Below are 137,319 nucleotides of genomic sequence, written 5' to 3'. Positions count from 1 at the left end.
TCACCAGCCTGGATCTCCTAGTTATTAGAAACGCACCAGCACACCGCCATCAACTAACTCCACCTCCGAACTTAATACTCGCTCCGTATATTTTAATGTATGACGCTGTTGACATTTTTAATAAACGTTTGACATTTCTGCTTATTTAAAAAATTTATGAAATTATCATTTATTTATTTGTGACTTGATTTATCATCAAATGTTCTTTAAACATGACATAAGTATTTTTGTATTTGCATAAAAAATTAAATAAAATAAATGGTTAGACGTTGGTTAAAAAGTCAACGACGTCATAAATTAAAATACGGACGGACTACGTTTTTGATTCACCGGGTAGGTAAACATTATTGCATTTCTGCCATGCATGGAAGTTCAGGACGGTGTGTTTCGTGAGCCGGGTGTTTCCTCTGCCCAAAGTAGAGGGCCCTGCAATGCAAAGCAAGAGTCAACGCGGCGCACTGCTCGCTGGGGATGCGGCTTCCTGTCCCGATACCTGTTCCCTTCCCTGTTCCTGGCGACGTGTCACCTTCTTATTCGCTGGGTTTTTTCTGGTGGGTCAGTACGCATGCGCTCCTCTTTCACTTAAACGGCGTCATCGTCCCATGTTATACTATCACAATTAAATTGGAAACAACGCAATTTAAGCGCTAACAAAAATATGACGCCAAGCAAATAAAATTAGTGGCGGGAAAAAGGATTAGAGCGGTACATAAGTACAAATACACAGTTGTTTTATTTTCATCTACACAGATTGCGTCTCCACACTAACAAGAACTCTCCCAAATCTTGGCACCATGATGAACTCCCGATTCCTGAACCAATGCCATCACAATTGCAGAATACAGGAACATGCGGTACGTTCGCATTCTTGGATGATACTTCTGCCCCCATCATCATCATCATCATCATCATCAAATCCTGCTGAGTCCACAGATCCCTCTGATGGCCTGAGAAGAAATCAATTAGAAGCTGTAAGATCCCTATCTATTCTCCTTTACATTTTGTTAAATTAGTTGCATCTAAACTGTAAGATCCGGACATGTGCACGTGCATATGAACAACTATATTCATCGTTCCTTTTTTTTTTTTTGCAATTTTTTGATGGAAACTATTACCACGGATAAAATTAGGATGAAGGAACAAATGAAGCTGCTCATACAACAAAATATCTGGAAGACTTGGTGCCAAAGATTGGCATGAAATTTAGCTCTGAACAAGAAGCTTATGATTTCTACAATGCTTATGCTCTTAAGAAAGGTTTCAGCATTAGAAGAAGCAGCTATCATTACATTGGAAATACTAAAATTATAAAAAACATGACATTTTGTTGTTCTCGTCAAGGTAAATTCTTTGTTTCTTTTTATAGTTACATTAACTTTCAATTAGAGACATTTTGTTTCAATTAGTGCACTGTATTAACAGGAAGTAGAGGTATTGACAAAAGAGCAGAAGCTTCAGGCTATGGCGATAGTTTTAGTAAGCCAGAAACTCGATGCAAATGCCAAGCATGTATGAAGATAAGTCTCATAGATGGATTCTATTCTATCTATCACTTTGTGCCTGAACATAACCATAATCTTGCCACTAGAAGTCAGGCTCATCAGTTAAGATCACAAAGGAAGATAAATGAAGCTCAAGTTGCAAGCATTGAAGTCGCAAAATCCATAGGGATTTCTACTAAAGCAGCTATTGATTTGATGGCAAAACAAGCTTGTGGATTTGAGAATCTCGGGTTTACTCGTGTTGACATAAAGAATAAATTATACTCCAAGAGGTCACTACAAACCAAACAAGGTGATACTGGGGGAGTGTTAGAATATATGGAGAAGAAAGCATCAGAAGATGTCAAGTTTTTTTATTCTATTCAGGTTGATGAGGATGACTTAATTACAAACATTTTCTGGGCTGACTCTAAAATGGTTGCCGACTATGAAGATTTTGGTGATGTTGTATGCTTTGACACAACATATAGAAAGTTGGATGACGGACGCCCTTTTGGTTTGCTTGTAGGAGTGAATAATCATAAGAAGACTACTATTTTTGGTGCTGCTCTTCTATATGATGAGACCGCTAATAGTTTTGTCTGGTTATTTAAAACTTTTCTAAATGTCATGTCAGGAAAGAAGCCAAAAACAATTTTGACAGATGAAGATGCAGCTATGGCTAAAGCAATTAAAATAGTTCTTCCATAAACTCATCATCGGATATGTGTATGGCACATGAATCAGAATGCCTGCAAGCACCTTGCTGGGTGTGTTAAGGACTATAAGAAATTTAATGCTGACTTTCAGAACTGCATATATGATCAGGAAGAGGAAGAAGAATTTTTACGTGCATGGGGCCAATTGCTTGAAAAATATAAGCTCCAGCAAAATACATGGTTGCAACGGATTTTTAAGAAAAGGGAGCAATGGGCATTAGTATATGGCCGGAACACGTTTTCTGCGGATATGAGTACCACCCAAAGAAATGAAAGCCTGAATAATGAATTAAAGGGTTATATTAGTGTGAAGTATGACATGCTTACTTTTTTTGAGCACTTTGACAGATTGGTGGGAGATAAAAGATATGAAGAGGTAAAGTGTGACTTTAGAGCAACACAAAGTACACCGAAGCTAAAGGCGGAGTTGAGAATTTTGAGATATGTAGCAGAAGTTTATACTCCAGCAGTTTATAAGATATTTGAGGAAGAGGTAATGCAGACTTTGAATTGTGACATATTCTACTGTGGTGAGGTTGATGTAGAAAAGGTGTACAAAATAAAGGCCAACGGTAAGCATCTTGAACATGTTGTTAGATACTCTCCGTTGGAATCCAATGTTAAATGCAGTTGCAAGAAGTTTGAATTTGCTGGCATCTTGTGCTCTCATGCACTGAAGATACTTGACGTCAACAATATTAAATCAGTTCCTCAACAATATATATTAAAAAGATGGACAATTGATGCAAAAGTATTGCATATAAGTGGCAACAGCAATATGCATGATGACCCTAGAATAAAGATATCAGATCGATACTCCTCATTGTGTAGAATGTTTGTTCGAATAGCTTCTACAGCTGCAAAATCTGAAGAAACATACTCCATGTCTACTAATTGTGCTGAAAAATTGGCAGAAGATATAGAGAAGTTCTTGAGAATCAGAAGTGATCCAGATTTAGACAAGTCGCCTTCCCCACAAGGTTCGTATCAAAGTTCTATATGTTAATTATAAGTAATATTATAGTCTGACCGATACAATTCTAAACATATTATTTCCAGTTGGGAAAGAAAATCAGATGCCCAAAAAGCCAAGAGGCATTAAGCTCAAGGAAAAGGGCATCCATGGTTCAGCTAGACGTGTTGGTGGCTTAGAGAAAGCATCATCGCAGAGGAAGAGAAAGAAGAAGGATGACGATGTTCCGGACCATGTGCTAGAACCACAACCTGAGATGCAGTCACAACCACCTGCTACAGTAATGGTATATTTCTCACATAATTAATCTCCAAAATCGCATGCTCTTGTTATCATCCCTGACCTTTCCTCTGTTTTTTTTTTGTTATGTTAGGGCCATCTGGAGGTTCCTAGCAACCAAACTTTTTTACATGTATCACAGTACTATGCTGCTCTGGAAGCGTCAACACACCCTTTATTTCATACTCCTATCTCAGTGACTCCAGAAAGTCAGGGGCTGCACCAAGGGAGGCCATTTCAACAATTTGACACTGATTTCCACAATATGTTCCCCTGACCTACTTGCAATATTAATTTCTTTTAGTGCAACAACATTTCGTATTTTTAATTTACTGAACACTGCAATGAAGTTTACTTATTAGTAGTAATATGTGTTTTTGGTCAGATTTTGAATAAACGATGTGCAAACTATACAGCAATCCTCTTCAGGCCACAAGATACTATCTAAATCATGCATAGCATTCAGAAGTTGTCAAAAATTGAACAGATCTGAAAAACAAAGGCAACAACATTGGGATTGGGATCTTACTGAACAAAATCAAGTCACACGGGCTGGATTGGATCCACAGGTTGGCGTAATACTTGACGATGTTAGCATCGATCACATCATGGACCTTCTCGATCCAAGCTCATGCACTTTGATGCAGCTGGACATTGATTAATTTGCACGAGCTGAACCATGCATCAGCTCCAACTCAGCGGCAAGGCGCTTGATCAGTGGTGGCGAGCTCGAGACAATCGACTGCTCGGGCAAGCGGTGCTCGAGCTCACCCGTAAAGCGGCGGAATCTGGCGGAGTTCATCTAGGTCAAGGTGGGGAATTTTTATTTTGTTGTAGTAATAGTAGATCAGCAGCATGGAGAGAGACGATGCCTTCTGTTGGGGGAGGGAAGGGATCAAGGGATTACGCCGTTGTGTGAAAAAGAACGGAGACGTTGACGCCGTTTAAGTGAAAGAGAAGCGCATGCGTACTGGCCCACCAGAAAAAACTCGGCAAATAAGAAGATGACACGTCGCCAGGAACAGGAAAGGAACAAGCGTATCGGGACAGGGAAGCCGCATCCGCTCGCTGGAGGCATGTTAACTGATATCCTACAAGTGGAATGCTGATTGAGATTTGAGCATATCTGAATGAATATGTCCCAGGAGAACTGTACCAACTAACACTGCAGCACCATGTTGGATTTACTCCCACATTTCTATTTCGAATGTGCAAAAACCTTGCAAGTCAATATATTAGAAAAAGAAAAGATGTTTATAACTGCAATGTGCTGACGTAGTTAGGGAGGATTAAAGGGAAGGGGAAAAAACACTGGATTAAGTAGGAGAAAATCGAGCCCTAACCAGCAAGTGGAAAAGTGAAAAAGACAAGCTAGGGTCTATAATAGTGGGGAGCACAACTTATGGGGATAGCACTCACCCAAAAGATTAGTGTGTGTGTAAACTAGGACTTAAAAGTTGTAGCTCTAGTTAGACCTGTGTGGTAAAAGACCCAATATGATCTAGATGACCCACGGTTGGTGGGTCGAACTACGCACTCTAATAAGTGGTATTAGAACCCATGTTTAGTATTCCAAAACAATTTCTATGGATCACATAGGAGGAGCTATGATAACAAGTTTCTAGGGTCACATGGGCTCAGCACAGATTATTAGGCTTGGCTCGAAACAAGTGTCTATAGTTATATGGGTTGATGTGATAGGGGAGCTTGTTAATAGTTTTATATTAAAAATTATTTTTGGGGGGAAGGCGATATTCTGTATTTTAAAAACTAATATTTTAGGTTGTGTAGTCTTATGACTTCAAATGATGATTTATGTTGGACCTATAGCAGGTCCAACGTAATTTGGGGCCACAGTTGGAGAGCCACTCTTCCTGGAGGTTTGGATGGGCTGATTACCCGCACGTAAAATGAGAAATGTGATTAGCACATGATTAATTCAGTATTAGTTTATAACATTTTGATGAATAAATTTGTTGGATTTTTTAAGCAACTTCTTTATATAAAGTTTTTTTTATGAAACACACCGTCTAGCAGTTTGAAAAGCGTACTAACGGAAAACAAGTAATAGCTAATCCAAACTACTCCTTCCGTTCTAAAATAAATCAACTCCTAGAGTTTGAAATTTGTCCCAAAATAAACCAATTTCTACCTTCTTACCTACCACCAATCCACAAATCGAGAAATTTTATTACTTCAATACCCCTCACCTACCTACCAATCAATACAAGTTTTACATTAATTAAGGGTACTATGGTGTTTTGTTTCTTTCCTTAATAGTTTCTTGGGATACAGGTTTGTTTTTTTTTGACAGAGAGAGTAGCTACAAAGAACGCAGCCTTAACATAGTATGTGGGCCTCAAGTGTCCTCTGTCTTTGCCATATCCAGTGCTCTGCAGTTGTAAACAACAGTATAACACCGTTGAAATCATGTCACCGGGACCGGGACGTGAATTTTTTTGAGAATTAATATTATTTTTATGGAAAATCGCAAAAGTAGTGGCCAACCGGGAAAATCGTGAAAGTAGGTCCCTGTCGAACGGGTGCAATTCGATAGGGCACCTATCGAACGACGGGCAGTCGACAAAGCCCTGTCGAACGGCTGGCGTTCGACACGCTCACCTGTCGAACGGAGGGAGTTCGACAGGGCCCACCACCCGGCGCCGCGAGGCCTGTCGAACCGGGGGCGTTCGACAGGTCCCTCCACCGACCCTGTCGAACAATGGGCGTTCGACAGGCCGATTTAAAGCCCCGTCCACCCAGGCCGCGAGTTCGATTTGTGACCACATCGCCAGCCGCCGCCGAGAGTCGCCACATCGTCGCCGTGAGCGCCGGAGGGAGCGAGGGGAGGGGATAGCAGGCCGGAGAGGAGGCCGAGGAGGCGCCGGCCGGGAGGAAAGGGTTGGCGACGCCCTCCAGCAGTGAAGTTAAGGTATACATTAGTAATCCCTAAGTACAATGCATATGAAAGTTTAATAAAAAATTGGTTTAAGAGTTGTTAATTGTTTCGCATTGTTCGATGTTAGTATGTATGGTTAGCACATATTTGTTATTGCTAAATGTTGGTAGAGGTATTTAAGTAATTGTACAGTTAAATTAGTTCTTAGTTAGTACATATTATTGATATGTTGTGTGTTAAAATAGGTACAAAGGTGTTATATTTTATTTGGATTATTAAACTAGTTGTTTGTTACTAATAGTTGTAAATTAGTACACGGCAATATAGTATAAGTTGTAATAGGGTAATTATCGAATGATTAAATGATTAAACGTGAGACTATTTGTCATGTTTTATCAGGATGTCAGGTGATATGCCCATTCGTCTGTATTATGGCGATGCTCCTATACAAATATGTAATAGCGGGGTGGATTTGACTGTATATGCCTTCCATGATACTAGTCTGAATGCACCGGAGCATATGGGTTTGAACGACGTGTTAGGGTGGTTGTATAATATGTTTGGGGTAGATCCAGTGCACGATAAATTTGTCATAAATGCCGTGTGGCCAGTGAGGGGTCAACATGGATGGCAGTGGAGAGTAGTGGAGGTTGCGTCAACTGGGAGTTGGAGGAAGTTTGTTAGTAAAGTAAGGGAGAAAGGCTATAGCCTGGCAATAGTGGTGCAGAAGACAACATGTGTTGATCGATCGGGGGAGTCAAGTCATGCCGTGGTGGAAGAAACTCCGTTGGAAGGTGGACAAGCTGAAAATGTTTGGCGGACTGAGCAAGGTCGAGGGGAAGAAGTAGTAGAGGGTAATACACAAGGAGAGGTCATTGTTCATGGTACTAATCGTGAGGCCAACGACTCGGACGATGAAGAACCGGATTCGCCTATGCGTGTTGATGCAGCGGAGGAGAATGAGGCGGTAGTGGATCAGATGGAAGTGGAAAACGAGGAATACCTTGCGCTTGTAGTGGAAGGAGAAGATACAACACTGTGGGACAACGAAACTAACATACCCGATGATTGGACGACCATATCAATGAGTCGTATGAAGGTAAACGATGGTTTAGATGCCCACTAGTGTTATGATAGTAAGCAGGTGAAAGTTGGACAGATGTTTCATGACAAAGGTCACTTACAAGATGCGGTGAAGAGGTGGGCATTTGTCCAGAAGCGTGAGTTCAGGGTGAAGGTTTCAAATAGGACGACGTATGACGTGAAGTGCATACAGGGTGGATGTCCTTGGAGAGTGCATGGTTACAAGCCACAACATGACACTTTATGGGTAGCTTCGAGGGTTGAGCAACATACGTGTTTGTTGGAGAATACCCGTCTGGTGCACAGAAACCTGACAGCGGCATTTGTGGCACAAATGGTATATTCAAAGGTGGTTAGAAAAACATCTTTCTCCCCTTTCACCATAATGCATGACGTTGAGAAAGAGTACGGATATGAGATATCGTACGACAAGGCTTGGAGGGCAAAACAGAAAGCATTGGAGATGAGGTTTGGAACTTATGAGGATTCTTATCACAATTTTCACCCACTATTGGAGGTGATGCAGGCAAGAAACCCGGGCACACACATGGCTATTCTCGATGAGGTGAATGAATATGGGGAGAATGTTCTTCGTCGGGCTTTCTGGTCATTTGGGTGCATGATAGAGGCCTTTAGAAATTGCATTCCTTTGCTCTGTGTTGATGGCACTTTCATGACAGGCAAGTACAGAGGAACAATTCTAACCGCGATCGGAGTCGACGCGGATAGCCATGTCGTTCCTGTTGCTTTTGCATTTGTTGAAAGCGAGAACACATCAAGCTGGCTATGGTTTTTGTGGCACATTAAAATGTGTGTTGTTGAAAACAGACCAAATGTGTGTGTTCTGCATGACCGACACACCGGTTTGCTATCAGCGATACAGAAGCTTCAAGAAGATGTCACACAGTCCGTTCCATGGCCAGATTTACATAGCAGATGGTGCATGCGACATTTTGGGGCTAATTTTTATAGACAATTCAGGAGTAAGAGATTGATGGACCTGTTCAAGAAGTTATGCAAGCAGAATCAACAAAGAAAGTTTGATGCCATATGGGATCAACTGGATCGTTTGACCACTACACACATGGAAGAGGTTAGGAAAAAACCTATAATTGCCAGACAGGAGGAGCCGGAGGGACTTGAACCCATTCCTAATGAAGCACCAAGTATTACTCGGCGCAGGAAGCGTGGAAGGGCCACGAAGTGCTTCACGGAGTGGGTAGAATTTGAGCCAAGGGAGAAATGGTCGTTGTTGTACGATACAGATGGATCGAGGTATGGTGTGATGACAACAAATCTTGCTGAAGTGTATAACTGGGTTATGAAGAATACACGACCTCTACCACTTGTTGCTATCCTGGAGGGCATCACGAGGGGTACACAGAAGTATCTCTGTAAAAGGTATTCCATTGATAGTCTTCATAGGTTAGTTCACATCACAGTTGTTTAATCCTACATTTTTTAAAATAAATCACTGCACAACATTTTTTCTGATGTGTGAATTTGTTGTTGTGCAGGTACTCCAGAAAGGGGCTCGGGCTTTCCTACGAGCTAGTTATTGTGACCACGGTTCAGCCGACGGTACAAGAGTGGGAGCACGCAGCTGATAACTTGGCACTTCAGACACCTCCAGACGATGGGAGTTATTATGGAGCTTACCTTCGTTGGTACCGCAGTGTTACACGATGGAGGTGTTTTCCTCCACAAGGAGATAGCACCGTCCCCCACCAGGCAGCGATTACTGACACGTTTGCCCCTCAGCCTAGATCAGCTTACAACTCAATGGTACGTGTTTATTTGTGGAATTTGAGCAACTAGTTCAATATTTTTAAAAAGTTAGCAAGTAGTTCAGTATGTCTAATAAATGTGCAATTGGTTCAACTAGTTCCTTTTCTTACATAAATGTGGAACTAGTTCAGTATTTATAAATGATGTGCAACTGGTTCATTATTTCTAACAAATGTGCATCATGTTAAATACTCTTAATAAATGTGCAACTGGTTAAATAATTTTAATTGCCTTGATTATTTGTGGAACAGGCGGAATTTGTTGAGCACGTTCACGTGGAGTCCGACACCCTGCTGCAAAGACTAGAGGCGAGACCTCCAGTCGTCAGGCCTGACGACGTGGCGAGCATCCTTCGCAACTTCCGTGCACGTGCTGCCGCACTACTACGTCGTGTCTCCTGTCGGAGCGCGGCAGATGTGGTGCAGACGTCGGGCCGACGGCCATCACCACCACTACCCCGACGTTCCAGCGTGGATCGGAGTGGTCCATCCTCTTCACGTCGCGGGTACGAAGCGGCCCACACATCTCACGGTCGTCCTTCCTTTCAGCACACCCCAGCACCGGAGTACACCAGGGGGTCAGCCGGATCAGGGGTACCCACGTCGAGCACGGCACCACCACGTCCGCAGGTATTCCAAACTCCGCCTTATGTTCACCCCTCGCAGGGAGCATCTGGGTCGGCACACTTCCCTTACATGCCAACGGGGGACAACGTGTTGAACACACCAGCATGGGGACTTCATATCACTCCGCGTGCGCCAGAGCAGGGCCACACACAGCACACATGTAAGTCATTTTAAACAATAACACGCTTTAGTTTCTAATTATATGTATCGTTACTAACTACGCCATATTTTTTGGTTTCTCCCTCTTGTGCAAACAGATGATGAGTACGGTTCGGCGTCGACGCATCACGGAATGCCTGCTTACTCCCCTCGCACAGCATTCATTGAGGACTTCTTTTCCACTGATCCTCCCCAGGGGGAAGTAGCGATGGATTACTGGCACGCAGCACCTCAGGTCACACAGCCGACACAGGAGACGGAGGCCGGTCAGGGGCCAGACGTGACACCACAGCAGGCAGCTAGAGATAGGCACCCCCCTGATAATTTGACATATCCCACTGAGCAGATTAGGCGTAGGAAGAAGGGAGGACCTAGCAAGCGTGCGAAGGGCACTGATCGTCCTTGACTTATCTATTTGTATTAAACTTTTAGTCATTTATGTTCTGTCCGTACTATTTGAGAAACATTTTACGATTAACTTAGTACTATCAGTACTATTTCATAAACTTCTTCGGATAATTACTCAGTAGCATACCCTTCGAATGAATCATGACAAATTATCATTCAAATATACAAATAATGAAACTAAATAATTCAAATATTTTAACCAACAAATAAATACTACAATTTCTGACCAAACATTATCAAAACCCTAAATCAAAACCCTAAATCATATACATATAACATTACAAAAATATTTTCCTTTCTTACACACTAAAATAAATTACATATTATTAAAAAAAATAACTTATTACAAATAAATGGAGAACACGACCCTGTCGAACTGCGCCAGTTCGACGGATATCCTGTCGAACAGGGGCAGTTCGACAGCTGCCTGTCGAACGGGGGCAGTTCGACAGCCCTGCCTGTCGAACGGGGGCAGTTCGACAGCCCTGCCTGTCGAACGGGGGTTGTTCGACAGGTCCTGTCGAACGGCAGCCTTCCGATCTCCTCGCCAGTCGCGCTCTGGCCGTTCGATAGGCGCCCTATCGAACTGCACCCGTTCGACAGGGACCTACTTTCGCGATTTTCCCCGGTTGACCACTACTTTTGCGATTTTCCATAAAAATAATATTAATTCTCAAAAAAATTCCCGGGACATCGGCTAGCTGCAAGGGTTGGGAAACCGAGCCAACCGAAGTGGGTCGCCTTTGCCCGTTTCGCCATGGCGTCGTGTGTGTTCCCAACCGCCGGTGCATGCATGGGGCATATGCCCTTTTCCAGTTAGCTCGCGTTACTAGACACACCCATGAGTGAACGCACGCACGCACCCACGAGGTGCGCGTGCTGATTGCGCCGTGGACTGCACGCCTGCACGGAGGAATCTACTCCGTCCAAGTCCAATCTAATCCGCCGGGAGGAATCAGGAATGGAGTACGTGATCAATAGTGGTCTGTGCTGTGCCGTGCGTGCACCGGTGGTGGTGGCGCAATGCACATCAGGAGGAGGGACACGACGACCGTGGTTGCGGCAAAGGTGAATTCACCGTCACCCGTGTCCCCGTCACCGTGGTGAAAAAATTTCACCGTCCCTGTCCCCGTTCCCGTCAACCACGACGGGCTACAATTTCTTCAGCCCCGATTACCACGTGGTGAATTTTTCCCCTTGGTGAACCCGGTTAAACAACAAATTCATCAACAAATCATATAAATGCAATGGAACACAAATCAGCAGTACACCACATTGATATTTTTCCAAAATAATATACTCAACAAACTGCTGGTCATATCGACGGCGACGAACGGCGGAGGAATCCATGGCGGCGGATGGCGTGCTGGCCGGAGGCGGAGGGTGCCGCGACCATGGTCTGAGGCGGCGAGCGCGCGGCGACGACGGCCGGAGGCGCCGGTCGGCGCGATGACGTCCGGACGCGGCGAGCGCGCATCGACGACGGTCGGAGGCGGCGAGTATGTGTCGACGACGGCCGGAGGCGCCGGTCGGCGTGACGATGGCAGGAGGCAATGGGCGGCGCAACGACGGCCGGCGGCGGCACGCGTGCATCGACGGCTGGGGGTAGGATCGCACTCGCGCGAGGGGAGACGGCGGCCAGCGGCGCTATGCATGGTGCCGTGGTGGCTGGGGAGAAATTTGGAGATGGGGAGGGTTGATTAGGGTTAGAAGATATATACATGGTTACTAGGCTTCATTTTTATGGGCCAAAATAACTATAAAGTCTAGAACTGGACTCTAGCTACATTACATGCGGGTCACCGCGGGGGACGGGGATGGTGAATGGTGCACCGTCCCCACCCCCACCATCCCCGATGGTGATGAGTTTTGGACCATTAGATTCACCATGGGTGGTAGATATCAACCATCCCCATCCTCTAATATGTGAATTCATCGTGGGGAATCGGTGATCGGGTCCCCATTGCCGCGATTCTTTGGGGGCGGTGCGAGACATGCCAGCCCAGTCGAAACGATGAGAGGCTCTCGGGCTCTCGGCACGCGACGGCCCAGCTAATAGTCGTCTGGTCGGTCCGGCGCGGGGGACACGAGCACGGGGCCGGGAGCCTGCTCTTCTGCTCAACCGCGCGCGTGCCGAGTCGCGCGTGGCCTGCCTTGGTGAGCGGCCCACGCGGACAATGGGAGGCGTCAGCGTGGCCCGTGCACCTGCCGTGTGCGTGTGTGAGTGTCGCGGATCGCCAAGGAGACGTGAGAGGCGGCTTTGATTTGAGGCCCACGAGAGGGCAAATGTCTTGGCCGGACTAATGAGATATACACCGCTACACGCGACTACGCCGTTGGTTCGTAGCCGCACAGCTGGTTCGGGTAGTTCGCTGCTCCCAGCCTCCAGCCAGCCAGCGTGTCATCGGCCGCATCGGGTCCAGACAAACGAGCGAGCCATCAATCTCCATCGAGAGATTCCTCGCACAAGTCATGCATGACATCAGCTAATCTGTCTCCCTTTCCACCCCCCTCTACTCGTGTGTCAGTGCCAGATCGCCGGCTGGCAGTACATTCAGTAAGACGCGACTTGATCGCACGATTGGCCCTTTCCTTCCAAACAAGAGAGTGTACGAAGCGGTTTTCCAACACAAGAAGAGATTTCACGCATCATCCGGTGAAGCTCCGGTTACTCCCCAGTTCACGACTTCAAGATTTCCAAAAGTTTGGTACTATATCTAATTTTGAGGAAACATGATGCATGTCTCGTAAAGAATTCATATGGATCGGTGCCTCTTCATATTTTGGCGCACATTTATCACTTTCAAAACTTGAATAATTAAAGATTAACTGATGATCAAAACTTAACCCTATTGATTGCATGTATTCTAAAACATCGCTTATTTATGGTAGGCGAAGTATAAAAACGTAACCCATCTAAGATGGCCGACAGATCGACGGACCTGCTGAGCAAACTTAAGCTGAGTTCATAAGCGAGGATTAGGAATCCTCCTTCCCAACATGTAAAATAGAGCAGTAGATTAACGTATGATTAATGAAGTATTAGCTAAAAAACTTCAAAATGGATTAATATGATTTTTTTTAAAAAAACAACTTTTCTATAGATTTTTTTTCAAAATACGCACCGCTTAACAGCTTAAAAATCATGTACACATAAAACGAGGGATAGAAGTTGGGAAAGTGTAAAAAAACACAACCTTAGGTTGAGTTCGTTCCTTATGCTCCCAACTCCACTCTGTTGATTCCCGTGCGCATGCTTTCCTAACTAATACTGAATTAATTATGGGCTAATATGCCATTTCGTTTTTCTTGCGTGGGGGATTAGTTCTTAGCCCACAATAAAGAAACCTTAACCTATCTATGGGAGGTCGACCATCTTTCCTTGTGGTCCACCACCTACCCCAAGTAGCCGGCTTGCCATCGTTGTTGATGCACCAGATCTGCCACCTCTCTTTTTCCCCGAGCTTGCTCCATCTCCCCTTGTGTCATCTAGTAGCACGTCTGTCACTGTCTCCTCCTCTGTGCACCTCCTCCTTAACTTGCTTCGCCATTCGCTGTTGAGCTCCCTCAAATGCCTCCCCTCGGTGGCGTTAAGCAACATGGCCACCAATGTAAACTCCCGATGTAGTCATGCTCACTCTAACACTTGCTAGTGAGCTCTCTCAGCCACCTCCACCTTGTGCCGAGGCTTTCTCATACTTGGCCAAGCTTCGTCAACCACCCACACCACACACCACCTCACATGACATAGCCAGTGGTATGGGCAATGGATGGGGTAGATGGATAGGGGAGATCATAAGAGTGGGTAAAGAAGAAGGGAAAGAGAGGATGGCATGTGGGACCCATTGGAGAAGCAGTAGGAGTCAGAAGGAAATATGGATATCGACTTTTTCTAGCCATATGAATATTTGGAGTGCCAAAAATAGTCAGAATGCTCTTAGACAAGAAATGATGAAATATATGCATTGGGGGTACTATGACGATGTTCAAAACAATAAAGTACTACATCAGTTTCGAAATGTAGCTTTTTCTAGCACAATAGTATGTCGAAAAAGAAGTTATTTCTCCACTCACCTTTCATATAAACCATTCACAACCATTCTTCATTTAATTTATCTATTTACTTTTTCTTCTCAATCAATCCCAAATTTCCCCAATCATTTCTACCTATTTTTTTTAACATATATGTCCGATTTAAGAAAATTCTTATATTTTGGGACGGATTTATTAAAAAAGAACGGGGTAGTATTTTGAAAGGTTTATGACCTAGAAACTCTGCCAAACAAACATATTGTTTTCACTGCATAGAATTTTACAACTAGAATTTAGTATTCCCATGCATCGGAATCACTACTACAAAAATCGTTTTTCTGTACGAGGAGGTCGGTAGGTTCCATGCGGGCCGCTTGTGGTGGCGCCTGCAAAAACCACCCCCCGGGGGCGGGTTGATTTGCCGCATGCGAAGATCCATTATCGCATGCGGCTGCTTAAGACAGCCGCATGCGATAATAGGTCTATTTTCGCATGCGGCCGTCTTAAGGGGCCGCATGTATTAGGGCATGCGGCTCCTTATATGGACCGCATGCGAAGATCTATTTTCGCATGCGGCCGTCTTAAGTGACCGCATGCGAAGATCGATCTTCGCATGCGGCTGCGACGGCCGCATGCGCAAATGGTGATATTTGCAGACCATTTCGCGCATGCGGGCCGGCCAACCGCATGTGAAGATCGATTCCGCCCGTATGCAAAAACGCTTTCTGTAGTAGTGAATGCTGATCAGTACTGAAGAAGAAGTTGAGAAGTTCCAACGCCCAACTGTCTTGTGAAGTTGAATAATTTCTGCTGACATTGAAATGGATACGCTGGACGGCTGGAGGTGTTCAGGTTCACCAACCTCACTCTAAGATTCTTAGGTACAATAGCAAGCTATAAGCCAGCTATAAACATATTTTAAAAAAATAAAGGAAGAGAGAAAAGAGCAGCGGGCTACAGATCTATAGCCAGCTGTAGCACGGACTCCAAGACGTAATGTGTGTATGACAGGTGGGACCAGGTATTAATAGTATAGTAAGCAACTATTGTATGAATTAGCAATTACATCGGCTATAGATTATTTGAAGCTAGCAGTGTGCTATACTATTAAACTTGCTCTAAACCAACGGTAGAAGAGCCAGTGGCAAAGCACGGGACAACCGGACAATTAAGTTGTTGGTTATCGATGCCTCGCATAAATAATCACAATACACGTCATCACTTACGTTTCACGCACGACCAACTTGACTGTAGCAAGCTACTCCTTGCTAGGACAAGCGGACACATCAGCTCGATTGGATCGGGAGGGTGACTCAGCACCAGTTTAATTTGCCTCTGGACAAGCCAAGCACGCCGTCTCTGATCGCTATCTGCTAATTTAGTCACTACAGCAAGCAAGCTAGTGACTGACGAAACGCAGAAAACCTTATCAAAATTATCTCCCAAAGCTAATGTACATGCAGAGGTGAACTGAGCTATCTTGAGCAAGAGATCCCCGCCGTGCAGTCGTGATCTATCAACATGTAAATATTTGGAACTGAATAAAATAAGATTCGGAGAGGAGAAATGGAGGGAGAAATGCAGGAGAGGTAGATAGAAGTTCAGTTTAATTTGGTGACGATCATCGCGTCGCCATCTCGACATCGTACAAGCTCAATCAGTGATTTAAGATCGTCGAAATACTCGAATGCATCAACCAACCAACCAACAACAATACCAGCTGGTTAGTAGTACTTCACTAGTACTAGCATTGATAAATATATAATTAAGGTTCATATCAGATGATTAAGCAGCGTAGTGTTTCCCTTAAAAATGATTACTGAAGTGAGTTCTTTAACATCGTCTTCAGAAGGTGCTTACAGAGAACCAACAACCTTGACTGCAGGAGACAACACCATCGCCGGCCGTCGTAGTCAGGATTGCCCCACGACGAGGTGTCCGGGGACCTCAATCAGTCGATCCATCAATCTCCATGATAAGGCAATAGGATAAGCAGCCAATAGACGTTTCCAGAAAGGAGCAAATGGCACACTCAGCCAATGTTTTAAGTACTGAAACTCTCAAAGCTTACATAAATGAAAAGGCAGTTTTTTTTTTGGTGAAAAGAGGATAAATGAAAAGGCAGTACTATCTGACGATGAATCGATGATAACTCCCTGAACTGAAAGGTTAACTCAGTGATTAATTTAGTTGTGTTTTCCTATCAGACATGAAAAGATGGCGACCTACTATGCTATAAAGAACATCGTTACTACATGATACCTACATGATACAGCACATCTCTCTTGCAAAGGTAAACAAGTTGTCTTTTCGTCATGAACAGCAATGGGTTGTTCATTCGACTGATCGGACTTCGTTGGGAGCAGTTTCTTGACCTGCGACACAGTTAGCCAGTTTTGTAGCTAGCTGGAGCAGAAGTTCAGAACAGTTCATTTTGTTTCCTTTTTTCCCCCCTTCTTCTTCATTTGCGATTAAGCAGAGCCGTTCATTCACGAGGGCCCGTGAACAACTTTGCTAGTGCGTTAGTTTTGTCCATACTGTGTGCTGTGCTAGGGACGCTAATTGGCAGCTATTGAAGCTGAAATTTACTACTCCTACCAGTAAGAAACCTTGGATCAACTGATTATTACCAGGTTGTACTGATCTTCTTTTGAAAGAAAATGGCAGGAGGTTACTAACCAGTAAGAAAACGGTAGGATTACCAGGCTGTAGTGATCGTGTTTGTTGATAGGATTACCAGGTTGTAGTGATCTTTTTTTTTTTTGTAGAAAGAAAATGGCAGGAGGTTACTAACCAGTAAGAAAATGGTATATGATTACCAGGTTGTAGTGATCTTTTTTGTTGATAGGATTACCAGGTTGTAATGATCTTTTTTGTTGAAAGAAAATGGTAGGAGATTACTAACCAGTAAGAAAATGGTAGGTTTACCTGGTTTAGTTTTTTTTTTTTGAAAGAAACTGGCAGGATTACCAGGTGGTAGTGATCTATCAATATACAAGGATTTGAGGGGGTGTGAATGCGTGATCATGCAACATGGTACAAATTGGGTATAATCAGACATGCTTTTGTAAAAGCTCAGCGAGAGCGATTTTACCGATTTATCACTGGACTTCATCTCTTTGAACGTACCTCCAGTAATATGTACCCATAAATATGTAAATGGGCGTTATCAAATGAAAAAGAAAAATACTCCCTCCGTCCCATAATATAAAGGATTTTGATGGACGCCCCATAATATAAGTGATTTTACTCACCAAAATCCCTTATATTATGGGACATGGTGTGTAGCTGAGAGAACTTGTAGGTGAGCCTCTCGACACTAAGACCCTCCACGTCTCACACTAGCCTGGTTGAGTAGGTGATAAGAATATGGCCCTGTTTGGTGCAGCTTGCTGCACCAGCTGCAACTACACCAACAATACCAGTGTGTAGAAACAATATAGTCACCGTAGCAGCTGCAGCTGCGCAGGTACACAAAAGTTACAACGAATAGACCCTACAAAAAAACTAAGTTTTCTAATTTCTGACTTATACGCATTCGTTTTAAAATATAGAAATCTAGTACCGGATTAAATATATCTTTATCCTGATATTAGATTTGAGACGGAGATAGTAGTTTATTTTTTAAATTTTATAACTACAAATTTTGAGAATATGAACTATTTTGGAGCAGATTCTTCAGCTGCTAGTCTCATTCTCACGAGGGATTTAGATTTACCACTCGAAGTCTATCATATGTGGACCTCATGTGAGTCCAGGATAACAAATCCTTAATTTCATTAATTATTCCCATTCTGACACGCGCCCAAAGGAGGGAAGGGCAAGCTCGTCATTTCACCCTTTCTTCCTCCCTGCCAGGCTGCCACCCTGCCACCCCCCGTCTATTTATAGGCGCGGCCATGGCCTCCAGTGGCATCAACCACTTCACACGCGCGCGCCGCCCGCCGGGAAGGAAGCCAACGCCGACGCCGACATGCAGCGCCTCGCCTCCTCCCGGAGGCTCCTCCAGGCGGCGCTCGCCCCTGTCCGTGCCCAGTCCAGCCTCTCCGCCGCGGCGGCCGCCGCCGCGCCCGCGCCGGAGAATGCCTTCGCCGCCGCCCCGAAGATGCCGCCGTTCGACTACACGCCGCCGCCGTACGACGGGCCGCGGGCGGAGGAGATCTCCCGGAAGCGGGCCGAGTTCCTCAGCCCCTCCCTCTTCCACTTCTACGACCGCCCTGTACGTTACGCCACGATCTTTTCACCGCTCCCATTTCTTTGGAACGATTTGGGGGGAAAACACTGTAGTATTACAGATCGGATTCTTGATTGTTTATACCTTAAATTAGAAAGAAATACTGCAATTTTGTCTCTATAACAAGACGCATTTTTCCATTTTACATCCAAATGCTGCCACAAATGCATCGGCGTTCGGCGATGTTCAGAGATGATCAGGCTCGTAGCTTAAACAAATCTCCTTAATTTGTTTGCAAAGGCTGTTGTTTTCTCTGTTTTTTTATGATCTCTTGCTGGTGGCTTATTAGTGTATCTTGTTACAAGAAAAGGCAGCCCTTTTGGAAGTGCAACGTCTTTTTCTGTCGCTATTGGATAGGTTTGGTTGGAATGCCATTTTACCTGTTCTTACTTCTTACTCTGAGCATTTCTTACTTCTTACCGTTTGGAGTGGGCTTACCGCCACCCGCGGTTTGGCAGTTATCGCGATTATCACAAGGTATCCCGTGGTTTTAAAAACTGAAAAGATTACCGTATACTGTTTGGTAAACCTCACAAGATGCTCTGCAGAATCTCCAAGATAGTCGTACTACTAATTGTAGTATGGGGAATTGTGAATCTAGTACAAAAATGTAGTTGTCTTTTCTCTTTCCCATAACATAGATGTTCTGTTCTGCTTAGTAAAAACGTCAGCCTCTATGTTCTTGTCTGCAAATATGCATAGTTAAGAAGAAATAATTTTTTTTTATCTTGTGAATAGTAGTAGGTCAGTTTGCTCAACTACGTCTTGTGCTAGTAGTCTGCTAGATCTCAAACATATGTGGCTGCGCCAATAACATATGCATATGTCTCTCTCTAAAATAGCTTCATAACTGACACCTTTCCATTTTAAAATTGCACATGCATTGCCAAGTACTCTATAAACAATGTTAAAGATTGGATTCCTGAAGGAGGATATAGCACCAACCAAACTGTGCACCTAACATTGTGTCTTGCTGACTCCTCTCATCACTGGAGATCATGCACATTGCTAAACTCCTCGTGAACCATCTGAAAAATACTTTTTGACAGGGACGTTTATCTGGTTGATAAAATTGGTAGGAAGAAAAAGAAAACAACAATAGCTCTTTGAGATCACCTTGAATTCTTTAGAAGAGGGTTATTAAAAATTTTCTAAAAAGGGAAAATTCTCGTTCTAAAACATATCAATATGTGATAAAGATATGGTTTTTGGAGATTTCAAGTTCCAAAAACTGACCATTTAGTATGTAACAAACATTTCAGTTGAACATAGTCGATGGGAAAATGCAGTACCTGTTCGACGAGGATGGCCGCCGTTACCTGGATGCTTTTGGTGGCATTGCAACCGTTTGTTGCGGGCACTGCCATCCGGATGTTGTTGAGGCGATGGTCAACCAAGCAAAGAGGATACAACACTCCACAGTTCTTTACCTGAATCATGCTATTGCAGATTTTGCCGAGGCATTGGCAGCCAAAATGCCTGGTGATCTGAAGGTAGCTTGAGAAAACTGGACTTTCTCTATCCGAATATTGCTAATTGTTTAGAAATACATGAAGATTGTTTTGCCTGTTGAAAGCTTTACCTGAATCTGTTCCTTTCTTTTCAGGTTGTTTTCTTCACAAATTCTGGCACGGAGGCGAACGAGCTTGCACTGATGATTGCCCGGCTTTACACTGGTTGCCATGACATTATTTCACTCAGGAATGGATACCACGGGAATGCGGCTGGAACAATGGGTGCTACCGCTCAATGCAACTGGAAATTTAATGTTGTTCAGGCAAGTGTTGGTCCTGTTTTCGCTTACAGCATTAGGTATTGAGTAAACACGCAGGACTTAAAACTGCGACTTTTGTTGTTTCAAAAAAAAAAAAACTGCGACTATTACATGTAAATCATTGAAACTAATGATTATTCATTTATAATTTGTTCAGACGGGAGTGCACCATGCACTTAATCCAGACCCATATAGAGGTGCTTTCGGTTCTGATGGCGAAAAGTATGCCCGAGATGTTCAGGAAATCATTGATTTTGGAACTACAGGAAGGGTCGGTGGTTTCATTTCGGAAGCCATACAGGTACATATATCAATCTCAATGCATTATCATACAATGGCCATCTTATTTGTCATTTCGATCAACAGTGATTTCTTATCATTCTGAAAACGAGTTCTTTTTCCTCCTCCAGGGAGTGGGTGGAATAGTGGAACTGGCACCAGGATACTTGCCTGCTGTGTACAATATGGTAAGGAAAGCTGGCGGCCTCTGCATCGCCGACGAAGTTCAGGCGGGAGTCGCACGAACTGGAAGCCACTTCTGGGGATTTGAATCGCACGGCGTCATCCCAGACATAGTTACAATGGCAAAGGTGAATCTTGAGGATCCTTCCATAACATTCAGAGTTTCAGACTCAATTCATCCCTCCTTTGACGAATACAATCTTTGGGAAACTCACATGTTCCTTCTCTTCATCTTCAGGGTATAGGCAATGGCATACCGATCGGAGCAGTCGTCACAACCCCTGAGATCGCTCAGGTGTTAACCCGCAGGAGCTACTTCAACACCTTCGGTGGCAACCCTGTCAGCACAGCCGGTGGCCATGCTGTTCTCAAGGTTCTGGAGAAGGAGAAGCTCCAGGAGAACGCATTTGTGGTTGGCTCCTACCTGAAGGAACGGCTCAACAAGCTGAAAGAGAAGCATGACAGTGAGTATCAGTAACTAAGATAAAATCAGTAAAATCACGTTGCAACCACATGGATCCAGGGTAGATTTGTTCCTTACATTTTGGCTTGTATGGATGGATTTTCCAGTCATTGGTGATGTTAGAGGGAAAGGCTTCCTTCTTGGGGTTGAGCTGGTGACCGATCGCCAGAAGAAGACACCGGCCAAAGTTGAGATCGGTCATGTCATGAACCACATGAAAGGTACTACTGATCCTCTCAGCCTCTTCCAGTTTTGTTACTGAAAGATCTCACCATGAGTGATTTCTGAACTTTCTTCTTTGACACAGACATGGGTGTGCTGGTTGGGAAAGGTGGTTTCTACGGGAACGTGTTCAGAGTAACACCTCCACTATGCTTCACCAAAGAGGACTCCGGTAAGACCTGCTACTCTGCTGCTGATAAATTGTCAATACATGTTTCAGTAATTTCTGATCCATGACTGTAACATGGTTTGATGAACAACGTATCTTGCTGCATGCAGATTTCTTCATTGAGGCGATGGACATTTCACTATCGAAGCTGTGAGTCGGAGAGGGACTGGCAGGATCAACCTGTCCGCATGTGATCCGTATCCATAAATAATGTTGGGGATTGGTGAGATAGCACCTCGTTGTCTCGTAATATGTCCTGCAAACCCACCATGCGCTGCTCAACACATGGTCCAATAGGCGCTCCTCCGGTCTCTAATCAGATGTGTTGTGACTCGTGACCAATAAGCGCATGTCAATGTCAGATGTATTGTTATAGTTATTGTTTACATGCTGAACGACAAAACGAACCAATCACAATGCCCAGGCGATGTAAATGTTGAAACAATTATATTGGCAAATGTCAGTGATTTCGCAATGATGTTGTGCAAAAGTTGTTTCAGCTTGGCAATATATGAGAGAATGTCTGCACATCAGCTGAATATTATATACACATACTTCACAAACCAAAGCGGTGAAGTTAAACGAGCAAGAAGCCACCCTCGGATGAATGTCATCGATCATTTACAAGCAATGATGCTCTACTCTTTTAAAATACAAGCGGCAACCACGAAATTAACAAATGTAACCAACGCGAAACCTTAACAGATATACAACAGCAAATATAGACACGTGTGGAACAACCGTAGTAGCTAGCTTGGAACTCTAGAACTATTTCTTCCCACCCAGCAAAGGTTGGCCACTGCCATTTGGACTAGGCATGCTCGCCGTTCTACTCATCTTGCCTCCACCATAACTCTTCACATCAATCAAATCACCAAACAAATTGTCTGGCATGTAGTATGGTTTGGCCGCAGCCGCTGTAGTTTCTGATGGCCGTGGATTACCATTCATTCTAACATCTTGAGCCATTGCCGGACCACTTCTTGTTTGAGAAACAAAGGAGTTGTACTGTTGCATCGGTTTGGTTGCAGGAGATGGCACTTGTTGCCTTGGCGGAGCAGCATACGGCGATGAAGGAGCTGGATAGGTATTTGTGGGGGCAACAGAAGCAACAGGAGGGTTCTGCATCTGGTATGTTGCAGGCTGAAAAGGATTGGTTGAGTTGACACTTGCTGGCATCGCCCATGGTGGTGCTGGGTAGCTAGATCCATATTGTTGCATGGGCTGAGTTTGATATGCTCCTCCAGCCTGTGTGCCCTGTCCAGCTTGGGCCCAAGGTACAACATAATTGTTGTATGGGGTGTAAGCTTGATTCGTTGGATATGCCTGCTGGTTAGAAGAGTAATGTGATCCATTTGATGCAGCAGGCTGATAGTTTGGTGGTAATTCTGGCCCATTTGACGTGACAGACTGCTGCGTGCCATTTTGGGTCTGTGAAGAAGAATCTGTAGATGCTTCAGGGGGGCTGTACAGGGTGAGGCTTAGAAGGTCGATCATGTCCTGCTCTCTTGTCCGAGTACCACTGGCAGGAGACGAGTCAACAGGCACCACTGCATTGCTTGCAACAGAAGATGAGGCTTCAGAAGTTACTGGGTCAACGGGTACAAGGGCCTGATCACCAGCACTGGATGATGCCTCATCACTACTTATCACAGATTTGTTTTTTCTGCAGATATAAAAAGCATTAAGACTAAATTTCTGATAATGAATGAATAGATTGCCTGTTAAAGGATACTTTTAAGTACCTTCTTGCTATCTGAGCGAACTCGTCATCTTCATCCTCTTCAACTGGAGGTGCGGATGGAGGTGCAATCGGAGGTGCAGATGGCTTTATTTTTGGATCTTCTCTGGGTATCTCGTCTTTCCTTGGTGTTTCGACCGGCAAAGGAGCTCCAGAAGCAATGGCATCATGTTTTGCAAGTACGCTCTGTAAGTGATCATTGATTTCTAGGCCTTGCTTCAGTAGCTCCTCATTTCTAAACAACAGAAACCACAAAAACATAGATATTAATTTCTGCAGTCTGGATTATAGCACCAATTATATGGCATAAAATTAGCAGAATGCTTATGCATGTGCTAGTGAAAAACAGCAAACTTTGAAGTCACTTCAGGGAAACACCAAGTGGTGATTGGAAAAAGGAATTATATCTTTGTACAGTTTGAGAGACCGAGTCTTCAGACCTTTTTTGACATTATTCATAAGCAGGAAGGAACACAAACTAGAAATCCAACGAGCTTACCCTGTGGAACTGACAAATCGCATGAGCTTTTGTTGATTTGATCGGCATTGGGTGACAAGCTCTGAAATAATTTCATCTTTAACAGCCTGGGGTCACCAAAATGTTAATAGATCATTTGCGTGAACTTCAACAAAACTAGTTTTGTGTTGAGAATTTCACCCTACCATGCGATCAGAAGGATTCAAAGCATTCACCATATCACACAGAAGTTCTGTTGTATCTCTAATATTATTTAAGTCCCCTAAACTGATGACAAAAGCAATAAAAGGTTATAATCATAAAGTAAGATAACAAAAAGGACAGCTGGAATGAGAAGAGCTAATAAGTAGTAGATTGTAATGCAACCTCAGAGTTTCAACATCGGATGTCATTCTCTCATTTAGACTTCCAGCAGGATATGTAGGTGAACCATAAGACTGAGTATGATGTGTTGCAGGGGGAGTAAATATTGGAGGAGCATCTACAGGGCGCCTGGGAAACATTATTCCTGACCTCTGTAACAGATTTTGACATCAGCTATTATGGTAAATGAGATTTATGTCCTAAGTAGATTATAAGTAAACTAAAAGGTTGATGCATACCTTAAGTTCAATGTATGACCAGTAATACTGTGGATATTTGCCTCCAGGTCCACCAAATGCTTCTTGCCATGAGTCCAGAAGTATCAATACTTTATCCCTCACTTGAGTATCATGCTGCATGGACATTCAGAAAATGAATATTCTCAGAAAAACAGCATCATTCTAAATATCCTGACACAATTATATACACCTCAATCTTACTGGTTACTCAATTAAAATTCAGAAATTAAAGCTTCCATAAATTCTTAACACAGAAAGAACTTCCACTGTTTGGGTGAGGTAACTTCTTTTTAGACTGTTTATTTAGTTCAAATTCCTAAGGATTTAGATACAAGTTCCCAGTATCCAAACAGGCCTAGTGCCAAAAAAAAAAGTACTTTTACTTTTCTTTGCTAATTAAAACAACATGAGAGCAGTAACGAGAGTAGTGGCTATAACCAAAGCAGGGAGATTACCTTCTTCTGGACAATTCTAACCATTTCTTGCAAAATATGTTGTTCAACAACTTCAAAATGGACATATTCACCACAGTTCTTCATCATTGTCTCCAACAACTGAAAAGATTTTGCAGCCAACGTCAGACAAGAAAAATCATAATCATGAAGTAGTGTTGATAGAAGAATAATTTGATATGCTCCCTTACCATGTGGATAGTCAGGAGCAGATAAATAAAACAATATATGTGTAAATGTTCATTCAATCGAACAAATTGACGTTTGTCAAAAAACATCCACATACCGTCAAAGTGAAAAACTGAACTCTTGGATCTTTATGTTGCAACCGCTTCTTCACAGCTTTTACCACATCCTTTGTTTGCCTGATTCAAAGTGGAAATACTTTAGTAATCACTAATCATTGTCCAAATTCAACATAGTTAAACAATATCTGACAGGGAGCATCAAATGCGTTTTTACCATGAACAACAACTTTGATAGAAAATAGTAAACTACCTTCACACCTTTTCTTTTTCATTGACGAAAATTGCAAGCATATGCACTTAAACTAACCAGTAACCACTAAAACTACATCAATCCATATTTTTAGGGACATTGGTGCAAGTACCTTGTACCCTTTTGAAAAATAAACCATGTACTATAACCCTCCAGAAATTCTGTCATAATCAATCGAGATGTCTCAATGGGAGCTAAGACATAACTACATCTGATCTCAAATCACGATTCCTTGACTGGCTAAAAGTTAACTGAAACATACGGACATGCCACCCTAAGCTGAGGTTAACATGCAAAAGTCGTCCGGTTGGCGCCTTACACCCCCTTCTAGTTCTCATAATATGTAATCGCTACCGGAGGCGGAAAACAATCCATGGCTACATACTGGAGGCTACTTCCCAAAATCCATCTCAATTTAACCTCAATCAGGTAGCAACAGCGCGAAATCGATCGAAACATTGACCAGCACACGCCGAACCAATCGAGTCAACGCTCCCTCCTAAAACCAATTTCGACGAGGACAGCAGAGCCGCGACAGAAATCAGAAAAGCTAAACAGACAAAATTCCCCGTTCCCCACCGCAAAAGCTCAGCTCCAAGCCCCCGCAGCACAACAATCCATCCCCGCACAAACCACGGCGGCGGCGGCGGCGCGAGCTAGCACGGCGAGAGGAGAGGAGAGGGGGGAAGGAGGAGGAGGCGAGCGAGCGAGCGAGCGATCGGTCACCAGCGGTCGGCGTTGAGGGTGTCGCATATCTCGAGGTTGATGGCCCAGTCGGGGCCCTGCAGCAGGTGGCTCGTCGCCTTGTCCACCCGCGTCGACGCCGGCAGCCTCGCCGGCGGCGGCCCCGTCACCACCGGGTACATCCCGCTCGCCTCCGCCGCCGCAGCCGCCGCCGCCTCGGGTTGGGGGGTTCGGCTCGGGTGTCGTACGCGATACGGAGCTCGAGAAATTCTTCGATTTTTCGCCTTCCTTTTACGAGGAGGGCAGGTGGACTCCGGAATCGCGAGGAGCAAAGCGAGGAGGAGACGGGATTGGTTCGTTCGGTTCTGGTGCGTTTAATGCACATCGGATTATTGGCAATCAGGTGGATGACGGGTGGGGCCGGGGCCCACCTGGCGGCGGGCCATGTTTAGACGGTAGGGGGGAGGAATCGGGGGATGGTGTTGTGTGGATTGTTTTGGGTTTAAGCGGTTTTGGTCCAAGGGGTTTATCTATCCATTGACGACAGTTTAGTAGTCGTACTTGCAAGTTGCAAATCCTGTTTTCTCGGCTTGTCTCGCAGAGGCTGATTTTGTCATTTTTGGAAGGAGGAGACGTCTAGATTGTTTCAGATGATGAACAATAGAAAAAATGTGTTATTGTTGATCTTTTTATGGTTTTATTTATTACAGAAGAAGGGCATGGAATAATAGTATACACGTTTCTCGAGCTTTTAAATAATAATATGTATTTTTAATAAAAACTTTCTACATATGATTTTTCTTTATATTTATTTTTAAGCATTATAATATCAAATTATTTTGTTTACACCCTCAAATGGAGTAATTATTTAAAAATCATTATAATTATTCAACGTAAAAGAGGATAACCATATACTCACTCCGTCCCGTAAAAAATCAATCTAGTACTGGATGTGATACGTTCTAATATTATAAATCTGGACATATCTCTGTCCAAATTATAGTGCTAGATATATGTCACATCCTATTTTAGATTTGTTTTTTTATGGGACAGAGGAAATATGTGCTTATGATTGAACAAAGGAATTATATAATACCATGACATTATAATTTTTTTATTTAACATTCTTATGGTTAAAAGGGAGTTTAGCTTTATGCAAATGGTTTTCAAGTTTTAGATTAAATAAATATAGTTTTGAAGTTTATCATTAATTTTCAGTTTTTCCACAAAGCCATTTTTTGTAGCAAAATAGATTAATTTCGTCCATGGAAATAATCCCCTTATATATATCCCTAACCTCCTTACGTTTGCACGTACCTGTACTGTATACGCATCATTATTATTTATTACATAGTAATATAAAGAAAGGGAAACTTATTCTGGCCTTAATCTATTTGGGCGGCACGTAACCAGACCTTTCGAGCTTTCCGACAGCAAGGGCCAGCTAGAAGGATTCGCCAAGTATTCATGTCCCATCGCCGCTAATCAACGAGGCTTTTTAGCTTTGATCATACTATAAGTATAACATAAAGAGATTAAATTCCACATAACTGGAAACCAAAGCGTCGTAACAGTTAAATTAAGAACTACACGTATAGAACGATTTTTGCTTATCATGTTGCGTGTCTAGGCCAAAACTGTGACCCAGCAACACAAGAAAAAAGAATAAAAATAAGTTATTGTAGGTTTAAAAATTTAGATAGAAATATTAAAGAAAAACAAAATGAAATGCATGGTAGTTAGTATTTTTTAAAAAAAAATGGTAGTCAGTAGTATGATTGAACTCGTAGCTTCCTAAAGTTTTACTTTTGAAAAATGGCGCGAAGCATCTGCCGTCACGCCTTATCCTTTCCAACTGATTATCAATTTAACTAATAACTACTAGTAAACTACTATCGCATATTTGACTAATCCAATAAATAATCAAATCGGATTGGCGGCTTGTCCCCGTTGGTTGCTTGGTGAGGAGAACGAGGCGCATGGGAGAAGAGAACAAAAACGTTGACTTGAAAATGCGAGTCTCGCGAGTCGCGAGTAAGAAAGCGAAATTTACACGAGCTAGATGCATGGGTCCACGTCATCGATCCGGACATGTATTTTCCACCTGTGCCGTGTCTCGCCGCCAAAGCTGAACGAACGATATATGAAAAATATGCATCGTGTTCTACTTCCGATCGCACTTTCCAGGTCAGTCATGATCAAGGACAGCATCTCCTGGGTGGGAACTAATCTCTGTAGCATATAAAACGGAACAACTCATTAGCACATAATTAGTTGAGGGCCTGTTTAGATCCTTCAAAATGGTAAAAGTTTTACCATTTTGAAACACTTTTTGCCATTTTGGATAACACTAGTAGCAAAAGTTGGTAATTTGGTATTTACCATTTGCTAGCCCAGGGTAGCAAATTGTGCCAAAAAGTGCTCCAAGACCACGCGCGCATGCTCTCTATCTCCACCAAAAAGTGCTAAAAAGAAAAACTTTAGGATGCATCTAAACACCAACTCCATACCAAATCTTTTACCACCAAAACTTTTGCTATTTGCCATTACAAATAGATCTAAACAGGCCAGTATTAGCTATTCTTTTGAAAAATAAATTAATATAATTTTTAAAATAACTTTCGTATATTTTTTTTTTGAAAAAAATGTATCTTTTATTAGTTTGGGAAGTATACGCAAAAAAAAAAAAGAGTTGAGCTGGAAAAGCCAACGAAAGAATACAACCTTAATAAGACTCCACTCTACTTTAAAAGATAATTTTTACATACGATCCTTCAAATTTCTACGGGGAGCTTTAAAAAAAGGAAAAAGTACGAATTACACCTCTAAACTATTGTGGTCGTCCGAATTACCCCCATAACCACAAAAACGGACATTCTTCACCCCCCAACTATATAAACCGGACGAATTACCCCCCTCGATCCAATCCGCGGTGGTTTTGGTCTACGTGGCGTACGCGTTACAGTCCAATCAGTATTCTATTTATAAAAAAATATGGGACCCACCTGTCTTCCTCTCTCTCTCACACACTTTCTCTCTCTTCTCTCTCTCACTCTCTCTCACTTTTCCTCTCTCTCACACAGGTCGGCGGCGGCGGGTGACGAGCCTCGTCCTGGAGCGCTACTGCGTGCTGCCGCACGCGCCGCAAGCGCGGATGTGGGGTCGGTGGAGCAGAGCAGGGAGACGAGCCGAGGGAACTCGCCGCGCGCGTCTGCGTCGGCTTCGACCTGAACATGCCTTTAATATTACTCCAGCTCTGTTTCACCTGCTTGCTTGGAAGCAATCCCTGCACCCTGCTTCTGCATCAGATCACCGACTGTTCACGCAGCTAACTGATGCTGAGTGCTGCTGCTGCTTGTGTCGTCCTCGGACAGGAAGCAATGCGACCTTGCCGCCGGAGCAGGGAAAGGAGAAGGCGTCGGCTCCAGCTCCAGGCAGAGCATCTCGGACTGGAGCACGGCGCAGTAGTGGCCGAACGTCTCCGGCGGCACGTTCAGGTCGAAACCGATGCCGAGCGGGCTGCGGATGGCGGCCACGAGCCCATTCAGCGCGCGCAGCGGCGCCGGCGAGGCGGACGCGGACGCGACCAGCGCGCCGACGGCGCGCCCCATCAGCACCGGCCCGACGAGCACGTCCTCGTTGAAGCGGACCAGCGCTAGCACCGCCGCCAGCGCGCCCGACTACCTCCCCCGCACCCGCCTCCGCCGCGAGGTCCGCTCGGCGCGCTACGACGCTGGCCGCGCGCGGTGGCTCGTCGACGCCGTCGACCTCGCCACGGGACGCACGGAGCGGTACGCGGCGAGGCACCTCGTCGCCGCCGCGGGCGAAAACGACGAGAGGGTGGTGGCCGGGATGGACACGTTCCCCGGGAAGGTCGTCCACTCCGCCGACTACCGTTCAGCCGGCGCGTTCAAGGGGAAGTTCGTGCTCGTCGTCGGCCCGTCCGTTCCACGCGCGCCGCCGCCGCCCGCACGCCGACCGCCGTGCGCGCTTTGTGCCTGAGAGAGAGAGAGAGAGAGAGAGAGAGGGAGGAGGGGAGGAGGAGGTATGACCGCCTCTCCGCCATGGCCGCCGCCGCAGCCTGAGCGTCGTCCTCATCGTCGTCCACCACTCCTTCGTCAACATCCTCGTCGTCCTCCTCCTCATCCCCCGCCGCCGCCTCCGCGTCACCCACTGCCGCCGCCGCCGCCGCTCCGTGTCCCCCGCCGCCGCCGACCTGTGAGTGAGAGAGAGGGGGAAGAGAGACAGAGAGTGAGAGAGAGAAGAGAGAGGAAGAGTGAGAGAGAGGAAGACATGTGGGTCCTACAGTTTTTTAATAAATAGAATGCTAATTGGACTGCCACGCGTACGCCACGTAGACCAAAACTACCGCGGATTAAGTTAAGGGGGGTAATTCGTCCGGTTTGCATAGTTGGGAGTGAAGAATGTCCAGCTTTGTGGTTCAGGGGGGTAATTCGAACGACCGCGATAGTTTGAGGGTGTAATTCGTACTTTTTCCTTATAAAAATCTGCAAGTAAAAAATGTATCCTTTTCTCGGTAAAGGTCCATTAGTGAATTTTTTTTGATAGATCCATCTGCAAAACAATATTATTTTTTATAGGCAGGTCTATTAAGAGATTTTTTTTTTAACATTCTATTAAGAGATCTGCATATGAATTTTCGCAGCCTCCTGACTACACATCAAACGTAAAGCTCTCAATACTCCCCTCCCTAATCTTCCTCTCCTCGCTCTCCCTCTCTAACATAAGACGAGCGCTTCCCTGTCCGACGACCGGTGACTGGAGTCCACCGCCGGAGGCCTCCGGATCGAGGAGCGCGTGGCCGGCGGGCGACGGGTGGATCTTTTTTACCCGTTACTCCTTTTACTGTTTGAGAGAAAAAAAATGGAGTAATAATCAAAATCAAGCAGGGGCGCCGAGATCCATCCATCCATGTCTACCCGAAATGTATTAATCGCACAGTTGCAGTGTCATCGTCGTGAAAGCCATAGTACGTCGATCGCACTGTATACGGCCGGAGCGCACGTACGTAACTACAGTATGTACGGTTTTCTTGTCCTTCTTTTTTCTACTACGACAAGATCGCGAGCTGACGCGAGTGCGTGACATGTGCAGTACGTGTGCGCCAGCAGAGCGCTGCATCGCGCGGGCAGAGCAAGCGCATGTGTTCATGTCTAGCATCGGCCGGCACGCAGCAGAGACGTACGTACGTCGTTCGGTACGCGTATGTACTCCCTCCGGAAAAAAATAACTCTATCAAATACTCCCTCCGTATTTTAATGTATGACGCGGTTAACTTTTTAACCAATGTTTGACTATTCATTTTATTCAATTTTTTTTGTAAATATGAAAATATTTATGTCATGCTTAAAGAACATTTAATAATGAAGTGACAATAAAAGAAATGATAATTACATAAATTTTTTAATAAGACGAATGGTCAAATGTTGAATAAAAAGTTAACGGCGTCATACATTAAAATATAGAAGTAGTACAACGAACTCAACATACTTTATCTGTAAACTCGTTATGCTAGAATTCACATTCTAACATGAGGTTGGTTTTTTTTATGGAGGAATTACTCTATCTACTCCCTTAGCTAGGGTCACGACTCACGAATACGTGAGGTTAACTTAGAACAAGATTTGATCTCAGATTTTTTTTTAAGTTTTGGTCATTGGTTATTTCATGCGTGTTGTATGTGTTTCAATACAAATTAATGATAGAAATCTAAAATTGATCAAACTTACCCTAAACGTTGAATATTTATTGGAGAGTGTGGTCCATGAGTAGTGGCGGTGGTTCTGCCACCACTCCGACCAACTTCCTATTTTGTTAAGAGGAAAATAAATAGGTGAGGCTAGAGGGCCTTCATGTAAACCATCCCCATCAACTCTTTACTTTTTGTGAGAAGGTAAAATAACAGTATGACTAAAGGATTCACATGTCAGTAAAAAAAATCTAGCAATTAAAAATAGTATATCGGGTTAATGATATTCTTTTAATTAAAATTCGGTTGCAAACGCATGGGGAATTAATATGCTAGTTGTGCAAACATGTATATACTCCCTCTATCCCATAAAAAAACAATCTATGATAGAATGTGACGTTTCTTAGTACAATAAATTTGAACATGCCCTTGTTTAGATTTATTGTACTAGAAAATGTCATATCCCATTCTAAGTTAGTTTAAAATATAAATCTAGTGATATAACATGCATAATACTTAGCATAGATATCTTAGTATGATTATTAGTTAAATAAGGGTGCCCTATAATTTAGGACAGAGGGAGTACTTTATATGTATATTACATTTTGATAACATTAATAATAGCACTTATATAAGGTATAATTATAATTGAAATGTGTGATGGTAAAGTGGTACACATCATTTTTTTTTCATGGGAATTTTGCTCGGATTCAAGCGTGGAATTATAAATTTTCACTCACCTAGAATTGCACATTGCAAAGCCTAAAATGTAACATGCAATTTTAGTTCATTGTTACTTCATTTTTGTTGTTATATATGTGGTTTTAATTTTATTTTTATCTAAGCTCGATTTTTTTGCATGCAAGTTTATAATTTTTATGAGCTACAAACTTATTTCATGTAATTTTGTAGATTTTTTGTATGTGAGATATTTCATTGTAGAAGCATTGGAGAGTGGTAATCAATAAGTAGGGGGATGGCGAGAGCCGTAGAATTACCATTGATTCAATGGTTAGAAAAGGTGACTTAAATTTTCAAAAACTTCAAGCTAGCGTCTTATTAAATCTAGAAACTCTCTTTAACATGTCATCACAATAAACAAATGGTCAACATTAAGTAACACTGGTACGCTTGCTAAATTTAGAATGAAATATTTTAAATACCAATAAATATCACCTACTATTAACTTTAGATCTTACCACTATAGTGTTACAAATTTACAATCAGTAGTTGAAGGTATCAACGTTAAAACGCTCTTTTGGTGTATATATATGCGCCGTGCTTTTAAATACCACTGTCAGCTAGTAGTATATAGGAGTATAGTGTATTGGTGTTGCTCTTCTGGTTTCGCACAATCATGCATACATCTTCAGTGCCAGACACGTTCTTTGTGCTTTTCACCAGAGAAAGACGAGAGAGCATCATAAGAAAGATTTACTACTTGTAGTTAGCTTACGCATTATTGCATGCGTACGGTCAAAAGGCGTGTGTCCAAGGAACTTGTCATTTCTAGCTATCTCAGCAAGTGCAGAAGCTCTAGCTCGCATATGCATTTCAGCGATGCTACTCATCTGGCGACTGAACAAGCCAAAAGAGAACCCCAATGCAAACAACTTATTAGATTAATTACTCACATCCATCTGCCAGGTCCAAATTCAGAAGTTTGTGTACATACATGTGTCGAGGACATATATTGCATAAAGTATAATTTGAAAAGGTGTACTCCAAGCGTTGTACACAACAATTTAACTAGCTTATATTTAGCTTACGCTTTGTAATTTTGCTTTATTATAGTTTTTTTGTAATGCAAAAAATTTGTCTGAAGTTAAGTAGAGGGACGATGTAAGAATAACACACATTCATCATCCTTATTGACCGCGCTCAACTAATCGAAGGCAAAACAAATAGTATTAATTAATTAATTTGCTTTCGAAAATTAAAGATCCAAAATCCTATTATGTGCGTACATGTAGCCATGTACTAGTTGAAGGCTCACAGTACTGCAAATGAGGTTCTCTAACTCTACCAAATTAAGATGCCTGTAGATATATATAGGTCAAGAGAACTTGATTAATCATGGCATAGAATCATCAATCTTTCGAAATAGAAAACACAAGGGAAGATCGAAACGATGAGAATGGCATGGCCATCAATCCAGTATAGTATGACCAACATACCTGCACATATCTGCATGCCCCTGCCTGTCTTCTTCTCCCCAAAAAAAAAACCGTGGCCGGAGGTTGCAATCTTGGAAAATTTGCGAAACGGCCATGCAAAGCTGCAGCTGGCAGCTCTTGCTACCTTAGTGATCAGGGACTCAATCCCATGCAGTGCTGAGCTAGCCCATGTGCTCGAGGTCTCCTTGCTGCAGGCGAGGCGTGCACGGTGGAGAAGAAGGGCACATGCATCCGTGCATGCATCTCAGCCGGCCGGAGCCAGCCAGCCGTGCGCGCGCCGGCGGCGGCGGCGGCGGCGGCGGAGTGAGCTAGCTAGCCCGCCGGGGAGCTGGACGGAAGCTCTAGGAATGCACGTGCCCTGCTTCTCCACCTCGCGCGCCTCGCCATCCTCAACAATGACGACATAGCCGGCGACATGGAGCAAGCTACTAGCCGACGGCGCCGTGTCAATCAAGGCCGGCTTTATACCTCTCCTACTACTTACTCATCTCATCCTCCTCCTCCTACCTGTAATCACACAAGGCTTTGAAGACTAATTAAGGAGACCGGTTAGCCGCTCTGCTGTGCTTCTAGGTAGTAGTAACTACTGTACTGCTACGGCTACATATATACGCACTAGCTAGCCGGAGTTATGGCTGTCTCGTTTCATCACTGCAAGCTTAAGCAATCAATCTTAGCCAAGAAGGGGAAGAAGAAGAAGAAGGAGGAAGAGAGGCCACCAGCGAGGCACCAACAACCCGGCCGGGGTAGGGTCCAGTACAGCATGCAAGCAATGGCTGAATTCTACTCAAAGGGGACCATGAATTGACAGCCGAGTGACCGAGTGAGTGAGATATATACACATGGGAGGACGACGACGAGTGATGCTAGCGTGCTACTGGCCTTTTAGGGTGTGTTTAGTTCACGCCAAAATTAAAAGTTTGGTTGAAATTAGAACGATGTGATGGAAAAGTTGGAAGTTTATATGTGTAGGAAAGTTTTGTTGTGATGAAAAATTTAGAAGTTTGAAGAAAAAATTTGGAACTAAATAAGGCCTTAATTTGCCTTTCGATAAAATTAACAGGGCATCCTCCGGTATCCATACATGTTGCCTTCGGTCTTGTTTAGATAAAAAAAATTTAGCCAAAGACGCCACATCAAATGTTTAGATACATGTAATGTTTGGACACATGTATAGAGCATTAAATATGGAAAAAAAACTAATTGCACAGTTTGCATGTAAATTGCCTAATTATGCCATAATTTGACAATTTGATACTACGTACATTAAATATTTGCTAATGACGGATTAATTAGACTTGATAAATTCGTCTCGCAGTTTATAGGCGAAATCTGTAATTTGTTTTGTTACTAGTCTATATTTAATACTTCAAATGTGCGTCCGTATTTTTCAAAAATTTTACACCCAAATAACTAAACACACCTGAAATCTCCCTGAACCATGCAGCTAATAAGCTACTCCTAGGTACTACTAGTAGCTGGCTATAGCGCTGCTACCGTTTGTCTGACCTCAGAAAGCGTCATGGAGCCTGCAGCGCCATGTGTCGTGGATGCATAGGGCGACGTCCCTCGTGGGACTGTTCGGTTTTGAAGGATTTTCACGAAAATTTTAGAGAGATTATTGAACTGTTTCTTATCAATACTCCTGTAAATTATATTCTTTCGTTTCGAATAAGCCCTAAAGCAATGCAAGCGAAAGGGTTAAAGGCAGCTCACTGCTGGCACTATATATTGAGAGCTTCTCCTTTTGGAATCCGTTTGGTGCACGATCGATCGAGCTCTCCATACTTTTGCTTTCGATGTTCCTTCCGAGGCGAGCTTTGAGTGCGAGTGTGGCTGTAAAGGTTCTGTACATAGTACATGCAAGTCCAACGTTGTTTTGTTCCTGTTGCAACTTCTGTTTAAGATATTTGCTCTACTAGCTCTTAAACGGGTGGTCATGGTTTGATATCAACGTTCAACATGCCAGGCACATAATTCTCGGGAAGTCCTATTGCAAGGTCAACTGAAAGTTAATTATTAGCTCACGGTCACATCATTCCATGCCATGGCCCCATATATATGCCCGACAACCTAGCCAGCCGATTTGGATTATATATGCTCACCGTTGTGAGGGCCTATTTGGTTGGAGGGACCCTCCACTTTAGCCTACTTTAATGCTAAAGTCCCAGACAGGGGTGACTAGAAGAGACTAAAAATATGTTAGTTCATTAATCCCTATGGAAGAAGCTTATATAGACTAAAATGTTTTTCTTCCACCTCTTGCCCCGCTGCCATGGGCTCTCTTTGCATGGGCTTTAGAGGTAACATAGTCTTTGTACAGTGTAATTAATGACCTTTAGTCCCTACATCCAAACAAGTATGGACTAAAATTTTTAGTCCTATTTTAGTCCTAGAACTATCCAAACACCCTCTGAATTACCTCTGAATTATGAGCACTATGCCACCTGCTTTATGTGCATATATATCTTTCCATCTTGGCCCTGAAAATTTCTGAGTTATAAAATCACCGTTGTGACTTGTGAATTAGGAGTACTATATGCCACCAGCTTTATGTGCACATAATCTGTGTATTTTTAATAGATGACACCATTAATTTTTAAACACATGTTTAACCATTCGTCTTATTTAAAAAATTTATACAAATATATACAATATAAAGCATGCTTAAAGAGTTCACCGCGTACTATACTACTCATGGGAAGATCGGAGAAGTGAGATAGCTTGTGGTTATATGAAACTAGGGTTCACCAAACCGTTTTGGGTGGGGTTATCATTGCCCCACCATTTAGCGGTAACCACACGGTTATCGTGAAAACCATGCGGTTACCGCGAGGTATACTATGGTTTTAAAAACTGAGAAGGTTACAACATGTGACCATGATAACCGCACGGTTTTGTAAACCCTACATGACACCCGCTCGTTTGCACCGGGGTGGCAATTAGTTCCTCCATTATTTTTTTAAAAAAAGATAGAGTGATATAACTTATTCCTAACTTTACTTTATGAAAACTACAACCAATTATGAACAAGATTGCAGGGCAAATAATTAAGGTGTGGTTAAATCACATATTAATCCCGCGGAGAAGCACCAAATGAAATGGTGGTGGAATCATGAGTGTATGACTACACCCACCAAAATTAAAATTTTGATGTCCATGAATATTACGTACATGTAGGTGGACTTTCAACAGGAATTTAGTGAGATCAAGAATGTGTCGTCGATTTCCGTCTCTTGGAGCATGTGTTAGGGGACATACTCGTAGGGTGTGAGTGTGTTGTTGCATGTATAAAGATGTATGTGCGTATATATGCATGTTATGTACAATTGCAAAAAGAAAAAGCAATTAATCCTGCATATTCTCCCTTGCTTGCAAGCTACACTTCGATCACGTACGGACGGGTTGGTTATGAATGCACCTTAATTTTTCGTAAATGTAAAAAAGATTGCATGTCAATATATTAGAAGAAAATAGAGTTTTAGTTACATCAAGCAAAAAGGTCGGAAAAGGTCATTGTCAGGAGATAGGAAAAAATAAAAGGAAAGAAAAGACTGATTTATAAAACTGTGAAAAAGAAAACACTACTCCTATATTGAACCCCACTATCGCCGCGCCGTGTTTAGTTCCAAATTTTCTCTTCAAACTTTCAACTTTTCCATCACATCAAAAAAACTTTTCTACACACATAAACTTTCAACTTTTCCGTCACATCGTTTTAATTTCAACCAAACTTTCAATTTTAGTGTGAACTAAACACACCATATAGTCCTAACAGACCCAAAAAAATATATAACATGATCTCAGACAATCTTCCTGTAGGATGGACGGCGCCTTATATAATTTCCTATCAGTAATTTGCAACGTGCAACAAACGTCGATGCATGTGTAACAAACTGTGCGGATGCTCGCCGCCGTACATAGGCAGCACATACTACGAATTGAAGCACCGGTATTGAATACTGCGTACTGCTGCTTGCAGTCTTGCAGAGAGCAGAGCTCGATTGGTACGAGGGCGCGCCATTGAAGCGAAAGCTATCGTACCGGTTGCTTTGAAGCGGAGCAACCTACGCACGTACTAGTACGACTCGATCCTTACGCGGATGGGCATGCAAGCACACACACAATATATATATGCACGAACAGAAACGTACGTGCAGTGCGTACAATACGCGGTACACCGATAAATTTGTTGTCTCCAGCAAGGACTAGTAGTAGCAACAAATTGAATGGTCTGGACGCCGTTTGATTGATAATCGATCGACCGACCGACAGATGGCCGGTGACACCGGCCCGTACGTGCGTCGACAGATTGATGGATTATGGGGCTATATGTTTGTTTCCTTCTCCGAAAGGGATTGCCAATGCACTGGTTGCTCAGCTTCCATAGATGTATACGTGCCACACATCTCTCACTCTCACGTTCGGATCGACGAACCCGTGCTGGCTTATTAACCCTGACCATGAAACAAAGAAGATTGACGAAGAGAGAAAGATATTTACATTTACAGTGCATTTGTGGACGAGGGATGTTAGGTTCCGATCTTCCGATAGATATCGATAAACAGTTGATTTGGACGGAGTCGCGACACAACTCGATCCGGCTTCTGAATGAATACGTTACTAAGCCCCGCAATCGCAGCACCACGTCTCCTCTGGTTATCAACCGTGCCGAAACCCGGTTGACCTCGCCGAGAAGGCTAATCCCAACATACGAATCGAAGAACACAAGCGAGAATAAGATAGATTGCGATTAAGCACTCGAATTAGGGGTTCCACAAACCGATCTAGCGGCTAAACTGTTCTTGACAGATTAATCTAAGCAAAACCCGACTTAAAACGATGACGTCTACTGAATAAATATAATTATGGGCGTCTAGGGTTGCCCTAGGGCGCACACCCCCTTGGGCTAAGCCCACGACGCAATTACAAGGTACAAAACACAAATCAGATTCGGACTGGATAATATATGTGGCTTGTTTTGCATATTCCGGGCAGCTCGGTAGGAATTTTGATGTAGGACCAAAACCATATGAAAGTAGACTCCATAAGCTTTCCAACAAGTACTCATGGGCCCCAAAATTCTTTCTAGATCAGCGGCTAGGTCCGTTTGAAGTTGATGCTGTCAGAAGGCCCGAATCCGAATCCAAAACGTGTAGGTTTATCTCTTGTCTTCTATGGACCAAAAGTGACGTGGTGAGATGAAAAAAGACTTGGAAAAGGTCTTGGTTTGATCCCCAATCAAATTCTTCAATCATCCATGCATTCCTTACGCTCGGTCTCTTTTCTTTCGCCCAAGTAAGTACCTCTGCAAGTAAAAACATACAAAACTTATTGTGTAGTAACGTTTGTTCAAATATATAACAAGTAAATCTAATATAGAACATATACATCTTTGGTTTATTAATACATAAGTTAGTCATTGTTATATCCGAGCTAGTTGTGTTCTCATCATTTGTTTTGTTATTAGTCTACGTTTAGTATTTTAAATGTGTATCCTTATACGCTAATTTTTTTTTACCAAAACAACTAAACACGGCCGAAGTCAAATTTGTCTCTCCAACGGCATGTGTGCCCGCGTGATGCATGTGAGTATGTGACCACTGACCAGCAACACTGAGTCACTGGCAATCCTATGGAGGTACCTCTTCGTCCTATCAATCCTAAATACTACCTCGTCTCAAAATAGCTTAATCTATAAATATGACTTGTTCTAACCCAACGAATTTAAACATCATTTTATTTATATTCGTCGTATTAGAATATATTATGGTATATCCTAGCTTAACTTATTTTGGGACGGAGAGAGCACAAATTTGTTAGATAGGTCTCTTTTTTCTTAATGAGCAAACAAATGATCGTGCATACTCCAGCGTTGTCACGCCCAGAAATTCTCGAACCAGAATTTCTAAGCTGAATGTGCATTAAATCCCTGTCCAGGACCAGCCAGGGTACACAAACGACAATTGTTGACATACAGATCCACGTCTTACAAAAATAGAAAAGATTACAAATGCAGCGGAAAAGATAAAAGCGAGCTAAACCGGGAAGCTTGACTTCAGCAGCGGGCGACTCCACTCCACAGGCAATCCTTGACGGCAGCGACGAAACCAACTTTGACAAAACAGCTCCAACTAGGAAGATCTTCAGCTCTGGTGTGGGGGAAAAGAGAGCAAGACTGAGTACTACCCACTGTACTCAGCAAGTCATACCGGAAGAGGAGGTATGATGCAGGATATAACCAAAGGAGGCTAGAGGTTCTTTTGCATAAAGCTAGCATTTAAAAACAGTAGTTGAAGGCAGTAAAATAGTTGTAGTAATTAATCAATATTAACCAAACACTGTCCAACGCTACCCCACGTTGCAACAGGCCCAACCAACCACCTGAACTACACCAGTTCATTAAGCTAAACTAGGAATGAGACTAATCACGGTGAATCTGGTTGATCGCCCATAACCGCGGGCACGGCTATTCGAATAGTTTTACTCTGGCCAGAGGTGTACAACTGTACCCACAAGACACGATTCCACACATGTCGCCATGCCCCGAAGTATCACCATGATACTGCAAAGGGGGAAATCGTGACAAGACCCTCCACATAACCCTCCCCTAATCATCCACACCACGCTAAGGTTTCACCCCCACCCCTCAAAAGGCAGTGGGCGGTCCCCTCTTGCGCCGCGGTGAATCCGGCAGCTGGACAACCGGACACCCCGGCCGACCCAACTCCATCACGCCCACCCTCGCCACCGGTGCCTAGGAAAGGGTCGAGCTATACTTCAGATCAAGCAGTTACCCACTCCCGCTTGTGGAAAGCACGGTAAGTCTCCCAGGGTTTCCCGTGAACCGGTCCTTAACTGCCATGGGTGCGACCAGCAAAACCATGCACCCACAGCCCACCATTCAGTGTATTTTAATTAACTAACACCATTGCGGTGGCACCAATCTAAAGCTATGCCAATAGACAAAGTCTATGTAATAAGGTGATCCCCATTTGTGTGCTAGTTGAACTAAGCATGGCTAAGCATTTCCTAAACCAACATCTAGTCATTTTGATACCCAAGTTATCAACGGCATATGGTAAACAATATGTGGCTGAGGAATAGGACCCATCCCACATTACATTGTAAAAGAATGCAACATTTAATAGAAATGCGGGATATTTGTAAATTGGGTACAATATGATCAAACGTATTTCATGACTTGCCTTGCTCTCGCACTGACGAGACCTCAGCAACGTCTTCGAGAAACCGTGGATCGACAAAACGGCCGAAACCTACGCGACAAACAAAGCACACAAGCAAAACAGGCTATAAGACAACTGAAACAGGGAACAAAACCATTTTTAATGGATTCTTTGCATTTTTCTTGATTTACTGAGACTTGAATGGACTTAAACGGAGCTCGGATGAATTACTTATGAATTTTAGAAGATAAACTGTGTTTTTACTAATAAAGAAAAGTCCTTAATCAATTTATTGCGCAATAAAGCCCAGGGCTGACGTCAGCGAGGGGAGGGGGTGGCGCCGACAGGCGGGCCCCACTGATCAGCGGCACTAAGGGGGGGAGAGGGGGCGGCTGGCAAGCGGGCCCCACGGGCAGTGGCTCAAGGGGGAGGGAGTGGGCGGCGACATGCTCGGCACGGCTCAAGCCGGCCGGCCATGGCGAGGCGACGACGGCGCACGACCGCCGGCGGTGACCGGCGGCGCGGGGAGACGGCGGCGGCCGGCGCGAAGGCGGCGGCGGCAGCCGAAGACGACGGCGCACGCGCGGAGGGCGGCGGCGCTCACGGGGGGAGAGGAAAGGAAGGAGGAAAGGGGATTCCTCACCGAGGCGATGGCGGCGACCGGCGTGGGAAGAGACGAGCGGCGATGACCGGCGACGCGGAGGCACGGACGGGCGGCGGCGACACCCTAGGAGAAGATGGAGAGGCGTTAGGAGAGGAGACGACGACCACGGCGGCTTGAATTGCCGGCCGGAGATGGAGGGGAGGGAAAAACTCACCGGCTCGCGAGGGGAGAGGTGCTCCGGTGGGATTCCGGCGACGCGAGGCGGCGGCCGGGAAAGCTCTTGCGGCGGCGAAGCTAACGGCGGCGGCGGTTTGGCGCGGCGGCGACTCTAGCGGCGGCGGCTCGCGGCCGAAGGCGGCGGCAAGCGGCGGCACTAGCAACAAGCGGCGCGAGCGCGATAGGAGGCACGGGAGAGCGCGGCGAGTGCGAAAAACGAGAGAGGAAGACGCGGGGAGCGATTTATAGGTGCGGGAGGGGGCGGACGTGGCCGGGGAGGTGGCCGATTTGGCCGGCGACGTGGGGAGTGGAGGGAGAGTGAGAGAGGTGGATTCGAAATCGAATCCCGCCCTCTCGAGCGCGCGCGCGGGCCGGGAGATGCGGGGGAAGAGGCGGCGACGTGGGCGCGAGGTGCGGGTGCGGAGAGGGACGGAGAAGGCGGGCGGCGTGGGGAGGTGGGGCGCCGGCGGTTGGGGCTCGGCTCCAACCGGCTAGAGGAGGAAGACGACCGACAGGTGGGCCCCACCTGTCGGCGCCCGAAGGAGAGAGGGAGGGAGGGAGGACTTCGGGGAGGGGAAAGGGGAACGGGCCGGCCCACAAGGGGAGGCCGAGCGCGGGCGACGGGTGGACTGGGCCGACGGCCCAAGAAGAGGAAAAAGGAGGAAACAGGAAAAAGAAAAAGAAAAGAAAGGATTTTCCTGGGATTTAAAAATTGCACTTTGGTGATTTTTAATTGGTTAAAATTATTTCCAAGGCTCTGAAAATTCCACTAAAAATCCTGTTAATATATTGTGACATGTAGAATCCAAGAAAAATTCCACATGCCGATTCTGATTATTATTTGCATTTATTAATTAGAGAATTAGCTCTAGGTTAATTAAGATAATTTCTTCGGACGATTTATTTAGCCAATTTTTAAAGCAAGCAAAAGGGGGGAAACTTCAGGGCGTGACAAACCTACCCCCCTTAATAAATTCTCGAACCAGAATTTCTAAGCTGAATGTGCATTAAATCCCTGTCCAGGACCAGCCAGGGTACACAAACGACAATTGTTGACATACAGATCCACGTCTTACAAAAATAGAAAAGATTACAAATGCAGCGGAAAAGATAAAAGCGAGCTAAACCGGGAAGCTTGACTTCAGCAGCGGGCGACTCCACTCCACAGGCAATCCTTGACGGCAGCGACGAAACCAACTTTGACAAAACAGCTCCAACTAGGAAGATCTTCAGCTCTGGTGTGGGGGAAAAGAGAGCAAGACTGAGTACTACCCACTGTACTCAGCAAGTCATACCGGAAGAGGAGGTATGATGCAGGATATAACCAAAGGAGGCTAGAGGTTCTTTTGCATAAAGCTAGCATTTAAAAACAGTAGTTGAAGGCAGTAAAATAGTTGTAGTAATTAATCAATATTAACCAAACACTGTCCAACGCTACCCCACGTTGCAACAGGCCCAACCAACCACCTGAACTACACCAGTTCATTAAGCTAAACTAGGAATGAGACTAATCACGGTGAATCTGGTTGATCGCCCATAACCGCGGGCACGGCTATTCGAATAGTTTTACTCTGGCCAGAGGTGTACAACTGTACCCACAAGACACGATTCCACACATGTCGCCATGCCCCGAAGTATCACCATGATACTGCAAAGGGGGAAATCGTGACAAGACCCTCCACATAACCCTCCCCTAATCATCCACACCACGCTAAGGTTTCACCCCCACCCCTCAAAAGGCAGTGGGCGGTCCCCTCTTGCGCCGCGGTGAATCCGGCAGCTGGACAACCGGACACCCCGGCCGACCCAACTCCATCACGCCCACCCTCGCCACCGGTGCCTAGGAAAGGGTCGAGCTATACTTCAGATCAAGCAGTTACCCACTCCCGCTTGTGGAAAGCACGGTAAGTCTCCCAGGGTTTCCCGTGAACCGGTCCTTAACTGCCATGGGTGCGACCAGCAAAACCATGCACCCACAGCCCACCATTCAGTGTATTTTAATTAACTAACACCATTGCGGTGGCACCAATCTAAAGCTATGCCAATAGACAAAGTCTATGTAATAAGGTGATCCCCATTTGTGTGCTAGTTGAACTAAGCATGGCTAAGCATTTCCTAAACCAACATCTAGTCATTTTGATACCCAAGTTATCAACGGCATATGGTAAACAATATGTGGCTGAGGAATAGGACCCATCCCACATTACATTGTAAAAGAATGCAACATTTAATAGAAATGCGGGATATTTGTAAATTGGGTACAATATGATCAAACGTATTTCATGACTTGCCTTGCTCTCGCACTGACGAGACCTCAGCAACGTCTTCGAGAAACCGTGGATCGACAAAACGGCCGAAACCTACGCGACAAACAAAGCACACAAGCAAAACAGGCTATAAGACAACTGAAACAGGGAACAAAACCATTTTTAATGGATTCTTTGCATTTTTCTTGATTTACTGAGACTTGAATGGACTTAAACGGAGCTCGGATGAATTACTTATGAATTTTAGAAGATAAACTGTGTTTTTACTAATAAAGAAAAGTCCTTAATCAATTTATTGCGCAATAAAGCCCAGGGCTGACGTCAGCGAGGGGAGGGGGTGGCGCCGACAGGCGGGCCCCACTGATCAGCGGCACTAAGGGGGGGAGAGGGGGCGGCTGGCAAGCGGGCCCCACGGGCAGTGGCTCAAGGGGGAGGGAGTGGGCGGCGACATGCTCGGCACGGCTCAAGCCGGCCGGCCATGGCGAGGCGACGACGGCGCACGACCGCCGGCGGTGACCGGCGGCGCGGGGAGACGGCGGCGGCCGGCGCGAAGGCGGCGGCGGCAGCCGAAGACGACGGCGCACGCGCGGAGGGCGGCGGCGCTCACGGGGGGAGAGGAAAGGAAGGAGGAAAGGGGATTCCTCACCGAGGCGATGGCGGCGACCGGCGTGGGAAGAGACGAGCGGCGATGACCGGCGACGCGGAGGCACGGACGGGCGGCGGCGACACCCTAGGAGAAGATGGAGAGGCGTTAGGAGAGGAGACGACGACCACGGCGGCTTGAATTGCCGGCCGGAGATGGAGGGGAGGGAAAAACTCACCGGCTCGCGAGGGGAGAGGTGCTCCGGTGGGATTCCGGCGACGCGAGGCGGCGGCCGGGAAAGCTCTTGCGGCGGCGAAGCTAACGGCGGCGGCGGTTTGGCGCGGCGGCGACTCTAGCGGCGGCGGCTCGCGGCCGAAGGCGGCGGCAAGCGGCGGCACTAGCAACAAGCGGCGCGAGCGCGATAGGAGGCACGGGAGAGCGCGGCGAGTGCGAAAAACGAGAGAGGAAGACGCGGGGAGCGATTTATAGGTGCGGGAGGGGGCGGACGTGGCCGGGGAGGTGGCCGATTTGGCCGGCGACGTGGGGAGTGGAGGGAGAGTGAGAGAGGTGGATTCGAAATCGAATCCCGCCCTCTCGAGCGCGCGCGCGGGCCGGGAGATGCGGGGGAAGAGGCGGCGACGTGGGCGCGAGGTGCGGGTGCGGAGAGGGACGGAGAAGGCGGGCGGCGTGGGGAGGTGGGGCGCCGGCGGTTGGGGCTCGGCTCCAACCGGCTAGAGGAGGAAGACGACCGACAGGTGGGCCCCACCTGTCGGCGCCCGAAGGAGAGAGGGAGGGAGGGAGGACTTCGGGGAGGGGAAAGGGGAACGGGCCGGCCCACAAGGGGAGGCCGAGCGCGGGCGACGGGTGGACTGGGCCGACGGCCCAAGAAGAGGAAAAAGGAGGAAACAGGAAAAAGAAAAAGAAAAGAAAGGATTTTCCTGGGATTTAAAAATTGCACTTTGGTGATTTTTAATTGGTTAAAATTATTTCCAAGGCTCTGAAAATTCCACTAAAAATCCTGTTAATATATTGTGACATGTAGAATCCAAGAAAAATTCCACATGCCGATTCTGATTATTATTTGCATTTATTAATTAGAGAATTAGCTCTAGGTTAATTAAGATAATTTCTTCGGACGATTTATTTAGCCAATTTTTAAAGCAAGCAAAAGGGGGGAAACTTCAGGGCGTGACAAACCTACCCCCCTTAAACGGAATCTCGACCCCGAGATTCGGAAGAGCTGGCGAAGAGGTGCGGGTGGGTGGCCTTCAACTCATCTTCTCTTTCCCAAGTGGCCTCTTCCTCTGAGTGGTGGCTCCACTGAACCTTGCAGAATCTTATTACTTTGTTTCTGGTCTTTCTCTCGCTGGTTTCGAGGATACGAGTTGGCTTCTCCACATACGTCAAGTCTTCCTGGATTTCGATTTGATCCGGACTTGCCTGTTCCTCAGGAACTCTCAAACATTTCTTCAACTGAGAGACGTGGAACACATTATGGATGCCAAGCATGTTGGAGGGAAGCTCAAGCTGGTAAGCAACTTCACCCCTGCGTTCCAAAATCCGATATGGTCCCACAAAGCGTGGTGCCAACTTTCCTTTGGTTTGGAAGCGGTGTACTCCCCTGAGCGGAGTGACACGGAGATACACATAATCCCCTACTTGGAAAACGAGCTCCCTTCGGCGGTTGTCTGCATAGCTTTTCTGCCGAGATTGCGCGATTCTCAATCTTTCCCTAACAGCTCTGACTTTCTCTTCTGCCTCATTTAAAACTTCTGTACCAAACAACTGGCGTTCCCCTGTCTGATCCCAGAAGAGCGGAGTACGACACCTCCGTCCATACAGTGCTTCAAATGGTGCCATCTGCAGACTAGCTTGGTAACTGTTGTTGTACGAGAACTCAGCATACGGCAAGCTTTTGTCCCATGCCCCACCAAAGTCAAGCGCACAGGCTCTCAACATATCCTCTAGTATTTGATTGACTCGCTCGGTCTGGCCATCTGTTTGTGGATGGTAAGCGGTGCTGAAATTCAACCGGGTTCCCAATTCTTCTTGTAATTTCTGCCAGAACTTTGAAGTGAATTGGCTTCCTCGATCAGACACGATCTTCTTAGGTACACCATGTAAACACATGATTCTTGATAGATAGAGTTCTGCTAATTTCTTCCCTGAGTAGGTAGTGTGCACCGGAATGAAGTGAGCCACTTTGGTGAGTCGGTCAACGACTACCCAAATAGAATCATGCCCCGATGACGTCCTGGGCAAACCGGTGATGAAATCCATTCCGATTTCTTCCCACTTCCATTCTGGAATCTGAAGTGGCTGTAGCAAACCTGCTGGCCTTTGGTGTTCTGCCTTTACTCGTTGACAGACGTCACAGAGTGCTACGAACTCAGCTATTTCCCTTCTCATGCTGACCCACCAGAACTTTTCTTTGAGGTCTTGGTACATCTTAGTACTACCGGGATGAATGGAATATTGAGTTTGATGAGCCTCGGTTAGTATCAGGTCTTTTAATTCCTTGTTTTCGGGTACACACAATCTTTCTCCCATCCAGATTGTTCCTTGTTCATCCTCAACAAAACCTCGGGCTTTTCCAACCCTCATGTTCTTTTTGAGCTCTGCTATTTCAGGATCACTTGCCTGAGCTATGCGAACCTGCTCCACCAGCGTGGGCTGTGCCTCTAGGGCAGCCACGAATCCGTGCTCAACTATACCAAGGTTCAGATGTTCCAAATCGCGTTGAACCTCACCACATAGTTGCTCTACCCATGCAACATTGCAGTAGCTCTTCCTGCTCAAGGCATCCGCAACCACATTAGCCTTGCCGGGATGATAATGTATTCCCATATCATAATCTTTAATTAGCTCCAACCATCTTCGCTGTCGGAGATTCAGATCAGGTTGGGTGAAAATGTACTTTAGACTTTTGTGATCTGTATATACCTCACAACGGTTACCGATGAGATAGTGCCGCCAAATCTTTAAAGCATGAACAACTGCGGCTAATTCCAGATCATGCGTCGGGTAGTTGCCTTCATGAGGACGCAACTGCCGTGAAGCATAAGAAACCACTTTGCCATCCTGCATCAACACACATCCTAGCCCCTGGCGAGATGCATCACAATAGACCTGGAAATCTTTCGTCTGATCAGGCAGGATTAAGACTGGTGCAGACACCAACCGTCGTTTGAGTTCTTCAAAACTCCTATTGCATTCAGCAGACCAGATAAACTTTTCTTCCTTCTTCAATAGCTGTGTCATTGGCTTAGCAATTTTAGAGAAGTTCTCAATGAACCGGCGGTAATAGCCCGCAAGTCCTAAGAAACTCCGAACCTGAGTGACTGTCCTTGGTGGGGTCCATTTGGTAACTGACTCCACATTTGCTGGATCCACAGCTACTCCTTGAGCATTCACGATGTGACCGAGAAACTGAACTTCCTTAAGCCAGAAGTCGCACTTGCTGAACTTGGCATATAGCTGGTGCTCTTTTAACTTTTCAAGTACCAGCCGAAGATGCTGCTCATGTTCTTCCTCGGACTTGGAGTAGATAAGTATGTCATCGATGAAAACCACGACAAACTTGTCTAGAAATTCCATAAACACCTTGTTCATCAAATTCATGAAGAAGGCAGGTGCATTAGTGAGTCCGAAAGACATAACTGTGCATTCGAACAACCCGTACCGAGTGATGAATGCTGTCTTTGGAATATCCTCTTCGCGGATCCTCAACTGGTGATAGCCTGATCGCAGGTCTATCTTAGAGAACACAGTAGCTCCTTTCAACTGATCAAACAGGTCATCAATCCTTGGCAAAGGATACTTGTTCTTGATGGTGACCTCATTGAGTGCGCGGTAGTCAACGCACATCCTCTTGGTTTTGTCTTTCTTCTCCACAAAGATAACCGGAGCACCCCAAGGCGACGTGCTCGGGCGGATGTATCCCTTCTGTAACTGCTCATCGACTTGCTTCTTGACTTCCGCCAACTCGCTGGCTCCCATTCTGTAAGGCCTCTTGTGGATCGGTGCAGTTCCAGGTACCAAGTCAATCCGGAACTCGATATCCCTTTTTGGTGGCATTGTTGTCAGATCGTCCGGAAAAACCTCTGGATACTCTCTGACTATGGGAATATCCTCCAGCTTCTTAGTGGTTTTCTCCACTGCTACCTCTTGTTCTTCACCAGCAGCCTGGTTTAAACTGATCCCTGGCTTCCGCGGCACTAGAGACTGGAAGGTTACCACCTCTCCTTTTGCATTGGTTAACTTGATGGTGCGGCTGGCGCAATCAATCACTCCTCTGTGCCTTGTTAACCAATCCATTCCAAGTATGACATCTAGGTCCTTGGATTCGAGAAGAATGAGGTTGGCTGGAAAAATCAACCCTTGAATTTCAACTGTCACAGATGGGCAGTAGTGAGTTGTGGTCATGCCACCTCCAGGAGTATGCACTCGCATTGGTATCTTAAGCTTCACTAAGGATAACCCATGTGCACCAGCAAAACGCTTGGAAATGAAGGAATGGGTTGCACCAGAATCAAACAATATTACTGCCGGTGTCGAGTTGACGGGGAATGTGCCCAATATAACCTCTGGTGCTGACTGCGCCTCCTCTGCAGATGCATGATTAACACGGGCCTGAACGAACTTGGGTCCAGCACGTCTTGGCTTCGGGCACTTTCCAACCGTGTGTCCGGGTTTGTTACAATTGAAGCAGAGTTCGGGTTTTTCTCCCAACCTCTTGGGCTGTTCTGGCAGAGCTGGCTGAACTGATTGAGCTGGAATCTTTAGTGAACTCGGAGTAGGGTTGAGACTGTGCTGCTCACTGTTGTTGTGACTGCCATTATGGTGGTTCTTGTTGAAGCTACCCGGGTGGTAGGGACGGTGCTGTCGGATAATCATGGTGGAAGGTCCACCGTGACGTCCCATCGTGAAACGAGGCTTCTGACTCTTCCCCTGGGGAGTCCTGAACTGAGCTGCCTTCCTCTTACGGTTTATTTTGTTACAGTGCTCCTCCTGACGGATAGCCTTATCCACCAGCTTCTCAAAGTCCTCATAATCTCTAGAGATCAACTGGTTAGTCAATTCATCATCAAGACCAGACAAAAACTTCTCCTGCCTCTCGGCATCGGTACGCACGTCCTCAGGGGCGTAGCGCGCGAGGAGGTTGAACTCATGCAAATACTCTATAACTGTTCTGGTTCCTTGTTGCAGGGAACGGAACTCTCTCTTCTTTTGTGCCACAATTCCCTCGGGAACCTGTGCTTTATTGAAACTATGACGAAACTCTGTCCAAGTAACCTCTGCCCCAGCTGGACGGGTCACCATGTAGTTGTCCCACCAAATAGAAGCGGGACCTTGCAGCTGGTGTGTAGCAAAAGCAACCTTCTCTTGCTCGTTGCATTGCAAAAGATTCAGCTTCTTCTCAATGGCATGAAGCCAGTCGTGGGCCTCGATTGGGTTGGTGGTGCTTGAGAAGGTGGGCGGCTTGACACGAAGAAATTCTAGCAGTTTGGACTGAGGAGGTGGAGAACCAAACTGCAGGTTCTGCTGCTGCAGCTGTGCTTGCTGCTGCACCTGTTGCAACACCTGATGGTACTGTTGCTGCATCTGTTGCATCATCATTGTCATCATCTGAGTCTGATTGTCCAACACCTGAGCAATTGTTGGGTTCTCGGGCGGTGGGGACGGACTGTTGTCAGATGCACTGTTGGCACGTGCTCCATTGATCGGCTTTTCGCTGCCACTGGCGTTGTTCGAGTCGCGTGAACCATTCCTTGTCTCCATCTGAAGGGGATAGGTAGAAATATGAGAAAAGGAAGAAAAACAGGGGGCTCAGAAACTAATCTTTCTTATGAATTTAAGTGCAATTATCTTAATCTTGATTAAAACACTGAAAAAGAGGCACGCAACTCCTAATTGAGGCAGTCATACCACTGACACATGATATCGACCGCCGACTAGCCCACAAGCATCAAACCTAAACACGAAAACTAGCAAGCAAACAGACTAAGAAGGCGATAAAGCTAAGGGCGGCGACTCTGAAGCTCGAGGCGGCGCTTGCAAACGAGGGATAGGACTGACATCTAAAGTAGACAAGGGATAGGAACCAATTCATGCTCAAATCCAAATTAAACAAAGCAAAAGAAGACTCAAATCAATAACCGAGCAGGATGATTTTTATGCATAGAACATTTTTCATGAACTCAAATAAAGACACTAATGCAACTAAACAATAAATTAATGCATAGACTAGTTGCATGGAAAATGATGCGCATAACATTGCCCCCATCGAATATAGACACGACCTAATGCATAACCCCCAATAAATTCCCGACTGACTATCGAATAAACTCCAACTAAAATTTTTCTAAAGCCCTAGGCTGAGCTCATTTTTTTTTTTAAAAAAAAATCCGATCCGAATGAACGACCAAGATTTTTCCCGCAAACCAAAGAGGCAAAACTCCAAATTTTCCCAAAACAATTCCAGGTGCAAAAAGGCATATGCAGATGAAAAAGGGGTTCAGAGGGCTCTTAGGGTTTCCAGTTGGCTTGTCCTACGGTCAAGGTCGGCTCTGATACCAACTTGTCACGCCCAGAAATTCTCGAACCAGAATTTCTAAGCTGAATGTGCATTAAATCCCTGTCCAGGACCAGCCAGGGTACACAAACGACAATTGTTGACATACAGATCCACGTCTTACAAAAATAGAAAAGATTACAAATGCAGCGGAAAAGATAAAAGCGAGCTAAACCGGGAAGCTTGACTTCAGCAGCGGGCGACTCCACTCCACAGGCAATCCTTGACGGCAGCGACGAAACCAACTTTGACAAAACAGCTCCAACTAGGAAGATCTTCAGCTCTGGTGTGGGGGAAAAGAGAGCAAGACTGAGTACTACCCACTGTACTCAGCAAGTCATACCGGAAGAGGAGGTATGATGCAGGATATAACCAAAGGAGGCTAGAGGTTCTTTTGCATAAAGCTAGCATTTAAAAACAGTAGTTGAAGGCAGTAAAATAGTTGTAGTAATTAATCAATATTAACCAAACACTGTCCAACGCTACCCCACGTTGCAACAGGCCCAACCAACCACCTGAACTACACCAGTTCATTAAGCTAAACTAGGAATGAGACTAATCACGGTGAATCTGGTTGATCGCCCATAACCGCGGGCACGGCTATTCGAATAGTTTTACTCTGGCCAGAGGTGTACAACTGTACCCACAAGACACGATTCCACACATGTCGCCATGCCCCGAAGTATCACCATGATACTGCAAAGGGGGAAATCGTGACAAGACCCTCCACATAACCCTCCCCTAATCATCCACACCACGCTAAGGTTTCACCCCCACCCCTCAAAAGGCAGTGGGCGGTCCCCTCTTGCGCCGCGGTGAATCCGGCAGCTGGACAACCGGACACCCCGGCCGACCCAACTCCACGCCCACCCTCGCCACCGGTGCCTAGGAAAGGGTCGAGCTATACTTCAGATCAAGCAGTTACCCACTCCCGCTTGTGGAAAGCACGGTAAGTCTCCCAGGGTTTCCCGTGAACCGGTCCTTAACTGCCATGGGTGCGACCAGCAAAACCATGCACCCACAGCCCACCATTCAGTGTATTTTAATTAACTAACACCATTGCGGTGGCACCAATCTAAAGCTATGCCAATAGACAAAGTCTATGTAATAAGGTGATCCCCATTTGTGTGCTAGTTGAACTAAGCATGGCTAAGCATTTCCTAAACCAACATCTAGTCATTTTGATACCCAAGTTATCAACGGCATATGGTAAACAATATGTGGCTGAGGAATAGGACCCATCCCACATTACATTGTAAAAGAATGCAACATTTAATAGAAATGCGGGATATTTGTAAATTGGGTACAATATGATCAAACGTATTTCATGACTTGCCTTGCTCTCGCACTGACGAGACCTCAGCAACGTCTTCGAGAAACCGTGGATCGACAAAACGGCCGAAACCTACGCGACAAACAAAGCACACAAGCAAAACAGGCTATAAGACAACTGAAACAGGGAACAAAACCATTTTTAATGGATTCTTTGCATTTTTCTTGATTTACTGAGACTTGAATGGACTTAAACGGAGCTCGGATGAATTACTTATGAATTTTAGAAGATAAACTGTGTTTTTACTAATAAAGAAAAGTCCTTAATCAATTTATTGCGCAATAAAGCCCAGGGCTGACGTCAGCGAGGGGAGGGGGTGGCGCCGACAGGCGGGCCCCACTGATCAGCGGCACTAAGGGGGGGAGAGGGGGCGGCTGGCAAGCGGGCCCCACGGGCAGTGGCTCAAGGGGGAGGGAGTGGGCGGCGACATGCTCGGCACGGCTCAAGCCGGCCGGCCATGGCGAGGCGACGACGGCGCACGACCGCCGGCGGTGACCGGCGGCGCGGGGAGACGGCGGCGGCCGGCGCGAAGGCGGCGGCGGCAGCCGAAGACGACGGCGCACGCGCGGAGGGCGGCGGCGCTCACGGGGGGAGAGGAAAGGAAGGAGGAAAGGGGATTCCTCACCGAGGCGATGGCGGCGACCGGCGTGGGAAGAGACGAGCGGCGATGACCGGCGACGCGGAGGCACGGACGGGCGGCGGCGACACCCTAGGAGAAGATGGAGAGGCGTTAGGAGAGGAGACGACGACCACGGCGGCTTGAATTGCCGGCCGGAGATGGAGGGGAGGGAAAAACTCACCGGCTCGCGAGGGGAGAGGTGCTCCGGTGGGATTCCGGCGACGCGAGGCGGCGGCCGGGAAAGCTCTTGCGGCGGCGAAGCTAACGGCGGCGGCGGTTTGGCGCGGCGGCGACTCTAGCGGCGGCGGCTCGCGGCCGAAGGCGGCGGCAAGCGGCGGCACTAGCAACAAGCGGCGCGAGCGCGATAGGAGGCACGGGAGAGCGCGGCGAGTGCGAAAAACGAGAGAGGAAGACGCGGGGAGCGATTTATAGGTGCGGGAGGGGGCGGACGTGGCCGGGGAGGTGGCCGATTTGGCCGGCGACGTGGGGAGTGGAGGGAGAGTGAGAGAGGTGGATTCGAAATCGAATCCCGCCCTCTCGAGCGCGCGCGCGGGCCGGGAGATGCGGGGGAAGAGGCGGCGACGTGGGCGCGAGGTGCGGGTGCGGAGAGGGACGGAGAAGGCGGGCGGCGTGGGGAGGTGGGGCGCCGGCGGTTGGGGCTCGGCTCCAACCGGCTAGAGGAGGAAGACGACCGACAGGTGGGCCCCACCTGTCGGCGCCCGAAGGAGAGAGGGAGGGAGGGAGGACTTCGGGGAGGGGAAAGGGGAACGGGCCGGCTCACAAGGGGAGGCCGAGCGCGGGCGACGGGTGGACTGGGCCGACGGCCCAAGAAGAGGAAAAAGGAGGAAACAGGAAAAAGAAAAAGAAAAGAAAGGATTTTCCTGGGATTTAAAAATTGCACTTTGGTGATTTTTAATTGGTTAAAATTATTTCCAAGGCTCTGAAAATTCCACTAAAAATCCTGTTAATATATTGTGACATGTAGAATCCAAGAAAAATTCCACATGCCGATTCTGATTATTATTTGCATTTATTAATTAGAGAATTAGCTCTAGGTTAATTAAGATAATTTCTTCGGACGATTTATTTAGCCAATTTTTAAAGCAAGCAAAAGGGGGGAAACTTCAGGGCGTGACAAGCGTCATATATATCGACTTGTACGCGCACTCGCCTCCGGTTTTTGCCCCCTTTTTGTGGCGATGCCGACGCCGTGGCCGGCACGAGGACCACTCAGAAATTCTGGGGGGTGGGCCGAGGATTCCAAGGTTCTCGCAACTGAAGGTACCCACCACGCTGGTGCGCACACAGCGATAAAAAACTACTAGTATTCCACTTAATCATGTTTCTTTCCAAACATGGAAGGATATATTAAAGATCTTTCCAATAATATGCAATAGAAAATCTCACCTATATATATATATATTCTTTTCTTTTTAATTATTGGATGGATTGATTTTAAGATTCACTTAAGCACACTAATGCCAAACTCCTCTTCTTCTGTTCCCCCTGGCTGCCATTCCTCTTTTTGTTTGATTGACTCTTCCTCTATCCGATCTCCCGCTGCCATCGTCCCAATACGTAGCCGCCTGATCTTGCTGGTTGGTAGGAAGATATCAACGATGTCAGTGAGACCCCGTTGGGCCAGCCTCCTCATCTGCTTATCCTCTTCGCCAAGCTAGCATAACGAGTGTTCCCGTCCCACCGTCTTTCCTGTCTCCGGTGACTCTCTGTCATTGTATTTGTCATCGTCAGCCGCTGTTTCCTAACCAAAAGTTCCACTTTACCTCCACCATCCTTCTCCATTCATGTGGCGACTAGTGATGTCCTCCTCTTCCCTCTCCTCTTATCCCCTCCCTAACCCAGAATGGTAAGCCTTAATTCATCGGGTCATTGGCGGTCATCGAAGCTGAAGAAGGAATGTAGCATGAATCGTGGAGTGGATCTAATGGTGGATTTCTTTCTACCATAAAATTTCTGTCATATGAAACTTAGGCGATTCCATATTTTAAATAAGAAAACCCAATGTTGTCATCGACGTAGTGCAACAGATGCCTCGCAGAATCCAAAACCATAGCCACTACAGGATCGCAAGAAAAACCATGCTCTAGGGGGTTATTTGGTTTGTGGCTATCTTTACCAAACCACAATTAAGATAAGTTGTGGCTTGTCACAAAAGTTGTGGCTCATAAATTCTTAGCAACACCTTAGACAAGCTTACTTAAAAAATTGGGTCAATGATACGTGGGACCATATGGTTGAAAAGTGTGGCGAGTCACAGATGTGACAATGAACTAAACGATTGTAAAACCTTAGACATCGTAAATTGAAGATAGCAACCAAACGGCCCCTAGATATCTTGTTGATGGTGATTTCAGTGATTTGTTGTGAGGGCAACTCCACGCAGCTCAAGTGGCAGAAGTGTCCAGTCCCCAGTTGCTATGCTTATATAGAGTTGCACAATGTCAAAGCTAGCCAGGCTCCATCGATTGGGTCATGTCGTGTTTTTTCTCTCTTCAGGACGAGCACACATACGGTGATCGATGTCTTGTCAGATATCATTCGGATCGCAACCTGATCCATCGATAGATTCGGATTTAATTTGCAGGCTACTCGTTGTCCTTTCTACACTAATTACTCGGTGATTACTCCGCAACTAGCCATTAGCTAGCCTTGATCAGTCTTGGACGATATATTGCACCTTTACGCATGATGACGAAAACACTGTTGGGCTAATAACTATTCTTTCCGTTCCTAAATATTTGACGCCGTAAATTTTTTAAATATACTTGACCGTTCATCTTATTTAAAAAATTAATTAATTAATAATTATTTTATTATCATTTGATTTATTGTTAAATATGTTTTTATGTATACATATAGTTTTATATATTTTACAAAAGTTTTTGAATAAGACAAACGGTTAAATATGTTTAAAAATATTAACGATGTTAAATATTTAGAGATGGAGGAAGTCCTCCGTACCATGAGCTGATGAAGTGATGAGCAGGTGTTGTCGTATAGTCCTGGATCTGGAACCATACGCGTGACGTGTAGTAGAAAAACATCTTCAAGCCCTACTTTTCGCTCTAGTTAGGAGGTTGTGTTTTTTTTTTTAAAGTCAACCTTTCCCTCTTGACACGTAAAACAGATCGATGAATTAACACATGATTCCGTTAATTGAGTGCGCAGTGCTTCTATCAGCTAACAAAAACTTTCTAAGAAAAGATCGAAATTGATTTTCTTGAACCAACTTGAAAGAATGAGAAAACGTGTGCGTGAAAAATGAGAAGAGGAGAAGTTGGTAGCCCACCACGGCCCACGCTGGTGAGGACGCTAGGTCCATTTTGGTCTGATCGGAACTGGATTGCGGCATACGTGTAGCCCATTTTAGTTGGGCCGGAACGGGGTCGCGGGTGGTGCGGGCCATGATTAAGGCTGGCTGAGTGAGTGGGCCGTTACATGGGGTGTATGGGCCCAAAAGGCCTACGTACGCGACATGCACTGGTCTTCTTGTACTCTGCCAGGGCGACACGAACACAAAGCCGCAGTTATCTAGCCGACAATTTTGGCTGGTAATTCTAGAAGATAATTTACTAGAAACAGCAATAAATAAATAAAAGGCCTGTTTAGATCCATTTGGAATGACAAATGACAAATGGCAAAAGTTTTGGTGGCAAAAGTTTTTGCATTGCAAAAGTACTAGTTGGTGTTTAGATGTATGTAAAAGTTTTGCCATTCTAGCACTAAAGTGTGAGAGAGAAAGAGAGATGGAGTGGTCCCAAAGCACTTTTTGGCATAATTTGCTACTATGGACTAGCAAATGCCAAATACCAAATTGACAACTTTTGCTACTAGTGTTTAGATCCAAAATAACAAAAAATGCTACAAAATGGTAAAACTTTTACCATTTTGGAGGATCTAAACTGGGCCAAAAACATCTTTTTCCCTGATTTTTTTAAGACACCTTTCCCCCAAGGATGCCATATGAAATAAATATGACTCATAGCTCCCTGGTTAGCATAAAAAGTTTATAAACAAATTTTGGTGGCAGTTGAACATGAAAAGGGATTTTGTACGCAATAATTATTGTCAAGCTCCGTGGTAGCAGCGAAAAATTATAAATAAACTGTAGACGCACTTGATCATTCAAATATTTAATACCAAAAGACCTAATAATTTGCAACTGGCTAAAGATTAAGTATACTCAACATGTGCACGCCATTATACCCAATGTTCTTCTGTGCACTATCCTCACGTAATATACACCTTCGTACCATAATATAATAACTTTTAATTTAAATTAAAAAAATACTGTACTACCTCCATCAAAAAATAATTGTGACACTTATATCTATTGAGAAAAAAAAAGACTATGATTTATGGGGGCAATTAGTGCTCTAGAGTGATAATTATTTAGGGATGAATCTTCAATCAAAAAATACAATTATTTTGGAACGAGAGGGAGTATATTTTTGAGCTGTACTTAACAAATTGCAACTGCCACCTTAATGATTATTCTACTTTCCAATCGCCATTCCGGGAAAGCTCCCAATGCCCGCCCCTCTGAATCCCCCCTCCCATATCCCTCTGTACGCAAAAGCCGTTGAAAAAAAATATATTATTCGGACAAAAAGGCGTAAAATCCCGCGTGTCGCCGGGTCACCCAACGCCACGCGCCGTTCAACCGCTTGGCGGAGAAGCTCCCCCTTTTCTCACGTGGAAACCACCGTTCGCTTCGTTAACCTCCGTTTCGTACGACGGAGGAGCGGAGGAAAAAGAGGCATGCATTTCGTGCGTGTGGTCCGTAACGGGGAAAACGAGACGGAGGAATCTGACTTTCCCGCACGGCCATGTTGACTCCGCCGCCCCACATCGTCGAGAAGGAGAAGAAAAAAAAAAAAAAGGAAAAAAGAAGTCCTCGTTACGCCTTTCCCTGTCTCCTCCTCCTCTTCTTCGGTTCTTCCTCCGCCCCACTCCACCCAATCCTGAATCCGCCCCCCCCCCCCCCCCCCGAAGCAGCAGCGGCGGCGGCTGGCGGGAGGAGGAAGGCAAGGATCCGGCGGGGAGAGGCCGCCTCTCTTTCCCTTCCTTCGCGTCCGTCGTCCTGCTTGCTGCGGCCTGCAGCTGGTGAGTGAACCGCTTCTCTCTCGTTCATCTCTAGTAACGGTTAGCTACTGGATCTGTTCTTGCTTCTGTGCTCGCTTTGATGGAGTGCGCTGTAGGTTGCCTCGCTCGCTTGCCTTCACTTGTCTTCGGATAATATATCAAAAAAATTTAAAAAATAAAACATAAAGTTGGAATCATGGTTTTCCTCAATCAAAAAATAATAATAAGAAGAAGTTAGAATCGGTCATGGCTGTGTGTTGGGATAGATGGGGGTTTATTCACTTTATTGGCTCAAATTACAAACGTTTCGGTGCCCAATTTGGTGGTATTTCAACCTTCAGGCGCCAGACATACAATGGATAATCTTAGTACGAATGAGGCGTGCACAGTAGCTAATGCTTGCATGGATGATAAATTTTGCTCTTTCTGCTGGCTATTCTCCATTGGCAGCTAATTTAGCAACAAACATTAGCATGTAAAATTACGCATTACATTCCAGTTATCCGTCCAAAAAATTGATACCAATATGGCGCGCTTTGCTTAATTATGGGTCTCTTTCTGTTTGGCGCAGAGCTTGGCGGACAATAATACATATGCTTGTCCTTGCAAACCTATAGTACAGCGATCCTTTCTGTGGAACATTGCATCAGTCTAGAAATAGATTGGAAAGGGGTTTAGCTTGCGTATACTATCTGAGACTCTGGCTCGACAGAATGGTCTCCAATGGTAATGAAGATCTTAAAGCGGATGTTGAACTAGTAGAGTCGACAACAGTGGACAATGATACTGGAGCCCCAGGTGCCAGTACTCTTCCTACTCAAGGTGTTCCACGACAAGGGAAGCAGCGGAATGGGTTTCTGAATTTCTGTAATCGCTTTTCCAGTGGTGACAGGTTTAAGAAGTTGGGTCCTTCGCCTTCATTCAAGTTTCGACAGCTTGCACTTGAGCGAGATGAGTTCTCACGTTCCATCCACTCTGACAGCCATGATAATCATGAGCACTTCCAGTTTATCAGGAAAATTAATTGGGGCCATCTGTGGGTAATGTGCAAGGATTGGATAAAAGAGCCTCTTAATATGGCCCTTTTTGCTTGGATTGCTTGTGTTACTGTATCTGGTGCAATACTATTCCTTGTCATGACTGGAATGCTCAATCGTGCATTGCCTAGCAAATCACAAAGAGATGCCTGGTTTGAAGTAAACAACCAGATTTTGAATGCATTATTCACACTCATGTGCCTTTATCAACACCCAAAGCGGATATATTACTTTGTGCTGTTGTGTCGATGGGAGCAAAAGGATGTTTTGGTCCTTAGAAAAACATATTGCAAAAATGGAACATACAAGCCCAATGAATGGATGCACATGATGGTGGTTGTGGTCCTCCTTAATTTGAACTGCTTTGCTCAGTATGCCTTATGTGGTCTCAACCTAGGATACCGCAGATCTGAACGACCTCCTATCGGTGTTGGCCTGACCATTTCCGTTGCTATCGGGGCAGCGGCATTTGCTGGATTGTATAACATTATCAGTCCTCTTGGGAAGGATTATGACACAGAACTGACTGAAGTTGACCAAGAAGCACAAACTGAACTCACCAGGCCAGCAACCTCACGAACATCACTTGAAAAGAGATACTCTTTCATTCAAAGTGAAGAGCGCCGTTTTGTGGAGAGTAGGCCTGAGTGGGTTGGTGGACTAATGGATTTCTGGGACAATATATCTCTTGCCTACCTGTCAATTTTCTGCAGTTGCTGTGTGTTTGGATGGAATATGCAGAGGCTTGGATTTGGTAACATGTATGTCCATATTGCTACATTTATGCTCTTTTGCCTTGCTCCGTTTTTCATCTTCAACCTGGCTGCTGTCAATATTAACAATGAAAACCTTCGAGAAGCATTAGGGCTTACCGGTCTCGCACTTTGCTTTTTCGGCTTACTGTATGGTGGCTTTTGGAGAATACAGATGAGGAAGAGATTTAACCTACCTGCGAACAACTTCTGCTGCCGCAGTGCAGAAGCCACAGATTGCTTCCAGTGGTTGTGCTGCTCCTCATGCTCCCTTGCCCAGGAGGTGAGAACTGCTGATTATTATGATATTGCTGAAGATAGGTCATATACAGAGCAGATTACTGCGAGAAGCCAGCATGTAATGACCCCATTGTCGCGCGAAGATGGTTTGCCTCTTTTTAGGTCAAATCCAGGTTCGCCATACAGGAGCAGCACTGCTAGTCCATCGATCTTCATTATGGAGAGTCCATCAGCTCCACGGAGATCACCTGGACCTAGCCCTCTGGGGGGTTCGCCGACAATGGGCGACAGGACAATGAAGGCGCCTACTCCATCTGTTCTCCACAGAGACGGTGAGCCCGAATTGTAGTACCGGGAAATGCAATGAAGCATTAGTTATCCTGAGTCTATTTTGTATATTTGATGTAAAGAAAACTACCATACACCTTTTTTTTTTCATCTGCAGCTTCCATGCAACTGCCATTGCTTATGAAATGTATAGACTAGACCATCATTTCAGTTCAGTTCTGTACTACTCTGTAAGATTTCTTTTTGAGGTGAAGTGAATGGTAAGCGAGAGTTGTCAATTTACTATCCAATTTTGTGCTGGGAAATTCATGGCTAACAAGAAGATGTCCGTGAATTTTTTAATATGCTCTCATGCCATCTGTAGATCATTCAGTTCTCCCCTGACCAGCCTGTTTACTTCATCAATCACAAAACCGTGACGCAATGGACATTTTGCTTCAGGATTCGACATCAACCTTTTCATTATTGGTACTGAACCTATGTTTGACAGCTTCAGCGCCGTCAGTCCGTTCCATCATCTGAAATCATCTGATGTGATACGTTGATACAACTAAAAACTCTACTATCTCTGTAACCTGCTAGGTCAATGAATGGCACAGCTTCTGTATATAACATGCGTTATCGCGAGCAGCGGTACGTGCAGACGAAGGCTCCCTGAGGACTGGTTCTTGGTTCAACCCTTCTAACAAGAAAACATATGTCATTCTTTTTATTTTTGCCCCTTTGTTCACTTTGTGAAGCAATAGACAATTTCATATTTATAAATATCTGCTTCTATCTGGGAGGCAATTTCTGAGAATGTTCTTACTTCTGACCACTCCTTAAACATTAGCTGGCATAAACGGTGAGCATATTCATGCGCATATGAAAACACACACAAACTGTTTTGTGTGTGGTTGTAAAAGTGTAAAATTACATGAGCAGTATCCAGTACTCGCAGCTTTTGCACTACGAGGCAATGACTTGTCCACGCTGACCAGTCAATTGTCATGCACTGTTTTTCCCCCCAAATTAGCTAGTGTCATGCACTGTTTAAATGCTTGCTTCTGTAGCTAGCAAGTAGCACCATCTTTAGAAATAAAGGACATTACCACTACTAGTAACTGGAGTTAACTTAGGCCACGTATGCTTGCGCCTTCAGGCTTCAATCCAGCGGGGGGCAACTCAGTTACAAGTTGTGGGCAGCTGACCCTTACAACTTATTTAAAAAATACCCCTGTAAATCTTGGATGTTATCTGTAAATCTAGAACAATTGAGATGCCCCTCAAGGAATAGAGTGATCTTAAGGCCAGCAAGAGGTACTCCCTTCGTAAAAAGAAATTATAGTGCATATAATATTTTGAAAAAACAAATCAAACTTTGTAATTTTTTATTAACGTTTTCTCAAGTCCAAATTATAAGTATATTTAGTGACAAATATTCTTGCAATGGCCCAGGTCGTAGCGATACCTGTGATATTTCTGCTTGGGATGTGTTTTATTTGGCATTTTTTAGATATAAGATACCATTGAATGATCGACTTACTTCTTTTTATTGGTATTCGAAACACATAACATATTATGGCTAGGTTTCATAAATTAGGAGTGTTTGAAATGTACAATTGGATGGATTATGGATATTTTGTTTTGAGATATTATACTTTTAGAAGTGTGGCATAAATAATCCGCACATAACCTGCATCCTATAATTTAAAACTATCGAGATCTTAATGAATTCACTTATTTCATGGGATGGTTGAATGATTACCTATGGTTAAAACTCTTCACCACTTATCAATGGATGTACAATAAAATTTATTACATCGATCCGTCCCAAAATATAATAGTTTCTGGCTCTGTATCTAAATGAGGTTACGTCTAAATAATAAAAGTTGAATACAAGTTGCTATTTATATTTCAGAACAGAAGTAGTACAAGATTTTGTGGTTTAAAAAAGTGATGATATCCTCCTAGTAGTTCCTTCAATTCGTAGGGACTATATGGACTAAACAGTGCGCTAGTGCGTATACACGCTATAATCCTCATTAGAGTGAACGCACATGTTTGGCACGGGTAAGATATTCGAGGAGGCCTGTCTATAGAACAAGGAAAAACTTTCCATTTCTCCACGTGACCAAGTGACTTCTGCATCCAAAAGGTACACGTACACACGCTACTCGAGATCGACCATGCATGTACAACACGCCAATCGTATGGATGCACACGTTGCTTGTTATACAAGTCTCACCTCGTCTCTATACTTCACACAAGTGTACTTCTATATATGGTGATTTGCTCATAACCTTATTAGCTTCTCTGTGGATATATAGACCTGAAATATGTCTGTACAAGTTCAATCTGCAATTTCTTTTTGAAGAACGAAAACAAACTGCAAAGTTTCATAACCTGATAAACTTAAGCGAATTAATTTTGCCCCTGATAAAAACCTATATGAGAATCACAATTCCTATGTGTAAACTGTTTGAGCTCTTCTTTTACTATTTCTCTGTAGCATAGTGGTTGCAGTGACCTGAGTAGTACCCCAAGGTTCTGAGTTCAAATCTTCATAGGAGTAGATTTCATATTGGGTTGTTTGCGGGGCTAAATTTCTAATTTAAATGTACCCCAAGATCCTGAGTTCAAGCCTCCATAGAAAGTGAATTTCAAATTGGATTGTTTGTGGGGCTAGGTTCCTAATTTAAATGGCCATATATATCTAGTTAGATGTAGAGGCCGGGTAAAAAATACCATTCTCTAAAAAAAAAAAGAAATGTACTATCTCCGTTCTCTCAAAAGGATGCATGACGTCCTGCAATGGTTACAGTCAAATCTCAAAATATTAAATTATTAATGGATAAAAATATCACTATTTAAAATATGGAAATTATATTAGTAGTTTTGTCAATAAAAACTCTTGCATATAGTTATTTTTTTATATTTTTATAATAAATATATAGTTTGAGAAAGTAATGATAAAACATATGCAATGGAAGGTATGTCGATGTCCAAAACATTACCCTTTTGAAAATTGAGGTAGTACTATCTCATCTTCGATAATTTATAATCTAAGAAGCGGTCAATCTGCTAATTTGATGATCACCAGTTCACCACCATGGCACCATGCTGCACTTAACAACAAAAAGAAATCCACGTAGAACAATGTCTTGTGACTACAACTGTCACTGACATACAGTCCGAGCAGACACCTGAAATGCAAATTTCAACAGTAGAATCAGTCAGCTGATTTAAATATAAACAGGGGTAAGAATTTAAGCAGCTAAAAAGCGATACAAACCCTAATTAACTATACTCTACTAATTAAGCTACCCAACCATCTGACATGGTTTACTACTTCAGAAGGCAGCTCCCCAATTCATTAAAAAAACCACTAGTAATTTAATTATAGCAAATTTTGCTACGCTACTTCGTGGTTCTATATGTAAGACACCACACGAAGTAAATTTTAAGAAAAAAAATACTCTATAAATATGATTATTTACTAGATGTACAATATCGTTTAGTGTTACCATAAAAATACCAGGAGCAATTTGGTCACACCATGTTATAAAGCAGGTCCTATCTTGTATCCTAGAAACACTAAATTAATGTATGCAATGTCCATTGGTAAATAACTCAGAGTATATTCTCCTAAAAATTACTCTATGTTGTGTTTTGTAGTTAAACCCACGAAGTCTAGATGTACCGCAACAGAATTTGCATTTAATTAATCAAATGAAACGAGAACATTGTGTTTCTTTTTTTGGTTTTTTGCCTGTAATAGTATACGGGTATACGGTACGCCCGGAACTAGTCAGACAAACGATTCGCGACCGTCACTCCGCACGCTCCGAACCCCCGCGACCAGAAACCGTACCCGCCTTCTCCCGCACCGGGCCCCACCATAGTCCACGTCACCTGCTCAGCGCTCTCCCATTGGTGGGTGCGAATAGTCCACAGCAGCATGCGGGGTCGCAGCCCGCCAGTCAAACCTCGAGGGAGCTTTGACCAGTCAACGGTCAAACGTTCAAAGGTCTATATAATGATCACCGGAGGCGTCGTCGTTGGAAGAAGCAGTAGCCACACCCACACGCACACCCGATCGATCCTGGCATCCTACTCTGCTCGATCGAATCGCTAGCTTTCTTCTTCTTCTTCTTCTCCTCCGTCTCCGATGACCGCCGCGCCGGGGAGCCTCCCGCTGGTGAACTCGAGGCCCGTCTCCCTCTCCTTGGCGGCGAGCAGGTCGTCCTTCTCCAGCCTGCTCAGTGGCGGCGCCGGCTCGTCGTTGAACCTCATGACGCCGCCGTCTTCTCTCCCGCCGTCGTCGCCGTCGTCCTACTTCGGCGGCGTCTCGTCCTCCGGGTTTCTCGACTCGCCGATCCTCCTCACGCCCAGTGTAAGCAAGCACGGCCGCCGTAGCCGATCGAGCATCCCATTTCCTTTGCCAAATTGCACCGGCATGTGTGGCTGATTATTGAGCTCCATCGTGTTTGTTTCAGTTATTCCCATCGCCGACGACGACGGGCGCATTGTTCAGCTGGATTACGACGGCGACGGCGACGGCGGCGATAGCGCCGGAGAGCCAGGTGCAAGGAGGGGTCAAGGACGAGCAGCAACAGTACTCGGACTTCACGTTCCTGCCGACGGCGTCCACGGCGCCGGCGACGACGATGGCCGGAGCCACCGCGACGACGTCCAACTCCTTCATGCAGGACTCCATGCTAATGGCTCCATTGGTAAGACGAACATCAAGCTCAACTTCTAAATTATTAGTGCAGAGCTAAGAAATTACGAACAGGGACTGACATGTGGGCCAGTAGTCGCATGGTAGTGAGTGATTTATCACAAACTTTTTTACTAAAAAAAAGTAATGATAAGCTTATCCGGATCAACGACGTCCTTGCATTATTACGAATTTCTTGTGGATTGGGAGGTTCTCTTTTGACTTTTATGCCAAAGCATACATATATGATGAAATGCATTAATATCTCGCGGCCAAGATATCTTAATCAACATGTTTTTTTAATGATAAGGGACACTCAGGCTAGATTTGCAAAAGCAAACTTCATTTTCACGTTCTCCATGAAAACCTAAGCACATACCATTAGTCAAGCTTGCTACAGTTCTAAACTAGATCAATTAGTCAAAACTCCCTTGGAAAAAATAATTACCCTGCATGTGATGCACTCCAAAAAAAAGATGCATGTATCATTGATATTGTTGTGTTTGCAATATTGTAGGGAGGGGACCCGTACAATGGCGAGCAGCAGCAGCCATGGAGCTACCAAGAACCGACCATGGACGCTGACACTAGGCCAGCGGAATTCACCTCGTCGGCGGCGGCGGGTGACGTGGCCGGGAACGGCAGCTACAGCCAGGTGGCGGCGCCGGCGGCGGCCGGCGGCTTCCGTCAGCAGAGCCGGCGGTCGTCGGACGACGGCTACAACTGGCGCAAGTACGGGCAGAAGCAGATGAAGGGGAGCGAGAACCCGCGCAGCTACTACAAGTGCACCTTCCCTGGCTGCCCGACCAAGAAGAAGGTGGAGCAGTCGCCGGACGGCCAGGTCACCGAGATCGTCTACAAGGGCGCGCACAGCCACCCCAAGCCGCCGCAGAACGGCCGCGGCCGCGGCGGCTCCGGCTACGCGCTGCATGGCGGCGCCGCCAGCGACGCATACTCCTCCGCCGACGCGCTCTCCGGCACGCCGGTGGCGACGCCCGAGAACTCGTCGGCGTCGTTCGGGGACGACGAGGCGGTCAACGGCGTCAGCTCGTCGCTGCGGGTCGCCTCTAGCGTCGGCGGCGGCGAGGATCTCGACGACGACGAGCCTGATTCCAAGAGGTGGAGGAGAGACGGCGGCGACGGCGAGGGCGTCTCGCTGGTGGCCGGCAACCGGACGGTGCGTGAGCCGAGGGTGGTTGTGCAGACGATGAGCGACATCGACATCCTCGACGACGGCTACCGGTGGCGCAAGTACGGGCAGAAGGTGGTCAAGGGCAACCCAAACCCAAGGTACGTTGCATGCGTGCGTAAACATATATCGATCTGTCACGTAGGTGTTCGACGCGTGTACGTGTGGGCTGACATGCATCTGTGCTCTATCTGCAGGAGCTACTACAAGTGCACGACGGCCGGGTGCCCCGTGCGGAAGCACGTGGAGCGCGCGTCCAACGACCTGCGCGCGGTGATCACCACGTACGAGGGCAAGCACAACCACGACGTGCCCGCGGCGCGCGGGAGCGCCGCCGCCGCGCTCTACCGCGCCACGCCGCCGCCGCAGGCGAGCAACGCCGGCATGATGCCCACCACGGCGCAGCCCTCGAGCTACCTGCAGGGCGGCGGCGGCGTCCTTCCGGCCGGCGGGTACGGCGCGTCGTACGGCGGCGCGCCGACGACGACGCAGCCCGCGAACGGCGGTGGCTTCGCCGCCCTGTCCGGCCGGTTCGACGACGACGCGACGGGAGCGTCTTACTCTTACACGAGCCAGCAGCAGCAGCAGCCGAACGACGCGGTGTACTACGCGTCGAGAGCCAAGGATGAGCCGAGAGACGACGGCATCATGTCGTTCTTTGAGCAGCCGCTGCTGTTTTGATCATCTAATCGGGCCGTCAATTTGATCAGCATGCATGATCCATGGATGTTGTGTACATGTGTATGTGGAGTGAGTTAGCTTAGCTCCGGTAAGGTTTGTGACTTTGTTTCATTTGTTTCGGAGGCCCGGGCCATGCAGCTGATGTCTGCAGAAAGCAGGGTGACCTTCGTTTTAACGCGTTGCAATTGCACAGAGGGCGTATAGGGAGAACGAGAAAATAATTAAGATCAGTTTTTAGCTGCTTAACTTTTTTTTTTCAAATGAAAAATTTGTTGTAGTATGCAAATGTAAACTGTAAACACAATTTGGATATATTGTATTAAATTATTCATATGTCCCCATTGTGGTAGATTTAACATTTCGTTCTATGGCTTTGCTATGTATGAATTGTCAGGCGTTAATTTGTTGAAGTACAATGAATGGTGAATTGTTGGCTCTTTCTCGTCAATTTAAATCTTGGGTGAATAGCCAGTTCAGTCCTTTAACTTTTGCTCAGAGGTCGAATTAGTCCTTAATGTTTTATAATGTCCAAATAAGTCCCTGAAGATTATCATGTGGTTTAATATAAGTCATTGGGCCCAATTAAAATGCCATGTCATTTGTGCATGTAGTAAAGTTAACATTTAAATGTCCATTTTAACCTTACATTTTTTATTAAAAAAAGAAAAGAAAAACAAAGGGAAAAACAAGAATAAGCAATAAAACAAAGGAAAATGCCAATGGCCAAAACTTTTTTTTTTGTTTTTTCTCAATAGTTTTTCCTTATTTCCTATGAAAGTGTAAGGGTAGAATGGGCATTTAAATATTGAATTTGCATGCATAGATGATGTGGCATGTACACATGACATTTTTAGAGGGTCCAAGAACTATATTAAATCACACAATAAACTTTAGGGACTTGTTTGGACAATACTAAATGCCAGGGACTAAATTGATCCTTAAGCACAAGTTCAAGGACCATGTTGGTTATTCACTCTTAAATTTTTGATAAATTGTTGTCATATAGTATAACTCAATATAGTATCAGAACTGATTGGTACATATAATAGGATCTTCTTCAATCTTAATAAACCAATATTTGGTAGTGTTCTTCGAGCTCCAAACAAGTGTGTGAGGGGAGAAGATAAAAGGTGGGGAATTTGGGCAAGGGAGGGGGGGATATAGAAGAATAAGAAGAATACGAGCCAATCTCCAAATATAAGGAAATGCTAAATTATATCAAATCATAGGTTCATAAATTGATTCTAATTCACCTCTTGTGATGTAAATCCCATATGCTCTAAAGGGAAAGGGGGGACTGGGGGAGGGGGGGGGGAGATCAACTATGAATGTGATATGGGCAGGAAAGCTATAAGCTAGTTGGCGTGGGAGGTGCTAGTGCTAAGAAAATGGCGTAGACATTGAAGATAAGAGAGGCGTAATGATGATGAAGAGTAGTAAGAAGAGAAAACATGTATGTTTACTATGTACCATAGATGTGGTAGCTAGGCCGATATATCTTAGTAAGTCAATGTTAATAGATCACATAGGTGAGTGAGGGTTTGCCGATGGCGCCTCTAGAGAAAGACGTTTGAAGCAATCATAACCATCCAAAATAACTTCTTTACTTTCAAACCTTTCTTATTATGTTAATTAGTAAGCCCTATCATAGTATCATTTTTGGATATGAACCTTTTATCCAAACTATCCTCACTATTGTCCCGAGTAAAAAAAAAATATGTTGAATGATAATAACTTGACATGCTATTAAGAATTATGCTCTTGTGCCACTCACGAGACCATGACCATTTATTTCTAAAAATATATATGTTAGGAGAGCCTTATTTTAGATTTTAAGTAGAAAATGTTTTTAAGACTTGGATACATGGCGCCTTTTATTTACTATTTGACTTTTTAGCGTTATGCCCTGCTTGGTAGAGCTCCAATTCCTAAATTTAGCTCTAGGAGTTCAGTCTGAAGTGGAGTTCAGTAGCAGCCTAAACCCAGCTCCACATCTCTAATTTATTTCTAGTTTATTTTGAAGAGCACTCTACTAAGTTCTGCTCCCATTTTTAATAAAGTAAAACTGTTTGGTTAGGCTTCATCTCCAGAGTTAGAGCTGAGTTGTTGACGTCTTGACGTAGTGAGTTTGCGCAAGTTAACACCGAGCAGGCGATTCTTGACAACTGGCCGGGCACAAAACCGGTCGGGCAGCCGCGAGACAAGGTGGTCGCCGATTTCGGATCCGGCGCTGCCGTCGTCGACACGTCGCGCGCCTGGAGCACTCTGCTACACTACTGGCGGTATCTATGACTTGACCGGCAAATTAATCCGGTGCAGTGAACGTACACCGTCTCAGCCGCAGAATCTTCATCGGATTATGCATTCCAGCTGTCCGACGCCAACTGTTACCTGGATCAAGTAAAGAAAAAAAAACTAATTAAAGTCGTTTCTGAACAGTAAACCCTCGTAAATTTTGCATGGCAAATGGTTTGAATTTGGTATAATTCATCGCTCAGAGTCACAATACCAGCAAACAAAAATGAGCAGAACAATTTACAGCAGCAACTTGGAAATAAACAAATCAATGCACTGCACTCCATCTAAAATTCTGTTTGTACATCTTGGATCTTACTTTTTTTTTTCTCCAAATTTTCCCTCGACTTCCGAGACACACACACAGCGTTCGAACCCTGAAGATTTTTACAGCTCGTCAGGGGATCGAACGCACGAGAGAGACCCCAAAATTGGAAGGGTCCTCATCATCCACCGTTCATATTCACAGCGGAAGATCGAGAGGAGAAGAAACGAAGAGAAAAAAAAAGAAGGAAAAAAAATGGTCAAAAGGTGGTTCACTAGCTAGCTGCCTAGCTAGTCTGATGGCTCCTCCGCTATGCTCTCCAGCTGCGGCCGCCACACACCGGCGCGGGCGCCGCTGCGCCGCCGGCGGTGGCTCGTCCCCCGCTTCTCGGACAGCAGCTCCATCAGGTAGTTGTCCTGCTCCGCGGTGCTCGCCGCGGCGGCGGAGCCGCCCTTGCCATTGCCGTTGCCGTGGCAGCGCTTCTTCTTCTTCCGGCGGGTCATCATCTTGTCGGCGGCGGGCGCGGAGCACGCGGAGGGGATGAGGAAGTAGATGCGGCCGCGCTTGAGCTCGGAGTCCGGGGACACGATGACGATCTTCCTGCAGGGCGCGCCGCCGGCGCCGGCGCCGCCCGGCGACCAGGCGGCGGTGAGCGCGTGGTTGGGGTGCGCGGCGAGGACGTCGGCCGCGGTGAGCGGGCAGCTGGTGAACTCGTCGACGCGGCCGCTGAGGTGCACGACGCGGACGACGTCGAGGGCGCCGCAGGGGAGCATGCAGGCCAGGCAGCAGCGCAGGCTGTTCCCCATGGCTGGCTGGCTAGCTTCTTCTCCTTCTCGCCGGCCGGCGGCTGAGCTGCGTACGTACAGGTGGATCAGATGGAAGGAGGAGGAGGAGACCGTGGCTGAGTGAAGCTATGATGAGGGTGGCACGGGCAGTGTATATATAGAGCTATTTTCGAGGGTGTTGCTTCTATTTTGGTGCATGGTGCGCTCAAGTGAGTAGCATTGCATTATGCAATGGGCACACGACCAGTCGACCCACCACGTACAATGTCTCCGATAAGGGTAGTATCTAAAAAAAACTGCCGCAAGTTTTTCTGAGTCCAAAACTTTCAGATGTAACTATAATATAATTAAAGCGTAATTACATTCATAATTGCAATGTAACTATACTATAATTATGATGTAACTTATATAAATTTGCATTCAACTATGATTTAGTTAGTTAGTGCTAGAATCCTATGCGTGACAAGTGTGAAAATTTCTTTCTAGCAATTTTTTTTCTTCATGCACAAATCTCGAGACGATTCGATGGTTACAAATCTGAAATTTTAGGGGAAAAAAACTTGCGGAAGTTTTCTAGCAAAGTGTCACGTTAACATGTTAGTAGTATACGCAATGAGTATATAGCTATTTATAGATAAATTTAGGCCATGTTTAGAGGAGATGGAGATTCTGAAAGCAGTTGGTGAAATCCAGAAAAGCTAGGGGGTTTTTCCATTTTCTGAATTATATAGCTTCTTTTTTTTTCTCAGACATAGTTCTATAGCTTCCGAATTCCTAGAAACTAGGTGAAAAAAACTTACTATTTGGAAGTATTGAAGATTCTTAGAGAAGATATAACTGTCAGAAGCTACTTAGAGCAGGTTCAATAGGGGTAGAAAAGCTAGCGATAAGCAAGCCACGTAAATTCTGTTGATGACTTGGCCGGGAGCGCAGATGAGAGAGAGTACGAGCCGGCGACTAAATAGTCGCCCGCCGATACGTGTACTCCAAGAAAAAAGTGCGTCCGTTTTGCGCGGGAGAGGAGATGCTTGGCGCAGCGCAATTAAATATCATTTGCTACAGTAAAAGGAGGATAAATACAGAGCTGACCCTATTGTATATATTAGTATGTATGTTGGTTACAGATGTCATGGAAAGAAATTTCAGCTAACAGCGGGTGATATTATTAAACTTGCTCTTAAAAAAGGATGTTTTGGTCAATCGATATGCATTTACGTTTTTAACGCTCCACCCAAGAAGCAAGCAGTATTCGTTAAGGCAATAATCAAGTTACTATCTAGTTAAAAATAAACATTGAGCAACTTTAGAGAAATTATGGTAAGTTGATCAACATTAAGTAATTACTACCTTTGCATTATTTTGCAAAGACGGCATTGATTATTTTTATTTCTTTTTTTCATCTGCATTACATATTTATCTGATGTCATGATTGACTGTAAGTGCAAACTAGCGCCGTTTGATATGTACTGGAGTTACTTATATCATTATTCTTGATTTGCGTTGGAGGTGTACTACTTCTAGAAAACTAAAATGTTGTGCTGTTCTGCTGCATAAAATCAGTCGATTGGAAATTTGGAATCAACCAAAAAGAGCAAAATAAATCTCCCTTTGAAATAACCTTCCTCTGCAAAGTTGCAACGTTGAGGTTGCCCACGCCCTTGCTTGTGAGTGCACGTAGCATTGCCAATTTGCCATCGTGTTGAAACCAAGACATTTTTGTCCTCAACCATATCTAGCAGAGGCAAGACAAAAAGGGGCACGGTGCATCATGTTCCGTTGGACTTGCAGGCTTCGGTAAACCCTTTTTGTTTAGTACCCCTGCTCCACTGTCCATCTGTCTCTTCTCCCCCTTTCTGAGATGCCTTTGGTATCTCTCACTATTTTTACCCCGAGATTCAGAGGCCAAGACGGCAACCAAGTGCTTGATTAGTGGGTCAGATAACACCCCTCATTTCGTGCAGGAAGCTGCTAGGAAACTCTCGCGGTACACACAAAACTATATCAGGGAGAAAACAAACTTGAGCTGATCAGCTCTTAGGCTGTTACGATATGATTCTCGGGCAGAACATTCCTCCCAGCTTACTCGCGAGAAGAAAGAATGTTGCCACATGAACTTTATTGACGTTCCACCTTGATGATGATGAACCTTGACGGACGGCATGTTGGCAAACCAGTTTGGAATTCCTGTTGATCCGTTTAAAAACGTGCGCAAAACGTTGCTATTTCGTCTTCATCATTCCTAACATCTTTTTCCCCAAGCAAGATTAATTGGTTCCAGAAAAGATAGAGGAATCTCTATCAAGAGGAGGCAGCAAACCCATATTGTTACTTAAAAGAGGAATTTATTATTCCACCCGTTCCAAAATAAGTTTATTTTTAGCTTCTCTTATTTATCTAAAAAAAGTTTACTTTTAAGTAATCATTGTATCGGTCGTTTATGAAGAAATATGATAAATGCATTGGAAGAGAGAACTAATTATATTAAAATTTGATAAATGAAGATATGAAAAACGAACTAAGGGTGTGTTTAGTTCACGCCAAAATTGGAAATTTGATTGAAATTAGAATGATATGATAGAAAAGTTGGAAGTTTGTGTATGTAGGAAAGTTTTGATGTGATGGAAAAGTTGAAAGTTTGAAGAAAAAGTTGGGAACTAAACCAGGCCTAATTTAGGCTGTGTTCTGATCCAAAGTTTGGATCCAAACTTCAGTCCTTTTCCATCACATCAACCTGTCATACACACACAACTTTTCAATCACATCATCTCCAATTTCAACCAAAATCCAAACTTTGCGCTGAACTAAACACAGCCTTAGATAATTTAGATGATGAGAGTAAATGAAGAGGAGGCAGCAAATCCATACTCCAATGTTTAAGGTGGTGTTTGGATCCAGGGACTTAACTTTAGTCTCTGTATTTAGATACTAATTTAGAGTATTAAATATAGACTACTTACAAAACTAATTACATAAATGAAAGCTAATTTGCGAGTCAAAATTTTTAAGCCTAATTAATCCATAATTAGAGAATGTTTACTATAGCATCATATAAGCTAATCATGGATTAATTAAGCTCAATAGATTCGTCGCGCGAATTAGTTCAAGATTATAAATAGATTTTATTAATAGTTTATGTTTAATATTTATAATTAACGGAATTGCTATATCTTTGTCGACAGTTTTTTTCCCAAAAATCTGTCACTTTTCTATCCGTTCGATTTGACGCTAAGATTCGGTTTTGTATGTCCTATGGCTGCATGGAATTGGACTCCAATGTCTGATCATTAACGTGTTCACACCATAAGACCCTTCTGTTACTCTTTTTACCGTTATTTAACGTGAGGTTCCTCACAGAATATCCGATATTGTATGATCCCACGCGTACTAATTACATCGTACTTACACTATAATTACATATGTAGTTTTAGGGTATTTACGATGTAAGTCTGAAATCTACTTGAGCCCACGTGAGCTTCAGATTGTTCATGTGGTCCGTTTGTTTGTTTTTTGTATTTTGTTTGTGTATATTAATGTCATCCGTTAGATGTTTATCTAAAGGATAAGAAATATGCATGATAGGAGGCTAAAAAATCTGTCACATAAGATATAGCCAGTCCCGATAATTAATGTCAAAACATCTAATGTGATAGAAACTTAAAAGTTTTAGTCCCATCTAAACACGGTCTAACTTAATCCAGGTTGAAAGCAGGCATCATATGTCTCCATGTCACGTCAAGCCACAGAGAACAGGCTAAAAAGGCAGACGGGTCCAATAGTAACGTCGTCAAAAAGGTTGGGCCAGGAAGCTGCCTGCCTGCGGGGCGACACACCAGTACTGTACCGGGAAAGCTTGCCTGCTGCCAATTCTGCCAAGTGCCGAGTGCCAACCTGGGCACGTCCCTCCCCGGCCGCCAAACCGCCGAGAATCCCTCGAAAATCCACGCAGAATTATCGTTGACGCGCACGCCATCGTACGCCCGCACCGCCCCCGCCCACCCATCAGCCGCCCGCAAATCGCAAGCAGCACGGCGTATCAAACGCGTGCGTGACACGAGCGTGCAACCCACGTCACGCTCGCGGCTAGAGACTAGTACTAGCTGGTTCGCTACTAGTCTGTGCGCGCGGGCGGCGGCCACTTGGGGAGGCACAGGTGCGCGCGCGAGGGGGGCAAGCGGGCAAGGGGAACTGTGGCGTGCGAGCGCTTTTGGGCGCAGCCGCACCGGGCTCCGGGTGGGAAAAGGTGGCCGTGCGCCCCCGGGAGGTCTCACGCGCGGCCTCGTGCCGGACGCTGCGAGCGAGCGAGCCAGCCTGCGACGACGGGCGGTTGCAGGTGCAGGGGGCGCATGCCGTTGCGGTTGTCGGGGGTCGGCTGCGGCTGTACGAGTGGCACACGGACAGTACCGTACCAAGTGAGTGCGGTTTTTTTTTTTCTGGAGGGCGGAGGCCCCTGTACAGCACTACTGCTGCTGTACGCACAACGGTGGTAGAGACGTGCGCAGAGTAGAGCGTCAGCAAATCGACGGCGATCTAGACTCTAGAGTACTGCGCCTCCGAGACGTCTCGCGGTGATTTTTGCATGTTGCTGCCCCAAAAAGAGGCAGGTAGTGATTTGTCACTCCGGCTGGTTTGTTTGCTTGGATTAGGCGAGGGTTAATTATTTGAGCAAATCGTTTGATGGGATTTGATCTAGGATAGCTTAAAACTGATGCAATTTTGTTAAGCCTCACTAGTGTGTACGGTGGCTAATATAGTTATATACTCCCTCCGTCCAAAAAAAATTTAAACTAGTATTGGATTAAACGTTTCCTAGTACAACGTATCTGGATATACTCTTGTCCAAATTCATTGTACTAGAAAACATCTCATCCAATGCTAGATTGGTTTTTTGTGGGACGAAAAGACTAACTCTAACTTAAAAATGAAAATATGTACCAAAAGCACCACGCATGAACGAGTAATTTGTATTGACAATACACGAACTTGCGAAACGCTCGTTTAGATAGATGAACTAGCTAGTATGCACCGCATACGAACCAAGGTCAAATAAAGCACTATAGCTAAACTTGTTAAGTTGAACTCTAATTAGGATATCACGCGTGAGGGCATGAGAAATGTTATAATTGAAAATTACCCTTATAGTTTACCTTACCTCTGTTTTTATCACTATAACTCCCTTCTTTTTATACATCTTTTTATATACAGTCAGCATGCATTATTTCTAGATTCTATACATATCTACATGGTGTCATTCTCGTGTGTATGCTGGCGTCATAAATCTCTAAGTCAGAAAGATTAGCTATGGTTTATAATTTTAGTCCTGATTCACACACACCACACATGTTTGTGTACTAGGATGAGCGGCTTACAATTTTGTGTATATATGTGTCATATATTATCAGTGCAATTTACTTATTTACTCCTATACTAGATCAAGTGCCATCAAACGATCAATCAATTCTTCTACTGCTGAGATTCAAAGTTGAAATGACGTAATAAATGTTATTATTCTTTGAAAAGCCTTCAACAAGGAAATACTCCTTCCATCCCATTTCAATCATCACCTAAGTAAAGAGCACATATACCAAGAACAATAAAACATTCATCATTCTGTAATTAATTCTCATCAGTTAAGGTGCTACGTCGCTTCGTGTTTCGTGGAGCATCAAGTTTTAAATATTGCATATAGTTGGACCAATATAAATTACTCATGGTTGGTTGCATGCAGTGCATTCAATGATGCTCATTTACTTTTGGCGCAAAAAAAGATTTACTTGTTAGATGATGGTCATTTTGAGAAGATCTTAAATACCTTATGTAATGATCAAATTGGGATAAGAGGGAGTACTACTTTTTATTGAATGCTTTTCAAAGAATACATAAGAGCACCCGCAATGATAAAGTAAGGTGTTCTCTATAAAAACATGTACATCTCAGCAATAGACTCGATTAATAGTAAAATACCTTAATAGTATGTCTACATTGGTATCTATAGCTCTCTCATGCATTGCCTCGTTTTTCTCTATAGACTATCTCTACGTTAGTAGATAGCTTTGCTCTCTCTCTTCATTTAATACCTTCCAAGTAGGAAAATATGCTGACATAGATCTCTTGTAGAGAGCCTATAGATAACCATTGTGGGTGCCCTAATGTTGCGTTATTGTTACTCCATCAGTCTCATAAATAACAAATCTAGAATATAATGTGACATATTCTAGTGGTCGGAATATAAACGGAGGACTGTCCATAGTATTATGAATATAATAGCCACCCGTCCAGATTTGTAGTACTGGGAAATAGGTCATAGAGAGCATGTTATGTCTAAGATATCGTATGACCTTTTCTTTTCCTTCTTTCTTTTAGGTACTTGCATTTTGATAGGTGTAAAGACTTGATGTACTTAACTTTGTTTCTTAACTAAAACATTCATTATCTTAATAAAAAAAAAACGCCATCGGCAGTGAGGCTGATTTGCTGTGGTTTGCCATAACACCGCCCACACATCCAGATTCCATCAGGTAGAGCATATGGCAGGTGACGCACAGCGAGTCTCGAAGCCGCGAGGAAGCTTCGTCGGCCCGGAGCCGGAGGCGTCCAGCCAGCCTGGCGGCCACGGCGCCGCCACACCGGCCACCTTGGCATCCGTCCTCAAGATCCAATCTACTGTATCTTTTGGAGCTTTGAGCCCAGCCCAGCACAAAATATTCGAAGAGCTCGCTGCTGGGCCCACGCGGCACTCTTTTGTGCCGCTGAGCACCGGGACCCACCTTGATCTGGCCGGATGGGACCACCCATACAAAATTCTCTCCCGTACTTTGAACTCGATTTTGGGACAGGATAGGTGGCCGTGCATACGGTCCCCGTCCTTTGGGCATCTGTACCGTACGGCTCTCACGCTGCTCCTGATGTTCATTAAGGCACTGATCTACTGCAATTTCTGCAGAAGATTAGTACAGTACTATTACCTGTTTCAGCTTAAGATAATGATTTTTGTAAACATGTTTGTTCAGTGGTCCATTGAACGGCTGGTGAGCTTGACAGGCAGGCAGCACATTTCGATTTCTATGAAGAAAGAGTAAACTCAACCATAATGCTAAGCAGGCAAAGCATGTAGTAGCAAGTGCAACGGCAAAGCCATGATACTTTTATTTATCTTACAGCACTGGCTGTACATCTTGTGCTGAGAAGCTGGTTACACAAAGCTTGAAGAAGAGCACACATAGAACAATACTAGTTTTACACATAGTAGTACATCTTGTGCTGAGTTAGCTGGTTTCGTCACAGTGCTTGGAGAACATCACATAACTCCTTCGTGCATGACCAACATCATAACCATTATTTGCCATATCTTTGGGTGAAACATGGCAGCTTAGTCCTCGTTATCCCAGACCTCAGATGCACTCTTGTATGGCCCATGGGTCTTGTTCACGAAGAGCTCCTCTCCTGTCAGGACTCGCTTCTGCAATACCAAGGTCCAATCACATTATATCAGAGAAAAAGATTAGTTGTAGCTAAGTAGACGGGGCTTATTTAGTAGTTTATTATGTGTAGCATATGTGTTTAGTTAAGTCCAGTATTTAAAATTAGATGTCACACCGAACAGATCAAATGATGCTCTATCTGAAGTTCTGAACACCGAAATTTTCTGTGTGAGATGTCTTCCTGGCTAGCCTGGAAGATACCCTGAAGAAACTACTTAAAACATGTAGTAAAGCTGTACAAACTGACGGAATCTTACTACTGCATTGTCACTATGGAGTGGATTATTCTATTGCAGTATATATAGGAATATAGATCCAGATTCCGGCCGTGCAGTGCTGAATTGCCATGCAATGTCGTTGGGTCAAAACTAGCAAGTGATGTTTCACACCTCTACTATACCAAGTTTTCATTTTCTAAGCAGTCTACCATATCAAGAACAATAACATCCACATCAAGCCATCTTTAACAGTAATTTCATTAAACATATTCTCTTTGCACTCAACCTCTGAGCTCTTAGGACAGCTGAGCTACAGTCTACAAGCCCACACGCTACAAACGGGATGCACAAGGTCAATCCTCACCTCATCTTTGATGCCGCACAAGACCTGGAAGTCCTCTTCAGGGATCTCCCATCCAAACACCTGCATATTCTCCTTAATCCTTTCATCTTTAGTTGATTTTGGAATAACGCTTGTTCCCCTTTGGAGAGCCCACTTGATGAGCACTTGACCTGGAGTCTTGTTCAGCTTGTTGGCTATCTGCATTTATATGGTTGTATTTAGCTATCGAGTACACGTAATTGAAGAGCATGCTAACTTTTCATATTGTTTATTCTATCTGAACATTTGTGGATGCTACCTTCTCGACAACTGGATCATGCGCAAGGTTCTTTTCAGAAGAACCCAGTGGGGAGTAGGCCTGCAAAAGTGACATAAATAATTAAATATACAAGAAAAATGTTAAAGAGCGTTTGTTTTTATAACAAAAACATGCACGGAAATTGCATCAGTGAGGTTAGCTTATTGTATCTGATTTTCATAAGAAATTATATCTTACAGTAACATGAATTCCATGTTTTTTGCAGGCCTCGAAAATCTTATTGTTCTTCCAACCAGGGTGCATTTCCATCTGTGAGAAATTCAGTAAGTAAAGGAGCAATCCAGTTATTTCAATATGTTGGAACTTAAATCTGATAGTCCACAACCTGGCATACTGCAGGTGGAATATTAGCTGATTGCAACAGTCTGTTGAGCTTGGTAACTGAGAAATTGCAGACACCAATGTCCTTAACCAGTCCATCTGTCACAAGTCTCTCCATTTCCCTCCATACTGCCTCCATGTCAAACTCCAAGACTTCCCCAGCCTCAGGAGGCTGGTGTGCTCCATCTTTTAGACGGAAGGGCCAATGAATCTGCATCCATTTTATTTTATCACTCTAGGTAAAATTTCTGATTTCCAGTATGCAGTCGAGTAATGAAGTTCTATTCAAAAGAATTTTCGTTTCTTACAAGGTAAAGGTCGATATAATCCAACTGGAGATCCTTCAGCGTGTTCTTTAATGCTGGTCGAACTCTCTCAGGAGCCAAGTTTGTGCACCTGCAGTAACCAAGTATTGATCAAAATTCACATATAGGAAACACACTACAAGTTACTGCATTTATATTTAATTTTACACCAAAGGACAAGTTATTATGATTGTAAATATAATTACCATATTTTTGACGTCACAAACAAATCTTTCCTGTTGATTCCAGCTTCCATCGCAGCTTTAAGCCCTTTGCCGACCTGAATTGCAGAGAATGCTTAACGAAACATCACGCAATAGACTACCAGATAAACATAATATTGTTTTGGTGTACCTCCTGTTCTATTCCATATTGAGCAGCCGTATCTACATGCCTGTATCCAGCCTGCAGTAACCAGATATTCAGATTACATTCTTAGATCAGAAACAGGTTCCGCAGCTGTCTATACATCAGATGAACTTGGAAAGTTTAGCGATATGCGAGCTTAGTGCTATATCAGTGAAGGTCCCATTAGATAGCTTTCAGAAAAGAATAGAGGTTCAAGCCTCAGTTTCAGCTCCAAGACAAGATTGCAATATTCAAGCAGTGTACCATTCTCTCGACCGATCATAGGTAGTATGTTGACGAACATCTCTATGACATGGGCAAATACAGAGCAGTCTATCACACAGAAGATGCGCAGTTACTAGCCCAAGATACTACTGTAGTCTTTTTCGAGATGGTATTAATATGATACTGTACCAAACTACAAATGCATATCCTCGTACCTGGAGATGGTTTACTATTAAGTTGTTTGCAAATACAGACAGAATTGGTTTGCTGGCCATTGCTACTTGGTTAGTATGCTGGACACTTCTACGCATGTAGATAGCCAGATAGGGGAGATATGCAGAATATACCTCAGTGATGGCTGTCTGAACGGAGTGAGCAGTATCTGAGCCGGCCCTCCAAGTGCCTAACCCAACTGCAGGGATGGCATGACCACTCTTCAGAACAAAGTGATGCTCATCCTGCGCCATCGCCTTGGCACTCGCCATGATCGCGCCTTTCTATTACCTTGCTTGTCACACCGTTTAGCTATCTTCACCTTTCTAGACTGCTTTCTTCGCAACTAAAGATGAGATGGATGCAAAACTTCCATATATAGGAAGAGAGTTCAAGGAAGAGATGCCACGTACATTAGTATCCAGGGACACCTGGCGAGGGGTCACAGCCTAAAGAAATCTGTCCCATGCACCGAGCACAGTTGCACTGAAGAACTTGCTAGAACCCACCGTAGCTGGCCAGCAACATATTTAAAGAGAAAAAGAATTAGTTGTTAATAGATAAACATACCAGAAATGGACTTGCTTGCCTACCATCTTTACCAGGGCGATGTCGGACGATAAAATCTGCAAACACTGAAACATCTGGCTCCATAGCAGGCGGAAAGATTTTATTGCAACAGGCAAACCTGCCAAACTTTCTACAGTATGCGATCCTACTAAATTACAACCTGTTTTGAATTACAGAGAAGAAAACGGTTGTTGCTGCAATCCTCAGAAGACTGCAAGTGTCCCCCTTCCAATTTTTACTCTAAAATCACAAGCAGTACATGCATGTACTGTGTTGGGGGTTAACAAGTGATGTACTCCCTAACTCTAAGGAATTGTGATACAAACCTAGCTATATCGTTATGTACTTTGAAGGCATTGTGAAGTAACCAAATCACTAGGTTCAACCACTTGATTGGTTGCTGTTGTCATCCAAATTTTGTACTTCTGTTCTACCATCCTCTAACTGTGATGTTTCAGCGGGTGGTGTGGCTAACTGTGATGTTTCAGCGGGCGGTGTGGCTAACTGTGACGTTTCAGCAGGTGGTGCTGTGGCCTCAACAGGAGGAACTTCCTTGGTTTTTTGTAGTCCAGTATATCTCGCAAGATCAACCCATTGCTGCACCAAACAGAATAACCAGTAAGGAGAGAAGGGATAGGTTTACTGTAAGCTCCTATCTTGTGTAAAATATAAGCTTCAAAACCATAAAAGCACTATGAATATATTAAGGAGTTTAAATGCGTAAATTATCATAGGAAAGCTGCTTGAAGCCTCCGAGGTAAAGCTCAACTAAAATATTCCTTTAATAGCAGTAAAGCTTTAATGGATGTATGTGAATGTTAAGGTTCCTGTGACCATTGATTGAATTAAATAAACAATATAAATCGGGATGTAGGATGGGAAAGTGCAATGCCATTACTCATAGCCAGATTCCCTGAAGAGTTCTTTAGTCTAAAGTGATCTAAACATCTTGAGTCTGCACTATGCTACCAACACAAACATATAACTAGAAATGTGCAGAGAATGCTCAACCTGTGTTCCCCAGTATGAGTTCACTGTCCTTGCCACAAAGGACAACAAACTAGCAAGAAGTGGCTGATTGTAGCTAGTAGCTAGACTCTCTCCTAGCCGATGCTCCACTAAACCAGCAATGATCTGAAACACAATTGTTAGAGAAACTCAGATAATCTGTACCAAACAAAAAAAAAGAAATGCTAAAAAAGAATTGAGTAAATAGTTCCCTAGGTTAAAAGGTTGCTGCATTAGGCCATGTTATGGATTGTGAATATTTCAGTGAACTATGGTTGCAGTGGAAAAAGATAAGAATACATAGGGGAAATTGTATTCTCTGTGTTAAAAGACAAATCGACAACCCTGTGCTCTAATAAAAACAGGCTATATGGCACCATCGTGTAACCAAAAGGAAGTTTTCCTTACACTGGCACCATCAGTCTTTTGGGGAATTTCTGAGGATTCCCTCCTAAAGAACAATCGAAGATGTGTAAGGCAAAATAATTGTACTACGAATTTCTGAAGAGAGAGAGAGAGAGAGCGCTTGCTACTAGTTATGCTTGGTAACATAGTACCATACAGTTGCTCATGCAACTTAGCAACAAAAACCGTCAAGTCCCTCGATTGAAAATAGGAAAAGTTACCTGATACCGCAAGTTTGCTGACGTTCCAAGAAAGCAACTATAAACAGCTGCTGACTTCCAAATAGGAGATCTCTTCCGTCCTGCTTCTGCATTCACTGAAGATTTCAGCACACCTCGAGCAGCATACAGGAGATCCGAGGAAGCTCCAGCCCCCACACTAGAAATAAACCCAACGCTAGCAAGTTTCAAACCACCAACTAACACTGCTGCAACTCTCTGCTTCATATTCCAATTTTGACCCAATACATTCTTTTGGAATGCATTATCTGGCAATGATCCTAAAAGGCCTTTGACGAACTCCAAACTCTCACCAGAACCATCATCAGCATAAGAAAGGACTGAAATAGTAGGAGCAGGAAGCCACACTGTAAAGAAATCAACCACAGAGCCTCTAATTGTATCGGTGAGTACATAATCAATTTCTTCGAAAAATCGCCCTTTCCGTCTTTCGTACTGTGCTAATAGAGTGGTCGTTATTGATATAGCTTCTTCAATAGCCAACCTTTGAAGGAATTTGGGGTCTGCCAGCAATCTTTCACGGAAACCCTGAGGAATTTATTTTATTTATTTACATGGAGTCCCATATGCAGAAATCATGTACAGATATTAAGTTAATGCAAGCATATGTTTCAAGGAGAATTATTCAGAAGCATAGATTAAATGAACTGATAAGGTCTAAGGAGTAAAACGAAAATAATAGAGCAGTTTCTTACTTGGAATCTGTGAATCAGTTCAGACATAACAGGGTATTTCTCAAGGTCGAAAAAGTTCTGCAGTATCTCAGGAGAAACTACACCAAGATCTATTCCTTTCTGAAGATCCTGCAATTTCCAGCAAAACGCAAGAGTTCCATTAGCCAGACTTCTAGTACTAAAAAATGATGCTTACCATTGTATAGAAACATTTTGGCCACAGAAGAAAGCTCCTGCTCTATGACTTACAAGAATTTTTTGGGTCATGTGAAAAAGATGTTACTGCACTGGGCATATTGACTAATGTGATGCATTTTATTAGCTAATCTGTGTCACAGCCAGGGTTCAGAAAATGCTAGAGGCTTAGGTTTTATTGTGCTACCTGTACTACTCTGGGGCACATTTCTGGAACTCGAAAACCAGAATAAAAAGCTTAATACAAATCAACACAAGATATTTAGGTAATCTGAAGGTTTCTTGTCAAATCTTGCTCAGTATTACTCATTCAATATTTCTTCTCCTGAAGATAGTAGGGCAGCAATATCTAGAAGAGCCTGTTCATGGTTACCTTCACTAAATACACGATTTTACAGATTTTTCTCAAAGGTCTATCACGACATGAAGTTAACAAGCAATGGACTAAAACGAAGATCAAGCAGCAAACCTGAGGCAAAGCTTCAGGTCTCCTACCAGCAGCATTCATAACTCGTGCAATTTCAGCACGGTCAAAGCAGTTTCTACTGCAAGGTTTAGCTGCTGAATACCATAAGAAGTCAGCAACCGGGATTTCACCTTCCCTCCTTATGCTTTGTCTCTCAGGATCAAGTAGTACAACAACTTGGTCTTTCTTTGGCATCTTTTTAGATACTCTGGCAGGAACACCGATTCCTCGTGACCCATAAATAACATGGCTTGCACCCGTTATAACAATTAGCATCCTTGAAGTATCCCCGCCATTAAGCTCTTTCAGAATAATTTGTGACATGGTATAATCATCAACTACTCTTGCCTGTGCTGATAAATATGAGGTAGGACCAAAAGGAGAATCACGAGCTGATGAAATTTTGTCTATCAATGACCGGCCTGAGATAGATGAAAAGCCAGAGATGAAGCCAGAGCCTGCTGGAGGGGCATATTCTTGTCTTTCTGCCTTTGAAAGGCCTCTAATCCCATCTGCTTGGACAGTTCTTTTCACCTGCTCAAGAAAGAAGCATAATATTGTACAAGTATGCTGTGATAGAACTTGGAGGTATACAAATAATAAGCCTAAAATTCAATAGAATGCAACATTAAGAAAGTTGTATCTTGATTCTGCAGAGTGAGATTGTTCCATTAGTTCATACCACACTATAACTAATCATGAAAAGCAATTATATGTAACAAGCTGCAAAGAGATTTTCTTGTGCGTGTCAGGAAAATTGATATGTGAACCACCAAAATCTAATTTCAACTTCCAAGACACATGTATTGAGGGAAATACTTTGCAGGCATCAAGCATTCAACAACTTAAATCACTGGTAAAGCATGGCATTGAATATCTAAGTTCATCAACTAGTAGAAGCTATCAATCACCTCAAGTGGAGTTCCGCAAGCAATAAGCTTAATTCCATTATCACGGCAATAATTCAGAAGAGGTTCATACTCCTCCCACCGGTCTTGTGGCCAGTGCAACGTGTACAACTTTAGGATGCTACCATCAATCCTGGATAAAGCATAAGCTTGTCAAAATCTGTTGAAAGGAAATCTTTGTTACTGAACAAATGCATTTACGACATCAAACATGGAATCGCTATTAGGCTCGAACTAAACATGGTCTGCATTGAAATCCAATGTGCCGCCTATGATATTATTTTATTCCATAAAATGACATATCGAGTTATCAATGCGTCACAACTCACAACATGGATTCATCTACAGAAAGTAAACAGGAAAATTTTGTTCTCCCAAGCAAGTGTTCGGATAACTGAAGTGAAACAACACAGAGGAGAGGGAGAACCTTCCGTCCATGAACTGGTCGAGCTGCTGCTGGAGGTCGCAGGGGAACGCCTCGAGCGCGACCGCCACGCCCCGCTCGGCCTCCGCGCACCGGGTCGCGAGCCCCTTCATGATCTCGAGCTCGAGCACGCGGTCGTCGGGGTCGGGCACGAGCTCGGCCTCGCCGAGGTACACCACCCTCGCGGCCGTCAGCTTCTCCCAGACCCGCCCCCTCGCGTCCTTCCCCACAGCCTCCGGCTCCCCGATGACCGTGGCATCGTACACCCTCGACAGCGCCGACTCGTCGACCTCCTCCACCACCGCCCCCGCCTCCTCCGCAGACGGCGGCGAGGGGGAGGATGAATCCGTGGGAGGCGCCTCGCCATCGGCGGCGGAGGAAGGGAGCGGCCGGAGGATGGCGGAGGCGGCGGCGAGCGAGGGGATGAGGAGGAGGAAGTCGCGGCGGGACTGGGAGGAGGCGGCGGAGGCGGACACGTTGCGGCGTGGGGAGGAGGAGATGCCGGCGAGGGGCTTGGCCCGGAGGCGGGAGGGGAGGAGCGGTTTGAAGGAGGCGGCGTTTCGGCACGGCGCGTGTGACATTTTCGCGGCCGAGAGTTCGAGCTTTCTGAAGGGCAGCAAAGGGTTATTACAGACGAGGATGTTGGATAAACACGTTTATTTTGTAGCGAGATCGAATTTGAAGTTTGGTCTAAATCGACCAGATTATGTAGCTCCCAGTGTGGTAATACATCGATAAGATTGAGATTTCGATTGCATATGCATAGCAGCATACAACGAGACAACAGGTAGACTGAAGAAACAATGCTTACGTGTGTGGATAAGCAAAGATACCAGCCACTGGATCTTCAGGCCTCAGCCTTGACAGTCAGAAACGTGTGAAAAAGTGCCTGTTGTATATACCATGGATTGCGTCCATGGCAAAATTCAAACCAGATACATCAGTTTCACGAGGTAGGACCGTAAAATGCACAAGAGATTTCTAGAAGAGGGAAATGGATTTTTGAGAAAAAAAATAAGGGGAAAAATATGTCGTGTATGTCAATTGTCACCGAGAAGCCCATTCGCCCAAACTCTCTCTAACTCAAATGTAGCAATACAATGAACCGCATGGTGGCAAAACTGGGGAGAATCAAGTGTTATAGTCAGCAAATCAAAATAAACCAAGATCCTACTACTAGCTATACACAAGCCGCATCAGTTGCTCCTTTTTGCATACACTTTAGTTTCGTCTGCTACCTTTGCCCACATATTAGCATAATGGTCTGAATATGAAACCTGCACACAGTAATATATACCAATGTTATTGACATGTATACACCTCTTCTTTCACTACGGATAAATACAGTGTAATAATCATGGTGTCTCGCCAAATACTAGTGGAGCATTCTTATACCTGATTTACAATAAATCCCTTCAGCATCTGCACAAAATCTCGACGCCTATCCTTATCGAATCTTTTAATTTCAATCGTATTGTTCTCCTGAAATCATAAAAAAAAAGGATTTGTATGGTAATTTGCACAGCCTGAAAAAAGTACAGGTTGGAAATCCAAAAGGGAGCATAAATATATAATGCTATACTATAAAGAATATGGCCCAAGAAGACGAAGGCCACGTCGCATCCAGGATTTGTAAAGGTTGTACTGCCAGTACAAAACCTAGTAACTAGTATGCATATGCGCTGCATACCTGAATTGCCACTTAAATTTGAGAAAGCTCTTGAAAATTTGGAGGTAAATTTGTATTTGCATATGCTCTATATTGAATTTAACTTGTGTTCTACTAAATTAAACACATTCCATCTTTGTATATTTCCAGTTTAAGCTAATGTTTTCTTCATGGGAATATAAAACTGCATTAACAAGTACAGTACAAAGAAGCTATAAAAGCCAAAAAAAAAGTCCTTGTGAGCAAATGAATTAGTTACTAAACTGCAAGTTAGCTACAATTGACACCATAATAACAACAATCTTAACCTGATTTCCTAGAAAATAAAAATAGAAGAACATTGAATTCACTATCTCAGTATTTCCCTTCTAGTAATTTAAGTTGGTATTTATCAGGCAGCAAAAATATTGCAGGATCCTAAGCTACATAAATGCAGGTCATGGTGCCATACTGCATGACTCATACTGATCTTCTCTGCCAGCAGACTAGCTTAAGTAACATCGGGTATAAAAATGACAAGGATACTAGACAGTACTAAAATTAAATGTGATATCATATTTATATTAAGCTTCAAAAATATGTTTCTTCTAACTAGCAAGACTATCTGACCATGTTTTTGAAATATTCACAAGAATAACCTTTAGCATGATTTATATTGCTAGATGTATTAACCATAGCATATGCGGTTAAATCAAATAGAAGCTATAACTTTACTAAGTACAGTATAAGTAAACTTTCAGTAGTAAACCACAAGATGCAAACCGCATGCCCTTCTGCTTCTACATCTAAAACAACTTATATTTACGCTTTTAGGTGATTTTATTTGATATCAATTCACTTCAAGCTCTCAGGTGATTTACCTTAATATTTTCATATTCTTTAAGTGCGTGGCTTTTCGCTGCTTCTGTTGCACTTATTGTTTCTTTCAATCCCCCTAATTTCTGGTGCCTTGTCCACTCCTGGTCTATACTTCTACTCCTAGATGATACTGATTCAAGTTTTTCTGCCCTGGTGTGCAAGAAAAATAGATCTGCTGACAGACTTTGCACATGGTGTAAAGCATTAGAACGATCAGTAAACGCATGATGAACAGATATCATCATCTCCAAGTATTCATGGATACTACCCTGAAAAAGAATAAATAATATCTTGTTATAATCTAAGACAAAAGCAATTTCAAGGAATGGTACCAAATAACTGCTTGCTCTGTTTGAGTCTGCAGAAATTTTCACATACCAAGTGCTTCACAATTTCAGAATTTAGTTTCGCCTGTGATCTGCTGAACTTGACAACAGAACTTCCAAAATTATTGATATCAGCAGCTCTTCTTCTCTGTGGACTACATGTTGCCTGCTCTCTTTCAAATTTTGCTAGCTTAATTAATGTCATTCCCAAATGAGCTGTAGTTGTTCTAAGATCATCCCGAGCTTTAACTAATGCTTCCGCCTACAGAAAATGGAAATACAGAATTTCAACAACAATAGCTTCATGAACCAATCTGAGGCTCACTGTGCAGAATATTAAAAGAATCCAAAAGGAGAAAGTAATGCAATGCTACTTCTAACTAGGACATCCATTCACCGTAAAATAACACAACTTCATCCTAATAATACTTTTGGAATGCAAAAGAAATATTTTATGTTATTTGCTACGGAACATGACTTCCACAATCCACATCCATGAGACGAAGACAATAATAGTAGCCTTCTGATAAGACAGTTTGGTAACACCATGAAAAACAGTCACTCGACTTTCACTACTTTGCAAAAGGAGAAAAAATAAACATACCTTGAGATCAATCAGGTAAATTACAGGCTAGAGTAAAATATATTGCAAATATGAAGTTAAGATGCCCACACAAGAAAATATAAATGTGTTTGTTTGATGAATATGTGTTCAGGTTTTTTGGCCCATGGCCTCTGAATCTGACTTCAACTTGAATAAAACGGATGCTAAAGTTTTGAGGGGGTTTGGAAATCAGCATGAGTTCTGGACTTCTGGTAATATTACAACTACTCCTGTAGTCCTCCCACAAAATGGGTTCTGGAGTACTAATTAGTGATTTAAAGGGCTTAACTCCTCTAGTCCTTCCACAAAAAGTTCTTCAGATAAAACAGTACACTTGGTACAGAGTTATAACTATGCTGGCAATTCATAAAAACTGCATAAAGAAACATAAATCGCAGAGATGGTCGCATGACACATATTGGCATACAAGTTTCTGTGGTATTGTGGTGGTTATGTAGTTAAAGCATTAGAGGCACAGGGAGTTGGTTCACATGCATTAACATGTAGCTTGAAATCTTTGCGGTGCCATACAACAAATTGTTTGGATTGCCCACACAAAATGTGCTGCCCCTCACGGAGGTAAAGTAAAATTGCACGAACCTGTTGAGATGTTGTGGTGAGCTGCTGCTGTAAATCCTGAAACCTAGCCTTGTGTGCTAGGAATTCAGTGTCAGTCTCCTCCTCCACCGGTGGGGGCTTTGTTGCAACCATCCCGTTCACCACCGTCTGTTTCAGACCCTTAAACATCCCAAACAAGTCTCTCCCAGCTTTTGCCGGAGTCGATGGAGCCGCAGAACTCAGCGTGGTGGTCCAGTACCGGGGCTGCTCGCCCTCAAAGGCAGGGATGGCGCCAGGCTCGGTGAGGAACGTGCGGAGATCGGGGCTGTGGCCGACGACGGGGTGCGCGGCGAGGCGGCGGAGGTAGCGCTGGAGCGCGCTGCACCGCTGGTTCACGAAGTCGTGGCGCTGCATGACCTGCCCCTCGACGACGCTCTTGTCGGGGCGTGCCGGGATGAAGAGCCCGCGGTGGGCCGCGGCGAGGCGGTCCGCGAGGGCCACCACGTCGCGGAAGCGCCGCCGCACGCGGACCTCGGCCTCCCCGACGCGGGTGGTGATGAGGTAGGAGAAGTAGCTCCCGGAGCCTGGGATCACGCCGGCGGCCCCCGACGTGGGCTCCGCGTGCTTCTTCGGATCGGACACGGCGATCCGCGCGAACTCCGGGGCCCGCGCCGCCGCGGCCACCAGCGGGATGGCGGTGGGCGCAGGGGGCCCGACGTCGTCGTCATCCTCCTCGTCGACGAGGAAGTCGTCGTCGATGACGAAGGGGTCGTGGTCCCCACCAGCGGCGGCGGAGGCGGCGGACGGGGAAGCAGGCGGGCGGAGGAGTGGATCAGTGGCGGGGGCGGAGGAGTAGGAAGAGTCTAGGGGGAGAGTTTCGAGGTCTTCAACGGCGGAGGCTGCCGCCGGCGAGGGCTCCGCGGCCATCATGGCGAGGTAGTAGTCAGGTAGGGTCTAGGCCTCTATGGCTATGGGGATTTTTGCGAGAGATCTGAAAACGGAGAGGCGGAGACGGGAGAAGAATCGATCAATCGAACGAACAACGATCGATGGGCGGAAGGTGGACACCGTGCCGTGGTCCGGTGGGTGACTGCGTGGCAGCGTGGGGGTGTCGTAATCAGGAGGGGGCAGGATTAACACTCAATGACATGTGGGACCAGATCACCAGAGTCCATACAGTCTTGCTCTGATCGCAAAGTGAAGTAGTACTCGTGCTAAACAAGATTTCTGATGCCTTTCCATCAGCTCTCCGCAGCGTCATCCTTCTCGTCGATGCTCTCCTCATCGATGAACACTTTTGCAAATTGCAATGGGTATTGTTTGCAGCTGTAGACGGTAGATAGTGTGATTTAGGCTTCGGACACAGTATTTGACGTGTTTTATTGTGAAAATGAGAAATTGCTGCGGATCTATGGTTTGAAGGAACGTAGGATTGCAACTTGCAGATAGGCAGGTCCTGGAATTGCAAATGTTCCGAAATTATTTGTCACGATCAGCGTTACCACTTACTAATAGTCAACTTCGAATTTCACTTACTAATAGTCAACTTCGAATTTCAGGAATCATAACATGCTTCAAACGATCAAAAGATGACATGTTCTATCATCTGCAAGGGTAGGAAAGTATTGTGATTCACGGAATATTGCATGAACAATTATGTTGGCAAACTTTTTTTGCCATAGAAAAGCATGACGTTCAGTCGTTTACCACTAGCAAGTTGATCCCCCCCCCCCCCCTTTTCTTAAAATATCCTCTGTAACTTTCTTTGTAAAACGAACCTCAGAAACGAACACAGTTGGTGATTGCATCACATATGCCATTGCGAGAGTGACAACGATTTTAGGCGCAAGTCCACCCTCTAAAAAGATTATAGAGGATACTCTTCAATACATGCAAGTTATTGTTATCAGCCATGGTATAGTATTGTGATATTCAGCAAGCAAAATCTGCATGCTGTCACACATGATCCATAACATTCTAATTTTTGTGCAAAGCTCTTTCAGACATTTCAGGCATAGTTCAATAAAGGAATTGACAGTTTAGACACAGGTGACCAAACATTAACAGAAATTCATTGCCATTAGGAAGTTTAGCATCCCTTGAGCCATTTACTCCTACTGTTTCTGAACACATATGGGGCTATCACAACAAAACACAAAATATCGATGCTCACTCATCTCTGTTATCCTCAAAACAAAAGGAGAGACCCAGAAAAGCCAAGCACAGAGCTCCACTGGAAGACAACTCAGGAAGAAAATAGCAACATTATAACGCAATCACAAAATGTTATTTAGACAATGCTGATTCTACTAGCATGACAAACTTCAAAGTTAGAAATTAATAGATGGTCACATAGATGGCGGGCATTATTATCCCACCGCTCCACGAGAATTGGTGTTGTTTGGAATGATTTTAAGTACAAGTCCACCCTCAAAGTATTGAATAAGAAATTCTTCAATAGATGCAAGTTATTATCAGTTATGGTATATTGTGATATTCAGCAAACAAAATTTGCAGAGTTATATGTAACCCATAACATTCTAATTTATGTGCAAGCTTTCAGACATTTCAGGCATAGTTCACTAAAGGCATTGACAATTTAGACACAGGTGATCAAACATTAACAGAAATTCATTGCCATTAGGAAGTTTAGCATACTTGAACAAATTTACTACAACTGTTCTTCAATTCATATGGTCTATCACAAAGCACAAAATATTGATGCTCACTCATTTGTGGCCCTCAAAAACAAAAGGAGAGACCAAGAAAAGCCAAGTACAGAGCTCCCCCTGGAATGCAACTCAGGAAGAAAATAGCCAACATTGTAAAGCAATCACAAAATGTTAGACAATGCTGATTCTATTAGCATGGCAAGCTTCAAAATTAGAAATTAAAATAGATGGTCACATAGATGGCAGACATTATTATCCCATGGCTCCACGAGAATTGGAATGGTAGAATTTAGAAGGATTGAGCTATCTTGTGATTTTTTATATATATAAAACTACTGTGTTTGAAAGGAGCCCCACATAAACAACAAAATATCAGGAAATCCTCAAATATTCCGCATGATTCCACGGCATTTAGCCTTTGCTTAGACAAAAGGAACCATTCATCCACATGATAAATTTCCACAGGCACATCATTTGAATGAAAAGTGACAATGCACAGCTGAACCATCATATATTCTTCTCTACTATTTAAACAGTGATAAGTCGACATACTCTTCATACATTCATGCTAAATTAATTCAAAACAATATAAGGTAGTAATTTTAACACTAAATCTCGTCAAGAGACTCAATATATTCAGCACAACTTCGCAAAGTGATACATCGATCCAAAATATAGGTAAACAAGTAGTAGATCTGTAGCTACGGATTGCAGAATGATGAATTAGAGAACAAATGTGATATAGATCCAACGAGATCAGATCCAGATCAATTACAGAGTAACGCGAAACACTCGAGCCAAAGAAGCCTACCAGATCTCGTCGCCCGCCGCCGCCTCAAACCCTAGATCCGGGCGCCCCGAGGAAGGACAGGAGACCCTGGGCCGCGCTGTTGCCGCTGGCGGCGTCAGCGTCGTCGAGGAAGAGGTCCTCGGGCATGCGGCACGCGCCGTGGACGGCGACGATGGCCCCGCCGACGAGCAGCCCGGAGATGATGAGCGACGCGACGGAGGTGAAGAAGAAGGCCACGAACGACGCGACGACGAGGCCGAGCAGCGTCTCGCGGTCGGAGAAGGTGCGACCGAAGAGGACGACGGGCTGGTCGGAGCCGCGGAAGAGGTAGAGGAAGCACCAGGCGGCGAGGAGGCCGAGGAGGACGAGGAGCGAGAAGGGGTGCGCGAGGAGGGACGCCCCGAGCGCGAAGGCCACCACGGCGGCGTAGTTGACGCGGAAGTAGGCGAGGTTGCGGCGGAGGCGGGAGGTGGCGTCGGAGAGGGAGTCCGGCCGCGAGAACGCCGAGCGGTCGACCAGCTCCGTCCACGGCCGCCGGTCGGACAGCGAGCGCCGCGCCGAGTCGGAGAGCTTGCTCAGGAAGAGCCGGAACGCCGGGGTTGCGATCGGCGCGTCAGATCCCACGGCGGTGGCGGCCGGGGACGACCCCGCGGCTGCCGGGTTGGTCACCGGGAGGAGCGGCGGCGGCGTCGGTGCTGAGGAGGCCATGGCGATGCGGAGCGGAGAGAAGGGAATCGATCGGGGAAAAAGGCTTCTCTCTCGGCTCTCGCGGTTGCGGTTGCGGTACGGTGGTTGCTTTGCTTTCTCTTCTTCTCTCCGCGTTGAGTTGCCTGCTCTTATGCAGGGGCTGTTTGGTTGGTGGCCTCAATTTGCCACACCAATTTTTAGACGTGCCACAATTTTTTAGGCTAGTGTTTGGTTGCGTGCCGCAGTTGAGTCAAGCCACACTTTACTAGCACATTGACCCACACGTCATACTCTTATTTGCTAGCCAAAGTTTGGCATAGTTGTGGCCACACTTTGTGTGGCTTGCCACAGTTATGGCAAATCGAGCTATGGCAAAGTTAGCCTCCATCCAAACAGTCCCGCAGTCTTGGGTTTTTCCTCTGTCGTGTACTTGTGTCAATGACGGTGGGCACAATGTAAACACCGGGTCCACATGTCATAGGTAGACCCCTCTTCTTCATGTTCTGTTGATGAGGCCCCGGGTTTGTTGGGATGAACGCTTCTTTGCTGGTGGACCGTGGAACTGGTCCATATGTAGCTGTCCGTGACGGCCATGTGAACATTTGTTGGGTCGGCCCGGCCCAGCCTGGCCTGAATTTTCCTAAGCTTGGGCCTTGACTTTTTTGTGTAAGGAATAACTTGTCAACGAATCTAATTCTCATCCTTTAACAGAAAAACCAGATACAACTAGATACAACAAGTCCCTCAACTATTAAAAACCAGTGCAAATGAGGTCCCTCGCTGATTTGGACAGCGGTTTTGACTGACGTGGTGACTACGTAGCTAATTTGACTCGGTCTTCATCTAACGTGGCATTGACGTGGCAATTCGATCCAGAAAAATAATAAAGCCGTGGGACCCCATATCAATTTCACATGCAAATTAATAAAAAAATGGTGGGGGTCCACGTGGGCCCCACCGTCTATCCGCAGGGTGGCGTTACTTGTCGCGCCGAAGTCACATTGGCCAAGGGAGAGTAGCTGCATCATGTTGCAGCTGCCGAAGAGACCAGCAATCGCGTCCTCCTCGAAGCCGAAGGTTTTGCAAGGTGAGGCTGGTGAGGCACCTGAACGGGGCCGGGTAAGCGTCGAAGAGTGACTGGAAGCGTTGTCCGAAGAGGCGCCTCTGTTCGAGGGTCGCGGCGCCGGCAGCGACCCGATCGGTCCACATGTCCATCTCAAGGCTCTCCAGGCTGCTGTTGCTGCCGTCAAGGAGGAGGTCGTCGACGGCGCGGGCGACGGCGTGCAGCAGGTAAGGCTCCGCGATGAGGAAGCTGAGGGACACGCTCTTGATGGCTCTCTCCGCGCTTGGAGCCAACAACCACCTTGTCGCGTTAGCATACGCCGACATGATCCGGTGTCTGTCGTCCGACGAGGAGGAGTCGCCATGGTCATGCGGCATGAAGTCTGCGACATCGATGTCAAGCCTATGGGAGAGCAGATGAGGGACGCGCCTCTACCGCCGGGAGAGGACGCTCGCTCTGACAACGTCCCGCAGGCCTAGGCCTCCGACAATGACGTCGTCTGGGAGCGTGCTAAGCCCATCTTGACCACCATCTTTGCCGCTTTCGAGAAATGCCGTCGTCATCTCCCGATCGATCCGGAATTGAGGAGGACTTGAACTGAGTGATTATCCGCCCATCTGCCCTATAATAATTCACCGTTTCAATTTACTCATCTCTCATCCGTACACTTTTACATCTTACCAATGATGTATTCATCTATCCTATACCAATGATCTAAATTTTCTCCACTCCCTCTCCGCGTCGCACCTTCCCGTTCCCCGTTCCCTGTTCCCCTCTGCCCGCGTCCCTCTCCCGTCTCGCTCTCCTCTCTCTCTGAGGTTTTTCCTTGCATTTAAAAAGATAGTGTCTGCCTCTGTGCCACTAAAAAGTTCGAGCCTCCCTCTCTGTCATCGTCGAACTTTATCGTGTCCTCCACACCATTCCGTATGTTTTTGGTCGTAACGGTGGGTAACGGCGTAGCCAAATTACTTAGTTGCCCTTAGGCTTGAGAGGCCATTTGGTCCAATATGCTCTCTCCTAGCACTCTCCTCTCTCTCCCCTCAGATGCAGCAACAACAAAGGAGCGGGAGGGGAGAAGACGGCGGTGGCAGCATCGCTGCGACGATGACGATGACGGCGGCGACGACAGTGCTGGGCGACCCCGCTGCTCTCATCGTTCCCGTCCACGGCCGTCACCGGGTGTGTCCCCACCCGTGCAGGCCCGGAAGGTGGATGACGACGAGGCGCTCCTTCGCGTGCCCCCTCCTCCTCCTCTCCGCCCCAACCCCGTCGCTGTCCTTTCGCCGCGGGCCTAGCTCCGCGTCTCTCATCGCCGCGAGCGCCGACGCTGCCTCGTCGAATGCCTCCTCCCCCCGCCTACACCACCGACCGTTACGACGGCCATGAGACGGTGCAGGCAGAGGCGCAGCGCCGCCGCCGCGGGGGTCGACTTGGCCATGGGGCTAGCTGCTGGTGGTGGTCGCGGTCGGGCCGCTGCGAGGATCGGAGGGTATGGGCGTAGTGGTCGCCTTGGCGTCACGGGGAGGAGGGGGAAGGAGTGGTGGTGGTGGGGAGGAGAGGAGAGGAGAGGAGGAAGAGGATTGAAGAGAAGGGGTTAACGATGATCGGTGAGCAGCCGCGCGGTGAGGGCGACAGCGAGCAGCGAGCTACGAGGCACGGTGAGACGGCGGCATGACGCTAATATCTCAACGGAGAGAGGGGGATCGAGGGAGAAGAGAGAGAGAGAGTGATTGAAAGGGCACGAGCGATATTTTTCCTGTCTGAACCCACATGTCAGAGCTGCCAAACGGTTAAACCCAAACAGAACAGTGACAGGATGGTGTGGAGGGCATGATAATGGCACAATGGCAGACACCATCTTTTAATGGCACACATGTCAGAGCTGCCAAACGGTTAAATCTAAACAGAACAGTGACAGGATGGTGTGGAGGGCATGATAATGGCACAGTGGCAGACACTATTTTTTAGGGTGTGTTTGGTTCTTGGTCAAGATTGGATGGGATACGGCGGTCCATATTTTGCTAGATATGGCGGTCCAGTATTTTGTTTGGTTGTGTGAATATGGCGATCCAATTTTTTGTTTGGTTGTAGGGACAAAGGTGGATTTGGTGATCCAATTTTTTGTTTGGTTGGAGGAAGTATGGTGGATTTGTAGGTGTGGTCACCTCTCACTTGAGATGGTGAATATACCTCATCAAATTAATACATAATACACATTCCATTATAAATACACACTCCATTATAAATACACACTCCATTATAAATACACATAGAAAAAAAAAGAAAAAAGAAAAAAAAAAGCAGTGCCAGATCTGGGCTCGCCGACGCCGTTGGCAGCCTCCTCCTGCCGGCTTCCTCCCGCCGCCGGCCGCCTCCTCCCACCACCGCGGCTCGCCTCCTCCCGCCGCCGCCTTCCTCTCTCGTCACCTGTGCCGGCCGCCGAGCTCGTTGCCTCTCTCGCCGGCCGCCACGCTTGTCGCCCGCGCCGGCCCTCTCGCCGGCCGCCGAGCTCGTCGCCTCGCTCGCGTCGTGGTGGTGAGGGGTGACGCGAGTCACGCAACTCGCTTGCCCGGCTCGCCCGAGCCTCGGGCGGTTGCATCCGGCCAAATCGGCCAGATCCCTCTATCCAGCATCTGGAGAGAATATTCTCCTCTGGGCCGCCCTATCCCACTCTCGCCCAGCATCCAAACACCCTCCAAAAAGCGGCGGCTATGTCCTATCCGGTTATATCCCACCAACCAAACACACACAGGTGAAAAAACCTCTCTCCCTCTCGCACGCCCTCTCCTCTCGGTCGCCGCCACAGCAGCCCCGATCCACGCCGCTGCCGCCAGACGCGCCCTTCTCCTCCCTCGCACGCCGCACGCCTCACCCTCACCGCCACCCCGCCGCCGCCGATCTACACACTCGCCGCCCCCGCCTCCGCTCCCACACGCCCTTCTCGCCCCTCGCGCACCGATCTCCGCTGTAGTTCTCCGCGCCGCCCCCGCTCTCCACCGCCCGAACACAGTCGCTCGCCTCGCCGGTCTCCACTCCGCCTCGTCATCCACTTCCACTCGCCCACCGCCGAAAGGTACCGTACAGATATCATCCTCCTCCCCAATCAACCAAAATCATATAGGCATCATTTATGTTTTTCCATTTCCCCTTTTTCTTCACAAGACAATAAAAAAATGTTAAGTTCAGATTACATCTTATTTCCATTTTGTGATATAGGTTAGATGACTTGCACTACAGCTACATAAATTATTTCTGAACAAGTAATTTGTGATTACATCTAATTTCTGATACATATGATTCAGTTTCTTGAACCATTGATTTTTATTCTTGTCATCTCGAATTCTCCATCGATTATTTGATCTGCATGCAGTTATATATGTGCACGATATGTAAATCAATATATGGCAGGATCGATGCGTACACTCGATCGACTATTTGCAGAGACGTGTTTGCCTCGCACACAAGCATCCCAATGCAAATTAACTCAGCTTATCATTTTGATCTAACTATGCATTGATTATTTGGGGATTCCTGTTTTTCCTCATGATGTTGATGTTAAAAATAGGTCAGCGTCACTGGAATTTAGGCTTTCAATAAAGATCTCCTAAGGCATATCAAGGTGACTCTATAAACTGCATCTGTAGGTCCTCGATAAAATGCTGCCTACTCTATCTCCTGCTCTTTATTCCTCCTATTGATGTCAACAGGATGTGAGGACTACCATGTCAACAATGTTTCCATTTTGCGCATAAGATAGCATGTGAATTGTGCTTACATACGAGCTAAGATTTGACCTGTGATTTGTGTGAATGAACGCCAATTCATCTTTGAGAAACATTAAAGTGTACCTACAAAATCCTTCAATGCCTGACTTTGTGTTTATACAACTTGGACTGAAACAACACTTTTTTAAAAAACTGAAATGTCAAACGTTTCCTTGAGCTATGCCGTTTCTTGATAATGTAGTTCTGCCATATGAAGCCGTGCACTTTTGCCATATGAGGTTAACAAAATGATATCAGTGATTGCCTCCATCCAAATTCCTCTTTTGCTCGATTGGCTCATGTGATGTTAAGGATGAATTGGACATATTGTGGTCTACTGATCAGTTTGGATAAAAATATGTTGGCCTACTGTTTAGTTTGAAAAAAAAAAGTTCTTCTGATAATTTATTATTGAAACCTAATGATATTATATATTGTACAACAAGCTGATTCTGATATCTACTGTTTGAATTATTATTGGTCATTCTGAGTACAGGAGTAGATCTTCTGAATTCCAAGAGGGATCTTTGTAGCTCTCATTTTCTTTGTACTTTTATTTTGCAAGAGCTAACCTATGATCTATTACTGGGTTCATACTGAATCTCATCTTATCATTACGGCAATGTTGTTCATTTCCAATTCTTAAACTTGCTAATTTCTTTTCAAACTTTGGCGACATAATAGGCTCACGGGCAAGGGATCTCCCTCACAGATTCTTCAAGGAGGAGGGACTGCATACTCAGGTACACCATACATATAAGCAAACTAACTGAAATCTACACAAAAAATTAATTTTCTAACATCTGGTCGTCTGGGGTAGCAGCAAATTAAGAGCCATGTGAAATTAGTTGTCTCCTGCCGTTGTTGGTATCCAGGTCAAAAGATATAGTACAGGTTCACTCACGGGCTGCACTTTTCTTTCTCTCTCTCTCTCTCTCTCTCTCTCTCTTTTGGGGGCACTCATGCGATGGCTCAGTAGCCATAGCCACTCTTTTTTTAGGAAGAAGAAATTTTGTGTCTTGCTCCTAGTCACAAGGTAAACACAACATTACAAGATAACAGGATGTTTAATAGCCTTGGGTGCTTGCTTGGTTTTATTATTTTCAAATTTTAGTAGATTCATCAACTCCCCAAAAATTCTGAAAATCCCCACTATTTATTGGATCCAAGTACTTGGATCAAGAGAGTGACTGAACTTTTCCCTAAGCTGGCTGTAAAATGCAGTACAAACTGCACACACTTTTGTTGGCATCTTGGCTTCTACCAATGCTTCTTGTTGGAAGTGTTTGATGCAGAACTAGAGAATTTTTTCTTTGGCATTGTTGCAGATTATAATCAGCAAATATGAATTTCTTTTACTGGAAATCAGCAAATTTGAATTTAAGGTTTGGTTTTTCAAAAAAACAGTTGTCACTGTCATTCCTTTTAATTCTACGTGTGAATCTTAAATATATCGTATTATATGAGTGATCGTTCATACATATATCTTATCTTCTCTTTCTTTTTTTTCCATTATTGAGTATTGCCGTAGCGTGGTGCCGCCGCCCATCCTTGAGTATCCACCGTCACCGACTACCCTTCTCTGAGCGGGTGCAAATCCTGCCAATTGACCCCATCTCAGGTATTCACCCCCAACCCATCTAAATTTCATCTTTTCTGCCGCTAGGGCTTGCCCGTACAGGGAATTATGGGTTTCCTTCAATAAGTGAACAAGAATATGGTTTCAGTAAAAAAATGTTATCTTGCAAAGTTATTTCTTTGCAGCTAGCAGAGTAAATTCATGCAGTCATTTATGTTTTCTCTAGCAGAAGAATAAAATCCTACAAACTGTAAAATAATTTATAGGATGTAAGGCATTTAATACAAAGGAAATTCAGGTACACATATATGGAATTGTAGATTAATGGATCGATCTACCGTGCATATCTCTTATTTATTAACTTCCGCACATTTCTACCCATCATATATATCTTGTACATTAACTAATGTTATTGGCGCTCACATTTTTTTCCGCCAATGTGGCTTACATGTTTAGGTTCAAAGTTCATTTATATTACAAGAAAGAGAGCTCTGGTACAAATTAAATTCTTGTAGACCTCTCATGCTGGGATATGCCTAAACAGATCAATGATAGTAAATACCCCCTCCCCCACAAAACCCTGTTAGGCTTAATTATATTTCCTCAAATGCTTATCATTCAATTTCTGACTTCTGAAGGGCTGATCCTGACAGATGGCTACCTGGTAGCTGTAGCAGTACTTAAGTACAAAATGTTAAGAGTATAATCTATTTATATATATCTATTAATTTTTACGCCGTGAGCTCTTCAATCTGGATATTTCTGAGTTTCATCTATTTCTAATATTCAAATGACTGTAGTGGGCATCCGTAGCAAAGTATGATAACTAAGTCTGCCCGACACAACAACGTGATTCTGAGATTGACAAGGCTAACCCCATAGTCTTCTACACTATTTTTTTTTGGTGTGTTGTTTGTCAAAAAATAACTATGTGATCTGGTAGATGCACTTAATCTGAAGTTATGTGAACTTAATCTGAAGTTGTGCCCAAATACTGTGCAATAGTGCCGATACAGGAAACTCTTTTAGTAAATAGAACCATTAGCTGCTTCAATTTGGAGGAGTACATGTACTTTCCTATTATATGCTATCTAGCTTGACAAAAGACTAGATCTGCTATCTAAATTACTGGAACATATGCAGATAACAACTTTTTCTCCACACATCCGCATAATAATTTGTGCACCTTGCAGGTTGTCCAAAAAAAAAAAGAGTTGGAGAAACATATAGATCGAGTCTTGAATAAGAGAAACATTAACTAGGGAATTCATTTAGTTTTCTGACTGATGTATTCTTCGGTGGGAGGGAATAAAATTAAACAAGTATATATTGACGTACACACATATTAGCCATTGATATTGGGGTATGCACATACACACATAATGGCCATTGATATTGGTTTATGCACATACACACATAATAGCCATGACAGTATCACTCACTATCAACTGCATTTGAAGTTTAATTTCAGAATTATCTCATCTTATCATTACGGCGATGTTGGTCATTTCCAACTCTTAAGCTTGCTAAATAAAATGAAAAAAAAAACTTATCGGTACGGATCAAAGGTCTCCAATATAAGGCCCAGCTTCTTGCTAGGCCGCTTGGCCTGGCCTATACAAAACAAAAGCCTAAGACGCTCCCACCCTAAAAAGCCGCGTTCCCTTCAAGAAAGCGTAAAAGTTTGCGGCTGAAACTCCATGCTCGCTTTTGCTTCAGGAGAACGTAGAGCCATGCGGTTCCGTGTAGTATTCCTGTAGTCCACTCCTGCAATCCACCCGCCCTCTGTTTTGTCAAACTTCTCATCTCCCCTTCCCTTCCGCCGCCATGCTGCCGGCCGGTAGCCTCACCGACAAGCAGCTCCACTTCTTCGACGCCAATGGTAAGCGCCACCCACCGCTCATTCCCCTTCCCTCCTTCTCCGCACCATCTGGTCAGTGTCGCTCCCAGCAATCGGAGGCAGCGAATTGCCCAGCTAGAACTATGTACGAGGTGACCTAAATCCTTGTCGCGCGTGGGGGCTCTCGTTGGTCGCAGGGTACCTTGTGCTGGGGTCGTTCTCGAGCGCGGAGGAGGTGAAGGCAATGAGGGACCGCATGGCGGTGCTCATCGACGGCTTTGACGGCGCTGGCGACGTCTTCTCCACAAAGGATCATGTATGTCTCGATGGGGGAAGATATTATTTTCCCCTTTACTGAATAGCTTTCTCTGTATGCTTGTCGTATGTACATTATCCACAGGAGTAATTTCTAATCTCACTTCTAGATTTGATTGCCAGTGGCACACGCATCACGGTTTGAACTTAGTGTTACATTGTTTCCCAATGCAGCGGCAGGTGAAGAATGACTTTTTCTTCAAGAGTGCGGAGAATATCTCTTTCTTCTTTGAGGGTAAGTGAATTTCATCTCTTGGAGTTGTGGAGTTAATATTCAGTAACATTCATCAGTTATGCTATCTGAACAAGGAACTGGTTGGTAGTTAAAAAAAAACAAGAAGATAATGTGTAGTTAGTAGTTACAGACCTATTATTGTCGAACTGTTCTTCTGGTTCTGTTGTTGATTTACAATGGCAGCATGTGGAGGTTTACTTGGATTTGGATAGTGATTTATATTTTATATATTTTCCTGTTTCAATTACTCACAGAAAAGGCATTTGGAGATGATGGATGCTTGAAACAGGCAAAGGAACTTTCAATTAATAAAGTTGGGCACGGTCAGTATGCCAAGTAGAAATTGGTTATACATGTGTGTAGTTTGTAGAATGATTGATTGAGTCTTGCAAGATTATTGTGTTGTTCATGTTGCATGGGTTGGAACCAGATGCCACTTGCTATACAAGTTGTAAATTGTCTAGCAGGATGAGTTGTTGTGAGAAACAGTCGGGGATTTTCTTACTTAAATATAGAAGTCGAAAATTGTAATAGACTTCTCTGATTGCTCAAACAAATATTTACATTACATCTAGGCCAAAAGATAACAAAGCTACATCCTAAACAAGATTGCATTCGATCCAGAGGTGCTGGTGGAATAGTCTTATAACCACTCATGTAGCACTTTTGTGGATAATACTGTTCTTCTGAACATAAATTTTATTGTTCAACCTTGCTATTTCTGCTGTTTGCATTTCCATTAATCTGGGTTAAGACAAATTTTCTTGAGTTTGGTTTATTTTTGAATTTGCCTGTTTGGTTGCTATTTTCTAGTTAACGTTAGTTAGTATTTTCCATGCTTTGAAAAGCTTATATTGTTTGTATACTTGTATATTTATAACAATATATCTTGAGGTATTGCCATTCACTGCTCAGTAATTTTTGCAGCGTTACATGAACTTGACCCTGTGTTCAAAAAGTTCTCTTTTGGAGAGAATGTTTCCAGCCTATTCTCTTCTTTACGCTACAAAAGACCTGCAGTTATTCAATCTATGTACATCTTTAAGGTATCTTGATCAGTCTCTAGTTTCTTGTTGGCATTGACTACAACTTTTATTCCTTATTGGGTTAATTTATCCACAACTCAGCAACCAGGCATTGGTGGCGAGGTGGTGCCACACCAGGATAATACATTCCTATATACAAACCCTCCATCATGCACAGGGTTGTGGCTTGCACTCGAAGATGCGACAAAAACGAATGGTTGCCTATGGGCAATTCCTGGATCACATAAAAGTAGATTTTCGTACCAAATTATTTCATGTCAAGAATCCTCTTGTGGTTATCTGAGCTTCTGATTTGATTATCATTTGCAATGCTTTGCACCAGATGGTCTGAAAAGGCGAATGATCAGAGATGAAAATGATACTCATTTTGATCATCCTTCGCCAACCTATGATCTGAAAGAATTTGTGCCATTAGAAGTAAAGTCAGGTGATTTGGTGGTTATTCATGGAGATCTTGTACACCAGAGGTGAAGTTACCCTGTTATATTGCATAGCTTGCAATCAACTGCTTCATTTTTTTTACTAATATGTTTTAACTTTTTTTGACAGCTTTGAAAATCTTTCTCTGGTGTCAAGACATGCACTGAGCTTACATGTAATTGATACCGAAGGATGTGAATGGTCCAAACAAAACTGGTTAGTTTATTTTAACACTTTTGGAGAATTCAAAAGTTAAAATTCTTATTTGCTCTAGGTGGTCTTTGCATCACTTACTGTCCACAGTAGAAATCTAGAATTGCCTAGAAACAAGCTATTCTACTTCCAAGCTTGTCCTAAATTGCTCAAACCAAGCTACTTGCTTTAGACTGTATAATCTTATACTGCATAATCTTGTACTTGATACTGTATGATAGTTTTGGCGTAGCCTGTAACACAGGACACATATTGGTTACCTGTACCTGTATATGTTGAAACAAGGTATTGTGCCGCTGTTTGTATTTTTACGAATGGGAATGATGTTTTACTTTATCTTTCCTGTCAATCACTTACGAATGGGAATGATGTTTTGCTTTATCTTTCCTGTCAATCACTTAGAAACTCCGAAGACAGAAATTTATTGGTGTCCTTGTTTACGTCACTGTTAGCAGAAAAATTGTCGATAACAAGAACTCCATCTTAAACTTACCTGCTTGCTCTCAATTTTGAAGTGGATACTACACCAGTACACCTCATAAAACATCGTAAAATTATAGCTATCGATGTTTCATAAACTTTTCCACCTTTATTTAAATTTTGCTAACAGGCTTTTTTATGCTTGCTCAGGTTACAAAGGAAAATCCCACCTCAGCCACTTTATGAAAATTAGTACAAGCAGTTACCTATGTGTCAAATAAACGAGTGATGACCTAGAAGCAATGGTCAGACAATGTAAATACCTTGCTACTCTGTTTTCATGGATGTTTTTTATGGCAATAAATTTGGTGTACGATGTTGAGTAGCTATGCTTTTTTCCCCGTCTTCAGACACCAAGTCACACAACTACGTTGCTACTCTGTTTCCAGGGGTGGTATTTATGCCTAATAAAATCTATCTCCAGTTCTTAATGTTACCAAATGGCGACAGCAAATCAGCAATGCTCGTCATATTTTCAAACAGACACTGATTGTCTGATTAGCCCATTGTTCGGTGAATCGTGGAAGCGGAGCAACATTTCTTTAGATTTGTTTCCACTGCTGTTCTTGCCTGATTTTTACCATGTCGTCTGTAGCTGATCCTAGGAGCAAGCGGTCCAACTCCGGGAGTATCTGCCGTATGGTTGTTACAGTTCAACGGGACTAATAAACAGTATTGCAAGTTAGGCTGTTAACTAATCACATGGTCATAACATGTACTTCCTCCGTCAAAAAAAAATGCAAATCCTAGGTTTTCGTGTCCGTCTTGTATGAAATTTTTTTATAATTCGTATTTTTATTGTTGTTAGATGATAAAACATGATTAATACTTTGTGCGTGACTTGTTTTTTTTAATTTTTTTCATAATTTTTTCAAATAAGACGGACGGTCAAACGTTGGGCACGGAAACCAGGGTTTGTCTTTTTTTTTGGGTACGGATGGAGTATTATTGCATTCTCCTTAATAAACACAGCTCTCAACGACTCTGTGTTAAGAAATCATGCATAGTTTAAATACTGTGCATCAGGATATCCTCAATGTTTATGCAAAAATAAAGAGTAAGGTGAGCTCGTGTCAGATGCTACAGGACACTTAAAAAATGTGTAATTAGCTGGTAGACACCGCAAGAACACGAATTTGCTGTCGGACACAAAAAAAACTAGTAGTAATTAGCTATCGGACACTCGCTGCCTTGTTTTATTATTTCCAAAGGAATTGGAGAGAGATACTCATTAAAGACAAGTTTGCCCTTGGTCGACACACTGCAATGGCGAAGGTGGCCGGAGAAGGTGCAGAGCGAAGCGACAGCAGGCAGAGCCGACCGGCGGAGTGGTGGCGGGCGAAGTAGGCCGATGAAGCTTCTCGAGTTTGCGGTGGACGCGCTTGCGCTTCTCCTCCTCAGATTTGGTGGGTGCCTCGGTGGCGGCCCAACTCTGCAGCTCCTCGGTCTCCTTGAGCCGATGTGCCATCTCCGCCTCCCACACCCTCTGCGCCTCGTCCTTCCCATGGCTCCCTGGCCTCCTCGCCGCCTGCCCCATGCACTCGAGCACCTCCATCTCCTTGGCCTCCTTGAGCCACCGCGCCATCTCCGCCTCCCACTCCCTTTGATGCGGCGGTAGAGGAGGGGATGTAGTGGCACGGGGAGAAGTCGCAGTGACACCTTCGCAGGCGGTGGCATTCCTGGGTGGCCGCGGAGTGGTCCCCGTTGCCCCCGGTGTAACGCCTCGATTTTCGTTAGGGATTAAAAATCATTAAATAATGTATTTTCTAGAAATTAAATAAAAGTTAAATCAATTTAATCAAGTGAAATAATGGGAGAATTAAAATTTTCCCTTAAAAATCATTGGCCGGGAATTTTTCCTAAAAAATTTCCCGCGAATTTTCGGAGCTCAATAAATAATTATAACAATACAAAGTTCATATAATCAAATTAAATAAAAAGAAAAGCAAATAAATTCCCCTTCCCTCCTTTCGGGCTCGGTCCAAGTCCTCCCCTCAATCATCTCGCTCGGCCCCCTTTCCCTCTAAAGTCTATTGGTCCTCCCCCAACCGGCCTCCTCTCTCCCTCTCGCGACAGGTGGGACCCACGGGCTGGCAACCGCCGTGGCCGCCCGAGCCACCCACGTCGCCGCCTCCTTCGGTAGCCTACAGCCTCTCCCGTGTGGGCCCGGACCGCGCCGCCCCCCTCCTCCACCTCGCCGCTCGCGTCGCCCCACTCTCCTCCCCCACTCCCCCGCGGAATCCGGAGCCTCTCACTCTCTCTCTCTCTTCCCCATGTCGCCGTCGGTTGCCGCCCCAAATCGGCCACGATCCCGTCGCCCCGAGCCAATAAAAAGGATGCTCGGACCTCCCTCTCCATTTTCCCCTCTCTCCCGAGACTTCCCGTGCTCGAAATCCTCCGCGCCACCGCGCTCCCTCTCTCCGCCGCCCGCCGGCGATCTTCAGCCGCCAACCGCCGCCACCCTAGCCACCGCCAAGCTGCGTCGCCGTTGTCGTCGCCGTCGGCATCGCCGTGCCGAGATCCACCCGGTCTCCACTCCTTTTTCCTCTTCCACCCCCCGCAGCGCCATTCTCACTGCGAGGCCGAGCCATCATCTCATTTGTTGTCTCCAACCGCGTTGCGCCGCCTCCTCGATTGACGCCGCACTGCGCCGTTGCCTTCCCCGGCACCGCAGCCCTCGTGTGTAGCTCGGCCACTCCTCTGTCTCCGCGAATCGTCGCCGGACTCATCTCCCCGCACCTCCCTTTTCTTCCCCAGGAAACCCCGGTTGCCGTCCTTTGTCGGAGCGCCGCCGCCCGAGCTCCACCGGCCACCTTCCGTCGTCGTCTTGCCGTCGGGTGCTCGGTGAGCATCCCCCTCTCCTCCTCCCATCCCTTCCGCTGCTTCCCGCGCCGCCGCTCGCCGTCGATGGCCGGTGGTCGTGCGCCACCGCCTCTCAGCCGCCGGCCGTGTGCCGCCGCCACCGCCTTGTCGGGTTGGCCGGCAAGCCAGCCCCCCTTTTTGCCGATCTGGGCCGCCGCCCGTGGACCCGTGGTGGTCCTGGTCCACGGTGCCGCCCCAGCCATGGTGGACCGTGTCCACCGTGCGCCAACCCCTTGTGTGTCGCTGACTCGTGGGACCCGCCTGTCGGAGCCGGCCCCTTTGATGATGTCAGCAGCAGGCCTTTCCTTTGAGAAATTATTTAATAATTGCACAATAAATTATTAATAATTCTAAAAATTCATTAAAATGGCTCAAAACTTCTAAAATTCATATCTAATTCATTCGAACTCCAAATTGGGCCATTCAACTTGCAAAATTCATCTAAAATTGAGATCTACATGTTTGTTTACTTTTTATGTACTGTTTACTTGGTTTTTATTAGAGTTTTTCCTCGTTTTGCGTGCCAGCGAGTAGATTCCGTCATTTCGGAAGATCGTGGTCGCGAAGATAAGAGTTCGGAAGATTGTTTGAAGAAGCAAGGCAAGTCATACATTCCCCTTGAGCATTTTGATCCTAATTTACAAATGTTTTATTGTTTGCAAATAAAATTGCATGTCTTGCTAATTACATGGGAATAGGGTTTACCTATCTGCTCGCTTGTGCCATGTTTAGTTGATATCTGTCATTTGTTAACATTGGGTAATAAATCGACTAGCTCATGTTACTTATGTGACCTAGCTAGAACTACATGCTTAGCCATGCTTAATTACCACTAGCTCAGTTGATGGGATAATTACAGTATTAGACCTTTTTAGTATCAGAATGAGCTGCGTGCTCGAGACATCTGGCCATGCTTCATGGTCGTAATTATCCAACTAAAATGCGATTGAATGGTGGGCTGTGGATGCATGGTTTTGCTAGTCGCACCCATGGCAATTAAGGACTGGTTCGCGGGATGCCCTGGAATAACCTATTGTACTTACCACAAGCCAGCGTAGGCAACGGCTGGGCTTGTAGTGTAGCTTTCCTCTAGCCGACGTACCCAGGTGTCGGAGATATAAGCCCGGGGGTATGTGAAGTAGAGGGGAATTACTTTCCCTCCGGCCACATGACTCTGCAGGTTGGCCCCACTCGCGCGTCACGCGAGTCGTGAAAGCGGCTGAGGGGGGGGGGGGGCCTCGGGGCATGACGTCACCCCCTCGGGCTCTCCCGCGGCTTCGCCCCGAGGCCCTCACCCGGCCGCCACGCGGCAGAGGGAGAGGGCAAGAGGGGAGCACAGGCTGAACAGCCATAAATGTGCGACGCCCCAACTGTCCCTTACTGTATTTAATGCAGTAAGGGCAGACGTGCGGCGCGCCTAGCTAACCCCTGTCCATTGGATGTGACCGGTTTGTGACCGGCCCGTCTCCGTCACATCCGATGGATAGGGCAATCATGTCCTCACGTCGCCCTTGTCCCCGGCGGAGTGGGGGTGGGTATGACCCGTCACATCCTAGCGTCACTCGAGGAAGGGCTGTTGCATGTCATCGTTCATTTATGAGGGAATGACAGGGCTGTCCCCCGTGTCAGGCGGGGGGCGGCGCCGGGTTCCACTCGAGAATCGGTTATTGCTTAGCTTCCGGGAGAAGGCCCGGTTTAAAGCCCAAAAAGTGGAGTGGGGTCCCCCCTATGGAGGGTAGGTAGAGGCGGCACATGTGGTATCCCCTTAAGCTATAAAAGGAGGACCCTTCCCACTGAGATGAGGGGACGACTCCCAGAAAATCTGAACTCAAGAAGAGAGGAAGCAAGTGCGCTCTCTGGAGTGAAGAAACCCTTGTAAAACTCATCCATAATCCCAAACACAGGAGTAGGGTGTTATGCTCCATAACAGCCCGAACCTGTATAATCCGACTACGTGCAAGCTTGCCGGTAATCTTAGGGACGAGCGAGTGATTTCCGAGAGGCAGGCCTCCGCCCCCGGCCGAACTCACGAAAGGGGGGGGGGGTCCCATGACTCCCCGCTATTGAGGATCTTCCCTCGACAGCTGGCGCGCCAGGTAGGGGGCGGTTGGGCGTTCCGAGAGGAAGTCGCTTTCTTCCGTCCCAAGTTTCTCCAGGCCTTAGCCGACCATGGTCGAGGTCCTGGAAGTAGAGGAGGAGGCGGTGGCATTTACCCCCACCCCGTCCGGGAGTGGGGATTCCAGCGAGAACCGAGGTCCTCGTCACCGTCGCCATGGTTCTCCAACTCCTCCCCGCTGCGAACCTTCGCCGAGGGAGGATCCCACTCGTTCGGGTGGTTCGGCTCTCTCTCCGCCCCCTGGCGGAGGGAGGCCGCGATGCGTCGGGGCACGACGCCGTCTCGACTATGGAGACGGCGGTTCGCCCCAAGGCACGCTTCAGGCAGCAGGCGCCCTTCTACGGCATCCCCCGGTAAACCCGGAGCCGGAGACTCCTGTTTAGCGCTGGCTGGACGACGTGGCCAACTTGGTCATTGCTGCCCAGCGACAGTTGGCCACGGGTGGCCGATCCACTGCCGCTGGTACATCGTGTACCTCGGTCACCCCCTCCTCGTCGGCGAGGAGAAGGGCTCGTCGATCGGCCACGATCTCGAGGCGGTCCACGGTTCCAACATCGTCAGGGGCCTCGGGAAGCTGAAGGCATCATGACGGCCTCTACGGGACGCAGGACGCTCGAGTCAACATCGAGCGACGCCGGGACGAGCGCTGAGCTGCCCGTATGGGGGAAGGCGCCTCTTCATCTGGAGCGCCACGCTCCTCTTCACGAGGCGGCCCTCCTCCCACACTCACCCCTGGGGGGGGGGGGGGCGGGTTGTAGGGCCTTCGTGGCGAGTCTCCGGAATGTCCAGTGGCCCCCGAAGTTTCGCCCCAACCTTACGAAGAAGTATGATGGTAGCATCAATCCCTCCGAGTTCCTCCAGATCTACACCACGGTTATCGTGGCGGCAGGGGGTGACGACCGGGTCATGGCGAATTACTTTCCCATGGCCCTCAAGGGTCAGGCGCGTGGCTGGTTGATGACCCAGCCCCCCGACTCCATTCACTCCTGGGAGGACCTGTGCCAGCAGTAAATCACGAACTTCCAGGGCACGTATCCTCGCCCGGGGGAAGAGACGGACCTACACGCTGTACGGCGGAAGGATGATGAGTCCCTCCGTTCGTACATACAGCGCTTCTGTCAGGTCCGCAACACTATTCCGTGCATTCCAGCCCACGCGGTTGTATATGCATTCCGGAACGGCGTGCGACATAATCGCATGCTGGAGAAAATCGCCTCCAAGGAGCCCAAGACCACTGCCAAGCTCTTCGAGCTGGCGGACAAGGTGGCCCGGAAGGAGGAGGCGTGGGCCTGGAACTCTCCCGGCACCGGTGCGGCGGCCGCGGCTACCCCCGAGTCTGTCCCCCGCTCTAAGCGGCCTGATAGGAGAGGCAAAAGGAAACCAGCCCGCTCCGATGACGAGGGCCATGTCCTTGCAGCAGACGGGCCCACGCGGGCCCCGTGCAAAGGAAAGGCCCCCGGCGATAAGCCGAGCCCCACTGTTCCCTCTGGCGAGGGCCAGTCGGCGGACAAGTGGTGCTCGGTACACAACACCTACCGCCACAGTCTCGCCGACTGCCGCTCGGTCAGGAATTTGGCCGAGCGGTTCCGAAAGGCTGATGAGGAGAAGCGGCAGGGTCGACGCGAGGGCAAAGCCCCCGCGACCTCAACTGGCAACCAGCGAGAGGAGGCCAAGAACAAGGCCCCCGCCGATGATGGCGGAGACAGTGAGGATCTGGATTTCCAGATACCTCAGGGGATCGTCGCCACGCTAGACGGAGGGGCTTGCGCTCACACCTCTCGCCGAAGCTTCAAGGCCATGAGACGAGAGCTTCTGGCCGCTGTTCCCACGCATGAGGTGGTCCGGAAGGCGCGCTAGTCAGAGGTGAATCTCACATTCGACCAGAGCGACCATCCGACGGTGCTCTCTCGGGGGGGGGGGGGGGAGTTGGCCCTGTTGGTCTCCCCGACCATCTACAATGTCAAGATAAAGCGTGTGCTGGTGGATGGCGGGGCCAGTCTGAGCATCATCTCCCCGGCTGCCTTTGACGCGCTCAAAGCCCCGGGGATGAAGCTCCAGCCGTCGCTCCCAATCATTGGCGTTACTCCGGGGCACACGTGGCCGCTTGGCCACGTAGAGCTTCCGGTGACCTTCGGCGACTCCACCAACTTCCGCACCGAGCGGATCGACTTCGATGTGGCGGATCTCAATCATCCCTACAACGCGGTTCTGGGCAGACCCGCATTGGTGAAGTTCATGGCCGCCACCCACTACGCCTACCTCCAGATGAAGATGCCGGGTCCTGCTGGTCCCATCACCATTTTTGGTGATGTCAAGGTCGCCCTCGCCTGCGCGGAGCAGCGCGCAGACAACCTGGCGGTGGCCACGGAGCCACAGGCCCCCGAGGCCTCTGCGTCCCGCGCTTCCAAGAAGCGCCTCACCTCGGCTGACGAGGTGCCAGTCAAGGAAATCCCCCTTGGCAACGATCCGTCCAAGACCGCCAAGATTGGCGGAACCTTGGACGCCAAATAGGAAGGCGCGCTCGTCTTCTTCCTGCGGGCAAATTCTGACGTTTTCGCATGGAAGCCGTCGGATATGCCCGGGGTCTCCAGGGAGGTGATCGAGCACCGCCTTGCCGTGCGGCCGGATGCGCGACCTGTCCGGCAGAAGGTGCGGCGTCAAGCCCCGGAGCGGCAGGCCTTCATCAAGGAGGAAGTGGCGCGGCTCCTGGAGGCTGATTTCATTCGCGAGGAAATCCATCCGGAGTGGCTGGCAAACCCGGTGGTGGTCCCGAAGGCCAATGGCAAGCTACGGATGTGCATCGACTACACCGACCTCAACAAGGCATGCCCCAAAGATCCCTTCCCTCTGCCACGCATAGATCAAATAGTCGACTCCACTGCGGGGTGCGACCTTTTGTGTTTTCTAGATGCATACTCTGGGTACCATCAGATTCGTATGGCTAGGGAAGATGAGGAAAAAAACCGCCTTTATTACTCCTGTGGGCACCTTTTGTTATACAACTATGCCTTTTGGGTTGAAGAATGCAGGCCCTACTTTTCAGCGCATGACTCGTATTACTTTAAGTAATCAGATAGGGCGCAATGTAGAGGCGTATGTCGATGATCTGGTGGTAAAGACGCGCCACCAGGACACGTTGCTATAGGACCTAGCCAAAACTTTCGATAGTCTTAGGTCCACGCGCGTAAAGCTGAACCCCGATAAGTGTGTGTTCGGTGTGCCGGCAGGCAAACTTCTCGGTTTTCTAGTCTCTTCCCGAGGCATAGAAGCAAATCCTGAGAAAATACGTGCGATAGAGAGGATGCGCCCCCCAGCAAGCTTAGGGATGTGCAGTGCGTCACTGGATGCATGGCTGCCCTGAGTCGGTTTATATCGAGGCTGGGTGAGAGGGCGCTGCCCCTATTCAAGCTCCTCAAGCGCTCCGGGCCGTTTGTATGGACGGAGGAAGCTGAGCAAGCTCTCAATCAGCTGAAAGCTTACCTCACTTCCCCCTCATCTTGGTAGCCTCGGGACCGGAGGAACCATTGCTACTCTACTTGGCCGCGACCCCCCATGTGGTGAGTGCCGCCCTAGTAGTTGAGCATGAGGAAGGCGAACGAGAGGGCCCTCCGGCTTGCGATGGCCCCTCGTCCCCCGAAGGTCTAGCGCCCAAAGCTTCTAGCCCCCAGGAGGGCCCCGAGGCCCCCAAGGGAGGAGCGGAGGCTTTGGCAGGTGGCCCTGAGCTTGATGATCCCGAGGCAGTCTGGGATCCCCCCAGGACCTCCGAACAGGTGCGCCCCGAGTTACCAGCCCTTGACAGCACGAACCGGCCCCCCCGAAAGGTGCAGCGGCCTGTCTACTTCGTCAGCGAGGCACTTCGAGATGTGAAAACCCGGTATCCGCAGGCCCAGAAAATGCTTTATGCCGTCTTGATGGCCTCGAGGAAGTTGCGTCATTACTTCCAAGCGCATCGGGTTTCCGTAGTGATGTCATACCCTCTTGGCCAAATTTTGCACAACCGAGAGGGTACTGGACGGGTGGTAAAATGGGCCATCGAGCTGGCTAAGTTCGATCTGCACTTCGAACCGCGGCATGCGATCAACAGTCAAATCCTGGCTGACTTCATCGCGGAATGGACCCCGGTGGACGAACCTGTCCCATCCAATGTCCCCTTCTCCCCCGTAGAAGAAGAGAATCCAAACGCCGACATTCGCGGCAGGCACAGGATTATGCATTTCGACGGCTCCCTCAACCTTCAAGGTGCAGGTGCCGGAGTCACGTTGACCTCGCCAAACGGGGATGTCCTCAAATACGTCGTTCGTCTCAACTTCCGAGCCACGAACAACATGGCAGAATATGAAGGGCTCCTTGCAGGATTGAGGGCGGCAGCCGGAATGGACATCCGCCGTCTCCTGGTCTTAGGTGACTCCCAGCTGGTCGTAAATCAAGTATCCAAAGAATATCAGTGCACCGACCCACAAATGGAAGCATACGTCTGCGAGGTACGGCGCATGGAACGCCACTTCGATGGACTTGAGCTCCAGCACGTGCCCCGACGCGACAACACAGTTGCTGACGAGTTGTCGCGTGTTGCGTCGGCACGAGCCCCACTCCCCCCGGGGACTTTCAAAGAAAGGCTCGCGCAACCATCGGCGCGACCGAGTCCTTTGAAGGACCCCAACGACGCGCCCTCCGACCCGACCTCTGGCGACCCGCGCCCCTCGGGGCCCGAGGGGGTCAACCCCGACCCCCCTCGTCAGGTTGTGTAGATGACCGACATCCGGGCGTATCTCAACGGCAATACTCTTACTGAGAAACGCGTGGAAGCTGAAAAGCTCGCGCGCATCTCCAAGCGGTACGTCCTCGTAGAGGGGGCCCTCTACCGGCGTGCCGCGAATGGGATACTCTTGAAGTGCATTTCTCGAGAGCAGGGCATCGAGCTCATAGCCGACGCCCATCAGGGTGAGTGCGGAGCCCATTCGGCCTCACGAACTTTGGTCGGAAAAGCCTTCCGGCAAGGTTTTTATTGGCCGACTGCATTACAAGATGCCCAAGAATGGGTCCAGCGGTGCAAGGCATGCCAGTTCCACGCCAAGCAGACCCACCAGCCGGCCCAAATCTTACAGGTCATTCCACTATCTTGGCCTTTCGCAGTCTGGGGGCTAGACATCCTTAGACCGTTCAAGGCGGCTCAAGGCGGGTATCAGCACTTGTACGTCGCCATTGATAAATTCACCAAGTGGCCCGAGGCCTACCCAGTCGTCAAAATCGACAAGCATTCTGCTCTTAAGTTCATCAGGGGCATCACGTCTCGATTCGGAGTGCCCAACCGTATCATTACAGACAACGGTACCCAGTTCACTAGTGAGCTCTCACCAGCGGTCGCAGCAGAGGGGAAGAATCCCATCAGGGATTAGTGTTGGCTCGGTGGAGTCTAGGCCCAGCACCCGCCGAATCACCCTCTTCGTGTCCTCCTCACCCCAGTCCCAGCGCTCGCCCACATGCGTCCGCATGGGGTCGTTGGGACCAGTGTATTCCCACGCTCCACGGGATCATTCCTGGAGGGGTGCGATGCGGCGGCGGAAGTAATCGCCAAAGACCATCGCCCCCGTGAGGCCTAGGCTCCGCAGGCCCCTGAGGCGATCCCACACCGCGTCGTATTCCTCGCCCAACTCCGACGTCGCCAACCATGCGGCAGACCTTTCGGGAGGGCCAGCGGGAACTCGAAGTCGCGGATGGTCCGGCAACGCGGTGTAGAACCAGTCTTTCTTCTAGTCCTCCCATTTCTTGTGGAGGTGGCTCTCGATGTACTGGCCCGCTGTGCCCGGTCGGGGCTGGAAGTAGCATCCCCCCACCTCTACGCCTTGCAGCAGCTGCGGGATAAAGAAGGCCTGGAACCACCAAATCGTCGGTCGCACCCCAATGAACATCTCGCACAAATCCGCGAAGATGGCCAGCGTCATCACGGCATTAGGTGCGAGATGCAAGGCGTGAATTTCGTAGAAATCCAGAACTTCATGGAAGAATCTGGAGAACAGCGGGATCAAGCCTACCATGGCGAAGGACAAGAGGTGCACGGATCGCTCCGGATATCGCGGCCACGGCCTCGACTCTCCCGCCCGCACGACGGCACCGCCCGGCATGATCTTGCAAGGAAGGCTAAGGTGCCTGTCTGCCGTGATGCAAGAGGAAGGGAGCACTGCGTCGCCGGTGTCTTGGGCCATGGCAACCGGCGAAGAGGTGATGGAGAGCGTGGAGCACGAGACAGTGTGAGGTGGCGAGAATATTAGGGTTCGAGAAGCGAAAGGACGAGTGGGCGGTTGGCGAAAGGAAGAAGACAGAGTCTCCTTCTCTGCCCCCTTTTATCCTCGCCTCATCCGCGCTCACCTCCTCATTTCGCGAGCCAATAACTGCCCTCACGATCCTCACGCCCGCATTTGTCTCTTCGCATCCCGCGCCCAATCATCACGTCGCCCATTGTATCCGCTTCCGCCTTTAGTGCGCCCGTTAGTGGCACACTCGAGGTGGAGGGTGCAACGGCCATGAGCACAAGTTGGGCAAACCGTCACCGCTACCGCCGCAGGAGTAGCGGGCGAGAGAATCGAGGCGTGGTCTAACTGACCCCCTGGTTATCGTGCCTCAAGCGTCTTTATCATGAGCGTAGTCAGAGGCGGTCAAACCGCTGTTGTGGTTAGTACGCCAACCAGGCCACGCGGTGATATCCTTTTGGATTCCCTGCCGGGCCCACAACCCCAGCTCGAGGAGTCGTGAGGCGCCATGTTAGAACGATCCCAGGAAATCGATATCTGATATAGCGTCAGGGGCTACTGTCAGAGATATGGGCCCAGGGGTACGTGAAGTAGAGGGGAATTACTTTCCCTCCGGCCACATGACTCTGCAGGTTGGCCCCACTCGCGCGTCACGCGAGTCGTGAAAGCGGCGGGGGGGGGGGGGGGCCTCGGGGCATGACGTCACCCCCTCGGGCTCTCCCGCGGCTTCGCCCCGAGGCCCTCACCCGGCCGCCACGTGGCAGAGGGAGAGGGCAAGAGGGGAGCATAGGCTGAACAGCCATAAATGTGCGACGCCCCAATTGTCCCTCACCGCATTTAATGCGGTAAGGGCAGACGTGCGGCGCGCCTAGCTAACCCCTGTCCATCGGATGTGACCGGTCTGTGACCGGCCCGTCTCCGTCACATCCGATGGATAGGGCAATCATGTCCTCACGTCGCCCTTGTCCCCGGCGGAGTGGGGGTGGGTATGACCTGTCACATCCTAGCGTCACTCGAGGAAGGGCTGTTGCATGTCATCGTTCATTTATGAGGGAATGACAGGGCTGTCCCCCGTGTCAGGCGGGGGGCGGCGCCGGGTTCCACTCGAGAATCGGTTATTGCTTAGCTTCCGGGAGAAGGCCCGGTTTAAAGCCCAAAAAGTGGAGTGGGGTCCCCCCTATGGAGGGTAGGTAGAGGCGGCACATGTGGTATCCCCTTAAGCTATAAAAGGAGGACCCTGCCCACTGAGATGAGGGGACGACTCCCAGAAAATCTGAACTCAAGAAGAGAGGAAGCAAGTGCGCTCTCTGGAGTGAAGAAACCCTTGTAAAACTCATCCATAATCCCAAACACAGGAGTAGGGTGTTGCGCTCCATAGCGGCCCGAACCTGTATAATCCGACTACGTGCAAGCTTGCCGGTAATCTTAGGGACGAGCGAGTGATTTCCGAGAGGCGGGCCTCCGCCCCCGGCCAAACTCACGAAAGCGGGGTCCCATGACTCCCCGCTATTGAGGATCTTCCCTCGACACGAGGCAAGGGTGGGCGTGATGGAGTTGGGTCGGCCGGGGTGTCCGGTTGATCGGCTTCCGGATTCACCGTGGCACGAGAGGGGACTGCCCGCTGCCTTGCGAGGAGTGGGGGTGAAACCTGAGGTGTGGTGCGATTGGTTAGATTTAATGTTACTTTATTTACTCAACAGTTTTACTGTTTTGCTCAATAAAATGTTTTACAACCGCCTTTATACAAATAGCCACAAACCGTCCTTGTATCCCCTTGCACGTCTGCATCGTTGGTGTGGCTTGCTGAGTACGGTAGTTGTACTCAGTCTTGCTATTGTTCCCCCTTTTCAGAAGTGTATTGCTTCTGAGCTGAAGACGAAGTTAGAGGACCAAGGCTCAGACCCCAGTTGAGTTTTGCCTGTGGAGTGGAGCTGAAGCTCCGCTAAGATCGCCTTTTTCCGCTGCTGCTGCTTTCGTTTCGGTGTGAGGACTAACTGCCTATTATGTAAGTATTTTACGCTTTATTTACGTTTGGATCTGTATATTAATTTGTCGTTTTGTGTACCTTGGTTGATGCCTGGACATGGATTTAATACACAAAATAGTCTAGAAATTTGGGCTAAATTTCTGGGCGTGACACCCGGCATGTTGATGCCGACGCTAGCCATCACCATCTCTGATCATGTGAGAGCAGTAGCAGCCGCCATGGGAAGAGAAGGGAGCGAGGCGGATGCAAAGGAGGAGGCGAGAGGAAGAAGAAGAGGTGGCCGTGTGGGCTTGGCGTAGGGGACGACCGGCGAAGAGAAGAGAAGAAAGAAAAGAAAGAAGGGCCGCGACGACACCGGATCCGCGGCGACGACACCGGCGGCGTGGCGATAAGAGAGAGAGAGAGAGAGGTGACGACGACGACGGATCCGCGATGGCAACGATGATCGGATCCGGCGGAGCAGTGACCGCGCTGCGGTGGCGCCGCCATCGCCACCGCTTCAGGAGCACGAGGACAACGTCGTGGTGGCGGTCGCCGCTGTCGGCCACCGCACGGAGACGGGCGTCCGTTGCGACCTCCTCCACCTCTGCCTTGGCCTCCTCCCCCAGCACCGCGCCCGCCACCGCCGGTGCCGCCACTACCTCCTCCTCGATCTGGCGGCAGGGAAGGGGGCAGATTCGACGGCGGCGGCGCGAGGCGTGAGGTGGTCGCGACAGACAGACGACGGCGGCAGCGAGAGAGATGAGAGAGAGGCGAGGGGCGGTGGCGGAGACCGAGCGCGAGGCAGAACGGATGAGGGGGATGGCGACGACGCTTTTTGGGAGAAAGAAGCGAGAGAAGAGAGAGAGGGGGTAGTATAGGAAAATAACTACCGTGGGCTTGAGTATCTTTATCCAGTTGCCTCATATTTTGAGGAGCCCATCTAGGTGTCCTCCATTGTGAGGGGAGTTCCCCAGAGAGTGCCCATCTAGGTGTCCTCCATTGTGAGGGGAGTTCCCCAGAGAGTGCCCTCAGTTAGTGAGGGCACCCATGGAGTGTCCCTGATTGTAGATACCGTAAAGCTCAACATGCAAACATGTCACCTTATCATCCAATAGCAATAACTACCTATTAAATAGCTCATGCAAACATGTAATATCATCCATAATTTATTTTGTTCTACAAATCAAAATGCAAATAGATCCAACCATCACCTCTCTCGTTATTTCCATAATATTTCAACAAATATATTCATCATTTTTTATAATACTTAACATACATTCATCCATATATTCTGTATCAAAGCGAAGATATTATTTAGTTTGTTTCATGTTTACTACTAATAAATTCTAGCTTTTCATTTCTTTTTTTTTCTTCTGCTTCTTGCGATACAAATCTTGGCCAACAACATAAATTTCATCTATAATACTCTACAAAGTTTATTAAATTTATTTCTCTTCAAATATGGCTTGACAAATTAGTTTTATATTTGCTGTTAATAATTAACAACATACTTACTCTTTGCTCGATTGTTGAAAGATATATATATATATATATATATATATATATACACACACACATATATATATATATACATACACACACACATATATATATATACTATCCACATTTATATAGATGTTAATGGATCTAGACTTATATAAGTCTAGATCCATTAACATCTATATGAATGTGGATAGTGCTAGAAATTCTTACATTATGAAACTGAGGGAGTAGAAATTACTTAGTAATTCCCACAGCAAAACGTAGGGCATCACCTAGTTTGTATTTTGTTTGTTCTCCGAACAGTCCAATACTCCAACCGAACGGACCCTAAGAGCAAGTACAATAGCAGATTATAAGCTAGCTATAACCACATATCGAGAAGAAAAGAGAAGAGAGAAGAAAGCGGGCTATAAATTTGTAGCCAGTTGCAACACGGACTCAAAGATATTATTTATGTAGATATTAATGTTGTAGTATGAATGGGCTATTAGAGTAGGTACAATAGCAGACTATTAGCCAGCTATAAACATATTTTAATAAGATAAACGATGAGAGAGAAGGGAAGCGGGCTACAGATCTATAGTCAGCTGCAGCACGGACTCCAAGACACACTGTGTGTATGACATGTGGGATCATATATTAATAGTATAGTAAGCAATTATTGTATGTATTGGCTATTAGATTGGCTATAGATAAATTGGAGCTAGTAGTGGGCTGTACTATTAAACTTACTCTTAGATTAGCTATAGATAATTTGAAGCCAGTAGTTAGCTATGCTATTAAACTTGCTCTAAGTTCATTTATCGGGCTCTCAAAGGACAGCAAAGTGCGATGTGCTATGCTATTAAACTTGCTCCAAGTTCATTAATCGGGCTCTAAAAGTACAGCAGAGTGCGATGTGCAATGTCGCGGTGCTACGGCCTCGATCCGTGGCAGTTCACCATCGAGCTCATGGTTTGGACGTTTGGTCACCACCAAACCAAAGCCAACGAATCATCCATGTGGACGGAGAACGAACCATCCACCAACCCAACCTGGTGAGCTGGCTTTTCCACACTTCTAATTTCCTAAACTCACAAGTCACAAGTCAACAACTACTGGCCTAATAAGAACTCTTACAAGTAAAAGCTGGGCGTAAAGTCTCTTGTAAAAAATTAAAAAAAAACTACGGGGCGTACACCGGGTCACTGCCTACGGCCTACGGCTATTCCGCAACGCGTGTGAGGCGTGTGACCCGTATTTTTCTCCATACTGCAAAACGCACCGTGGACGCGACGCGCGCCACATCGTCCGCCACGCCGACGGTCAGCCTCCACACCCCGGCTTCTCTCCCGCGTCAAACCCACCGATCGTCTGGTCCCACCGCTCCACTGACACTAGTTCCCGGGGCCCCACCTCGTCAGAAAAGCGGTTTCTTCTGTCACGCGCGTCCTCCGCTCCGCCTTTCGCTTCCCCCGAGGCCACGCATCCGACCGTCCGTGCCGCCGCATCCGACGGCCGCCTCGAACCAACCCCGACGCGGCGGCCACAACTTGCGCGCCGCTGTGCGGTAAAGCGTCCGGTCCACGCGCTGTCGCCCTCGCCCAGACGCCACCGCCGCAACGCGTTGCTGCGTGGAAGGAAGCCCTCCTCCTCCTCATCCCCTTCTCCGCCGCGCCCAACCACCACCCCGAAGCGAAGCCGCGTGGAGGTGGAGGCGTCGTGCAGATCGGGGCTGTGCCGCTCGCCGTGGGATGCCGTTCCAGCCCCGGAGGTGAGGTAGCTCGACGTCTGCTTGTGTTTTTTTTTTCTTTCCCCGGCGCGGATTACTGAGGCGATGGCGGAGGACGGGGAGGAGAAGCTGCTCGCGACGGTGCAGCACATCGTGCAGACGCTGGGGAGCAGCGACACCATGACGGAGGACATCCTCAGGGTCTTCTCCAACTACGACGGCCGCCTCTCGCTCGACAAGCTCTACGCCGCGCGGGCCGCGGCGGCCTCGGCCGCTGGCGGCGGCGGCGGCGGCGGCTTAGGGGGAGGAGGGGAGCACTCGATGCCGGAGTCTCCGACGCTGCCGCTGCCACCGCCGCCAGCGGCTGCGGTGTCGGCGGCGGCGGCCGCGGGGAGGCCGCCGCCCGTGACGTCGATGGAGCGGACCGTCCGCACCCTCGACCGCCAGATCTCGCAGTTCGTGGCGATGGACAGGCTGATATGGGCGGACTCCGCGGACGCCGACGCGTTCCTTGAGGCGGTCGACGACCTCATCGGCACCGTGCAGGAGCTGGAAGCCGCGGGGACCAACCGCGGCCTGTTCGACCGCGCGGAGGAGCTGCTCAGCAGGTGCATGGCGCGCCTGGAGGAGGAGTTCCGGGCGCTCATCGAGCGCCCCGACGACGCGGTCCCCGCGGCGCCCGGTGGGTTCCGGTCGGACGGGAGCGACGACGAGGAGGACTTCGGCGGCGGGGACGGCTACGGCGACGAGCCGATCCCAATCGCCAAGCCGGTGACGGACTACGACGTGGTGATCGACGCGCTCTCGCCGGGGTCGGTGGCGAATGTGCACCAGATCGCGCGGAGGATGGTGGATGCCGGCTTCGGCCGCGAGTGCGCCGAGGTCTATGCCGCCGCGCGTCGCGGCTTCGTCGACGAGAGCGTTGCTCGCCTCGGCGTCCGCCCACGAACTGCTGAAGAGGTCCATGCCTCCTCCTGGGAGGAGCTCGAATTCGACATCGCCCGCTGGATCCCGGCCTTCAACATGGTGTTCCGTATTCTGATTCCCAGTGAGCGCCGGCTATGTGACCGCGTCTTCGACGGCCTCGCCCCCTTTGGGGACCTTGCCTTTGTCGCCGCCGTGCGCACACAAGCCTTGCAGCTCATATCATTCGGCGATGCTATCTCTTCCTCCAGCCGCGCTCCGGAGCGCCTCTTCCGAGTGGTGGACATGTACGAGGCTGTGCGGGACCTTCTCCCTGACCTTGATCCTGTGTTCGCCGACCCGTACTCTGCTGCGCTCCGTGCAGAGGTCACGGCGGTGTGCAACACCCTCGGCTCATCGATCAAAGGCATATTCATGGAGTTAGAAAATCTCATCCGCCGTGATCCTGCTCGAGTTGCAGCCCAAGGTGGAGGCATACATCCCATCACTCGGTATGTCATGAACTATCTCCGTGCTGCTTGTGGGTCGCGGCAGACATTGGAAGAGGTGATGGAAGGTGACTTCGGCGCTGTTGGTGGAGCGGCTGCTGCAGTTGACCCTGATCGTCCCACCTCGTCGCTTGCTGTGCACATAGCATGGATCATGGATGTCTTGCACAAGAATTTAGATATAAAGTCGAAGATATACCGAGATCCATCACTCGCTTGCGTCTTCTTGATGAACAATGGCAAGTACATCATTCAGAAGGTGAATGATAGTGAACTTGGTGTTTTGCTTGGTGACGAGTGGATCAAGCAAATGACAAACAGAGTGCGGCGTTGGAGCATGGATTACCAGCGGGTAACATGGGGCAAGGTCACAACAGTATTGCAGACTGGCGGTCCTGGAGTAGGTGGACTCCCTGCCACGGCAATGAAGCAGAAACTCCGGATGTTTAATACCTACTTTCAGGAGATCTATGAAGTACAATCAGAATGGGTGATAGCAGATGAACAGCTGCGGGTGGATGTTAGGGCAGCAGTGGCGGAAGCTGTAATGCCAGTATATACAGCCTTGATTTCTAGATTGAAATCATCCCCCGAAGCCAGGCATGACTTGTACATCAAATACACCCCAGAAGATGTTGAGGCATGCATCCAGCACTTGTTTGAAGGAGCAGCTAAGTGATCAGTTGATCAGTACGTTATGGTACTGGCGTGCTGCAGCCTGCAGCTTCTACTACAGGGTTTGTGGAGTTCTATCATGGATCCTGGTGAATATCTGCGTCCCATTATTGGTGATTTTCATAGCTTAACCTTTCATCCTCATTGTTTGTATTTTGTCCTCCATGAAGAAATCATGAGGTAAGACAAATGGTGTACAACTGTACATGACTACTGTAGGTGTATCTGTACCAATTAGTAAGGTGATTATTTTGTAACAATCAGGACTATTTTTCCATTTGTTTCAACTATTTCAGATTAACAGCTAAGTGTTTATGTGTGAATTTCTGTTATTTACTTTAGGAAGTTTCATGAAGTGCTTAAACAATCGAAAAATTGGTTGGAAGTTCTATCTATCATGACTTTGCATATGATCTAATTCTATGATCAGATTGTCGGTAGCTTAAGATGGATGCCAAATCACGAAATCCATTGGTGGAATATGATATTCATTGCAGAGGAATGTGATAATTTAAACAATATGATACTACTGAGTTGGCTGGCAGCACTTTTGAGTTTGGAGTGCTGCATTCTGTATCATTCTTTTCAGAATGTCGACTGGTTTTACCTTCTGTCAGGTGTTTTTGCTAAAATGAACTGGCGAATTTCTGCTTACTAACTTTTGTTTTGCATCCGACATAGTATGTCTGGAACTAATCTTGATGTTTAAGTACATGCGCCTTCCATCTCAAAGGAAAAAAGAAAGGTAAATGTAATATGTTATTTAGGTGTATTAAACTATCAATACAGTACCAACGCTGCTTTTGGATGAGTTACCTGTGAATTGTGACGGGCATTGCATGAACCATCTGCAAATTCAGGTACGGCGCACAAAATTTGCAGAGGCTTTGTTGATATTGGAATTTGGACCTTACTCATTGACTGAATTGTCAAATTAACATTGGATGCATTTGTTCCATTGCTGCTATACACAATGCTGTTTCCTTGAAATAATCTTAAGATCTCATCTCAGTTTAAGGATTGATGCTAATCCTGATAGCTATACATCACAACATACTTGGACGCAAAAAGGGAATCTGAAAGTCTACATTGAACCAGGTCCTAGAGGCTAGAACAGAACAATCGCCTACTGCCTGAACCTGCTAAGATCCGGCGGTTGACATGTTTCTTGGCGGCGCTGGCGCGTCCTCGGCGCCGCCGTCGTTCACGTGCCACACGTCCTGGGCGCCCGGCACGGCGGCGTTCAGCCCGCCCTGGTCCTGCTGCTTCATGATGAGCACCGAGTACGGCGTGTCGAAGTCCGACGAGGCGAGGAGGTCGCCGATGACGCCGAGCTCCGGGCACTCGCTCCAATCCGACATCCCGTTCGCCGGCATCACCGGGTACCACCTGTGCCGCATCCCGACGAGCACAAGGTCGTAGCCCGCCTCGTCGAGCCCCCGCAGCACCTGGACGATCCTCTCCATGTCGCCGACGAGCTCCTCCTGGACCTTGATGTTCCTGCTCCTCGCCGCGAGCGCCTTCACCTCCTCGATGGCGCGGTTGTCGATCCGGCGGTCGGACGGCTCGTCCTTGATGCCCCGCGCCGGCAAGAACCGGATCACGCCCACCGCCACGCCCTCGTGGCGCGCCATGCGCGTCGCGTAGGCCAGCGCCTCGCGGTCGTCGCCGCCGCCGAAGAAGAGCGACGCGACGGCCGCCTTGAAGCCTTGGCCGCTGCCGCTGGCCGCGTGCCCGCCGCTCCTGCTCCTGGAGGACGTCGATTGGTCTTGCACCGGGCCCGGGATGAAGGCGCAGAGGCCGACGCTCCCGGCGTTGCGGTCGACGAACACCGCGACGGAGCACGGCGCGACCTCCAGCACCTTGCGGTTGACGACGCGGAGCCCCACGGCGGCGCGCACGCCGCCGGCGAGCATGTGGCGCTTGTGGTAGTGGAGGAGGATGAGCGACGTGCGCTTCTCGACGGCCAGGCGGCACACCTCGTCGTGCATGGAGGAGTAGGGGGAGATGGTGGTGAAGGGGTGCACGGACACGGCGCCCTCCGGGTGCTTCAGCTCGTACTGGAAGAAGGCGTTGATGATGCGGTCGGAGTCGGTGGGCGGCGCCGCGCTGGCCGCCGCGGCGCCGGCTCGGGAGGCGCTGTGGCGGAGCTTGTGCGGGATGAACACCGGCGCGGAGCGGCCGGCGATCTCGACGAGCTGGAGGAGGTAGAGGCTGAGCGGCGTCTGTGGCGTCGCGTTCGACGCCTCGAGCACGGCGAGCGTGCCGGGGACGTGCGACTGGTCGTGGACGCACGCGAGGATCCGCAGGTCGGCGTCCGCCTTGAGATGCTGCACCGTGCGCCGCTTGTACACGGCGTAGCGCCGCGCCGGATCGTACAGCCAACCGGCCACCGGCACCGACACCGCCGTGATCGCCACCGACAAGCAGATCAGGATGCTGAACGTGTTCTTGCCGATGAGCTGCAACGAAACCAAACCTCACACTCGTCAACGCGCATGCATGGCTCCATTATCGATTCGAATATCTTGCCGCCATTGGGAAGATTAAAATTCACCTTGTTGGTCAAGAAGAAGTTGAAGGTGATGACCTCGACGATGCCCTTGGAGTTCATGAAGAGGCTGAGCGAGACAGCGTCGCGGAGTGGGATCTCAAGGTACAGCGACGACACCATGACGCCGACGAGCTTCCCGACCCAGGCGAGGAACATGACGACCTGCAGCCTGCCCCAGTGCATGCGCCACACGTCGGTGCTGAGCCCGGTCATGGCGTAGTAGAGCGGCAGGATCAGGCCGGACACCATCGCCTCGATCTTCTCGCCGAGCGCCGTGCCGAGCGGCGGGCCGTCGGGGATGGCCAGCCCCAGCATCAGCGCGCCGTGGAACGAGTTCGTCCCGATGACGTCGCTGTAGAAGCCGACGAGGAGGACGACGAGGAGGAAGACGAACACGTAGGTCTCCTCCACCGGCTTGCCCGGCGGCGTGCGCTCGATCACCCGCAGCGCGACGGGGCGCACCACGAACAGTATGAACGCGGCGAGCACCGCCAGCGAGAGGAACGCCCAGATCGACGTGGCGGGCGACACGAGGAACGCCTCGGCGAGGATGTACACCACCATGATGATCCACGCGATGCCGTCCGTGGTCATCGACGCCGACATGGCGATGCGGCCGAGGTCCGAGTTGAGGAGGCTCAGCTCGGACAGGATCGGCGACAGCACCGCGAACGACGTGACCGACAGCGAGGTGGCGAGCGCGAACAAGAACGTGGACCGCCTCGACACGTCCGGCTCCGTCGCCATGGCCTCGCCGGAGGAGCCCGCGCCGGTCATGGCCAGCGGGAGGAGGAAGCCCGAGAGGCCGATGACCACGCCCTTCCTCCCGGAGCGGACGACGAGCCTCGGGTCCATCCGCACGCCGATGAGGAAGATGACGTACATGAGCCCGAACGTCGCCACCGTGTTCAGCACCGGCTCGCCCCTCGCCGGGAACACCACCTCCCTGAACGCCGCGTGCCGCGACAGCACGGACGGCCCAAGTATGATCCCGCCCTGAAAATCACGCGCCAGAAGCTTCGATCATGTCGATGTCACTGTGGGCAAACAAAGGATCGGGGAAACGAAAGCATATATGCAAACGAAAAGTAATATGTGAATAAAACTTTTATATACGTGTTCTTAGCGATATAAAAACAAAGAATAAAAAACTTTGATAAAAAACCTCAAAATATTGGAAGTATAAAATTTGGCTGGTAAACGTAAGCATAAGAAGAAAGATGAGGCTCGAGGGGGTGGACGTGCCATGATCTCGGACACGACGCGGGGCTGCTTCAGCGGCTTGAGGAGGAAGTAGAGGACGCGGGTGACGGCGACGATGAGGACGAGCTGCACGCCGAGCAGCGGCAGCGACGCCGAGAGCGGGCTGCCGCCCTGGAAGATGTTCCGGCCGGTGCCCGTGGTCTGCGGCACGACGTAGCAGTCGATCTTATCCATTCCCAACGATTCCTCGGCGTCTGCCTCCTCTGCATCCGCGCCCCACTGCGCGCGCCGGCAATGGCGCGGTCGCCGCGCCGCTGGCTCTTCTTGCCCCCCGCGGCCCGCCCGCCTCGTCAGGCTGCTTTGGCCATGGCGGTTTGCTGCAACGTGGAGGGGATGAGTGGTCGGAGGGCGAGAAGAGAGGAGAAATCAATGACATGTCAAAAAGGTTCAGAACTTGGTATCCTCGAGAATATATTAAACTCAGTTTGTTTAGCTCCATTTTTGTGGCTGTAAATTGCTGATGCTGTAGAGAGTTCCTGCAGGAGAATCTATGTTGTTAATAATAGTAAATCTAAAATTGGTGTAGTGTACTTTTACTGTGGCTTATACAGATATGAATCAATGAACATATCCATAGAAATATGGAATTAACACAAAACAGTCTATGCTTGATGAAGATAATAACTGGATAAATTACACTTTGAACTACCTCTAGCTCACTTTACATTTGTTGTACTTTGAAACACTTCTCTCTTCTCTAGCTAATCATATTTATGGTATCCACCTGAATATTCTCTAGCCATATTTATCATATATCCTCCCGTAAATGTACAGTATGTTTATAGGTTGACAGTATCCCGATTTGTATCCTAGCATCTTAGAATACTACGATTCTACCAAGTCGAAATGGTACCGATCCCACCTAGTATCCTAATTTTCATAGTATCTCAATTCTACTATTCATTACTATACGATCCTACGAAATCTTTGGTGGTATCCGGATTCTACGATCCTTACGATATTACAAAATATTATTTAAAATAAGATGGTTTAAAAATAATGTAAATAAATATGCTTAAGTTTATATAAAAGTCTGTTAAATATATCAAAACCAACGTGGTTTCTCTTGATAAATGTATCTATTTGCATGACATATATTATTACTACAATTTTTTTATATATAATGGCTATATGTAATTAATATAAATATTAATTAAACTTAAAAAAAGAAGAAAATCTTATATAGTATTCCAATACTACGATACGATACTACTTTAAGCAAAATGATACTAGGATCCTAATACTGGCAACCTACTTCATAGGTGAGGGGAGTTTGTTGGCTTCTTGGATCTGATGTGCTCAAGTTTATTGATATGCTGAAGAAGTGATATGGGGTAATCCAGATCGCAACAAAGACAAATTTAGTTAGCCTAAAGTAAAAATGATTTGATTAAAGGTGATTCGATGTAAAACTCTTTAAGAGTAAAAGTAGTCCAAAGTGCAATTCTCTCCGGATAAATATAGTAGTATTTTGGTTTCAGTTCTACTATTTACATTTGAATGCTATCAGTTATACTTTTTCCTAATGCAAAATGAAGACTAATAATATATTAGTAAACTACATATAAGCGTTGTTAACGGTCTACATGGCTATCAGCTAAGCAAAACGAAAGCTAACTCATCTACTGGAAAATCTCTCACCAAAAGAAACCTGTCTAGATGGCTGCCACATTTGCCATTTCAGTCCGACAGTGTCCACAGCGGCGAGTCGACGATGTCGGCGTCGAGCTCCTCAACCTTGCAATCCCGAGTCGTCATCACAGCGTCGACGTCGAGGTACATGGCGATGTCATCCAGACACTCGAACATCTCCAGCTCAGGCCAAGACGCGTCCCACTCCCAATCCCAATGCTGCGCCATTGCCTCCGTGCCGCCGCCATCCTGGAGTATGGCCGGCAACGGCAACGGCAACACCACCGGCTTCACGTCACGCTCCTCGAACACTGCGCCGCCGCCGCTGCCGGCGACGGCTGCAGGAGAACAGCCCGGGGTTTGGCGTTGCTCCGGCGCAGTGGCGGCGGCGGTGGTGGCAGGAGAACAGAACGGGGGTTCGCATTGCTCCGGCGCGGCGATGGCGGCGGCAGGAGGGCTGAATGCCGGGAAGTTGAGGACCGCGCGGGGACCGAGGATGGACGCGGCGGCCTTGTCGTAGGCGAGGGCGGCGTCGACGGCGCTGCCGAAGGTGCCCAGCCAGTGCCGCTTCCCGCGGTTGGGCTCGCGGATCTCCGAGACCCACTTGCCCCACCGGCGCTGCCGCACGCCGCGGTAGCTGCCCGGTCCCCGTTTCGCTCGCCGAGACGCCCGGGCACGGGCACCGCCGGCGGCGTCAGGCTCAGGCGTGTCGCCGTTCTTCGCGCGAGCTTGCTTCTTCTTCCTGGCCGCGCTGCACGTGAACAAGACGATGATAAACATGTCAACCACACCAAAAAAAAAAAGCAAAAAAAGAAAGCAAAACGACGCACTCACAGCACGAAATGGATTTTCTAAGTTTTGTTTGCAGCAATTTGTATCATGCTGATTGTTCTGTCTGGAATTTACTCAACGTCGACTCTGCTTTGCCCAGCTAAAACCTTTGATGGTTCTGTCTGCCTTGCAAATTTGCAACAGAGAACAAACTCCTAAAATTTAACGCTTTGTTTGAGCTTTGGAACTATTCAGGCCAATCCCTGTTCCATTTCTTAGTGATCAATCCTCAGTTCCTCACCTATCTCTACGGTGGAAATTTATCTAGAAATGTAACGGACATAATAGCAATTACTCCATCCGTTCTAAAATATAAACATTTTTAGCACAGTCACATGTCAAACATTTTTAACTTTGATCATTAATAACAAAAAAAATTAAAAAGATCAATCATATAAAATTGATGTTACCGGATCTATCATCAAACAAACTATCGTAATATACAACTCTTTTTATTTAAAACATCTTACTTTTATAAATATTGTTGGTCAAAGTAGCATATCTAAGACCGTGCTAGAGTCCAAAAATACTTCTATTTTAGGATGGAGGGAGTAGCAAACATGAAATAGAAAATTAATCCGCGATTATTTTTTTCAGAACCAAAGTTGTAATAACGCACAATCTCAACATGTTTCCCCTCCTACGAACACATCTATAGTTCCAAAAGAAACGGTCAAAATTTTTTAACTTCTAAAAAAAAAACCTATCCCCTCTAATTTCTCCACAAAACGTTCAAAAAAACTCTTTGCAGGTACACTCTCCTATCCTACGAAACACCGTTATCCAATTCCAATCCTTGGGTTACACTAAAAATCCTGCACCATTGCACCATCACATCGCAAGCATCCACACATTTCAGACATTCAGTTAGGACCAAATGTCTGACGCTACCTGCGATGATATTTCTGCCTGCACAATAGCGGCTAAACCACCCGTATTTCTGAACGCGCAAACAAAGTACTGAATCACGCCGCCAAAATTAAGCTCTTACCTCGACGACGCCGGCGGCGGCGGCGGCATCGCTGGCGCCTTCGTCTCCACCTCCATCCCCACGTCTCCTTCCCCCGCCGCCATCGATCCTCGCGACCGACCAACACAAAAATCCACACCGGCCGCGGCTCTTCTCCTGCTCAATCTAACTCCTCAAGAAAAAAAACCTGAGACACAACGAGATCGAGAAACATGTGACTACGCAACCCACATTGCCAGCGACGAGAAGATCGAGAGGGTACCCCCAATATCCATACTTGGTGCGCAAGGCAAAGAGGGGAAAGGTTCGAGCGGATGGCGGCGCGCTCCAGAACGAACGGCTTCTTCAGTTCTTCTTCTCCACTCCACTCTCCGGAGACACGGGTAAGGCGCGCCTCTGTGACATGGCAGGTGGGCCCACCAGAACAGCATTTATGGAGGCTCGCGGAGGCGTGGGGCCCACATGAGGGATCGCTTTCTTCGCCGCCAAGTTCCTGACGCATTGACATTTGACGCGGCGTTTGACCTGGTCTCCCTTTCCTTGTCTTCGACGCCTCACGGGCTTAAAGCCGAATAGCCATAAAGAAAAAAAAGTACGCCGAAGGTCTCTCAACTATAAAACCAGATAATACGGGGTCCCTTAACTATACAAAATCGGTCACAATAGATCTCTCGGCAGTTTTGATTCCGGTTTTGTCCTACATGGCGCTTTGATTGAATCAACGTGGGACCCACGTGGACCTCATGTGTTAGCCTGTCCAGGTCAGCATACCCTCTCTTTCCCCTCTTCTCTCCCTTTCTCCTATCTCTCTCTCTCTTCTCTCTAGGGCTCTGGGCAGGCTGGCGCCGCCAACCGACGAGAGGGGAGAAGAGCAAAGCAGTGGCGGCGGCAGCGGCGATGACGACACGAGAGTAAAGGAGGGGCGTCGACGCCGTCGTCGTCACCGAGCACCACCACACGCTTGGCGCTTCCGCCGTTGTGGTGGTCGTCGCCGCCACCACCACAACCTGCAGGGGGGCATGGACATCGCGTCGCAGATGAGCGGTGGTAAAAGGGGGAGATGGAATTCGAGAGACGAGGGGCACGCGCGCACCGAGGTGGTTCTTCCGCTTCCTGGTCTCGTGACGGCAATCCCTCGCCGCGATCTCCTCAATCTCCAGCCGGAAGCTGCCATCGCTGTCTCCTGCGGCCTCCGCTCTAGACGCCGCCGCCGCCGCTCTTCCTCGAGGAGGAAGAGGAGGAGCCCATCGACGAGAACGCACTCGCCTTCTCTTGCCAGATCTCCCGCTTCAGTGGTTGCGGCGGCGAGATCGGCTCCTCCTCCTTCCTCGGCGACGGCGAGATCGGCTTCACTTCCTCATCAACAACTTTAAGGATCCAAGAGCAAATGTAAGAAGCGTAAAGAATAGGGAAAAAATTTGGGGATAATCTGAATTCGATGTGGCTTCTCTCCCTACTTGGATTTGAAGAGGAAAGATTCAAGGTGGCTAGCATCTTCTATGGCGCCGCCGGCCGCCGGACCTCCTCCTCTCCCACCTCTCCCCACCGGCCTCTGTCGGGGAGCTCGACGTCGCGACGCTCGGTTGGAGCTCTCTTTCCCTCTCTCTGCGCCGTCGCAAGCGGGGTGGAGCTCGACGCCGTGACGCTCGGTCCGCCCTCGGGCTCGACCCCATCCTCATCGGCGCTGACCCCATCCTCGTCGGTGCCACACCAAGTCGCCGCCGCATCGCCTGTCATTGGCCACCAGACGAGGAGCAAAGTGAGAGAGAGAAGAAGGGAGAGAAGAGGGGAAAGAGATTGTCCTACGTGGCATCCTGACATGTGGGACCCACGTGGGTCCAATGCTGACTCAGCCGCTATATAGGACAAATCCGGCATCAATATTGCCCTGGGACCTCGGGTGATCGGTTTTGTATTGTTAAGAGACCCCACATATCTATTTTTACGGTTGGAGGACGATTTTGTAACTCGATGACAAGTTGAGGGACCTTCGGTGTACTTTTTCCTAGGCATAAATGGGGAAAGCGCCAAATAGGTCTAATGGGCCGGCCTGGCTTATCACGGCCCATTTGACACGCGACTGCACGCTTAAACTAGTTTGCATGTTTAGCATAGTGGAAACTTGAAGGTCTTAATTTATTTATTTTTTATTTGTGTTGACGTGATGGCAGGTAAACTTGAACCATGCACGTTTTGATATTCTTTTAGTTATCCAAGATCCGCAATCTGATTGTGGTTAGTTCTTCCAATGGAGCAGGGACGGCCTAGATAATGACGTCATGCAGGAACGACTCAAATCAATCAGGTTGGGCGATCATGGTTGCGTGCAACATGTCTCAACTTTCAGCTATGGCAAGTATTGCAACAGATTAGTATATATAATAATATAAACCCTTCTGTTATCACCTGCTATTATATTAAAGTGTTCATATGACACTTTCTGACTTTCTGGTGTTCATCAGACATAAAAGAAAGGCAAAAGAAACCCGATTCAGCAGAAACCGCCAAGGTTACAGATTATTTTAACTAGATTATTAACTGGGCTGATATTGTAATAGCATTGTTTTCTCGACCAAGATATTATAGTTTGCATCGGGCGTTTTTCATCTGATATGCCCTTTAGTGCTTAGCATGCATTGAATCTGTACCAGATGTCCAGATTGGACTCCTATACTTTTCTCCCAAATGGAGTGAAAGAAACTGGGCAGTAGCTGTTTGATTATTCGAGATCTTCTTTTTTAGTTTTTTACCATGTCAATGCTACAATTGACCTGTTTGAGTATTTAGATTTAGGAAACAACCTCGTTGGTGAGTCGTGGGACCATTAACTCCATTAACAAACGAATTTGCAACGAAATTTTCAGTTAACTCCATTAAAAATTCAAACTAGATGGTATTACAACTGTCAGTCCGCCACTACCATTCTTTGAGACCACAATTGCAGGTCTAAAAAAAAATGCTGTTATACTTTCTCTCTTCTTAAATATAAGAGCCCTATTGAGTGGACAATAGTTGATTATATGACAAATGGTTTATTCGTGATAAACATTAATTTATAGATAAAACATTTATATGTTTTCTTAACATCCTAAAAGCCAATTTTTAAAAAAGTACGTTAAGATTTTTCTAAAACCATCTCCAAAACCAAAATTTGAAACTTAAATTTTAACAATAGCTGAATTGGCCAAACCATGAGGCTCCAAGTATTTTTAGGATTTAAGTTCACACACAAAATTTAAGTCCTGGAAATGATTATCCTACTTGGGAATTGATGGAGTTCTGCGTTTTGCAGCGGTAATCAGTTGCAAATTTTTTTACTACTTTTGTCTAGAATACAATACTTTCTCCGATTTCCATATATTGATTTTTTTTAAAAATATGTTTGATCATTTATCTTATCTTATTATAAAATATATAATTATTGTTTATTTTGTTGTTACTTGATTTATTGTTAAATGTTATTTAACCCTGATTTAAAACTTTTTTATATTTGCACAAAATTTTATATAAAACAAATGATCAAATGTTTATTAAAAAATCAATGACAACACATAATAAAAAAAGTAGAGATATTAACTTTTAACTATGTATCTATAAACTAGATATACTTTTGTTTAGATAGGTGGCAGAAGTCTCACTAAGCCTTGTTTAGTTCTAATTTTTTTTTCAAACTTCTAACTTTTCTATCACATAAAAACTTTTCTACACAAAATTTTTTATCACATCGTTATGATTTCAATCAAGCTTTCATTTTAGCATGAACTAAACACACCCTAATTTAATTTTTAAGACCAAGGTAGTTTGCAGGTCGTCGGCCCGTGGAGGTGGAACCCCCGGTCGCGCGGTGGCGTTTGCGAAACGGACGAATTCCACCGCGGGCGTGCAGCATCATGCATGTCTCTGTTTATCGTACGTACTACTACTACTACTATCAGAGAGGTATGCGGTCGTTCGGCCGGGTGGAAAACCGGAACGTCTCTAGCCGGCGTTTCCGCGGCGAGAGCCGAGAGCTTGGGACCCGTGCACCTGTACAGTGGCCAAGCGCTACGTTTTTTTTTCTTTCTTTTTTCTTTTTAATTACTATATCAGAGAGACCAACGCCTGACGGGCAGGTTCTCAGCAAGTTACGGCAAACACGACGAGTAGGCGTCAAAGGTGGTGGTTTGGTTAGCTCGCCTCTGAGGGTGTGTTTAGTCGGGGAAAAAAATTTTTAGGTGTTAAATCGGACGTTTAACCGGATATCGGAAGTGATTTTTGGACACGAATGGAAAAAATTAATTTCAGAACTCGCCGGGAAACCACGAGACGAATTTTTTGAGCCTAATTAAGCCGTCATTAGCACATGTGGGTTACTATAGCACTTATGGCTAATTACGGACTAATTAGGCTCAAAAGATTCGTCTCACTATTTCCCCCATAACTGTGCAATTAGTTTTTCTTTTTATTTATATTTAATACTCCATACATGTGTCTAAAGATTCGATATAATGTTTTTGGGAAAAACTTTTTGGGAACTAAACGGGGCCCTGAATTGGCTGTTGCCTTTGGCCACTGCACATCTCTGTGGCACGAAGAGATGTGCAGTGACTAACTGGTTATGTACTTATCAGGTCTCACCAGGAAAAATATCTGTACACGATATTGGTAGACCGATCTTGAGTAGTATTCCCTCTGTCCTATAATATAGTAACCTAATACTAGATGGGATATCTCATAGTATAACGAATTTAGACAGTCCATCCGGTACTAGGTTGCTATATTATAGGATGGAGGGAGTATATAAGTACGGAGTAGAGAACATCCTCAACACTTGAAGTAAGTTTTTTTTTCTGAACAAGAGGGCAGGAGTTATAGGATGAAAGTGTTATATGAGCAGAGTTTAATTTGAGCATTGGCGGTAGAGACATCCTATTGGCTGGTTTATATAGGTCCATTTATTTAATGCAAAACCTCAGTTTTCGTTAGCATGTTTTTAAATTGCTAAATGGTATGTTTCGTGTGAAAACTTTTTATATGACAATTGCTCTAAAATATAAAATAAATCCAGTTTTCTAATTTGAATAATTAAAAATCAATTAATTACATGCTGAGTAATGTTTTTTTTTGCGTGCCCTTATTTAATACCCACCTTAATTAGGTCAAACAGGCCATAGTGGTTTGAATAGGGCCATAGTGTAGGTTTCATAGAATTGCATATAACTTTTTTTATTGCCAAAATTGTCTTAGTATATGGTAAAATTCTGGCATTTGCTTTGAGAGAGCTCTGAGTTCTTGACATCAGTTTTGTTTTTTCCGTACTTGTTAGTGGCCATACAACCTCACATTTCTCATTGACGATGCTACGTTTTACACGAAACATTCCACACTCTGCTAAACTAAAATTCACTCCTTTCCTATGGTGATGTGAATGAGGATGTTAACTTTTTTCCCACCTAACCAGGTTCAATTTCTATATTTGGCTTAGTATGTCTCGTTTAATATGCATGCACCTGCGTGGGCGGAAAAATTTATAGTGCAAACCACATACATAGTATAAACTTGGAAACTATTATATGATCGAAAAATAAACGTTTGATATCTGTCCACATCACTATGAGTAAAAATTTTACTCCTCGTTAAAACTAATAGTAAATTTTGTATTCAGTGTGACATGGATGAATCTCACACATACGGTAGTTTACAAGTTTGCACTATATATGTGTGGTTTGCATCATATATTTTCCCTGCATGGGTTGGGGTTTTGCACCTCTAGCATGCATTTGGTTCAAAGGGTTGGGTAGGGTTGAATTTACTTTTTAAGATGTTTGGTTTGGGGACAGATAATGGTATAGTTTCTAATAGGGAATATTCTCCTAAGGTCCGGGTTAACATGGTCCCTTAAAAACTGCCAGACCAATCTAACCTATTTTTTTCACTCGTTGACATGTGAGCCATCTCTTAAAAAGTAACATTATTCCATCCAAAAACAGAGAGATGATTCTTACCCATCCCACCTCGTCTCCAAACCAACCACATGTCTAATTTCATTTCTCTTGCAAATCTTTTTTTAAAAAAAGCCCTAACAACTTGAATATAATTTTCCTTTATATCATAGTTTTTTTTCGGACAAAAAAAACGTGAATCAATATATTAGAAGAAAGCAAAGTATTTACAACGGGCCTCCTACTAGCAGAGACCAACAAACAAGAAATTTGCCGTAGACTTGTTTATGCAAAATCTGGGTGAACCTAAAATGGTTTCTGGAAACAAATGGCCGGAAGATATTTGCTCAACAACAACAAAGTAGCATTGCCAACACGGACAATCAACTAATACAATCACCAAGGAGGCAAGGATCACTCTCAGTGGCCCATCGTGCAAACACCACCCAAGGCACCCAACAAGTAAATAACAATGACGAGCAACAAGTGGCCTAATTGATCTACCAAACAAGCCTGTCATTCCAGATACACCCCTCACCTTTAGATCAATCTTTCTACCCATTTTCTTTTGGCACGAGTCTTCAGAAGAACCCCTTTGGCTCCACATTAACAAATAACAACAATCTCCTTTCTTACATCCACTGATCTACCCCCCCCCCCAACAAGTTGGCACATAAACAAGAGCAAAAACCTTGACAAAAACACCCTCATTACTATATTATTAATTATTGTTCCTCAATGGTACATCACTTTCCCAGAATTCTACTTTGACCCTTCTTGGTGCCCCTTGCTGCAACCAACCAGCCAGGCATTGTTAGGTGGTCTTTGATCCAGGGATCCCTGTCACATCGAATGTTTGGATACTAATTTAGAGTATTAAACATAAACTAATAATAAAAGTAATTGCATAAATAAGAGCTAATTCGCGAGATGAATTTTTTTTAGCCTAATTAATCCATAATTAGCAAATGTTTATTGTAGCATCACATAGACTAATCATGGATTAATTAGGCTCAATATATTCATCTCGCGAATTAG

The 137,319-nt window shown here is 46.4% G+C and overlaps 16 protein-coding genes, 1 long non-coding RNA gene and 1 pseudogene across 34 annotated transcripts; 8 read left to right on the top strand and 10 right to left on the bottom strand.

Moving 5' to 3' along the window:
• Positions 1–659: 659 nt before the first annotated feature.
• LOC112938981 (uncharacterized) lies at positions 660–4,319 on the bottom strand. Its single transcript, XR_003242260.2, has 2 exons — positions 3,982–4,319; positions 660–947 (listed from the first exon to the last, which is right to left on the bottom strand). It is a non-coding gene; the product is annotated as an uncharacterized lncRNA (long non-coding RNA).
• Positions 1,384–3,353, top strand: LOC136356444 (protein FAR1-RELATED SEQUENCE 5-like; annotated as a pseudogene).
• A 4,644-nt stretch (positions 4,320–8,963) lies between the features above and the next one.
• LOC136356750 (uncharacterized) lies at positions 8,964–10,463 on the top strand. Its single transcript, XM_066311059.1, has 3 exons — positions 8,964–9,219; positions 9,474–10,008; positions 10,106–10,463. Exons 1-3 carry the CDS (start codon positions 9,217–9,219, stop codon positions 10,411–10,413), a joined length of 846 nt encoding a protein of 281 aa, XP_066167156.1. The 5' UTR covers positions 8,964–9,216; the 3' UTR covers positions 10,414–10,463.
• A 7,894-nt stretch (positions 10,464–18,357) lies between these two features.
• Positions 18,358–22,246, top strand: LOC4339095 (alanine--glyoxylate aminotransferase 2 homolog 2, mitochondrial). The gene is made up of 9 exons (XM_015784007.3): positions 18,358–18,666; positions 19,944–20,174; positions 20,288–20,458; positions 20,613–20,756; positions 20,866–21,045; positions 21,156–21,381; positions 21,488–21,601; positions 21,688–21,774; positions 21,882–22,246. Exons 1-9 carry the CDS (start codon positions 18,421–18,423, stop codon positions 21,923–21,925), a joined length of 1,443 nt encoding a protein of 480 aa, XP_015639493.1. The 5' UTR covers positions 18,358–18,420; the 3' UTR covers positions 21,926–22,246.
• Positions 22,247–22,251: 5 nt separating this feature from the next.
• On the bottom strand, positions 22,252–26,488 carry LOC4339094 (TOM1-like protein 6). Its single transcript, XM_015784006.3, has 9 exons — positions 26,269–26,488; positions 25,331–25,409; positions 25,048–25,146; positions 24,593–24,706; positions 24,357–24,505; positions 24,176–24,257; positions 24,012–24,097; positions 23,517–23,747; positions 22,252–23,437 (listed from the first exon to the last, which is right to left on the bottom strand). Exons 1-9 carry the CDS (start codon positions 26,406–26,408, stop codon positions 22,540–22,542), a joined length of 1,878 nt encoding a protein of 625 aa, XP_015639492.1. The 5' UTR covers positions 26,409–26,488; the 3' UTR covers positions 22,252–22,539.
• A 26,477-nt stretch (positions 26,489–52,965) lies between these two features.
• LOC136356685 (extensin-like) lies at positions 52,966–56,535 on the bottom strand. The gene is made up of 3 exons (XM_066310930.1): positions 56,479–56,535; positions 53,678–54,170; positions 52,966–53,586 (listed from the first exon to the last, which is right to left on the bottom strand). The coding sequence occupies exons 1-3, from the start codon at positions 56,533–56,535 to the stop codon at positions 53,144–53,146; spliced, it is 993 nt and encodes a 330-aa protein (XP_066167027.1). The 3' UTR covers positions 52,966–53,143.
• Positions 56,536–58,416: 1,881 nt separating this feature from the next.
• LOC4339093 (uncharacterized) lies at positions 58,417–61,718 on the top strand. 2 transcript variants are annotated; one of them, XR_010741523.1, is made up of 3 exons: positions 58,417–58,623; positions 59,174–61,387; positions 61,502–61,718. XR_010741523.1 is itself a non-coding variant. In XM_015785052.3 (2 exons), exon 2 carries the CDS (start codon positions 59,316–59,318, stop codon positions 60,978–60,980), a length of 1,665 nt encoding a protein of 554 aa, XP_015640538.1. In that variant the 5' UTR covers positions 58,417–58,623; positions 59,174–59,315; the 3' UTR covers positions 60,981–61,197. The 2 variants fall into 2 exon arrangements, 1 of the variants encoding a protein (XP_015640538.1); XM_015785052.3 differs by lacking the exon at positions 61,502–61,718 and having other exon boundaries at positions 59,174–61,197.
• A 3,247-nt stretch (positions 61,719–64,965) lies between these two features.
• On the top strand, positions 64,966–67,824 carry LOC4339092 (WRKY transcription factor WRKY24). The gene is made up of 4 exons (XM_015782350.3): positions 64,966–65,294; positions 65,398–65,634; positions 66,139–66,911; positions 67,008–67,824. The coding sequence occupies exons 1-4, from the start codon at positions 65,070–65,072 to the stop codon at positions 67,489–67,491; spliced, it is 1,719 nt and encodes a 572-aa protein (XP_015637836.1). The 5' UTR covers positions 64,966–65,069; the 3' UTR covers positions 67,492–67,824.
• Positions 67,825–70,039: 2,215 nt separating this feature from the next.
• Positions 70,040–70,966, bottom strand: LOC4339091 (uncharacterized). Its single transcript, XM_015783500.3, has one exon. The coding sequence runs from the start codon at positions 70,855–70,857 to the stop codon at positions 70,342–70,344; it is 516 nt and encodes a 171-aa protein (XP_015638986.1). The 5' UTR covers positions 70,858–70,966; the 3' UTR covers positions 70,040–70,341.
• A 6,978-nt stretch (positions 70,967–77,944) lies between these two features.
• On the bottom strand, positions 77,945–81,629 carry LOC4339090 (aldose reductase). 3 transcript variants are annotated; one of them, XM_015783854.3, is made up of 11 exons: positions 81,209–81,629; positions 81,020–81,120; positions 80,741–80,937; positions 80,175–80,225; positions 80,027–80,100; positions 79,824–79,911; positions 79,520–79,726; positions 79,372–79,443; positions 79,174–79,233; positions 78,897–79,073; positions 77,945–78,292 (listed from the first exon to the last, which is right to left on the bottom strand). In XM_015783854.3, exons 3-11 carry the CDS (start codon positions 80,876–80,878, stop codon positions 78,203–78,205), a joined length of 957 nt encoding a protein of 318 aa, XP_015639340.1. In that variant the 5' UTR covers positions 80,879–80,937; positions 81,020–81,120; positions 81,209–81,629; the 3' UTR covers positions 77,945–78,202. The 3 variants fall into 3 exon arrangements, with proteins under 3 accessions (XP_015639340.1, XP_066166474.1, XP_066166473.1); XM_066310377.1 differs by having other exon boundaries at positions 81,200–81,439; XM_066310376.1 differs by lacking the exons at positions 81,020–81,120; positions 81,209–81,629 and having other exon boundaries at positions 80,741–80,954.
• Positions 81,260–86,094, bottom strand: LOC107278649 (protein RETICULATA-RELATED 5, chloroplastic). The gene is made up of 7 exons (XM_015783852.3): positions 85,499–86,094; positions 85,075–85,204; positions 84,167–84,697; positions 83,524–83,631; positions 82,811–83,356; positions 82,188–82,310; positions 81,260–81,773 (listed from the first exon to the last, which is right to left on the bottom strand). The coding sequence occupies exons 1-7, from the start codon at positions 86,074–86,076 to the stop codon at positions 81,558–81,560; spliced, it is 2,232 nt and encodes a 743-aa protein (XP_015639338.1). The 5' UTR covers positions 86,077–86,094; the 3' UTR covers positions 81,260–81,557.
• A 277-nt stretch (positions 86,095–86,371) lies between these two features.
• Positions 86,372–90,539, bottom strand: LOC4339089 (sorting nexin 2A). Its single transcript, XM_026025801.2, has 5 exons — positions 89,553–90,539; positions 88,401–88,610; positions 88,025–88,291; positions 86,891–86,977; positions 86,372–86,772 (listed from the first exon to the last, which is right to left on the bottom strand). Exons 1-5 carry the CDS (start codon positions 90,438–90,440, stop codon positions 86,692–86,694), a joined length of 1,533 nt encoding a protein of 510 aa, XP_025881586.1. The 5' UTR covers positions 90,441–90,539; the 3' UTR covers positions 86,372–86,691.
• A 2,116-nt stretch (positions 90,540–92,655) lies between these two features.
• On the bottom strand, positions 92,656–93,779 carry LOC4339088 (PRA1 family protein B2). Its single transcript, XM_015783855.3, has one exon. It carries the CDS (start codon positions 93,678–93,680, stop codon positions 93,018–93,020), a length of 663 nt encoding a protein of 220 aa, XP_015639341.1. The 5' UTR covers positions 93,681–93,779; the 3' UTR covers positions 92,656–93,017.
• Positions 93,780–97,448: 3,669 nt separating this feature from the next.
• On the top strand, positions 97,449–105,050 carry LOC4339087 (phytanoyl-CoA dioxygenase 2-like). Of its 13 annotated transcripts, none has more exons than NM_001420540.1 (13): positions 97,449–97,795; positions 98,288–98,341; positions 99,171–99,229; positions 100,007–100,107; positions 101,785–101,947; positions 102,103–102,221; positions 102,395–102,455; positions 102,710–102,778; positions 103,383–103,501; positions 103,583–103,730; positions 103,824–103,968; positions 104,051–104,137; positions 104,765–105,050. In NM_001420540.1, the coding sequence occupies exons 5-13, from the start codon at positions 101,893–101,895 to the stop codon at positions 104,805–104,807; spliced, it is 846 nt and encodes a 281-aa protein (NP_001407469.1). In that variant the 5' UTR covers positions 97,449–97,795; positions 98,288–98,341; positions 99,171–99,229; positions 100,007–100,107; positions 101,785–101,892; the 3' UTR covers positions 104,808–105,050. The 13 variants fall into 13 exon arrangements, with proteins under 13 accessions (NP_001407469.1, NP_001407468.1, XP_066166367.1 ...); XM_066310270.1 differs by having other exon boundaries at positions 97,477–97,795; positions 98,293–98,341; positions 100,018–100,107; positions 101,910–101,947; positions 104,765–104,943; XM_015784498.3 differs by having other exon boundaries at positions 97,477–97,795; positions 98,293–98,341; positions 104,765–104,943.
• A 7,116-nt stretch (positions 105,051–112,166) lies between these two features.
• LOC136356684 (uncharacterized) lies at positions 112,167–114,340 on the top strand. The gene is made up of 2 exons (XM_066310929.1): positions 112,167–112,527; positions 113,097–114,340. Exons 1-2 carry the CDS (start codon positions 112,167–112,169, stop codon positions 114,338–114,340), a joined length of 1,605 nt encoding a protein of 534 aa, XP_066167026.1.
• A 6,553-nt stretch (positions 114,341–120,893) lies between these two features.
• On the top strand, positions 120,894–123,433 carry LOC4339086 (exocyst complex component EXO70B1). Its single transcript, XM_015784803.3, has one exon. The coding sequence runs from the start codon at positions 121,129–121,131 to the stop codon at positions 123,112–123,114; it is 1,986 nt and encodes a 661-aa protein (XP_015640289.1). The 5' UTR covers positions 120,894–121,128; the 3' UTR covers positions 123,115–123,433.
• A 571-nt stretch (positions 123,434–124,004) lies between these two features.
• LOC9267291 (cation/H(+) antiporter 15) lies at positions 124,005–127,283 on the bottom strand. Its single transcript, XM_066310306.1, has 3 exons — positions 126,910–127,283; positions 125,668–126,660; positions 124,005–125,572 (listed from the first exon to the last, which is right to left on the bottom strand). The coding sequence occupies exons 1-3, from the start codon at positions 127,099–127,101 to the stop codon at positions 124,253–124,255; spliced, it is 2,505 nt and encodes an 834-aa protein (XP_066166403.1). The 5' UTR covers positions 127,102–127,283; the 3' UTR covers positions 124,005–124,252.
• Positions 126,742–130,765, bottom strand: LOC4339084 (dehydration-responsive element-binding protein 2D-like). 3 transcript variants are annotated; one of them, NM_001402573.1, is made up of 4 exons: positions 130,638–130,765; positions 130,382–130,547; positions 128,569–129,310; positions 126,742–127,403 (listed from the first exon to the last, which is right to left on the bottom strand). In NM_001402573.1, exons 2-3 carry the CDS (start codon positions 130,462–130,464, stop codon positions 128,608–128,610), a joined length of 786 nt encoding a protein of 261 aa, NP_001389502.1. In that variant the 5' UTR covers positions 130,465–130,547; positions 130,638–130,765; the 3' UTR covers positions 126,742–127,403; positions 128,569–128,607. The 3 variants fall into 3 exon arrangements, with proteins under 3 accessions (NP_001389502.1, XP_066166363.1, NP_001389501.1); XM_066310266.1 differs by lacking the exon at positions 126,742–127,403 and having other exon boundaries at positions 128,357–129,310; positions 130,638–130,707; NM_001402572.1 differs by lacking the exon at positions 126,742–127,403 and having other exon boundaries at positions 128,358–129,310; positions 130,382–130,706.
• Positions 130,766–137,319: the final 6,554 nt, after the last annotated feature.

This window comes from Oryza sativa, chromosome 5 (genome assembly GCF_034140825.1).
Source record: "Oryza sativa Japonica Group chromosome 5, ASM3414082v1".
In the NCBI taxonomy this organism is placed as follows: Eukaryota; Viridiplantae; Streptophyta; class Magnoliopsida; order Poales; family Poaceae; genus Oryza; species Oryza sativa.
This window is presented reverse-complemented; position numbering and strand designations above follow the sequence as displayed.

What these genes read in the sequence shown, in the direction of transcription:
- LOC136356684 (XM_066310929.1), top strand. Translation starts at nt 112,167, where the DNA reads ATGCCCGGGGTCTCCAGGGAGGTGATCGAGCACCGCCTTGCCGTGCGG. An exon ending in CTCTGGGTACCATCAGATTC is followed by an intron (nt 112,528 to 113,096) that starts GTATGGCTAGGG and finishes TCATCTTGGTAG; the next exon opens with CCTCGGGACCGGAGGAACCA.
- LOC4339095 (XM_015784007.3), top strand. Translation starts at nt 18,421, where the DNA reads ATGCAGCGCCTCGCCTCCTCCCGGAGGCTCCTCCAGGCGGCGCTCGCC. An exon ending in TCATTTCGGAAGCCATACAG is followed by an intron (nt 20,757 to 20,865) that starts GTACATATATCA and finishes TTCCTCCTCCAG; the next exon opens with GGAGTGGGTGGAATAGTGGA. An exon ending in ACATAGTTACAATGGCAAAG is followed by an intron (nt 21,046 to 21,155) that starts GTGAATCTTGAG and finishes CTTCATCTTCAG; the next exon opens with GGTATAGGCAATGGCATACC.
- LOC4339089 (XM_026025801.2), bottom strand. Translation starts at nt 90,440, where the DNA reads ATGATGGCCGCGGAGCCCTCGCCGGCGGCAGCCTCCGCCGTTGAAGAC. An exon ending in TCACCACAACATCTCAACAG is followed by an intron (nt 88,611 to 89,552) that starts GTTCGTGCAATT and finishes CATTTTCTGTAG; the next exon opens with GCGGAAGCATTAGTTAAAGC. An exon ending in AGGGATTTATTGTAAATCAG is followed by an intron (nt 86,773 to 86,890) that starts GTATAAGAATGC and finishes TACTGTGTGCAG; the next exon opens with GTTTCATATTCAGACCATTA.
- LOC4339087 (NM_001420539.1), top strand. Translation starts at nt 101,893, where the DNA reads ATGCTGCCGGCCGGTAGCCTCACCGACAAGCAGCTCCACTTCTTCGAC. An exon ending in AATTAATAAAGTTGGGCACG is followed by an intron (nt 102,779 to 103,382) that starts GTCAGTATGCCA and finishes TAATTTTTGCAG; the next exon opens with CGTTACATGAACTTGACCCT. An exon ending in GGAGATCTTGTACACCAGAG is followed by an intron (nt 103,969 to 104,050) that starts GTGAAGTTACCC and finishes TTTTTTTGACAG; the next exon opens with CTTTGAAAATCTTTCTCTGG.
- LOC4339093 (XM_015785052.3), top strand. Translation starts at nt 59,316, where the DNA reads ATGGTCTCCAATGGTAATGAAGATCTTAAAGCGGATGTTGAACTAGTA.
- LOC4339086 (XM_015784803.3), top strand. Translation starts at nt 121,129, where the DNA reads ATGGCGGAGGACGGGGAGGAGAAGCTGCTCGCGACGGTGCAGCACATC.
- LOC107278649 (XM_015783852.3), bottom strand. Translation starts at nt 86,076, where the DNA reads ATGTCACACGCGCCGTGCCGAAACGCCGCCTCCTTCAAACCGCTCCTC. An exon ending in AACTGATTCACAGATTCCAA is followed by an intron (nt 83,357 to 83,523) that starts GTAAGAAACTGC and finishes TAAATTCCTCAG; the next exon opens with GGTTTCCGTGAAAGATTGCT. An exon ending in CAGCAAACTTGCGGTATCAG is followed by an intron (nt 82,311 to 82,810) that starts GTAACTTTTCCT and finishes ATTGTGTTTCAG; the next exon opens with ATCATTGCTGGTTTAGTGGA.
- LOC4339094 (XM_015784006.3), bottom strand. Translation starts at nt 26,408, where the DNA reads ATGTACCCGGTGGTGACGGGGCCGCCGCCGGCGAGGCTGCCGGCGTCG. An exon ending in GGTCATACATTGAACTTAAG is followed by an intron (nt 24,506 to 24,592) that starts GTATGCATCAAC and finishes AATCTGTTACAG; the next exon opens with AGGTCAGGAATAATGTTTCC. An exon ending in TTCGCTCAGATAGCAAGAAG is followed by an intron (nt 23,438 to 23,516) that starts GTACTTAAAAGT and finishes TTATATCTGCAG; the next exon opens with AAAAAACAAATCTGTGATAA.
- LOC136356685 (XM_066310930.1), bottom strand. Translation starts at nt 56,535, where the DNA reads ATGGTTCCAGATCCAGGACTATACGACAACACCTGCTCATCACTTCAT. An exon ending in CATCACTTCATCAGCTCATG is followed by an intron (nt 54,171 to 56,478) that starts GTACGGAGGACT and finishes TTCCTCCTCTAG; the next exon opens with CCGGTTGGAGCCGAGCCCCA. An exon ending in ACCTCTCCCCTCGCGAGCCG is followed by an intron (nt 53,587 to 53,677) that starts GTGAGTTTTTCC and finishes ATCTTCTCCTAG; the next exon opens with GGTGTCGCCGCCGCCCGTCC.
- LOC4339090 (XM_015783854.3), bottom strand. Translation starts at nt 80,878, where the DNA reads ATGGCGAGTGCCAAGGCGATGGCGCAGGATGAGCATCACTTTGTTCTG. An exon ending in AATATGGAATAGAACAGGAG is followed by an intron (nt 80,101 to 80,174) that starts GTACACCAAAAC and finishes TCTGCAATTCAG; the next exon opens with GTCGGCAAAGGGCTTAAAGC. An exon ending in TGTGCGGCATCAAAGATGAG is followed by an intron (nt 78,293 to 78,896) that starts GTGAGGATTGAC and finishes TTGGTATTGCAG; the next exon opens with AAGCGAGTCCTGACAGGAGA.
- LOC4339092 (XM_015782350.3), top strand. Translation starts at nt 65,070, where the DNA reads ATGACCGCCGCGCCGGGGAGCCTCCCGCTGGTGAACTCGAGGCCCGTC. An exon ending in CGATCCTCCTCACGCCCAGT is followed by an intron (nt 65,295 to 65,397) that starts GTAAGCAAGCAC and finishes TGTTTGTTTCAG; the next exon opens with TTATTCCCATCGCCGACGAC. An exon ending in CCATGCTAATGGCTCCATTG is followed by an intron (nt 65,635 to 66,138) that starts GTAAGACGAACA and finishes GCAATATTGTAG; the next exon opens with GGAGGGGACCCGTACAATGG.
- LOC4339088 (XM_015783855.3), bottom strand. Translation starts at nt 93,680, where the DNA reads ATGGCCTCCTCAGCACCGACGCCGCCGCCGCTCCTCCCGGTGACCAAC.
- LOC4339091 (XM_015783500.3), bottom strand. Translation starts at nt 70,857, where the DNA reads ATGGGGAACAGCCTGCGCTGCTGCCTGGCCTGCATGCTCCCCTGCGGC.
- LOC4339084 (NM_001402573.1), bottom strand. Translation starts at nt 130,464, where the DNA reads ATGGCGGCGGGGGAAGGAGACGTGGGGATGGAGGTGGAGACGAAGGCG. An exon ending in CCGCCGCCGGCGTCGTCGAG is followed by an intron (nt 129,311 to 130,381) that starts GTAAGAGCTTAA and finishes GTTCACGTGCAG; the next exon opens with CGCGGCCAGGAAGAAGAAGC.
- LOC9267291 (XM_066310306.1), bottom strand. Translation starts at nt 127,101, where the DNA reads ATGGATAAGATCGACTGCTACGTCGTGCCGCAGACCACGGGCACCGGC. An exon ending in GCGTCGTGTCCGAGATCATG is followed by an intron (nt 126,661 to 126,909) that starts GCACGTCCACCC and finishes CGTGATTTTCAG; the next exon opens with GGCGGGATCATACTTGGGCC. An exon ending in ACTTCTTCTTGACCAACAAG is followed by an intron (nt 125,573 to 125,667) that starts GTGAATTTTAAT and finishes GTTTCGTTGCAG; the next exon opens with CTCATCGGCAAGAACACGTT.
- LOC136356750 (XM_066311059.1), top strand. An exon ending in GGGCCACACACAGCACACAT is followed by an intron (nt 10,009 to 10,105) that starts GTAAGTCATTTT and finishes TTGTGCAAACAG; the next exon opens with ATGATGAGTACGGTTCGGCG.